Source organism: Peromyscus leucopus, chromosome 22, assembly GCF_004664715.2.
Source record: "Peromyscus leucopus breed LL Stock chromosome 22, UCI_PerLeu_2.1, whole genome shotgun sequence".
Classification (NCBI taxonomy): domain Eukaryota; kingdom Metazoa; phylum Chordata; class Mammalia; order Rodentia; family Cricetidae; genus Peromyscus; species Peromyscus leucopus.
In genome coordinates, this window is record NC_051081.1 from 18,271,066 (window position 1) to 18,414,297 (window position 143,232).

At 45.7% G+C, this 143,232-nt stretch overlaps 5 protein-coding genes across 8 annotated transcripts in view; 2 read left to right on the forward strand and 3 right to left on the reverse strand.

Annotated features, from left to right (window-relative positions):
* Positions 1–20,394: 20,394 nt before the first annotated feature.
* Positions 20,395–28,629, reverse strand: Cript (CXXC repeat containing interactor of PDZ3 domain). The gene is made up of 5 exons (XM_028892808.2): positions 28,512–28,629; positions 26,039–26,104; positions 25,142–25,196; positions 21,819–21,922; positions 20,395–21,287 (listed from the first exon to the last, which is right to left on the reverse strand). The coding sequence occupies exons 1-5, from the start codon at positions 28,525–28,527 to the stop codon at positions 21,223–21,225; spliced, it is 306 nt and encodes a 101-aa protein (XP_028748641.1). The 5' UTR covers positions 28,528–28,629; the 3' UTR covers positions 20,395–21,222.
* Positions 28,630–28,760: 131 nt separating this feature from the next.
* On the forward strand, positions 28,761–57,680 carry Pigf (phosphatidylinositol glycan anchor biosynthesis class F). Of its 4 annotated transcripts, none has more exons than XM_028892784.2 (6): positions 28,761–28,874; positions 30,344–30,592; positions 32,660–32,751; positions 34,200–34,316; positions 44,787–44,895; positions 50,880–52,834. In XM_028892784.2, exons 2-6 carry the CDS (start codon positions 30,365–30,367, stop codon positions 50,901–50,903), a joined length of 570 nt encoding a protein of 189 aa, XP_028748617.1. In that variant the 5' UTR covers positions 28,761–28,874; positions 30,344–30,364; the 3' UTR covers positions 50,904–52,834. The 4 variants fall into 4 exon arrangements, with proteins under 4 accessions (XP_028748617.1, XP_028748603.1, XP_028748612.1 ...); XM_028892770.2 differs by lacking the exon at positions 50,880–52,834 and adding an exon at positions 57,367–57,680 and having other exon boundaries at positions 28,763–28,874; XM_028892779.2 differs by lacking the exons at positions 28,761–28,874; positions 50,880–52,834 and adding exons at positions 28,918–29,256; positions 57,367–57,680.
* Rhoq (ras homolog family member Q) lies at positions 55,907–93,093 on the reverse strand. Its single transcript, XM_028892796.2, has 5 exons — positions 92,759–93,093; positions 92,158–92,216; positions 60,298–60,462; positions 59,916–60,011; positions 55,907–58,030 (listed from the first exon to the last, which is right to left on the reverse strand). Exons 1-5 carry the CDS (start codon positions 92,898–92,900, stop codon positions 57,875–57,877), a joined length of 618 nt encoding a protein of 205 aa, XP_028748629.1. The 5' UTR covers positions 92,901–93,093; the 3' UTR covers positions 55,907–57,874.
* A 17,646-nt stretch (positions 93,094–110,739) lies between these two features.
* Atp6v1e2 (ATPase H+ transporting V1 subunit E2) lies at positions 110,740–112,485 on the forward strand. Its single transcript, XM_028893573.2, has 2 exons — positions 110,740–111,077; positions 111,639–112,485. The coding sequence occupies exon 2, from the start codon at positions 111,739–111,741 to the stop codon at positions 112,357–112,359; it is 621 nt and encodes a 206-aa protein (XP_028749406.1). The 5' UTR covers positions 110,740–111,077; positions 111,639–111,738; the 3' UTR covers positions 112,360–112,485.
* Positions 112,486–140,890: 28,405 nt separating this feature from the next.
* The window catches only part of Tmem247 (transmembrane protein 247), a 6,088-nt gene continuing 3,746 nt past the window's right edge, over positions 140,891–143,232 (reverse strand). Inside the window, 1 exon segment of the mRNA XM_028893187.2 lies at positions 140,891–141,193. Coding sequence (XP_028749020.2) covers positions 140,891–141,193 — 303 coding nt within the window.

The following is a 143,232-nucleotide window of genomic DNA, read 5'->3' on the forward strand; positions in this document are numbered from 1 at the left end:
TTAGGAGAGCTGCTAACCAGCACCAGGAAAAGTGCCCTGCCATTTACTGCTCATGGTGTAACTTGGGTTCTGAAGACATTGGGACTGGGCAGGAGGAGGGGTTTGCTTTGCTTGCTTGCTTGTTTTTGTTTTGTTTTGTTTTTTAACAGAACAGGGACACATGGGAAGCCTTTTCCTCTAGCCTGGCACAGAATTGATAGAACTCCCTAGAATACTTTCCTGATTTTCGAGATGTTCAAATTATAGCCCAGAGAAGCTCCTGACTTCCCCCAAGTCATTTTGATCATTGCACGGGCTGCTACTTGTAGATCCCCCCACCTTTTTAAGAACTGAAATATTAAAAGTTTCTCATTAATTTTTATACTAAATGAATATTAGCATCTTGCATCTCTGTAGTCTAGAGACTTTGTGCAAGTTAGTTAATCTCTGTTTTTAAATCCATAAAGGAGGGTAAATAACACCTTCCAGGGTGATTGTGAGGGTGAGTAAGCTAATGTGTGACACAAAAAACAAAAGAAAACAACAACAATAATAATAACAACAACAACAAAAACCCCACTTGGTCCTTACTTCCCCCTTCCTGCCCCCTTCCCCCCTGGTTTTTTGAGACAGGGTTTCTCTGTGTAACTAGCTGTCCTTTGTAGACCAGGCTGGCCTTGAACTCACAGAGATCCGATTGCCTCTGCCTCCCGAGTCCTGAGATTAAAGGCGTGTGCCATCATGCCCCCATGCCCCACTCCTTCTTGCCTTTTAAAGACCACAACAAACCAAAGAAAATTCCCATTCCATTGACAAGCTGAGTGCAGATTCACATTGCAGAGCAGTGTAACTACATCTGTCCTAGGCAGTTCAGGTAAACCAAGGGCATTGCCCAAGGTGCCGTGGGCAGGGCAGGACCCTAGAATGGGCACAAGATTGGGAAGGGGTGTGAACTGACTGAAAAGTCTCCAAAGGGAATTAAAGATTTTCTTCCCAGCTTAAAAAAAAACAGTGCTGAGGGGCTGGAGAGGTTAAGAGCATTGATTGACTGCTCTTCCAGAGGTCCTGAGTTCAATTCCCAACACCACATGGTGGCTCACAACCATCTGTAATGAGACCTGATGCCCTCTTCTGGCATGAAAGTATACATGCAGACAGCACACTGTATACGTAATAAATAAAATCAATCTTTAAACAAAAAAAAACAAAAAACAAAAACCAGCCGGGCGGTGGTAGCGCACGCCTTTAATCCCAGCACTCGGGAGGCAGAAGCAGGTGGATCTCTGAGAGTTCAAGGCCAGCCTGGTCTACAGAGTGAGATCCAGAACAGGCACCAAAACTACACAGAGAAACCCTGTCTCGAAAACACAAAACAACAAACAAACAACCCCCAAACCAAACACAGCACTGAAGGAGAGGCTTGCAGAGATGGGTGGAGGGCAGCCGCAGAGAAGAGCGGCTCTCAGGATGCAGCCGGGAGTCTCAGAGAGCAAGGACCCTGGTGGCTTTCCAGCAGCCCAAAGATCCCCAAGGATGACAAACGGGACATTCAGCCTCAGGTCTCCACGGTAAGCGTGTCATAGTAGAAAGTTGTGTGGGTGGCATGTCTGAAGAGACCTTCAACCTCTGCAGCCACACCAAGTAAGGGGGAAGGCGGGACTTCCTGAAGCCCCATGGGAAGAGGGACTTCAGCAGTGGTTTAAAACTGTTCCGGGTTCACTGCCTTTCTGGTTATAGCCCTGTGCCAAAGGCATTTGCAAAGCAAAGAGGGCCTCCTGACTTGCATTTTCACATCAAAAGAGTCAATTTCAAACATTTCCGTGTGGGGACTGGGGAGATGTTCCCATTGGGTAGGACTGCCTGTTGTGTAAGTATGGAGACCTGAGTTTGGGGATCCCTGGCACCCATATAAAAGCCAGGTGTGACCCTGAATACCTGTAGCCTCAGAACTGTTTCTACTGGTGGGTAGAAACAGGAGGTTTGCTAGGCTTTGGTGGCAGTCCAGTCTAGCCAAAAGTGGCAAGCTCCGGGTTTAGTGAGAGACCCTGTCTGGAGAGGATAAGGGCAGAGGACGAGAGGGCAGGACACCAGCCATCCTCCTCCAGTCCCCACATGGGGAGCATGGGCATGTGCATTCCCACATATGTGTACACAGGCACATACAACACAAACATAGACATTCAGTCTGGTGCTTTTGTAGCAGTGATGGGCAGTAGGAAGGTCTCATGACCATGGCTGTCCTATAGGTACTACAGAACAAAATGGAATTGCAGTTGAAAGGGATGTGCCTGAAGTTGGGCTGGGAGGCAAGTTGGAGTAGAAACTCAGCCCTCAACTGCAATGCTTACGGAGTACACTCGGGCTCAGCTGTAATGAGTCCTCTGTCTCTTCAGGCTCCCTTAGCAGAACCCAGAGGTCACATGGTGAGGATTCCCTGGCTCTCCCGAGGCCACTCTGCTGGCCTGGAGAGGCAATCCAGTTTGCACTTGGAGGACAACACAGCACACCTATCCCCTCCTCTCTACGGTGAGCCTCCGGCTTGTTTAGCTCTACCAGGCAGCTGTTCCTCTGTAACTCTGAGACGCAAGAACCCAAGGCTGAAATGCAAGGTATCCAGGCTGCTGCATCCTGCAGTTCCTTACACAGACCAGGGGGTGCCAGGATTAGACCAAAGCAGGAAGTAATACCCAGATGGGGAGAAATGGCGTTTGCCAAATATTGGATGCTAGTGACTTACGGGAGAGAGCAGCCGGGGTGGAATACACATGCAATAAAAATTAAACCCTCCAAGCTAGCGCCTGGCTGACTGGCTGAGGGGGGAGAGAGAGAGAGAGAGAGAGAGAGAGAGAGAGAGAGAGAGAGAGAGAGAGAGAGTCCATCTGAAGGCAACAGCACCCCTGAGGTGAATCTCCTGAATCCGAGAGCACAGCTCCGTCTCCAAACAGGAAAGTGATTGTAGGTTGGCTGGACAGTCGCGGCCGAACTGACGTCACTGCTCTTGTCTCTCTGGCCCCAGAGAAGGGTTCCTGTTCTGAGAAACTGTTCCTGTTCTGAAAAGGGGGGCCTTCTTGTTTCCTCTTGGTAGCTACAAGTCCTACTTGTCCATTCCAAAACACAGTCCAGCACCTACCCCCACCGTGAAGAATGTGGGGTGACTTTGCCAGGACCCCAGAGCTTTAGAACAGCTCAACCACATCTCTTATGGGGAAAATCTGTCTTAGCTAACGACCTCTCCTATCTAGCCTCACGGAGTCTCCATCCCTGTCAATCCTCCTTGTTGGGGAGGTACCCTAGCTTAGACTGGATGAGATGTCTTGAATCATGGGGGCACAACCACACGTGGAGCACATGAAGGGAGACGGCTTTGGTTGGTGAGCCAAGGCACATCTAAACGGATGACGCCTGGAGAGAACGGTGTTTCAGCTGGCAAGCAGGGTGGGAGTGGGGTGGGGTGGGGTGGGGTGGGGGTGGGTGGGGTGGGGTGGGGTGGTGCCATAGTAGAAACATGGGCTCTCACTCCAACCTGGATTGAGGAGTTACATTTACAGCTTCCTTAGCCAGCTCAGCCCTGGACAGGCACAGTCGCTCTCCTTCTGGGCTTCCAGGCGATGGAGATGCCATGTCTCTTCTCCTCATTCAAGTGCTGTCCATTGATAACCAATTAATACTTCAAACCTCCTTCACATTTCCCCCCTAACGGCCTACAAGGTCACTTATGCGAATGGAAAAAATTCTTTCTTACTTTTTTTTTGTTTTTGTTTTTATGATCCTTTGGTTTTTTTTCTAAAGTCTCCCCACCCCCAATTCTTTTCTTCTTCTTCTTCTTCTTCTTCTTCTTCTTCTTCTTCTTCTTTTTTTTTTAGCCCTGACAGGCCTTGAACTCACTATCTTCCTGTCTCGGTTCCTGAGTGCTGGTATTACAGATGTGGCACCCACTTGGCCTGTCCTCCTGTACCTAAGTTCCCACGGTATTTAATTCATGCAAATCCTTCACTAATTTGGTCATTTTCTTAAACTTCCGCATATATGTGTATGTGTACAGCACACATACAGACCACAACATGCATATGCGTTGTTAACATGTATATGAGGGTGTGTGCATGCTTATGCACCTGTGTAGAGGTCAAAACCTTTGAGACAGGGTCTCTCGTTGAACTTGGAGCTAGGCTGGCGGCCAGCAAGTCCCAGGAAACCTCCTGCCTTTACCATCCGTGCTGGAGTTACAGGTATGCACACGCCCATTGTAAGCCCCTTGAGTCACAGGAGTGACCAGGCTTCCCCCTGGAGGACCTCTAGCTGCCAGGTTCCACCCACAGAATACTTCCCTAACTGCTGGACCCTGCCCCCACCCTATAGAGCAAACAGCCCAATCTCTGGACACGAAATCCCACCAATCTCCACCTTGGAAAGCTCCACCCTGAAAAGTTCCACCCCTTTCCGAAGAAACTCTCTATAAGGCCTGTATTCTGTTCAGTTTGCTGCTGTTTCTCACCCGAGCAGAGGCAGACACCCTCGTGGTTTTTTCCCTCTCAACAAATCTCTCGTGTGAGGTTTGTTGTGAGGTGTGACTTCGTGGTATGCCTTGGCTCTCATCTGTAACACTTGGATGAAAACACATTCATGTGACACATGTAATACACTCGTGTCTGCCTCTCCACACGGCTGCTGGGATCTGAACTCGGGTCTCATTGCTTGTTCGGCAAGAGCTCTTACCCACTCAGTCATCTTGCTAAGTCTGCCCCACTCACACCCCTTTTATTCAGAGACAGGGTTTTGCCACAGCCCAGGCTGGCCTTGAACTTGTGATCCTCTTTCTTCAGTCTCCCAGATGCTGAGATTACAGGTCTGCCTGCTTCTGTGCTGTCCGTTGTAGTTCTGACCGTTTTGAATACATGTCTTGCCACTCCAATTTTGCATGGGTTCCTTTGGATTTAATAGGAAGTTGACTGTTTCAAACACTCTCCTAAGCACATTGTGTAGACTGGCTCACCTAATCTTCATAGCAGCCCTATGGGGCAGACGTCATAATGCATCGTCCCTGTTTGGTGTGGGGAAGAGACTCGTCAACAGACTCTCTTAAGATCTCGTAGGAGATGAGAGAGTTATAACTTCTCGTCTATAAAATGGGTTGGCTAACTGCACCTGCTTCAGGAGAGTGCCACAAGGAATACGTGAGTTAATGTGTATAAGACACACAGAATGGTGCCCCCCGACAAGCACTTACTGAAATGACGTTAGTAAATAATGAATGAAAATCTACGCGGTCAAGCTGGATAGAACCAGGTGCGTTGACTCCTGAGAATAAACTCCTGTTTTCCACTTCTCTCCTGCCGACTCTTCTGCTCTTTTCCTTCTGAGGTCTTTGGCAGGGATTCTTACAGATGGGGAGACTGACCTATAGAAGTCATCATCCAGCCAGGGCCACAGTTAGTTTCTCTTCTTGAGAATTCCATAGCAACACTTTCTATATTCCATGGGCCACTCTACTGGCATTAACTGATAGAGTGAACATACTGTCTTAGGCAGGCATAGAGAATGCTCCTTGTCTACTACACTGTCTTAGGCATGGGGAATGCGTGTCTATTACACTGTCTTAGGAATAGAATGGGGAATGTCTATTACTGTCTTAGGCATGGGGAACTGTCTATTACACTGTCTTAGGCATGGGGAATGCTCCTTGTCTATTACACTGTCTTAGGCATGGGGAATGCTCCTTGTCTATTACACTGTCTTAGGCATGGAATTTTTTTTTTTTTTTTTTTTTTTTTTTTTTTTTTTTTTTTTTTTTTTTTTTTTTTTTTTTTTTTTTTTTGGAATTTCCTTGTCTATTACACTGTCTTAGGCATGGGGAATATTCCTTGTCTATTACACTGTCTTAGGCATGGGGAATGCTCCTTGTCTATTACACTGTCTTAGGCATGGGGAATGCTCCTTGTCTGTTACATGGAGGAGGATGCGCAGGTGCAGAGTGGTCCAACCCTGTTCTATCTGAGCCCTCTAGGGCCTGAGATCAGCCAGTTCTGCCCACAAGGCCCAGAGTGGGAACTGGTATGCTACTTTAGAAAACTTTTTAAAGAAGAAACCCAGACACTGAACATAAACACATTCTTACTGAGGGGCCTGTACCAACCTTGCCCCACATGTTTTGCAGTGGTCTATGACTAAACCTTGGGATGGACCCCAGATCTCAGGATCTGCCTTGGCCTGGCTTCAGTAGGCACATCAAACGTGCCTAGTCTGACTTGTTGCTAGGGTGACCAGTTGTCTAATTTGCTTGGGACCAATCATTTGAAAGTCCTGTGTAAGAGGAAATTCCCCGATCCGCATTCTGCACAGAGATGCTTTGGTGGTCGGTGCTCAGGACATTTTGCATTTGTCTATAGATTTCCAGAGAAGTACTTCTTATTATTTCCAAATGGTTCCCATGTCATTTTGATTTTGGAGGCATTGTCCCCAAGCACGTTTGAAGGTCTACTTTCTGCATAAACAACACAGAATAAAGAGGGATGGGTTTGGCACTGGATGGTGAAGGGGGGGACAGGGTGTATAGAGGACAGAGCAAGGACTTCACAAGGAGAGAGATCTGGAGGGAGTCTTGTCTTTGACAGGTCATCTTACAACGTTGTGCAAGTTTTTCTGCAAGATGATAGTCCTCCGCACGATCAGCAATGACACACGTGAAGCAGCTTGCGTGGAGAGGGGTGTGATCAGCATGAAATGACTGATCCAAGAGGCCCAGCTCAAGACTGGGGCACCCCATGACTGGCAAGGGCCTGAGCCCAAGTGGGGTTGGTATGTCCGCCCAGGGAGATGCTGAGTAGGTGCTCCATGTCTAATGTGGCCACATTCTACTCTTCGCACTTTCAGTGTCTCTCTCCTAGGCGAGTTTTACTACAGATCCATGGGATCCTGTGCTCTTCCTGTTTTCTTTTACGGGATGAATTTATTTTGGTGATTATTTAAATTCAGTCTTCTTCATCTGATGACAGACTTTCTAAAAGCGGGGTCCACGTCTGTCTTGTTCACTCTTGCGGCTTCAGTGACCAAACCGGGGTCTGGTGCGGAGCAGGCAACTCACAAATGTTTGCTGAATGAAATAAACCAATCCGATGACCATTCATTCGCAGGTACATGGAGAAGACAGCGAGCGCCTGGGCAGTGGTCAGCCACTAGATGGCGCGAATGCCCCATACGCAAACTATGTAGTAGGCTTTCTCAAACCCGAGGGATGGGTGGCCAGGGCTGGGCTCCGTTTCCAAATCTGCTTGGAAGGGATTCTGCTGAGTTCATAAGATCTGTCTTTACTGAGCGCCATACTAGGCCGTTTACAATGCTTACTGTAGCTCTTACAGCCGCCACGGGGGAAATTATCCCACTTTACAAGGGAGGAAACAGATGTCCAGCAATTTGAAGTAACTCTTCTTAAGATACACAACCTGGGGCAGGAGAGAAGCACTCCGAACCCGAATCTGTCGGCCTCCACATCTGAGTTCCTCCACATCTGAGTTCTTAACCAGTGTATGGTAGTGCTTCTATTATGGTGGCCTCAAACGCCAATAATGTACTTCCTTCTATTTAAAAAAAAAAAAAAAAATCCCACCAGGTGGTGGTGACTCACAGCTTTAATCCCAACACTCACTCCGGTGGCAGAGGTAGGCAATTCTCTATGAGTTCGAGGCCAGCCTGGTCTACAATTCCAGGATAGCCAAAGCTACACAGAGAAACCCTGTCTTGGAAAAAAAAAAATCCTCACAGGTGATTGTTGTTTTCTCACAGACCCAGTGTGAGGTCTCCGCATGGCCATTGGTTTCTAAAGTCAACTTATGAAAGAGGGAAATCAAGTCCGAATGGACTCAGCATCTCTTAGGTCAGACCTTTAGGTCTTGAGCTCATGGGTGAGCTAAGCATCCTACTTGGAGAAAATAACCCTCAGCTTGGAGAAAATAACCCTCAGCGTATCGACCAATGATGAAGAGCTAGCTCTAGCAACTAAATTTGTAACTGGTCTGGCCAAAATGAAGATAATCTTAAAAGATACTGAGTCTCTCAATTATCTTGTTTCTCAATTTATCAGACTATTGAAACAACAGATCCCAAGGAAATGGGAATTTCCTCAGGAATCTCAGGGTGGGAGAAGGAGAGGGCGCCTGCCTGAGGGGGAACATGTCTCCTAAAAGAGACCCAGTACAGGGATGAGACTGGTGATGGATCTGAGGTGGGCAGGGCCACAACTTGCCTGGGGCTGCTTCAATGTGCACATCCTTGGCCTTCTGTTTAAACTTGGGTCTGTCACTTCAGGTCCCCAAAGAATGCCTTGAGGGGCTCAATGGATCTCTCTGTCCCTCTTCCCAATGTGGCCACATTGAAGACTTCTTTTCCTGCTTTCCACTTAGGATTTAGCTATTTTAATTGGCTCATTGAGGACCTGACTTGGGGCACAAGGGGTGACCCCCAAATCTGATAACAAGCTCACACACCGGCTTGAGCAAACACAGGTGGGTTTACAACCTGGTCCGTGATGTTAAATGTGTGCAGGTGAGTCACATCTGCACACAGCGGCAGCTCAGGGCCACGCAGGTAATGCGTGTGCGTGTGTGTGTGTGTGTGTGTGTGTGTGTGTGTGTGTGTGTGTGTGTGTACATATGCATGTGTGTGTATGCGTGTCTGTGCACACACGTGCGTGTGCTTTGTGCGCATGTGTATGCATGTCACAGAGCATTTGAAAGACAGAGGTGACCAGAAAACACATCAGGGAGACAGCAAATAAATTGTGTCCTTCTTTACTCAAGGTTCAGACCAAAGGCCCTGGCCCTGTCTGGGAGCTTGTAAGCCTTATAGAGTGCTATTCCAGAACTTCTGAACAGGAATCTGCATTTTAACAGATCCGCATGTGTTTAAAGACTTCCAAGGACCAAGTGTCTGTATTTCTAAGTCTACTTAAAATATACCAACACTTTAAACTCATCTTCCTTTTGGATTTTGTCTTGCTTTTAAAGGAGTTGCACCATGTACTCCAGGCTGCTGCTGCCCTTCACAAGGAACCCCATAGACACTTCTAATGGCCAAGTTTTCTAAGTTATTAACCAGAAGGAAAGCTCTTATCCTGAAGTATTTTTGTATGCTTTTATATGAAAAAATTTCAGGAAGGTAGGCCTTGAATACAATCCAAAGGATTAACTTTTTAATCACTGAAGGGACTTTCCCATGTTCATTTTAATTGCGGTGTGCTGTAATTCTCTGGAGATGAACAATTTATATATGTTACATATACCAGGACTCCTCAAGTCACTCCCTAACCCCTACACTGTCCTCTTATTTATCATTTGGAATTCATGGAAGTTGAAACATGGAGTCCATGTTTACTGTGATGGAGAGAGATCTCTTAAGAGACAAGCACTTCCAATGGAGCAGATTGAATGTCTCAGTGAGAAGAGACAAGGCCCTATGTCTACCTGTGTTTCATTTCTCCTTATCTGCTCATAAACGTTGTGTGAGCCGGTTTGGACAGGCAGCGTGATCTAAATTTAAAAAGCATTAAAGAACTCTAAACAGAGGAACGCAGTCCCTTAGCCAACAGGTCCCTGCGCAGCGACACTTCTCTGAGACTCAGTTTGCCATGTCTAAATAGGCAGATTTAGATGGTTGCTAAGGTCCCTTCCCTGGTCTAGTATTACATGTGCCTGGTTACCTAGGAGTAGGAGCATGAGTTGTTATTCATTAAACCCAGAATATATATTCCCAAATAGAAGTGGCCCACGCTATCCTCACTCCCAGCTATAAAAATTGAGAATGCTGGTTACCATAGCAACTCACCTTCATGGAGTCATTTAGAAATTTGATTCCGTAAAGTGACAATATTATGTACCAGCACCTGCAAAGTTCCATAATATTTCCTCTACTTCCCTTCTTGCCCTGGGCGATGGTGCCAAGAATTCTCATAATCCGGAGAAGCAATCAGAGTTCTCGAGGAGCTGCCTCTCGGGCTGCTGGAACAGAAGGTGCTGACGGGGTGGGAGGGAAGGGAGGCCCCATTTTTGGTTTACTAATTCTGCAGCCGCCCTTCACAAACTCCCGCAAATATTTTGTGATGTTGCAAGGTGTTACGGGGAGTGGAAAGCAAGCTGTGATTCGGCTGGCGTGGGGACTCTGCAAACACGAGGGGGGATGTGCTGCAAGGCAGGCTATTGCTTCTGGGAGTCCGCCAAGCAGGATGCTTCAGGAACCGTTTCTGCCAGACACTGCTGTTGTCCACACTGGATTTTTTTTTTTTTTTTTTAACACAGAACCTATTTAAGATGATTGAGCTTAGTAGGTCTCACCTTATGGACCCTGGGCTCTTGGGAGCCCTGGCGTTACTTCAAAGAATCTGCAAACCCTCTGTGTGTTCTCTCTGCAGAAGGAATGAAAAGGTGCCCATTTATATGAATACGTTTTCAAATCTGCATGAGTATTAAGATGTCCAGTATGCATAAATTAAAACGAATTCATTTGCAAAGTTAATGACTATGTCTTAGCTGTATTTTTTTTTTTAATCAACTGATCATAAAAGCAGGGTCAACATCAATCATTCTTGACTTAAGGAAAAGAGGTTATTTGGGGTGGAGTTGGCTACTGAAGTCTTGATTCTGAGGGCAGAGGAAAGAGATACCTTACGGTTAGGAGGGAACCCTTGCCTCAGTTACTGACTTCGTTTTTTCGTGGCATAAGTGGAAGAATTTATTTACCATTGTCTTCTAGAACATTAGCACCTCTTAGGAGACCCTTAGTTGACCAATCGGGTACCTGCTCTCCATGGGAAATGTCGTATCCGAATATAAGCTGTGAACAGTGGATGGAATTCTCAGGCCACACATTCTTGTGACAAACATAACTGAAGGACTAGAGGCTAGACAGACACCCTGAGGAGGAGGCAGACCAATAGCGAGAAGGGCCATGACTAGGTAACAAAGACTGAGCTTCCAAGAAGGCTGGCTTCTTCCTCATGACTTGAGACAAATCTAGCAGCTTAAAGCAGAGGACCCCTGCTTAAAATCAGGACCCCTGCTCAACAAGTTCAAGGCCTGATCAGCACATGTCACACAACAGCCATCTTGTCTTTCTTCAAACTGACCAACCCTAACTGGGGGAGGAAGACCCTTCAAAGACTTCAAAAACAAACAAACAAACAACAACAACAAAACCCATCAGGCCCTCAAGGAAGAGTTTGGCATAGGCTTCCTGAGTGCCCCCTCTTCTTTGTGGAGGGTCTTTTTTCATATGTGCCCACTGGATATGTGTGTTTTCTTACCCATAATAAAAACTGATTCTGTCTGTTGCAGCTTGCTTGTTCAATAATTTCCCTGCTGTTACCTGTCATACTTCAGAGTTTTCCTGTCTCTTAACTCTTCAACTGGCAGAGAAAATGAGCCCAGTTAAAACCTCTAGATAGTGTTAATCCCAAAGATGCAAGGAGAAAAACCACTGATCCAAATCACCATGGTTGAATTTATTAAAGCAAGCTTTTTTATTTGTGTACATGGGCTGCCTTCCCCTAAGGCAGGGTTCAAGAGGTCAGCATTGGATATGAGGAACACAAGGTTTTTATCACTCAGGGTTAGGGGTTTTCCAAATGGAGGATGTGGTGGGCAAATAGGCGGGGTTACAGGAGCAGAACATAACGAGGTGGTCATTACAAGGTAGTCATGACAACAGGTGGTTATATGTGGAGGCCCACAAAGTTTCCTAGTGAGATCTGAGCTTGCTTTACCCAGCAGGGCTGCACTAGAGGATTGCTTGACCATGTGCATGGTTACCAGTTGACTGGAAGGGTCTATACTTGGCTGAGCTAGGGGGAGGTCTTTTGCTCCACCCCTTGGCATATCTATAAATAACACTTCAGAAGAGACAGAAGGGGCTGGTGGATAATGATCCAGGCCATCCCAAGGCTATCCTGTGTTTCTGTTTCCCATCTATCTTTCTATCTGAATATTTCTTACTTCTCCCTCCTCAGGAGTATCCCAGGGAAAAAGTGAAAGGGGGACCCCACAGTTATAATAACCTTTTGAAACAAAGACATGGTTGCAAGCGGTCATAACAAGATGGTCATAACAACTTTTTGAAATGATAGCATTTTGACAAGATGGTTCTAACTTTCTGAGAGGCAGTGCATCCAGAACCATCTGTAGTTAAGGTTACAGGTAGGGCACAGCCCAGTCCCTGAGAAACAGAGGTTTAATCATAAACAGGAATGAACCTAGTTTGTCTTTACTTTAAGATGGCTTTCAAGCCCAAGATGGAGGCAGGCTGGTTCATCAACAGTAACTTAACTATTTCCTTTCAGAGCTCCCTAGCTTTGCATTGTCAAAAATGGAACCTCAGTGAATTTATGGCTTTCAACCTTCCTTTTCCCTGGGGTCTTGTCTAGAGAAAGGGAGGGGTCATGAGATGCCAGTTCAGTGAGTGAGGGTGGAGGGGGCAGAGGACTTGAGGGGTCTGGTCCTCAAGTATACCCTTCCATGCCATTATTTATGGAGGCATCTTCACTGTTTGGGTGATCTACTTTAAGGTTTAGGGGTGTCCTCCATTTCCCTGTGATTCTCTTGGGCCCCAGGAGACATGCTGAAGTTTCAATGGGGTCTGAAAAACTGCACAGCGTAAACAACAACAAAAAGATGGTGTGCCCGGTGGCAGGCGGTACTTCTGTTAGAGTCCATGGATTGAAATACTAAAAGATTTTTGCAGATATTTCTGTTGGATATTGTGCTGGTTAAGTTTTGGTGAACTTGACACAAACTAGAGTCACCCAGGAAGAGGGGAGCTCCAGGAATTGCCTCAATGAGATTGGCCTGTGGGCATGTCTGTGGGCATTTTTTTGGATTAGTGATTGATGTGGGAGGGCCCAGTCTGCTGCAGGCGGTGCCACCTGTGGGCACGTGGGTCTGGGTTTTATAAGACAGCAAGCTGGGGGAGTCATGGGGCAAGCCAGTAAGCAGTGCCCCTTCGTGGTTTCTCTCGGGGATAGACTATAACCTGCAAGTCAGTTTTGGTCAGTGTTAAATCACGGCAACAGAAGAGCGCATTTCTTTCCTGAGGTTCTGCCATGTTCTTGGGGCTCAACTCAGGTCACCAGGGACATGTCCTCCAAGTCCTACAAACACACCTGAGACTGCTCATCTTCCTACGTGGGCCTGGGTCATAGGGCACACCTCCCTACCACAAACCTGTTTTCCCAGAGAACTTTCCCAGGCTACTGTGCTCATCTTTTCTTCCAAATATTGTGTCTGTACCACCAGTTTGTTTTTCCCCATTCCAAGGAAGACTTTGTCGTTGTTTCTCTGTGTCTTGCTGTTATGTGTCTGCGCCAGGCTCTGAGCACAAGCTAGGCTACCTGGAGAAGGACAGGCAAGGAGGAGCATGGTAAAAGGAACATCTGTCGTGCTGCTGCATACATGTCTTAGCAGAAATTTCCTGGATCTGAGGCTTGCAAGAGACCAAAGCAGCCTCAGATGAAATCAGATACTGAACAAAAAGTAAAATCTCCGGGTATAATTAAAAAATAGGACCCTTCTCCCGCAGCATCAGGCAGCTGGTCTTCACCCTCTTGACATTTTCTATAAAGGGGAGTGGGCATCCAGAACTCAGCGCCTGGACTTTGGGACACAACATTAAATACAAGTCTCTTCCTTAGGATTGGTGAATGATGGAGGCTGTTGTCTATGGCAGCCCCTCAGCCTAAGTCTTGGCAGGAAATGGGGGAAGAAAGAACAGCTACTCACTGCCATGGCTTCCTCCTTGAGATGGTTTCTCTATTCAAATGCTCTCTCTCTGGAAGTCCCTAAACCCCAGACTCTTAGAAACTCAGCTTCCTCTGACTTAGTAGTTTCTACCTTAATCAGAACTGAAAGTAATTTATTAATAAATTAATAAACTAATATATATCTAAATTAATAGCTTAATGAGTTGTTAATTTATTAGAAACATCATAAAAAACCACCGAATTCCTGTTGTGAGCTATGAAGTGAGAACAGGCAGTCCTGTCTTCATTTTGGTGACTTTTATTTTGTAAACAAAAAATATGTAGTATCTGGATGTATGAGTCTTATAGTTTACTTGGAGGAAGGAAGAGCTCATGTAAATTTCGAGTGGAGTGACCTCAATATTATGATGGGGAAATGCAGGCTGTAGGGCACAGAGCAACAGGATACTTAGCAAGGCCTTTGGGTGACAGAGGCGGCTTTCTGGGTAGGCTTAGAAGGACCAAGGCCCTGGGTGCAGGTCAAGCTTTGATGGGCCAGCTGTAGGTAGAATGCCTGGTAAGGAGGGAACAGAGAACCGCTGGCCTGGCTCTGACTCGGCCCCAAGTTTCTAGGAGCAGTGATGGCTATATGTTTTAAAGTTGGTGGTCATGAACACGGTTTCTTCCACTCAAAAGCATGAGTGAGCTGCTGTATGCCTAGGCAAGAAGATTCCACTCCTCTGTTCATCCACATGTGCTGAGGGAATCAAGAGCCTATGGAGGGTCCTTCCAAAGGCAAAAGGCACAGGTTCTCTTCTCCTTTGCCCCTTGGAGAGAAGGAAGCAATGTCTTACAGGGTCCATGTTCCAGGCAAAGGAGTCTGTAAACATGTGTGAGGCATTAGATTCGGGATCAGACCTTTTGTGAGCAATGCATTTTTATGATTAAACCTTTGGGTAAAGCTTATTTGTTCCAAATGGGCTGCTTTAGCTGAGTGTGTTCATCTGAGTGTGGGGTAAACGCCTTAAAATACAGGTTGGTTGTAAATAATCCACAGAGAAACTGAGTTAGAATTCATTTTATAAAATGAGGACTGCCCGAGTTGTAGGAGGCTTTCTGGCCCACCGAATCATGAGAAAGAATTATCTTTCTGCAGCTGTGAAAAAGGGCTGAATTTGGAGAAAGTCCATAAATTCTAGATCACACAGGAAATAATTCCACACTATTATTATTGAGTGAATATAGTAAGAAATTATGATCCTTGAGTAAACAACCAGAAAAGTCTAAGTGCATTTGTCTAAGCTGCAAACGGTCATGTGGATCAAATTACTGATAGTTTAGTTCATGAATGTACAATAATATGTGCTTCAACTCATGCCAGTAGATAATCTTCAGAGATGTCTGAGTGACTTCTGGTCCCAACATTAATCCATAAAGTCATTAGGGAATTAAAAAACAATATGACTAGTCTGGGAAAATGTTGAATCACTGTCGGGCAGCCATTAACCTTTCATATCAGCTCAGTTTCCCAAATATACTGATCATTTCTAACGTGGACAGGAGTCAGGGCAGCCAACTTATTTTAAGGACCAAGCAGCAAATATTTGAGGCGTTGCAATTCTGTCCTCTTAGAAGAAAGCAGCCAATGACTGTCATAATGACTACGTCCATGCTAGTGAATGTCTTTGACTATGCTCCAGCACAACTTTATCTGTCAAAATAGTGAACTTGCCCCTGGGCTGTTATTTCATGCCTGGCCCTGAACGAGTGTATCAATGAAGGAAGATTTGAAATTCTTGGAGAAAAATTAGGAGCTCTTTGGAGGTCCACAGCAGACTTTTCTGAAACTGTAGTTTGAGGGCATGTTAGTCACTGGCCAATAGACGGTGTCCTTTAATATTTATAAATATTGCATGAAGAAGCCTGGGTGAGGGCTACCTGCTTTTGTCAGAGGCCAGACACCTCATCAGAAAGCAGGCTTGGGGCTGGGATCACGGAGAACTTCTAACTTGAGGTGTAAAACAGCTAGAGGGGAGCCGGGCGGTGGTGGCACACGCCTTTAATCCCAGCACTCGGGAGGCAGAGGCAGGCGGATCTCTGTGAGTTCGAGGCCAGCCTGGGCTACCAAGTGAGCTCCAGGAAAGGTGCAAAGCTACACAGAGAAACCCTGTCTCGAAAAACCAAAAAAAACAGCTAGAGGGAAGGAATTATTACACTAAGCATATTCTCTTACACACAGTACCTTCTCTTTATATATATATTCCCTTTATAGATTCAACTTCAACCAGGTTAATCTCTCCTGTCCCCACTAACATCTCTCTCCTCATTCCCTGCCATAGGCCTTAGTTTTTGTCTCCACCATTTCTCCCTTTGGAGGATTGATGTTTTGGGTCAAAATCTAATTATTAGGTTGGTTGGTTACCTAACATTTGTGAGGGCAATCTCCAGTACCACAAACTTGATAGACTGATAGACAGATAGATAGATAGATAGATAGATAGATAGATAGCAAGACAGACAGACAGACATGAGTGTATAATGTCTGGTGAACATTAAGAAGATGATAAAACTATAAAAATATATGAAACTAAAATTTCTGGGGAAAGTTAACAAACCATATCTAATTTTGATCCTCAACTTTCCCCTCTAAAACTACTAGTATTTTGAGGGAGAATGGCATGAACCTCAAAGATAGTGAAAGAAGGTGTCAAAGACCCAACTCTGAGTGGGCGGAGAAACAAGTGGTACTAGACCTGACACACTTGAAAAGCCAAGCTGCAAACGGCATTAAGTCAATACAGGAACAAGTTCAGCACACACTTGAGTGCTAACAGGCTGAGAACTTAGGACACCTCTGGAGGCGGGCTGGAAAACTGACTTGAGAACACTGGCTGAATGAAGGACAGATGAGGGTCATGCGAATTCCTGACCACGTCACGTAACCCCCTACGCATACTACTGGTAGAGGAGTATTGTCCCTCTCACACTACGTCCAGAATCTAGAGGCACAGGCTCCAGAGATGGGAAAACAGATTTTCATCACACACAGTTGATGGTGGGCACAGAACCTTAAAAACAGGAAAAGCCAGTGACTGAACGGTGACTACTTAGGCTCTTTCTCGCCACTTTAACATCCGGATGAGAGAAATTAAGAGTGCTAGTTGCTCTCTTCCCAGTCAAAAACATCCTTCAGTAACACCGTCAGGAAAGCCAGCCTCACCTTAAACTTGTGGTAAGCTGGCCTACCAAGAGAAGCAGTTGCTGACCAACCAACCAGTCTCTCCACTGTTGAGTCCGCATGGACACAAACGACCAGAAAGGCGAGGGAAACCTTACGAAACTGTACAAGACACGCCAGGCGTGGAGCTGCACCCCTTGTTCATCCTAGCATGTGGGAGACTGAGGCAGAATCAAGAATTCTAGGCCAGTCTGGGATACACAGTGATGTTAACCCCCCTGCCCCTAAATAAACCCCAATAGTCCTCTACTTAAGACAGCTTGACTTCGGAGCTTCTGAACTTAGGGTGGCCAGGAAGCATTATGCACTCCGAAGAAACTGTATTCCGATTTGGAATGTTGAGCTTTTCCAGGCTAATGAGAGTGCATGCTTTTTCAAGACTCTGAGCAGTAAGGAGCTGCAGGGCTCAGCCAGCGCCACCATCATTGGGTGTGTGTGTGTGGGGGGGGGACAACAACGGACACTCTAGTGAACTATTCTGTAAGCCGTGATGTCCAATCGCTGGGAGTATGAAGTGTATTTATAACATTTGCAGTAGTATAATGGGTTTATTGGGATGGGAACCTTACCGAACATCTTAGTCCATCTGTAGTGGCCTTCCACTTGTGGTAGTGACAAACTACCAACGGTCCCGTTTACCTTTCTGCTCTAATAATTTAAAAAACTGGGCAAAACTGAGAAAACTACTTTTGGATCTTGGAGAACAGGCAGCACAAGACCGTGACTCCTGAGAGGGCACCCCATTCATACCAAGGTGGATCCTAGTCACCCGAATGAGTGAGCAAAGAGACTGGAGTTTGGGCAGTATGGGGCAGTTCTAGAAAGGATGCTACTACACAGAAAACGTTCCAGAAATCCTTCACAGGCATCCTTCTGTGTCTTTGTCAAATAGTAAGGTGCACATGTGTAGTGTGCAAGCTCATGAGGACAGGGAAAAACAAGAATGGGTAGGGAACTGAAGGGTTCCTAGATTCCACACAGGGCATGTAACTCCCAAATTCCAGCATTCAGAGAACTGGATGTGGTGGTTTATGCCTATAACCCCAGCACTCTGGAGGCTGAAACAGGATGATAGTAGCCTTGGGGACAGCCAGGCAACGTAGACCCTGTTGTGGAATATCTGTTTACACTGTAAAGATGTGTCTCTGCCTAAGGTGCCTTCTGACTGGTTTAATAAAGAGCTAAGAAAAGTATGTCAGAGAGCAAGCTTAACCAAACAGTTCCTCACAAGAACAAGTCTAGCACATCCCTTTCAAGAGAAGCATTTAACATTTGTGAGATGTGTTGTGGGTCTTTTGTTATCTTAGTATACTAAGGAATTTCTTTCTAATGTTATAGCCATTTTCATTATGAGTGAATTTTTAAAATATTTCATTATTTATACATCTGTGTGTATGTGCATGGGGGTACGCTTACCTGTGTGTACAAGCAGAGGTCAGAAGAGGGCACTGGCACCTGCCGTCATTTTTCCTGTTCCTCGAAGGCAGGGTCTCCTCTTGAACCCTACCCTCCCATTTTTGCCCTTCTTGGTCCTGGGATTATGGGCGTCCGCAGGGGAACACTTTGTTTGTTTTGTGGGTACTGGAATCTGAACTCTGGTCCTTACAGTTGTGGAGCAACTGTTACTAACCGCTGGGTCATCTCTCCAACCCCCAGCCACTGAGCTTTATCAAACGTTTTTCCACACTTTGAGATCATCATGTAGCTTTAGTTTTCTAATGTACATACCTTTAGTAGGTTTTTAAAAATGTCAGCCAACCTTGAATTTCTAAAATAAGCCTATACCGGTCAAAACACACTACTGTCTTGTGTTGCAGGATTAGTTTTCTAATGTTTTCCATCTTTGGTCTGAAGATTGCCTTTGATAACCGTTTAAATATATTTTTCAGAATTAAAGTTTTATTTATGTGTGTTACTCTGCATGTGTGTGAAGGAGGCTGTGAAGGCCAGAGGTGAGGTTGTGAGCCACCATGTATGTGCTGAGAAGCGAAACCAGGTCCTGAGTAAGAGCAGTATGCACTCTTGACCAGCCCCTCCCGTTCTTAAAAAGGTAAGTCTCATGTAGCTTAGGATGGCCTTAAATGTTACACGGTCAAGGGTGACCTTTTAGCCTCTAATTCTTCTGTCTCTACCTTGCAAGTACTGGATCAGTACACCTAGTGTATATGGCACTAGTATTCAAACCCAGGGCTTCTTGCACCCAGGCAAGTGCCCTATCAACTGCTCTTATTTTCCAGATTTTAAATGTTTTATCATCAATTTCTCTGGCTTATTCACAATATTATTGGGAACTTATGATCACATACCTGGTTCTTTAGGTTGCTTTAACTACAAACATTTTAGCATGGTGGCAAATTCAAAACCAAGCAGAGCATTGTTGCCATCTGGTGGAAATGCCTACCATTACCACATTGAAAAAGGTCCTGTGTGACGCTGCCTTTCTACTCAGGCAATCAGTCCTGCCAACTTCTCACTGGGACTCTCATTTGTACCTCATTTCCATTTGCTCACCACTACCTGAGCTCAGCGTCTAACTTTAGTATTCGGCTAAAATCATTGCCCTGATACAGGCCCAGATTCTACTTTATATGCAAACGTTTTAGAATGAGCAGCAGTCTGGCTAGAGATAAGAATAAAGCAGAAGTCCAACAAATACTGGTTGAATTTTAAAAGCACTCCATTCCCTAAAGTTACCTAGGAAGATGCAAAAGTGTACAAATTGCCAAGCTTTTCCCTGTATGAACAGACTGATAAATGATACTCACACACAATGTCTTGTGGGCTTGCCCAGAAAGTGTGAAACTTAAACCAATGACATTTGGAAGAATAACCACAGGGCCAGGGTGGGAGGACAAAAGTAAACAAACCCGAGATCAAACAGATCATCCCATGCTGGAGAGTAAGTAATTGCTCTAACGGTACAGCATGCCAACAGATGTGCCTGGCTGGGTCCTGCTCATATATGACTTCTCTGTGTGAAGGTTTAGGTTTGAAAATCCCAGTGCTCAGAGAGGCCAGCTTGGTCTACAGGACACTCAAGGAAGGTTACACAGAGTGACCTTGTCTCAAAAAACGAATCCCAAACCCTAAAACTCCTAAATTGATTACAATACAAGAGGATTTTTTTTGTCCTGATACATATTATTTGAAATTTGTAATATTCTGTAATCTTTCTGATAAACATAACTAACAAAGCATCCTAGAAAAACACTGAAAAATCTTGTAGATTAAATGACAACTTTTTCTTCACAGTATTTTTAAAACAATAAGCAATGTCTACTTTTTCATTATTTATAGTGGTTCCCACATTACAGCAATATAAACACAATGTCCTTTTGGTTTCCTGGTAGGCTGAGGGTTTTAAAGGTAGAAGGCCCAAATCTAAGAAACAATAGAAGAAAACCTTCATCTGAACCTCAAAACAGTCTCCTAGAAGTCTACAGTAACATCATTAAGATACACACAAGAGCCAAGATGTTTGTTTTATTGATTTCTTGGGTGGGGGGTGGTGGTAGAGAGGTTAAGAAAATGTTTGTTTCCTGCTTCAAAGAACATTCCCAAGCCGAAGACATTCATTCTCATGACAGGGACAACACTGTTCTCCCTGCATTCGTGACAATGTGAGTTTAAGATGATGTTGACAGAATGCATCTCTGAAACACAGTGCACTCATCTGGACCAGTGGGCACTCCACTGGCTCTTGTTCACAGGGGAAGGAAGTGGCACTTCAACATCAAACAGAAATCTAAGAAACGCAGCTTGTTGGACTTGTGGCAGCACTGGTTACTAAGGAACCATTCAGCGGTAATGGTCTTGAATATTTATAGCTAATGAAAATGCATTTAACCAAGGGGCTGCTGATTCTAAGAACTGTGACATTTGTGAGTAAGGGAGCAATTCTAAGTCTGGACGTCAAATTCAGAGAAAAGAATCAGTAATTTCACATTTGCAGTATCTATAAATAAAATACATGGATCAGAAAAGAATTAGATGTTAAATAGAAAGTGCATACAGAACTCAGGAAAACCCTTTTCATTAATTCTGTGACTTATTCTAGTTCATTCAGTAAAATGCTCACAAGGAAAATAACCACTTAACGCAGACAACTGGTTATACCATTGCTGTTCAGAGCTTCATGAGAGCAAATGAAGGGATATTGATCAACATCCCTGCTTTAGATGGAATCATTTATCTTGAAACAGGTTATTTCGTAAGACGGACCATCCACATTATACCTTGAAAAGTCAAAGTAGAGAGTACAACCATAGAAAGCCAGAGTTCACCAGAACATCTAGACAGAAGTCTGTTTGTAGTTTTTGGTATCCAAGACCTTTTTGCCACACATTGCACAGATGCCTGAAACGAAAGAAAACATGTGAGGAACATAGTACCACCAACTTTTGGTTTCTTTATGTCAATCTAAAGCTGAGAAGCACTCAGCGGGTGTGGAGAGAGGCTCAATGGTTAGGGCACTTCCTCTGCAGTCATGTCAACTAGGTTTGGAGTTCAATATTTACATATCCTCACAAATGCCCATAACTCCAGATCCAAGTAGGGGGAGACAGAGAATCCCTGAGGTTTGCTGCCCTCCAGACCAACTGAGAAAACAGGAGCCCCAGGTTCAGGGAGGGACCCCACCTCAAAAAGGAGTAGGTAGAGAGTGCAGAGGAAGAAGACACTTGATGCCCTCTTTTGGCTTTAAGAATCTTTAAGAACTTCAACTCATTATAAAAAAAAAAAAAAACATCCTTTGACTATAAATATATTTTAAACTCTATTTTGTCTTAGAAAAAAGAGTATTTGACTAACAGTTTATGGAGTTATCCAAGGCAACAACAAATGAAGTAGATCTGATGAGACTAGAAACAATAAGTTAAAGAAACGTACCTTTTTTGTAGGCACAGCCTTGACAGTAATGAGAACCTGGCTGGTGTACAGAACTTTTACAAATTCTGCAAGTGGAGAACTTATTCTTTCCATATGGATCAAACCTAGAAAGTTGAAAAAAGAAAAAAAATATTCATACTACAAGAGAAACTCTTAACCCCTTGTAAGCTACACTCCTGATTAATGTGTGCATCGTCATTCTCCCATCAATTCCACCACTGACAGAGCCCTCTGCCGGCTCACTACTGTGTAATGCCTGCATTACTCTGCCCTTCATGTAAGCTGTAATTTATGAAGAGCCATAAATATCAAACCCATTAATATCACTTGTTATGTGTCATTCTATTTGTGATAAATATGAAAATTGATGAAATGTGAGTATAAGGAATGACTGATTCTACAAAAGAATGCAAGTAACTGCTTTAGGATGACTAAATATAAACTGTTATAACTATTGAATTGACTTGTGGGTAAGTCAACTACCAAAAATATTAAAAATTTTGTGTGTGTGTGGGGTGTGTGTGTGTGTGTGTGTGTGTGTGTGTGTGTGTGTGTGCCTATGTATGCAGTAGCTATGGAGGCCAGAAGGGTTTGAGTCCTTCAGAGACTGGGTCACAGATGGTTTTGAGCTGCCATATTAATAGATGCTGAGAACTCAGGTTGTCTCCCAGTTCCAGTCCCCTCCCTTGTTTTGTTTTTTTGGTAAAGCCAGGCTGGATGACCCTGAACTCCTATTCTTTTGTCCCCAGCACCTGAGCACTGGGATCATAGGCATGTACCATCATACCTGGCTTAGCTTTTGTTCCACTAAGGTATAGAATATATATGCTGGTGGATGGTTTATGAGAGAAAAAATATATACAACTTTCATTAAGCTTTACTTCAATACACAGCAATAGATGAATACATTCACAGTTTATGTTTTAAGATAAAATATGTTATGTACATCTCCTAATGACTACATAACAAGCATTTTTAATTGACTGGCCTAATCCCTTTGTATAAAGGGGTTTATACTATATAAACATGGTATCCTATGGGAACCATAGGACAAATAACTATAGAATAGTTCTCCCAAAAGTGGCAATAGTGCTCTAATTTAAAACTGGTTGCCTAGCCCCAAAGTAACTATTTACACTTTCTCCAGGTAGCATCATAGTTCTGGTCTCCTGTCTGGGACACAGCATAGGAGCTTCTTTCCTGTTTGACATTGTTTGCCTTGATTTATTTATTTTATGTGTATGGGTATCTTGCCTGCATATATGTCTGTGTACCATGTGTGCTGTGCCTGTGGGAGCCAGAGAACACCAGATCTCCTACTGGAGTTACAGACCAAGGTGAGCCACCATATAGGTACTAGGAATTAACCTAGGTCCTCTGGAAGAGCAGTCAGTGCTCTTAAGCAGTGAGCCATCTCTCAGCTCCATTATTTTCTATATTAAACAGACAAGTAAACCAACAGACACCCTTTGCTTGTCTTTATTCTTTTAAGATAGAATCTGGTTACATAACCCAGGCTGTCATGGAATTTACTATCTTCCCGCTCAGCTTCCCACATGCTGGGATTACCATCACAGCCAGGCAACAGATCACTTTTAAAGGTTGACCTTCTTAAACCCAGACAATCACTTTACTCCCACAAGAATAAGGATGTTTGGGGTCCTTTTCTCAAACCATACTTTCATTGTTCTAAGATGACAATTTAATCTCTGAACTCTTATGATTAATTGGTAGACTTTTTCTTTTCTTTCTTCCTTCCTAAAGATTCTATTATTTTTTTAAAATTATGTTTGTGTGTGGCTGGTGAATGTGCTGCTGAGGCAGAAGATGGCGTTGAGCCCCTGGAATTGGAGTTACAGGTGGCTGTGGGTCTTCTGATGTCAAACTGAACTCAGGTCCTCTGGAGAGCAGTGCTCTTGAGCACTGAGCCATTTCTCCAGCCTCCCAGAGTTCCTGCTTCTTATAAGTAATGGCATTGGAAGTTCAATGTAATGCAGTAGTACACTTTCTAAAATAAGCTCGCCAATGCAATGCCCTCAACAGTAATAGCTATACTTCAGAAATACGAATAACTTATGAGTCTAAAGGAATTGAAGGTGTATATAACTAACTTGTAAAAATCAAGGTCTTAGAAAACACCAAGTCAATCAACAACACACAGTACGATGCTCTGCTGAACATTAAGTCCATTACGCTGTTTTTATCAATTTTTTAAAATAAGCTCCTACTATGTAGCAGCCATTTGATAAATATTATTATTTCTTTTAATCACTGAGATGATGTCACACAATGGCTACTTATTCACTTAGCAAACATCTTGAGTACTTACTGTATCCAAGTACTGTTCTAAATACCAAAGGTAAACATTACAAATTCCCTGCCCTCATCAAACTCAAATAGGAGTGGAGAGAGAGAAAAAACAAAGACAATCCAATAAAACAAGATTTTCAGATAAGTATTGAGCATTACAAAGAGAATCCCAGCTGAAAGCTGTAGGGAGAGGAGATAACTACTGGCTAAGGACTCCTCACCGAGGAGCTCACATCTCAGCCAAGTATCAAGTACAAGGGGTCAGGAGGAACTGCTTTAGGTGACGGTGGGATTGGCAAATCTAATGAGGATGTTCCATGGCAGATGAGGAGGAGTGTGGTATACTGGAAGCCGGAAGAGAAAGATGTCCTATCATGGAGGACCTTGTAAGAACATGGAAGAGAACTTAGATTCTATTCTACAGGGAAAGGGAACCAATGGAAGGCTTTAAGCAAAGGAATTTCAGGACCTTCTAGATGATCATTCTGGCTAACAACTCTTCAGTGTGGGAAAAGGAAGCTAGGAAATGGGATAGCCGTAGGAAAGGTCCCTGTAAAAACTGAAACTGAATGTAATGAAGTATGCTATCAAAATCTGGTTTTTAAGATGGGAGGTATTTTGTCCTGATTCTCAAATGAAAAGGTACAGTTCAGAAAGGGTAAGAAACCACAGTAATATGTTTCAGGTCACGTGACTACAGAGAGAGACAGTCCCATTCAAATTCAGGTTCAACTCCAAAGTTCATGACTTTCCTATATTTCCTTGGAACCTTTGATCTGTAGGCAAACTAACAAGGAAATAAAACAGAAATGATGTTTTCTTGCAAAATACTAGAAAGTGGCACTGTTCTCTTCCTACATTGGCACAGGGTGGAGGAACAGCTTATAGCAAACAGGCTGTCTTTGCACACCACCACTGCCTAACTCGACCACCACGGGATCAGGCACGTTCACTCCAGCAGGCTTGCTATTTAAAAAGTCAACTTCACGAGCTCTAAAGATGTTCTCACCTACCTTGCTTTCTTTGAAGTCAAAGCTTTGTTTTCATTCAGCTTCCTCCCACCACTTTCTGTATATTGAAAAAAGTGCATACATAAAAATTTACTTCTGTGCATGTAACATACAATGTGCTTAATGCTCATGAAGTAGTTCAAAAGTTCACTCTCTGACCTTCGACCAATAAATTACCCTTTATATGATTTTTTAAAATCCTCATATAATAGCCCAGTTCTTAATAAACACTTGTATAAAATACAATTGATTTATTACTAAGTCTCAAAGTAGTGCTTTGGCAATGACCTACATTTTCTTTGTCTATGTAACATCTCTCCACTTAGATAGCATAGACTGAATACAGAAAAACACTAGGTTCCCCCACCCTTGAAGATATCCTTTGCTGTATATGTTTTTTGTTTGTTTGTTTTTCAGAGACAGGGTTTCTCTGTGTAGTCCTGGCTGTCTTGGAACTCAAATTGTAGACCAGGCTGGCCTCAAACTCACTGAGATATCTGCCTGCTGCTGTCTCCCAAGTGCTGGCATTAAAGGTGTGTATCACCATGCCTAGCCTGCCATATGTAGGTGAAAATAGTTTAAGTCTGTTCAAGAACATAAAACTCAGATGTGGGAAGGGAATTTAAACACAGCCCTTATTAGGGTGGATCAAACAGACACACACTGAAATGATTTCATAGTTTTACTACTTCTTAACTATATCAGGAGCCCGTACATGTAACTCAGATGATGAAAAAGGAGATAGAAAATCAATTGTAGGGGGAATCCAGAACTCTAGTGTTTAACAGATGAGAAAATAAATGAGCACTTTTTTCCTATTTCATTTTGCGAACAGTGAAACACTAAAGCAAGGCCTACAAGTATCCGATCCAGCTCCTGTTTCCTAGTAAGAAACAATACCTGTGGTATTCCGTGCGCCATCCTTCCATGTATCTGGAGTGATAACTCTGCCGAGTTTCTTTTCACCTGTTAAAGCAAGACAGCAAAAGGAAGAATTATCGTCTAATAAACATACTATGTGGAAATAAAATAATGAGCCCATTTCTTTTCTAACTTTAAAATAATAAATATACTCTATCATGCCTGAGGTTGATAATGTTATCAAGTCCGATTACAGTAGGAACCTACTCATGCTGGGGTGGGACCAGTGAATGAAGACTTAAGATAGTAACTGTGGACAATGGATAACTGAGTCTGAAGATTTATCCGACAATAAGATGCTTTCACTGTTTATACTTTAAACAATTAAAAAAATTTATAATTTAAACAATTTGACAAACTTACTCATCCTTCAACATTTCATAATCACCTAGTATGTACAAAACCCTGTGCAAGGTACCGATGGAAATAAAACCATGAATCTAGATTTCAGCGGGCTTATACCCAAGTTCATTAGTTTCTTAAGAGCTTGTAGGCAGATTATAGGAAATAAATGAACTGGACAGAACGGTACACAAACCAAATATGTGTATTCTATTTTTTTCCTTGTTAAGAGTCTATAGGGTTCATCAGATTTTCAAAGCGATCAGAAACTTTAAAAAAAAGTGAAGAGCCCTTCAGTAAAAATATAAGCTGGAAAATAAAATATAATAATTTTTTTATATTTTATATATATGAGCTAATTGAGACAGTTTAAACATCTGGCAATGAGCCGGGCTGTGGTGGTGGCACATGCCTTTAATCCCAGCACTGTGAGGCAGAGCCAGGTGGATCTCTGTGAGTTCAAGGCCAGCCTGGGCTACCAAGTGAGTCCCAGGAAAGGCGCAAAGCTACACAGAGAAACCCTGTCTCGAAAAACCAAAAAAAAAAAAAAAATCTGGCAACGAAAATATGAAGAAAATAAAGTCAAACTACATAGATAAAGGGCGCATCCTGAGGAAAGGCATGGGAAATTCAGGGTATACATACTCTGGCTAACTCAAGTATGAAAAGGGTAAATGCTGGTGAAAACGAAGTTGGAAGTTGTAGAGGGTCTCAGACATCCAAAATAGCCACAGTTACCTTACTGTTTAAGTAGGGAAAAAGTCAGGCTGGAGAAGTGAATTTGATACTCAATGGCATGGACGTGCTGGCTGAGGCCAAACATTTTCCAAAGATTTAATGGAGCCAGAGAAACAAACAAACAAACAAAAACCAAGAACAATAAAATAAAACAAAACAATACCAAAGAAACCTCCTTGGAACTGAGTAAATGGAAGACCTACTGGTGAAAGTTTCAAAGTTCTTTAGTAGTATGGAAAGTCAGTTTGTATGTCTACAGTTATAAGAAGTAACTCTAAAAATCTGGAGACAGACAACTTTTTGAAATGATTTAGGACACAGGGAAAGACAGAACTGTAGTGGTGTCTGTGTCTAGAGTTTTATGTACTGAGGGGATATAAACAAAATGGATCGTGTATAGTAGATAATAATTGGGATACAAAGAGTTGGAATCTTGTGTCTAGCCCGAGGAAAAGATGTCGAGATAGGAAAGTTGTTTTTAAACAAATCAACAGTTTTTGCAGTAAAAAATAAAATATTTAAAAAAAAAATCTCAAGGATTTCATTCGAATTATTGAATAGTAACTAAAAGGGTTGAAAAGAGCTTTCTAAAAGCCAGGGCTGACTACACAGATATCTTTGGCGATGATGAGACTTTCTCCTTCCCCTTACCCAGTGCTGTGGGTATCAATGAAAAGAGTGGACGGGACGGGTCAAAATATCCAGTTAAACAACCTGTATTAAATGTTGCATGTGGTTTGTAAGGAACGGCCAAAAAGTCAAGATTCAAATACTACACGGGAACATATATGAACAGTACTAAAAAGGATTCGTTGTTTGTAATCTTAGAAACGAACTGAGAGCCTGGAATTTATACTTGCTACACGGGTAGCAACTCTCGATGCTACCGGGAAGATTTTGAAGATCCATTTTAAATGACTCTTGGAGCCAGTCAAGAAGTTGTAACTGAGCCGGGCGGTGGTGGCGCACGCCTTTAATCCCAGCTCTCGGGAGGCAGAGGCAGGCGGATCTCTGTGAGTTCGAGGCCAGCCTGGGCTACAGAGCGAGATCCAGGAAAGGCGCAAAGCTACACAGAGAAACCCTGTCTCGAAAAACCAAAAGAAGAAGAAGAAGAAAAAAAAGTTGTAACTGAAGCGATCCAGGAAGAAGGGCGGGAGGAGGGCAGGAGAAACAAGCACACAGAGGTGCAGAACTGAGACCGTTCTGAACCCAAAGCCTAGGAGTCCCTGGGACGGGCAAGGATGACGGCGGGGCACGGCAGGAAGGCAAAGCTGACACCCACAGACCCGGAGGAGAAAAAGCCGAGATCCCACGAGTATCCCGCCAGGCTCCTCCCGCCTCCTCCTCCCACAGACGCAGCCCCTTAACTTACATTTCTCGCACACCATCCTCCCACCGACTGTCCCCCTCAACCTCCAAACGAGGAGCGGCCGCCAGACAACATCAACAACCCAGCCGGAGGGGAGGCCTCCCCTTCCGGTTACGTCAGCTCGCTTCCGCTTCTCGGCCGCCCGCTCCCGCCTATCCCGCACCTGGAAAGCCGCGGGAGGGACGAGCGAGCGCCGATGGGCGGGGTTTCTCTCATGGGCCCGCCCCCCTCCTCAACGATTGGCTGTGGGCGTGGGAGTCCCCACCTCCTGGGTCTGCGCCTGCGCCAGGGCCATGGCAGCCGGCCGTACCTGAGGAGGGTGGGAGGCGGTGGTGTCCCCTTCCCGTCGGCGGGCGGGAGAGTTAGGTAAGCCGGCGGCATGCCCCTCACGCTGGCCTGGGGCGGGCGCAGGCTCCTCTGCCGGCTGCCGCGGTGGCCTGTGGAGCGCCACGCTTCCTGCGGACCAGAGGATGTCCCGCAGCATGGACCCTCGGAGATCCCGGCATCCGTCCGCGGGACCGACCCTCTGTCACCCGGGGCGGGGGACGGGGGGCAGCTCCACCTCGCTCTCTGATGACGCCCCTCCGTTGCCCACACTCCCGCCGCCCGAGGTTCGGGCAGAATCTCGAGCCACCCTGGGTGGGGTTGAGCTGCACCTGGGCAGAGGCTGCTTAGGAGGGCTCGGAAGCAGCCGCGCCTTCCGGACCCGGCTCACGTCGGATCGCGACTCCGGTTGGTGGCTTCACAGGTCTGGAGTGCTGGGGGACCTCAGGGCCCGCCAGTGTCTGAGGAAGGGCTCCATCCAACGAGCCTTGGCGTTTGGGTACCGCTCGCTAGGTTAGATCCAGGATTTGCAGGTGGCCCAGAAACGCTCTCTACTAAGAGGATGGATTCCTGATCCCCTCCCTCCCCACCCGCCGGACCCCGGCCCTGGAGGGAAGAATCTGAGAAACTTTCCCCAAGTCTTTTCTTACTGTTCACTCTTCTCCGGACCCCTGAAGGGTATCTTCATGTTGAAGAGGCTATGCTTGCAATGGCTTTAGTGTGTGTAACCTTGGCCGTGTCTGCTAACTTGTTCATCCAGTTTGCTTAATCAGTACCATATTTGCCTTTGAAAACGAGTGTGTGAATTTGATGAGGGCTGATAGAACAATGCCCAAACTTGCACTTTCACCTTCAGGCCAGTTCCTCTTCCCTGCTGTATGGATGTTTCTGTTTGGGCTAGATTTTTTTTTTTTTTTTTTTTAACCACAATATAACACGTATTACTTAAAGTTCTTTCTTAATTTTAGCCAATATAACAACAGATAAACTGCCAGTTAGGTCAAATATACGCCTTTAGAGACCGTAAACGTTTGTTTCTTTTCCCACTCTGCTTTAGACTAGAATTTAGAGTCTGTGACTGTTATTTTGTTTTTCCAAGAGATTTGGGAGCCCTTAGTGTAACATAATGACCATCTAATTATATTGCATAGCCAAGTGTATACTTGGTTGGCATTTGGAAACTAGAGTGATTTCATCTTCCTGATTTTGGCCCCCCCTAAAAAGTAAAATAAATTGCTTAATTGTCTCTAATACATGCCCCCTTTGCAGAGATCAGTCATGAATATTTAAAGTTCTACTGAAATTTTTTAAGGCTCGAAAAGATGTTTGTATCATATTAGAAAAATCTCAAGTAACAAGATATCGAATCTTTCTACACATCTTCTGCACTTTGAGACAAATATGTTGCCCATAGAAAATTATTAGTACACGGTTTACTCATAGAGTATTGAAGTATTTGGGACATGGGGAAAATCATTATTACATGTTTTTCTTAATTTGTTTTCTACTAGAGAGCTACCCAAGAAAACACCATGAAAGATACTGACATCAAGAGACTTCTGTATACCAATCTTTTGTGCGTATTTTCAATTTTCCTGAGCTTTTTTATTCCATCCTTTTTCCTGGATAACTTCTCAATACTGGAAACTCACTTGACTTGGTTGTGCACTTGCTCTGCTCTTGTGACTGGTGTCAATCTCCTGTTATATTTAGTAGTGAAACCAAATGTACCTTCTAGAAGAAGTTCATTATCACATAAGGTAAGGTTGACTCATTAATAACCAGTTTTTAGATGGAAGTAATAGTGTAAGAATGAAGCATTGTGACGGGTGGTGGTTGTCTCATGCTTTTAATCCCAGCACTCAGGAAGCAGAGGCAAACGGAGCTCTGTGAGTTCAAGGCCAGCTAGTTCCAGGATAGCCAAGGCTACATAGAGAAACCATGTCCTGAAAGAACAAAACAAAGAATGAAGTATTGTTATATCCTTATTGAGTTATTTACAGCACATAAAGGGAACCAAGCCCCTCCCTCACCCCCCCAAAAGCAGTAGCCTGTCACCTACAATGTTTGATAGATCTTTGTTGTTCATTAACTGTGAAATTATGGCTCCTTCAATGCATCACAGTATAAATATTATGAGCCCTTAAATCATTGTTTTATGTCATCACTAAAGATAACTTATAAGACACTGCAGTTTGTTTTTGTTTATTTTTGTACTCTTTTATGTGGGTAGGGGTGGGTGGGTTACACTGTGCAAATGCATGAGGAGGTGCTGGGGGCCGACTTCAAGTCTCATCTTCAGAAACACTGTCCACCTGCTGTGGACAGAGTCATTCATGGTCCTGGAGCTCACCAATTAGGCTAGACTGGCTGGCCAATGAGCCCCAGACGTCCATCTCTCCCCAGTGCTGGGATGACAAGCATGCCCCCTACTTAGCATTTTACTGTGAGTTTTAGGAATCAACTCAGTTTCTTGTTGCTTGTTGATCGAGTTAATCCCTCATCCATGTATATTTTAAAAATATATATTTTTATTCTTTGATAACTTCATACATGCATACAATGTGTTTTGATCATGTTCATCCCCTACTCTATTCCTAATCCCTGTCCAACTTCATATCCCTTTTGTTGTTGTTATTGTTATAACCTCTAGAGTCCCATATCTGCATGGACGTGGGCCATCCACTGGAGCGTGCTCAACCTACCAGGGACCACACTCCTGAAGAACACTGACTTTCTTTGCCTTAGCAGCCATCAGCTGTCAGTAGCTCCCTCAGCTAGGGGTTGAAGCCCAGCCTCTATATTTTCACTCCTTGAATGAGTGAGTTGTCCAGAAATTGCAAATTAAGTCTCTGAAACTGTTATTTCACATGTGACCTTCCTTGACTAAACAGTTAAGATTTCAGATATTGGAATCAAAAATTTTTTTTCAGGAATAGTCACTGTTTATGGCACTTGACAATTATGTTAAATTAAAATCCTCACTGAACATTCAGTATTATATATAACACCCTATTAAACTGTTTTAAACACCTTAACTGATTTAAAGTTTAAAACATTAATATGTGTTTTACTATTATATCTTTTTGACTGTCAGATCAAGTGTCTTCCAGGCATGGACCTGTTTGTAGATGTTCAGGTCTTTTTTTTTTTTTTCTTTTAATATTGTTTATACAGCAATATGAATATGATTTTGGAAATTATTTAGTATTTTGCTTTTTTGATGTAATTTCCCCAGTTTGTTTAAAAATGAAAGAAAAGTATAGTGGTCATTATTTTCTGTACATAATTCATGTGTCTCTATATAATAAGGTCACTGTGGTTTTTGTATCCCAACACTCTATTGTCAGTATTTCTTAAGTATTAGTAATATTGTAATCATACCACATAAACAGAAATTCATTTTGGCTCGTATGCTGGTATATGGTAGAGTATATTTGTGTGATATTTGTCTTTTAAATTAAAAATGTATTTATTTAGTGTGTGTGTGCATGTGTGCATGCAGCACAGCTTTCATAGTGAGGTCAGAGAGTAGTTCTCTGCTTTCATTGTGTGGGTTCCAGTGATTGAACTTGGGTCGTCAGGCGTGGAGGCAAGTGCCTTCACCTGCTGAACCATCTTGTTGGCCCTGACTTGTAAGTTTTTTGCAGTCTGTTTTTAGGGTTGTGTATGTGATAAGACATGTGATCTGATTTGAAGTTACCTAACAAAGAAGGTTCAGCTGTTCCAGACATTTTGGGAACGAGTTCTATTTAGGTGTAAAATGGCAGAATTTATGGCTTCTTCAGTATCTTCTTGAGTCTTCAGTTTATTTGTTTCTCTTTTAGGTGACCAGAGTTTTGAAATGCTGCATGTACTTTCTTATGTCTTGTGTGTTCCTTCATATCATTTTTGTTCTCTATGGAGCACCACTAATAGAGTGAGTTCTGAATCTTTACTTTAACTTTATGCTTCCATATATTAACTTACTAAATGATATGCTAGCTCTTATCAACTATAGTGAAACCACAGTGGGTTTGATTAATGATCAAGGTAGAAAACACTATTATTGTCCTGTTTTTAGTACTGTTATGTTAAAAATATTGAGACAAAAAAAAAAAACCCATTGAGACAACTTAATTCTTCATATTTTTCTGTTATTTAGCTTTCTGATACCCAACTATACATCATAAACACTGTTAATATATTATATATATAAATATAATAGTAATAAATGTATGGCTGTGAAAAACCTCTAGGTGTCTAACCTTTTGACAGTACAACACGGTGTGGTCATCTACAAAGTTGTGTTTAAGAACCTTCTGATCACATTGCTAAAATATGACAATGTTGTAAGTAAGTTTATCATTTGGGATGCATTCATAGCTATCCTTGGATGAGGGCCACAAGCTAGACATGCCTTGATATATGCAGGCAACTTACTATTGTGATATGTGTAAGTTGGTTATATATAGTATTTCAGTGACTCAAATACGATTCTAGAGTAGCTGAATTTATTTTCTTAAGGGGCATAGATTCCTTTATCAAATATCAATGTTTATATTAAGATTTAACAATTTTTAAAACTGGGCAAATTTCAAATTAGTGGAAACTAAATTCACAAATATTTGTTAAATGAGACATTTTATTTTAGCAATGGTTAAATGATCATAGTTAAATGGGTGATTATACATACACATGCAAATTCACAAATATTTGTTAAATGAGACATTTTATTTTAGCAATGGTTAAATGATCATAGTTAAATGGGTGATTATACATACACATGCACACATAAAACTGCAGTTGCAGATACATACACACACAGTTGTATACATGCTATAAACTAACAGATTGTTCTATTTTAGGCAGGGCAGGAAAGTCATGGAAAATGTTTTTGTCTAATCAATCTCAAGAGAATCAATGAATAGACAATGTGTTCCATAGCTCAAGGTTTTATCAGAATGAAATTTGTTAGACCTCAGTCATAAACTCTCGAGGTGAAACTTGATGATCTTTAGTTTAGTCTCTTCATGTGGTTAAAAAAAAAAGCAGTTCAACTTTAAGAGTTTTGGAGATGGTTGGGGAAAAAAGCTAATTATCTAAAACTGAGCTTTTTGTTTGTTTTGTTTTGCAAGAAGGCCTCAGTATGGATCTTCAGATTTTTAACATTTTTAAAATTTATGATTAAAACCATGTAATTTTCTAGGATGTTTTTAAAGCTAGTAGAATAATTTAGTCTTATTTAGTGGGTCTTGGGAGTTTTTCAGAGTAAAGTATAAGAAGATAATTGAATAGTGAATGCACTCACAAAGATGATATATGCTTATGAATACTTCTGAATACTTCTGAAAAGTTAACAGTTTTTCTTTTTCTTTTTTATCCCAGGTTGGTGTTGGAAACATTTTTATTTGCAGTTATTTTGTCTACTTTTACTACAGTACCTTGCTTATGTTTGTTAGGACCAAACCTCAAAGCATGGCTAAGAGTTTTCAGTAGAAACGGGTAAGTTTAAAATTTGTATTTTAGTGGCATTAGTAATTTAAAAGAACTAAAGAAGTATTTTCTATTCATGTTGATGTACTCATCCTGTGAGTGTTTTGAGGCATTGTCTAGCTCTCCCGGATATCAAAAGGGGCCAGTGCTCTTGGAGATTAGAGGCTGGAGGTAGACGGTTTGAGAGGATTCCAGACAGAGCTACAGCCCCTGCCTTCCCATTAGTGAGAGACAGTACCACAGGTATAATTGCTTCTGTGCATTTCATAGTGTAGAAATGACGTTCATAATCTAGCAATACTTTGTCTAGCCATCTCTGTTTAGTCTTTTTATGTGCAGGCTTTGCCGGATTTCCTTTCTGTAGCTACCATTCATATATTTCCAGCATAACTAAGTTAAAGTTTTAGCTTCCTTAAAGCCATTGAGATAATACATACTGAAAATCGTTAATTTTTAACTAAGAAAATCGGTGAGTTAGTTCTCACAGTTCTGACCAATTTATAACCCAGCAGCCAAACTTCTTGAGCATTGACTCTGTGTTCCACATTGTACTAGCTCTTTGGGGATTCCAGAATGTTCAGATCACACGGAGGGAGGAGCCATGTGTTCAAGGGCTAAGAATGAGAAGAGCAGACCTGTGACTAAAGTGTACAAATCCCACAGTCAGTGCTGTAGGAGTCAGGCGTGGCAAAGCCTGGCCGATAAGGAGACTGCTCTGTGGTGATTGGATCAGAAATAGAGCATTTGATAAAACCAAGAGCCGGAAAGACTCCTGCAGGGGCTGGAGAGGGCGTAGAGACTCACGTGAGCTTGGGTCGTCTGTGTAATTTGGAAAGCCACGGCTCAAGGAGAGCGGAGGACAGGCTCTGGGTGCCCTGTCCCCGTAAGTTACATTTTCCTTTGGGAATGAATATTGGTTATTTTATATTTTGTCATGCTGTGTTTTATTTCACACACACACACACACTCTGCCCCCGCCCTGAACTGTCTACTCATAAAGTTTCTAGGAGCAAAAGCATAACAACTGAATATCTCCCCCCCCCACACACACACACATTGTTACCATAGTACCTCCAATGGAACTAGCTTATTTTAGTTTGAAAATTTTAAATATGGAAACTGGCTGAAACTTTAATGGTTTATTTAGATTAATGATTTAGCCAGCTTTAAATTTTGTGTCTGGTTGTATATTTAGAGGACACATTGTCATCTGGTTTTATAGATAGTTCTTCTGTCACTTGCCCTGCGTGTTCTAAAACTCACTGTACTTTGCAAAATAAGCAGTGTGGGAAAGGATGGCGTTAGAGACATAATGCTTGGAGACTTCATTAATAACAAAAAAAAGAAGCTAGGAACTTATTAAAAATGGTAGCACAGTTTCACACTGAAATGGTTCAAAACCACATAAATATTACATCAAATAATATTCTTTTCCCAGGAAAAGACTTGCAATTTGTTTCTTGTCAGTTACTGTGAAATAGTGAAAGATGGTTATTGGAAATCTGGCTAAGAACTCCAAATGTGGATGAATATGGCTCATGATACATTAAGTAAACTGATATAGTTGGGAGGTATAGTTACATATATTTTATGAATTTATTTATTTATTTGTGTGTGTATGCACGTGTGTGCATATATGTGTGGGTGGTGTTGTGCCATCAGGCATGTGTGGAGGTCAGAGAACAACTTTTGGAGGTTGACTCTTTCCTTCACTACATGGGCCCCAGAGATTGAATTCTGGTTGACAGGTTTGACAGCAACTGTCTTTACCTGCTGTGTTAGTTAGGTTTCTTTGGCTGCAACAAAAGAAAACCCCGTGACCAAAAGCAGCTTGGGGAGGAGAGGGTTGATTTAGCTTCCATGTTCCAATCATAGTTTATCGTTGAGGGAAGTCAGAGCAAGAACTCAAGGTCGGAACTAAAGCAGAGCCACAGAAGAATGCTGCTTACTGGCTTTCTCTTCCTGGCTTGCTCCCTTGGCTCTCTTGTACACCTTCTTGCCCAGGATGGCACTACCCACAGTGGCTAGGCCCTCACTAATCAATCATCAATCAAGAAAATGCCCTAGACACTTGTTTACAGGCCACTCTGATGGAGATGTTCTCTCTTGATATGACGTAAACTTGTGTCAAGTTGACAAAAAACTAGCCCACACACCTGCTGAGCCATCGTGCCAGCTCATGGGAGAAAAGCTTTTGAAACAATATCGAAATATGATTCACATGCCATAAATGTCACCTGCTGAAAATGTATGATATGGCCTTCAGTACAGTCACAGATATACATACCCATCACCAGACTCAATTTTAGGGTATTTTCATCACTTCAAAAATAAGTATATTTCTTGTCCTTATTGCTACCCTGTTGATGTCTCTAAGCAGCCATGAATTTGGTTACACTCTCAGTAGGGTTGCCTGTACTGGGCATTTCATATAAAAGGAGTTCAATTTCTAATCTTTTGTAACTATTTCTCTTCCTTAGCGTACTGTTTTCAAGGTTCATTCATGTTGTAACATGCACTGATACTTGATTTCTTTCTATCGTGGTATTAGGATTAAACCCTGGGCCTCGTGTGTGGGAGGCAGGCAGTCTGTCAACTGAACCATATCCCCAGCACTACTTAGGTCAAGCAGAAAATCCAGCAAGGTTAGAGCTTGTGTACGGGATGCAGCAGTTATGTCCGAAGTTGGAAGGGTAGTAGAGGTAGACCTGTGGATCTCTGAAGAATGCAGAATTGATGAAGTAGTGTTATCTCTGAGAAAGCATCTGAGAAGCTAGTAGATGAGCTAGAGAGACTTTTCATTGAAACTTTTTAGCTAGCTTGTAAAATATGAGCCCTATTCAGAATGAGAACAATGAGTTAGATATTGAATTGATTTCTTGGTTATTGAAAGTTGGGTCTGTAATAGGAAGCTACTAGGTTTCTCAGATGCCACCTAAATATTACTAGAGTATAAAAGCTACCCTTCCAAGATTTCCAACATGCAATTAGTTGATGAACAGGTCATTGGTAAGCTGCTAGAGGACTGTGACTAAAAAGAATCAGTTTGTAATACAAACCATTCTATTTACTGTTATATGGGATATGGCATGAAATAATAATAAAATCAACCAGAAAACAGATTTTAATAACTTTAAAGCATGTTCATAAACTTTGTGTTAGTCCTCTGAGACAGTTTACCACGTTCTTTATGAAGTCCCGGAAGTCTGGCAGGATGAGTGCCTTGCTCAAGTTCCATAGTCAGTAGACAATGGAGCTGGAACTTGAGTCCAGAAATAAGAAGATGCTCGTAGTTCAAGGTCAGAGGGCAGATTTATGCCCTTCCCTACATGGTGGTCATCTCAGGCAAGCTGCTTAGCTCCATGAATTCTCATATGTTATCTTTATATTGATATAAATTTTATCTTGAGAAAACTACCAGGGACATTAAGAGTATAAGATATACTCATATAAAAGTAGGTAACTTAGTCTGAATGTAGTCACACAAACTTAGCAAAGGTTTTAATATCCATTCAGTGGGGAAAGTTTATACTGAAAACTGTAAAATATTTTTAGCCACCAGGAGGAGTTGTACCCCCGCCCCTTCCTTAGATCAAATCCTTAAACCTATTCTGATGAGACCCTGTCTAAGCCTGCATGCTTACTGTTCATTGCATTCAGTGACTGGTACATTGGCATCCAGGAGGCACTCAGAGTGGCAGATTTCAGTAGATTTTAACATAATGAAGTTCAGTGAAGTCAAGTAATGTGGGCAGGTACATAGGCCTTATTGTCACAAAGAGTGATCTGTAACATTTCTTTAATTACCTTAAACTTTTATTCATAGTATGATAATAGACCATTTAGTCCGTTCTTGGCCGTATTGGCTATATGCAAATATTACATAATTATGACAGTACTGGCGGTAATAATACACTTTAGACAAGTTTATTATGGAAACCTATGAAATGAAAATAAGCCAATATTGATCCTGCATGAAATTAGTAGGAATTTGCTGGTTTCAATTTTTTTCTCATTTCTTTGTTTCAGAAGAATGCATGTGTGTATGTTTTTTTTAGTCTAAGTAGTAAAATATATAGATTTTGTAGTAAAAGCATATTAAATTTTAAATAAAGATCAAGTTAAAAATTCAAATATGAAACAGAAAGTTAGGGAACTAATAACACTACTAAAGGGGCAATAATTACATATTACATAATAAATACATATCTTTATTACAATAAGTACATATTTTATGTCCTCTAACTTTGTTTCTTCATATAATGTGCAATTTTGAAACAAAAGCAGTTAACTCGAGTCATTGCCTTATAATTTACTTTATTCCATTGATATTATGAACATTTTTGTCTGTGTGTCTGTGTAAAGTGTACCATTTTTTGCATAGTACCCTCAGTTATCATATCTTTAAGTGAAATGAAACCTCAGCCTATATTGTTTTGACCATGGAGGAATATGGTGATGGTGTAATATAGATGTTGGTGCTTCTGGATGCAGATAGGACATGGCTGTGATTCTGAGGGATTCTTCAGTCTTTGTCCTTGATCTAGGATGGAAAAAACAGTAGCTTCCTTTTCCTGTGCCTTCCTAGCCTAAGTACTGAGAAGGAGAATAGGTCATTGTGACTGAATTAGTCTGAGCATCATATCATTAAAATTGTTCTGTAATTAATTTACTATTGAAAGTTATCACATTTTCACAGTTGTAAGTAAGATGATAAGATGATATATATCTTTGTTTCATCAGATTTGAGAAAGGGTTTCTTTGAACAGTTGTAAGTAATGTGATGTACATATTTGTTTCAACAAAACTTAGGCAAGGGTTTCTGTGAACTAGATGCTGGAGTAGAACTTGGGGATCAACGGCAGCTGATTGACACTGTCAACCTAGGGTCCTAATGTGAAGAATGTGTGTACAGCTACATAGAGTTTCTCACCAACACAACAGCCGTTCCCTGTCTCACTGTCAGAGCTCCTTGCTTTTTATGAATCTCCGAACTGCTTTCTCCTGAGACTGCCAAGGACACAGACGGTACCATAACAGCTTCATTTGGTTTCTGAAGGGGGTATAAACCCTGGCCAGGATTTTTTAAAGTTTGAATCATGGAGCCACCATTTACTATATTTTCAGCTGAGTATTACTATTGAATCACAGAGATAGCATCTACCTTGTTCTTTGCCATTCTTTCCCTCTGCCTTAAAATTAAAAGAAAGAAAGAAAAAAGAAACAACAACAACTAAAAACAGGTAGAGAATAACATCCAGCGTTCAAAATGCAGATTGGCGACAATTGGAGCCAGTTGAGCTGAGAAGACAGCAGCGGAGAGAATTCATTTGTTCTGTATCTGAGCAGAGGGGTAGCCTGGCCAGCTTGCCCATGGGACGCGTGAGCAAGGGTAATAGACGTGGCACACAGCAGTGAGGGTGGTGGGGGAGGGAGAGACACATGCACAGGCAGATGAATAATGTGATCGGATAAAAGACCTCTGGACCCCGAACCAAGCAAATTTCACACAGTCTACCACAGAAAGATGTTATTAAGTGTATTCATTTAATACAAAGAGCAAAGGTGCGAAAATGATGAAGACCAGATTGCAGAATCAGTGCCCTAAACTCAGAACCTAAACCACCTGTATAATACATATTTCAGAAATATCAAGAAGTGGCTAGGTGGTGCACATCTTTAATCCCAGCACTTGGGAGGCAGAGGCAGAGGCAGATCTCTGAGTTCGAGGCCAGCCTGGTCTACAGAGGGAGTTCCAGGACAGTCAGGGCTATGTAGGAAGACCCTGTCTCAACAAAACAGAACAAAATGAAAGAAATATCAAGAAGCATAAGGCAAGTTAGAAGAACAAGTTTTAGCATGAAGGAAAGGTTTGAGCTGATGAAAAGAAATGAGAATAAGGAAGGAGTTGGGAAGCATGAAGCAATTAGAGAACATATGATAGATACAGAGACAAGGGAGAAACAAGCGTAAGACTAATGTGTGCTTCTGTAGCACCAAAGTGACTTGAAAGATGGTAGTTCTCCTGATTGAAAGAATTGTTCAGTTTTTGCATGAAAGAGGCTCGTTACACCAAATAAATAAATAAATAAATAAATAAATGAATTAGGTTGCAGAGCAGAAGATAGTGTGAATGTAACGCAAACAAGCAGAACAATGGGAGAAGAGAAATGGAGAAATGGAATTGGACCCCTCAAAGCCTCAGCCCTTTCAGCTAACCCCAATGTTGAGATTTGTTCAGCATCTTCACGAGATAAAGCTTAAAAGAACCTCTACACACCAGTGAGTCTGCTCTCACCCACAGCTCTCCCCTCCTTCAGGAAGCTAGACCTACACCATCCAATGCAAATGAAATCTAAAAACCAAAGGGGCTCAGTCAAAACAAAGACAACAGCGAACAGAAGACAACCACTTTCTCTCTTTTTAAATATATCTGTAAAACACGGACAGGCAAAGGGAGTAATACTCAGCAGTAAAGCTCTGGGAAAATGAAATACTGTAGAAAAACAAAACAGAAGTCGAGATGAAGTTGGGAAAAAAAAAACAACTCTATTCAAACAAAAAGACAAAGATTTTTTTGTGTGTGAAATGTAAGATAACCAGGGATAAAGAGATGATTGGAAATTCTTCCAGAGAGTGGGAAAAGCATATTACTTGTAGAAATGGAGGGCTAGAATGGTACTGAACCTCTGGGTGGGAACCAGGACCCAAGGGAACGATGCCTTCCAAAAATCCGAGGAAAAGTATTTGTCGCAATCATAATAAAGTAATTTTCAGATTTAAAGCATGTCCTCAAAGCTATTTTTGAGAGGGGAAGGGAAAGTGATGGGGGATGGAGGAGAGAGAGAATGGGTCAAGATGTGACTCCGAACCCAGGCAGTAGATTCCCGTAGCAGCAGAACAGAGACAAAGAACTTCAAAGATGACAGTGCAGGATCCTCAGAGGACAGCAGCTGTCAGCAGGCCGAGAGCAGCCAGGTTGGAGTGAGCCAGGCACCTCACAAAGAGAGGGGAGGAGAAAGAGGAAGCCAGTGTCTAGAGCTGTTGAGGGAGTTTCCTTTTTAAATATTTAAAGGAGAGTTAGTGACAGGCAGATAAGCAGGTGGAAGGAGGGGAAGAGACAGTTCTCTTAGCAGCCTAGGGAAACTGAAAAGTGTATTTACTAAGAGAAAAGACGTGTGATTGTGGTTTGCTCTGTGGTTGGTGTTTCAGAGTTATGATAAAAACACTTGTCCAGTCAACTGAAGGGGGCGAGTTTAGTACCGAAGAGAAGACAGAGGGAGACGTGCCTGTGTTCATACAGAGAGCTGTGGATAAAAGGAGCTATGTCTTCTACAGTAAAATGCAGAAAGTAATGAAATCTTGAAATACAAGACATGAATGTGTGTGTGTGTGTGTGTGTGTGTGTGTGTGTGTGTGTGTGTAATTGGAAACATCACTATAGGGTGTAGAAATCAGATAAGGGAGGAGATTTATTCTAATTGTAGTCTTTGACTTTAAAGACATCACATATTTTTGATAAATACATTTTTTTTCAAATTCAGACTACAGAATTTTTATAGTTTTATAGGTCTGGTTCCATTTTTTTATGTTTATTGTATGTAGGATCACAAACATTCATGGCTACACCAAACAACCTTTTAGATGTTTGCACTTTTTATTTTAATAAACAGAAGTTGGTTACAAATTGCTGGAATAATGAAACAATGTGGAGCGCCTGTGTCTTTCCCCCAGTGGCTCTGGTCACCTTGTTCCTGTGGTTGACATCCTTCAGTGGTGTCTGTAGCATGACTTTAATGTCATCTTAACCATAGGTCTGCTGCCCAGAATGATTGCAGTCCACAGATCATTAGGAAGGTGTAGAAAAATTGGAACCTTCACATACGACTTGTGGAAAAATCAGATGTTTTAGCTGCTTTGGGAAACTGTCAGTTCCTCGAATAGCAGGTGACCCAGCTGTTTCCTTCTTAGGTATATTCCCAAGAGAGATGAGAACATGTATCCACACAGAGATTTGCTCACAAATGTTCCTAACAGCATTATTTTTAATAGCCAAAAGGCAGAAACAACCCAGATGCTCATGAACTATTGGATGGAGAAATAAAATCTGCAGTTATCATACAACGGAGTATGATCCACTGACCTGAATGAAGTATTGATATAGGCTACACTGTAGATGAACCTTGAAAAGAGTATTCTAAGTGAAATAAATCAGTAAAAGAATTCGTGCCATTTGAGCTCACTTACGTGAAATATTTAGAATAGGCAAATCCATAGACATAAAGTAGCTGGGTTGCTTAGGGCTATGTGGAAGGCAAAATGGAGAGTGGTTGCTGATGGGTGGAGAGTTTCTTTTTATAGTGATTAAAATATTCTAAGTATGGCTGGTGATGATTATGTAACACTGACTATCCTAAAAACTATTGCATTATAAACTTGATAAGTAAGTTATGTGGCTGGAAAGGGATTTCCTGGGGTTTTCTGTTTGTTTGGTTTGTTTTTGCTATACTCAATGAAGTTGTTGTTTTAGTATATCCCAGGTCGGACTAGAGCTTGCTCTGTAGTCCAAGCTAACCTTGAACTATCCCTTCTGTCTCAGCCTCCTTAGTGCTGGAGCTAGAGGTGTGAGCTGCCACACCTGGTTTGATGTTGTATAAAACTCTATCTAACCCACGGGCTGGAGAGATGCCTCAGAGGTTAAGAGCACTGGGTACTAGAGGTCCTGAGTTCAATCCCCAGCACATGGTGGCTCACAACCATCTGTAATGAGATCTGGTGCCCTCTACTGGTTTGAAGACATACATGCAGACAGAACACTGTATATACAATAAATAAATTTTAAAACAAACAAACAAACAAACAAAAACCCAAACCCTCTAACCCACCTCTCCAGTCTGTTTCCCACCTTGCTCTTGGCCTCATCCAGCATCACATGTGTCCGCTTACCCAGTGCATTTTCCTAGCTTAAGGTCTCACTGCTTCTTCCTTCAAGCCTTGATGACCTGCTTCCTCTTCTGGGAAAGCAGAAGAGTAAACTCGCCAGCACAGTAAAGTCTGCTCCGAGTCTCTCCCACACTCACTTCCCGTCTCCAGCACATTGCACTCTGTGTTGTGGTGTAGATGAGCTGTGTGTTAATGTCAACACTTGTCAGCCACAAACCCAGTCAAAACTTACCTTTGAGAAGTTACCTGGACAGTGCAAGTCTCTTTTTATATTTAACTCAGCCAGTTTATTTCCTCTTCAAAATAGGAAGTTTTCCCTTCTGCTGGGTGCTAGTTGAAACTGGCTAGCATTTACAAGTATTGCTTAAAATCCAGAGCAGTAAGGCCCAGCAATAATACAAATTTGAATACATGGTGATTGTCTACCACTTCCTCTCAACCCCAAGTTTTAACAGAAACAAGACTCTTCTGGGTGTGGGATTGTCAGGTGGACAGAGTTAGTTTATGGCAGACATTTGACTGTCTGTAATTCACTATTGTACATTTTGTGTGCAATAATTGGAGGGCTTCTATGAAAATGCTGCTGCTACTTTTTATTAACTTCAATTAACTCCACCATGCATTGAGAACAATCAAATCTTTGACCCCACTTACTGCATTGCTGAGGCCTTTACTGTAACTAGACACATGCTCTTACATGTCATAGTTATATAGCCATATAGTCATGCATAAGAATGACTTAAGTAGTCACATTATAAGGCTGAAATCAAGACCTGAACTATGAGAGGATCAAGAGTTCTGTCCTTCCCTTTACCCTAATATAGGAATAGCAGGCAAAAAGCACTGTGGGTTTTTTTTTATTATTATTATTTGTTTGTTTTAAGACAGGATCCCACTACATAGTCCATTCTGGCTTTGAAGTCACTACTTGAGCACCGTCTTGCCCTGAGCACTGGGTTTATAGGTGTGTGCCACCATGTCCACTATCATGGGATCCTTTGAAGTTCTTCTCTGTTCCTTGTCAGATAGATGAAGTCATATTGATTGAAATATGGCATGAAGAAGATGAGTCGAGAAAACCATTCTACATCTGTATAATGAATTACTATTATAGCTGTTCCTGCAGAAAACAAAGCTAAATTGGGCTTATAGCATGATGTAGTTAAATCTTATTTGGGAATATACATACTTACACACATTTCGTTTATGTAGATATGTGTATATACTTTAAGATAAAATTGTGTGCATATCTGGAGCTGCACAGAGTCTTTCTGGAGAGGTATATCATAATTTGAAAATGACAGTCGTCTGTGGGGAAAGGACTCAGGAGGTGTGATAAGAGGACTTAGTTGTTACTCCAGTGATCTTCTGTATTGTTTGTCTCTCAAGTGCACATACATGACATCCTATGTCAACTGTAGTTGATGACGTTAAGTGAATGAAAAACATGTGTAGCATCGATTTGTGCTAGTGCTTGTGTGATTTTCTAGCTATTATAATATAAATTGCCAACAACTTGTGTATTGTGTCTTGCAGAGTTACATCCATTTGGGAGAATAGTCTTCAGATCACTACAATTTCTAGCTTTATAGGAGCATGGCTTGGAGCATTTCCTATTCCACTGGATTGGGAAAGACCATGGCAGGTTGGTTTTAAAGACTTGAAACTAGCAAAATGCATGCTGGCACAGCGGTAGAAAAGCTGATGGGAAGAGCTGGTACCTGACGCGAGGTATTTGGTTGTTCAGTAAAGTAGGGAACGCAGCGCAATCTAGGTGGCTGCTCATTGGCAGCTGACCCAGTGCCATAGGCATTCATGTTGGCCTGGATCTACCATTCTACATTCTACATGTACAGCTCTGTTTTTTCTATATGCACAGGAGAATGTTTCTTTTTAAACTGTGTGTATATGTGTTGCATGCATGTATGTGCTTATATGTATACAGATGCATGTGCTTATGCATTTATCATGTGTGGAGGCCAGAGGTTGGCATCCAGTGCCATCTTCTGTTCCTCCTCACCTCAGTTTTTGAGACAGGGTCTCTCACTGAGCCTGGAGATTACTGATTGGCTAGGCTGGCTAGCCATCGAGGCCCTGGTATCCTGTCTTCTGCTTCCTGTACTGAGATTACAGATGTATGCCACCTTGCCTGGCTTTTCACATGGGTGCTGGTGATCCAAACTCAGGACCTCATCTTGCAGAGCAGCCCCTCCCCAGTCCCTGCTCTGAAACTTTTAAAAGCTTATTTTGCCAATACATACAGGAAGCTTTTATTTTTTTCTTCTTTCTTTTTTAATTATTACATTTCTGATATTAGATTATATTTTCTTAACTACACTGATTGCTACATTGAATACTTACTTTGAACTATATCACAAGGCATATAGCAAAGTCATTTCTAAAGCAAGCTTTGTTACATTTTTCTTTATCTCACGTGCACATGTGTCTGTGGGTGCATGCGTGCTGGAGTGCATGAGTGGGACTCAGGAGAGGGTCTCACCTTCTACCAGGTTAGTCTAGGAATCAAACAGCTTGTTGGGGCTACACACCCAGATGTCCTGCAAGCTCCCAAGTAGTTTTAAAAATAAAGGCAAGTGATCTGAGAGGAAGCTTGTTAGTACATGGGATACTACTGAGCCATATCTCCACCTCTTGGTGCTTTGAGACAAGGTCTCATTGTATAGCTTAGGCTGACTTTGAACTTGTTCTGTTATCCAGGCTGGCCTGAAACTTATGATCCTTTTGTTCCTGCTTCATGATTAGTAGGATTACAGATATGAGTCACCACACCAAGCACCATTATCTTAATTTTAAAATATAGTTGTTTTGAGACAGGATCTTATGTAGTCCATGCTGGCTTTGAATTCATTTTGTATTCGAGGATGGCCTTGAATTCCTGATCCTCGTACCTTTCCTTCCCTAGTATCAGAATTACAGGTATGTCACTATGTTCTAGTATTTTCTGTTGCTGTGATAAAACACTGACCGAAAGCAACTTAGGGGAGGGAAATATTTATTTGGCTCACACTTCCAGTTACAGTCCGTCATTGAGAGAGGCCAGGAGAGGAGCTCATGGCAAGAACTTGAAACAAAAACCATGAGGAACACTGTTTGCTGACTTGCTTGTTCCCAGGTTCATGATTAGTCAGCTTATGGGATGGTGCCACTCACAGTGGATAGGCCCTCCTGCATCAGTTAATATTCAAGATAGCCCCAAAGACATGCCCATAGGCCAGTACAAGCTGAGAAATCCCTCAGTTGAGGCTTTTCTTCTCAGATGACTCTAGGCTTCGTCAAGTTGAGAATTAAGATTAACCAGGACATGACATACTTTGTCAACTTGACACACAAACACATCACTATGACATCAAACCTTTCCTTTTTTTGTCCCCAAGATCTTGTTTCACTAATTTTTCATTGTTTTATACTATGCTACTTTATTATATAGTTATTTTATAAAACAATAAACTTACTGTTGATCATTTAGTTTATTGTCGGTGTTATAAATTATAATAAACACTGCTTTGATAGATACTTTTGAATCTATAGCATCAAGAATTTTTCCTAAGATAATTTCTCCTAAAAAGAACAATGGTATTAAAAGTAAATGTACATTTTTTCCAACATGAAGAGAGTATTTTCTGGTCCCAAGAGAAAATATATTTGCCTTTTAAATTTAAGCTGTATTAATAATTTTTATAGAAAGTTAAAATTAAAATTAGCTTTTTCTCCCTATCCACTGAGGGAAAACAGCCATTTGTATTCTGATGGTAACTTGCAGCTCTCTCCATGCATACTGCTCATAATATACATGTTCTTTTTAATCTGCTTCCCCTCTAAACTTTATATTACGGTGTTACCACATGTTAGTGAAGAATTATATAACTGGATTTTTATTTTCTTAAAATAACATATCAGGTTTTGTTTTTTTTTTCTTTTTTCTTTTTCTTTTTTTTTTTTTTTTTTTTTTTCCAAAACAGGGTTGTTCTTTGTAGCCCTGACTGTCCTTGAACTTACTCTGTAGACCAGGCTGGCCTCAAACTCATAGAGATCCGTCTGCCTCTGCCTCCTGAGTTCTGGGATTAAAGGTATGTACCACCACCACTTTGCAATATATTAGTTTTTAATGAATGGGCATTTAGATTGTTTTCCATTAACTGGTTAATGGAAATTAATTTTAATTAATTAATTAATTAATTTTATTATTGTCATACTTAAGCAAATGTCTGCATTTGCCTAATTCGTAGGGTAAATTCCTAGGTAACAAATGGTTGGAGTTAAATTTTTCATACATGCCTCACTTATAGGACCTGAATTTTCTGTTGGTCATAACTGCCTATTTTTAGGTCCATTTTTGTACCTTCACTTAGATGTTTTCTCTCTTGGACAGTTGAGTTTTTCTTTCACATTCAGTAATTCTGGTGAGCTGCCCTCCCCATGTTGATTGATTGTTATACGGTAGAAGTCTCGGGAAGGTTGGAGAATATGTTAGTACTGATGTTCTTGTAGAGGTTTTAGTGCTCATGAAGCAAAGCCTGCTTCTTGCTATGCTGATGGATTGTATATGGTAGAAGTCTCGAGAAGGTTGGAGAATATGGTAGTACTGATGTCTTGTGGAGGTTTTAGTGCTCATGAAGCAAAGCCTGCTTCTCCCCATGTTAGTGATTGCCTGGCATCTCGTCAATCATCCATACTTTGCTTCTTCAACTGAAGAGTGGTAGTGACTTAAAGTTTGGAGGACAAACTTATTGAAGAAGGCACATGAATTGTTTCAGACTACTAGATTCATGACTTTCAGTTAATATAATTAAATCTAAAAATAGAATATTAATAAAACTAAAGCACAGTGGGACATCAACTTGAACGAGGTGGCAAAATGTCAGTTTGTATGTACATTACCTACTTTAGTGTATAAAAGTTTGATCTTACACGTTCTGAACTTCCCTGCAAGATTACAGAAATAGAAGCCAAATTGTGGAAAGTAGATGTGCTGATTAAAGCATGTGTTTGGGTTTGCTTAGAAGACATTATTCACAGTTCAGTTGTCCATTTTTAGATTATTCAGGGTTTTTGCTACTAATTTTCCCCCTCTGCACTTACTTCCAATAAAGAATGAGCTAGATTCAAATTAACATCAAATTTTTTTAAAATTATTGTAGTTTTCCCTTAACCTAGGACACTGGGAGGTGTGGCTTTGAGACAGGCTTTCACTCTGTAGCCCAGACTTGCCAAGGCTGGCCTCGAACACCTGATCCTCCTTTCACCACATCCCATGTACTGACAGAATTGACTTTTTAATCTTTGTGCGTGTTCGTAATCACACATGTACTACTGTACATATAGAAGTCCGGTGATGAGGCCTCATTGTCATGGCATACCCCAGGCTAGCTGGCTGGCTGGCTCCCAGAGATCTCCATCTCCTGGGGTTACAGCTGCGTGGGCTGCCATATCCAGCTTGATGTGAGTTCTGGGGATCAGATCTCCTGTTCTTCTGTGACTAGCGCTTTACCCACTGAGCCAGCTTCTGAATTAGGGACTTTTAAAACACACTTTCTAGTTAGCTAATTTGAATATGTTCCAAGTCATTAGTCTTCATTATTGAAAACATTTCATTCAGCTGGAATACACTGGCTGTTGAATTTCATTCTTGGTTTTTAGAGTATTGCAAGTCAATGGCTGGCTTATTCACTGTAATCCTTTTAAAGTGTGATGCGTTCTAATGGCGGAAGAACAAAACTGACATGTCTCAGAAGCTTTTAGTCAGTTTCCCATTTGCCTCTTTTTAGTTGTTTTCTAATAAACTAGAGAAGCGGTGAGGTTTTGTTTTGCCTCTCCACTTTCCTTTTCAGCAAACGAAGTTTTTGTGGTGCTCTTGTTGTTTTCCAGTAAGTCAGACTATACAGAACAAGACCTCACTGGCTCATGATGTTGACAGAATCTGCCAGAGCAGCAGTAAAGCAGACAGGGGATAATGATGCATTTCCTAAATGTGGAGATTTTGCTACAGCAAAACTTCATGAGATGCTGCTACTGTATAAACTACTATCTAAAACACAGCGTGATATTAAAAAGAGAGTTTAGTTCTTTGTTCCTTGTAGCCCAACACACACTTGATACGTTTAAATTATGTTCAAAGCAAACATCTCTGGGTTATGTTTTGTTCATATTTTGGAGAAACAGGAACGTTTGGTTTCTTTAAAAACACACATGTACGAACACACAGAGCCAACAAAACCTGTCGTGTTTTAATGCCATTTTCTCTACTTTGAATCCAAATTTGATTTTGTAGAATGTTCCTGTGGCCAGGCATTGATTGCGTTCTATAATGAGAAATTTCAAGCATACTTGTAGTTTTCAAATGGATTCTTTAGTAAGTGACAGGGAAGGCCCATTGAAAATGAATGCCATTGAAAATTTATTTTCAACTTAATGTGAGCCTTCAGTGATTTTAGTAGCGATAGGTAGGGAAAGTGTAGTTGAAGAAAGACCTCACTGTGTAGAAACCAGCAAAAGAAGGTTGGTTACGGAAAGCAGGTAGGAGGCTGCCTACCATGCTGCTGTGACCTGTGAAACGTGCTTTGCTGACAGTGCTTTGAGCACACACAGATGCAAGCTTCATTATTTATACTGAGTTCTCATCGTCTCTTTTCTGTCTTGTTCTTTCTGCTAGTAGTCCTTAAGTGAGTTGATTTCCTTTTGATCCTTTGGTAGTTTGTTAAACCAGTTTATTGATTTACTTGAATGTCATATCATGTTCAATTCGGTGTGACATTTCAGACATGAATAGAACATGCGTCACTTGTAGGTCTCTATGTACCAGGCATGGGTCTTGGTGCTATGCCAAAGGTAATGTAATCATGGCAACTGTAATGCAAGGTAAATATCATTTCTGTTCTTAACCACCACAAAGGCAAAATGTGGGAGGGAAGAGTACACACTGTGTTCACTGTCTTTGACTGGCAAAAGGAAGATTTAGGATACAAACAAAAGCTCCACCTACACCATGATCCTCTTCACTGCTGGAGACTGAAACACAGTGTTTGTTTCTTTCTTTCTCTAAAACCGTAGCTGTGTTCTCTTTAGAATAGCTGAAGTATTAAATTGCTTTCCTTTCCCACATTGTTTCTTCTAAATGTCGGTATCACTCTGGTGATGTCTGTATTTTTAGACCAAAATTTAATACATTCATAGGAGCATATTTAAAGCTAATTTACAATGCCTTTGTGTCTGAAGATCTCATGCTTTTTCTTGAGTGCGTGCACATGTGTAGCATGTGATGATAGGAAGGTGACAGGTATCATGTCCTATCATTCTCTGACTCGTTCCACTTACTTGTTCTGAAGACTTATTTATGCGTTTGTGTGTATCTGTGCACATGTGTGCCCATGGAGTCCAGAAGGGACAGTGAGTCCCTCAGCTGGAGGTACAGGTGTGTATGAGCCTCCAGATGTGGGTGCCATCAGAGTAAATAGGGAGAAACTGATGAATCTGCAGAGGAAGGGTTACTAGCTCTCTCTTCAGACATAAAGGAAGTTCGTAAAACTTGGGCAAGCCAGGTCTGCGTCTCTCACAAGCTACTTTTTCGTGGGTTTATTGTCCTGAACAAATTTTCATTTGAATCACTTTTAGAATTCATCTGATGGGGCCTGCTAACCTACTGCCTTCCAATGATGAGTTACATTTCCTTTGAATCTGGTCTTGAGTGTGTTGTGCTGGCTACTCCTAACGCAAATGCTACAGTCTGGTGTAGGAACACAAATGAATCCAGCTCACGGCTCTAGTTTGCTAATGTAAATGGAGACGGACCTGCATTTCCTCTGACCTCCCTCCTACAAAGACACGTAGTCAGGAAGTTACTTGTGGAGCGCTAAGTTCCTGGCCAGGGCTCTGTCAAAAGGGACAGTCAACACTCCTGAACACATGCACGCATGCGCCTAAGTTATCCTGGCCAGTCCCGTCTCTCATGAAAGCCCTGCGTCGGTCTTGTCAGCACAGCTTACAGTGAGCAAAGAGCACATCTTTAACCCTGAACCATCTTCTGTAAGTCGTAAGACTTTCCCAGTCTTGAAATGTGGAAATGTTAAACTATCCATTAACAGCTTACTTTAATACAGTGTACTCCTTCAGTAAGGGAGATACCAATTAACCTAAAATCACTTAAGTCCTCACTCATTCAAATCAGCGATCTTTGTTTATCTCTACTCTAGCATTTTGCAGTAACCAATTCAGTTATAATCCTATGATTTCTAGTTTCAAATTATGCAAGAATTTGTGATATTTGTGATTTTTAGAAAATGAATGTTTCATAAGTATCTTCTATCCTGGTGAAAAAGAATCGTCCAGTTTTTTACACTGATATTTATTATTGCTGTATGTGTGAGCACCTGCAGGTACCAGGGTGTATACCAAACACAGAGACTAAGCACACAGCGGCTCGATGACTTGCCAAGGCCACGTTTAGTAAATCTAAAGCCAAGATTCAAATCCTGTCTGTCTAATACCAAAATCAGTGTTCTTAATCACTGTCGAGAAATACTTCACACTGTAGAGATGTGTTGGACCATTTCCTTTCCTAAGACATAAACGGTTCTTTTTAGTTATTGCATTTTTTATATTGTTGTATTTTGTTAGATTACTTATTTTACGTGTTTGGTCTGCATGGATGTGCTGTGTGTCCACAGAGGACAGAAGTGGGTGTTGGAGCCCAGGACTGAAGTTAGAATGGTTGTGAGTCTCCATGTGGTGCTGGGAACCATCCTCAGGTCCTCTGCAAGAGCAGCCGCTTCTCTTCCTGCCGAGCCGTCTGCCCAGCCCACAGCGGTCTTTCAAACAGCTTTTATTTGACGTCACACACACACACACACACACACACACACACACACACACACACACACACGCAGTTAGTTATATATTTTGATAGAGCTTTTTTGCTTATGAAGATGAAATTATTTCTGAAAAAGAAAACCTTATTACAGGTTTCCTTTGCCTAAATTCTACGCAAGATAATATAAAAATCTTTTTTTTTTCTTATTACTTTAAGGAAACAGACCTTTTGCGGGGGGGGGGGGGGGTTTAAGTGATAAAGAGAAAAAAACCCACAATCACTTGATTTATAGGAAGGAACATAACGGTTCCCTAAAAGCAAGGCATTTTTATTTTTTTGGGGGGGGGAATTGTTTGAGGGTTTTGTTTGTTTTTTGGGGGGCGTCTCTTGTTGAGACAGTATCTTGCCCTGTAGCCCAGGCTGGCCTCAAACTCATGGTGACCCTCCTTTGTTGGCCACCGTGCCAGCCTCTGAAATACAAGGTCACAGGCAGGCACCACCAGCCCAGGGTGGATTTGGGAAATACAGTCTTGCTTTGCAACTGTGCTAGCTGGTTTTACGTCAGCTTGACACAAGTTAGAGTCATCTGTGAGGAGGGAACCTCAGTGGAGAAAACACTTCCATTAGATGGGGCAAGCCTGTAGGGCATTTTCTTAATTAGTGATGGTCCAGCCCATGCTGGGTGGTGCTATTCCTGGGCTGGTGGTCCTGGGTTCTCTAAGAAAGCAGGCTGAGCAAGCCAGTAAGCAGTGTGCCTCCACGGTCTCTAGATCAGCTCCTGCCCTGTTTGAGTTCCTGTCCTGACTTTTTTAGATGATGAATAGAGATGTGGAAGTGTAAGCCAAATAACCCCTTTCTTTCTTCCCCAAGTTGCTTCTGGATATGGTGACTGATTACAGCATGGTCACCCTAACAGCATCCTAGGTGTCTTCAAATTAACCATCCTCTTCCTCAGCCTCCCGAGTGCTGGGGCGAGGCAGGTGCCCTATGCATAACTAGGATGTTGGCGTTCCGCCCGCAGGGCCGCTCATCTCTCAAATCGGTTTTCCCTTTGAGAGAGAACCGTACTGACTTTATCTACTGGCACTGCATTGTGTTGTTATGTAACATGAGATGTTTCTTCCATTCAGTGAGTGTTAAGAAACATTTGAAAATAAAAGAAACTCGATAAAATGATTGTCACTTTGGTGGCAAACCCTATGAATGACTTCCTTAATATGAATGTCTGTATTCTCAATTTCCTATTTTCCTTACATAAAACCAAGTAATTATATATAGCAACCTCAGATGATCATAATTTGGAGAAATATTTATATCTCTGCAGCTGAAACAGGTCATAGGTACTACAGATATATAGCGACAAAATATTGTATCATAAAGAATGTTAAATGTCTCTGTGAAATGGAAAACTTAAGATCTCATTATTAAAATATAATCAAACCAGGCTGATTGGACAAGTTGGATGAATTCTGTGCTGTGCTGTGGTTTTATACATTTTGAAGCAATTGTAAGAAAGCCACAAGAAGCCACTGAGGGGAAAATATTAGCAGTTAAGGACTCGTGTGTCGCAGGAGAGTCACCCCAGCCCTCTTGTAGGCACAAAACCTCGACCGCCACTAGGGAACCATGTGAAAAGTTGGGACATTTTATTTTGCTGATAGCATGGATATCTTGAGTTGAGTTTTTACATAACAGTGAATTGCTGAGTATTCCAAGCCTTAACCCCTTATAGGAGAAAAAGGTTTAAACCCACATTTATTTCACTTTTCATACTCTTCAGAAGTGAAATATGGCAACCGTCTAAAGGATGTGTGCAAATGTGTGTGTGTGTGTGTGTGTGTGTGTGTGTGTGTGTGTGTTTGAGAACAATGAACCACACTGAAGTCACAGAGTGATTAAAACAGATTTTGGTACCCGAAATCAGAATTTGGCTGGGAGCCCCAGGGATTGCTACTCTTTCCTCACTCTGACTGACAGAGAGCTTTTTTTGGGGGTGCAGGTGCTCACGCATTGACAGAGGTGAGCAGTCTCAAAGCAGAGGGAAGGGGACTAAATAAAAACTACTAAGGGAAGAAGTTGAGTGCTTTCCATAAATAGTAACTGTGCATTTTATTTTATTTATGACCCCATACGTTAGGAAAGGGACGCTGTTGAAGTAACAATCATTGAAAAAGCAACAACCAACAAACCAGTATTTAATTTGGTATTTAAAACCAATAATTAAAACTCAAATGGAAGCAATGTCTAAAGTAACTAAGATAATTCATAACAAATAGCACAAACTCAAGCTGTACTTATTGGAAATATGATAATTCATCGCAAGTAAGCTACAATGTACCTGTGAGGATAGAGTAAGGGCACACATTAGCGAAGTTCTACTAGATTTCCAGATTCCCCTAAAAAACGTTAAAGGACTTTAGAACAAATTTTCTGTGCAAACACCGATCAGTTCTAATTTCTTCTCAGTCTTTCGTACATGACCTTATTTGAAGCAGTGCATTCACTAGCACAATTCATGTTAATAAAATAGTTTTGAAAAGTATTTTCTTTCCCCGGTATTTCACTAGTTTGAAAGAGTTTTTCCAGAGATTAGTCTGAATTTCTGTTGCAACCTAAGCCTTTAATGAAGATACGCTTCTGAAAATAAGGCAGTTTCTCTATAATCTGCTCATGAATAGAAAACAAATCTTTGGTTTTTTGGTTAAAGTGGCAGAGAAGATTTTGCAAAAAGAAATACTAACTAATCAACACAAAGAGCTCTTAACAAGCAATGGGAAACTCCAAACCCCATCAAGGTAAATAGAGTACCTAAGGCACCTCAGGTTCAGATGATACAATCGTCGGCTTAGAGTTCGAGAATTGAATGTCTGCTTGACAGAATATCCAACATGTCTGCTGATCGTGGTAGAGGGATGAACATGTCTGCTGTATCAGGAAGTGAAGATGGCAACATGTCTGCTGTGAGTCAGGAGAGTGAAGAGGAGATGGCCAACATGTCTGCTGTGAGTCAGGAGAGTGAAGAGGGAGATGGCCAACATGTCTGCTGTGAGTCAGGAGAGTGAGGGGAGATGGCCATGTCTGCTGTGAGTCAGGAGAGGGAGATGGCCAACATGTCTGCTGTGAGTCAGGAGAGTGGAGAGGGAGATGGCCAACATGTCTGCTGTGAGTCAGGAGAGTGGAGAGGGAGATGGCCAACATGTCTGCTGTGAGTCAGGAGAGGGAGATGGCCAACATGTCTGCTGTGAGTCAGGAGAGTGAAGAGTGAGATGGCCAACATGTCTGCTGTGAGTCAGGAGAGTGGAGAGGAGATGGCCAACATGTCTGCTGTGAGTGGAGGGGAGTGGAGGGGGGGGGGGGGGAGATGGCTGTGGTGAGTGGAGAGGGAGATGGCCAACATGTCTGCTGTGAGTCAGGAGGGGAGTGGAAGGGGAGGAGAGGGAGGATGGCCAACATGTCTGCTGTGAGTCAGGAGAGTGGAGAGTGAGATGGCCAACATGTCTGCTGTGAGTCAGGAGAGTGAGAGGAGATGGCCAACATGTCTGCTGTGAGTCAGGAGAGTGAGAGAAGCATGTCTGCTGTGAGTCAGGAGAGTGGAAAGAGCTCACTGAATGAGTGAGAGGACACTGGAGATGGTCCCATGGTCAGAACATGAGGAAACCAAGGCGATCACCAGTGCATTTTCCAGATTCTTGATCCACTTCTCTTGGAGCAGGAACGTTCTTGACTTTAACTCCACTGCCTAATACACCAAGTGTCCAAGGTTTCACAAACGTAGATTTGAAGGAAAAAGAGAAAAGCCAAAACCCAAACCCATCAAATCTCCAAAGGCGACTTGGAAATGAATAATACTTTACTGTCGGGATTCCTTCATATTGGTGTAACAACTTAGCTAGCATGTAAATTCATTATACAGGTTCTTTCAATTCTATCTAAAAACAGACCAAAACTGAATGGGGAAGTTACAGAAATCCCATTTGAGCATACATAAGGCCATAATGCTTAATGTGAACCACCACTGCTTGGAGAAAAAGACATCCAACATCCACTTCCAAGAGAAAGCTCTTGTCCAGTAGACTGTCCACTACCAAGTGGGGAGTGTGGTGCTTATACTTCAAAAACTCCTACGAAGCTCACATGCAAGACAGTACATTGAGATTTGTGACTGGTGTGAACATTTAAGGCTGTCATTTTCAAGTATCAATGTTTAGTGTTCCATTACCCAATCTGTGCAATAGACGAAGCTGTAAGCACAAATCCTGGAAGATAACAGAAGCTCGCTCAAGACAAGGAAGTTGTAGTTGAAGCAACAGCAAATTGAAACCTAAGAAAGGCCAGCAACACTCTATGGGTTAATTATGCTTCCCAACCTCACTGCGTGAGTGGTTCGCATGGAAGCTTTGTCTACCACGACTGTCTGTTGCATGGCGTTTAGAATAAGGCAGATCCACAGCAGACTGAGGAAGAGAGCCACATGGTACTGGCCGGTTATCAAGGTGGTTTGCCTCCAGTACACTCTGGTGGCCTATTCCTCAGAGAAGGGTGAGAGATGGCTCTAGTACACCAAATAAGCTTTACAAAAGAAACAAGAAAGTTTGCTTCCAAGGTTTTTTTTACACAGGGCTTTTTACTTTGGGATCCACATACCCTGTCTGTGGCATAAACTAAATCACCATTATTTAGTTCTGGTTTAATGAAGTGTAGCATGACTGGGGAAACCATCTCGGGAAGCCAGTAGTGTTCTGCTTGCCCTACACTCTAGGTGTGTGCATAAGCCGTGGGCTGCACCCTCTGCGGCTGCAGTACCTGCAGCTCATGGAAGCAGAATACCCACACATTGCACGTAACATGCTTAGGTTTGTGTCTTTCCTCTGACACATTTGAAAAGTTCCTAAGGTTCAGTCAGTCTACTCACTTCTTGTTTCATTTGATGTACACAGCCAAAGTGGGAATTAGAAAAATGACCAACTCATTCAGAAAGCTAAACTGAGTTCAGGATTATGGCAAACTATGGCCTAACTTTTAAATTTGTACTTTAGCATGTATTTCATGCAGTTTGGGGAACATCAAACTAAATCTACAGTTGCCAGAAGCCTTGTTACCTTTTAGTGCACATTAACTAAAATGTGTACATTTTTAGTGTTCATGGTAAATGCAGTTATGATCTACTAAACTTTTGGCATTCTTTAAGAAAGCACATTAAGCTTCACTATAGAAATGTTTATGTTACACTTAATTTGTGCTCAAGGAACAATGAAACATTGGTTGGTTTTGATCTCATAATTCTTCCCTCAGGTGTGGCCCATCTCCTGTACACTTGGAGCGACCTTTGGCTACGTGGCTGGCCTCGTGAGCTCACCACTCTGGATATACTGGAATAGAAAGCAACTTACGTACAAGAACAATTAAGAGGAGAAAGGGGAGGAGATATTTCTTTGTGCAGATTCCATAAGGGCTGTGCAGAAATGTGTCTGGTCAAAGCCAAGCAGTTCCATTTACAGCACTGTTGTTTTTTCAATGTCGTTTCAACATGATGTGATTGTAGCTTTTTAACTATGAAACCCCTGAGAGATTGTACCTTCTAGTTGAAATAAAGTATTTAGAGTAGATTGTGGCTTCAGATGCTGTTTGCTGCCGCTTAGACCTTTAAGAAACATTCTCAGTGAACTCTGGAGGATGCTGAGGACAGGTTCCCTCCCCGCTCAGGTTAAACTGCTTCATTGTAAGAGGTCAGGACATTGCTGTAGCATTTCAAATGCTTTCTGGAGAAATGGACAGTTTCCTTGGCCACTACAGACTTTTCTCACGTAATCAAACAACAGTTTATACATCTTGATCCTATTCTTTTTTTAACTGCGTGTTTCTTTGGAGTTAAAATGGCTATGATAGCCTCATCAAAAACAGTCTTCAAACCCTTCTGGGTCAAAGCTGAACATTCCACATAGCAGCATGCGCCTATCTGGGAAGGAGAAAAAAAAAAGCCACAATTATATAAAGCAGTTTTATCCAACTCAGTAACAACACATTATACAGGAAGTTATAAAATACAGCTATGCAAAAGAACCTCATTAGCCATATTCACAATACCCAGAGAGAGACAGTTGCTGAAATACTAGTGTATGGCCTTCCAGATTTCGCTATGAAAAATTCATTCATCAAATATTAGATCCTTGCTACACATTAAGCAAGTGCTTCGGTGCTGAGGACATGTCAGTGACTAAGGGGTCCTGCTGTGTGGCGAGATAGAGCTGCAGAGGAAATGCCAGGATGGTGGTCGTCAGGGAAACCTTCTCCTCAGCTGAGAAGGTTGAACAGTGAGGAACCCGAGGAGCCAAAACCCAGAGACCAGTGTGGGAGGCAGCTGGCATATCCAAGACACAGTAAAGAAGGCAAAGGTGGGAAGAGCACAGATGGGACTAGTCCCTGTGTAGACGTTAATCATGCTCGAGTCAGTTTCTCAGGATGGCCTGGCTGCTCTGCCCCTTACTGTTTTCTTCAGACTACATATTACCTTCTGGCACTCTAGCTCTATGCTCGCTACTAGAGTTGGTTTCTCTCCCTCAAAAAAAAAAAAAAAAAGTTATCTCCGTAAGAGCAGGGTAGGAACTTAATGTGTTGTAGTGTTGTACCGTCACCTGGAAAGTAAGGATGCACAATTTCTATTCATTCTTCTTGGAGTGGAAGCTCATGTCCACTTCTTCAGACCTGGTGACTAGGTGGATGCTCTTGGCCCACTTTTCTGCTGGGTTATATGTCCTCTTCTGATGGACTCATTTTATGCAAGGGGTTCCTGCATACTAAGATGTTAATGCCCTACAAATCAACCTGGCTTTTATTTCTGGAATCCGATATGGTAGCAATATTTATGCAGTCAACTTATCTGCATTTATAACTTTTGCCTTTATGCATTTAGAAATTCCTTCTTTCCCCAAGATTATAAAATCAAATGCAAGGAATTTCTGAAGTGATTTGTTGGTGACATCCTTTCTCTTTGCTTTGGGAAAAGCTATCCTCCAGAAAGTTCTCTTGCTTCTTTCTATCTCCCAATAGTATATTTTAAAAGATCTTATTAGGTAGTATTTACACAAAAAATACTATTAAAGCCAGTGGAGGAGAAGAGGGAGGAAGAGGAAGAAGAATTAGAAGACTCCAATGATCTTATAGTCAGATGGAGAGGAAAAGAACCTGGCTTTGGGCCTGGCAGCAGTAGCACATGCCTTTAATCCTAGTACTTGGGAGGCAGAGGCAGGCAGATCTCCGAGGTTCGAGGCCAGCCTGGTTTATAGAGCGAGTTCCAGGATGGCCAGGGCTACACAGAGAAACCCTGACTTGAAAACAAACAAACAAACAAACAAACAAATCTAGCTTTGGGGTAAGGGAAAATATGAGTTAAAAGGTATTCTAGAAATCTAGCCATAATTTTCTCTTTAGCCACAGATTTAAACTGTCACCTAATGTCACTCCAGATGCACCTGCAGGCGTCGTAACTGAAAGCAGAGCCTACTTTGGCACAGTACAAATGTTTCAATAATTAAGAAAGGTGTGAAGCCTCAGCACCTGCTTCTGGCTTTAAAGGCACCGCAGTTGCAAGCATGGCAGAGGCAAACAGACATGTAGCCCGGAAGCCCAGCTCTGCCATTTTTTTACCGCCAAATCTCAGGCAAGTCTCCTTGACAGTTAAGAGCCCCATTCCCCCTAGTCATGGAAACAGGCGTCCCTCATGGTGTCAGTGCCGAGATAAGGGAGGTAGTGGGAGAGAGGACCCGGCAGGGCCTGGGAAACAACGATGTTACTTCACACGCGTGTGAAATCTGGCAGGGAGAAATCCAGCAGGGTCTCATTACCTCTTTTGCTAGCTTCTGCCCTTGTTCCACACAGACAGGTTTTTCCTTCATGTCATTCAGTCTTGCTAGAGTTTTGGGGTCATCTCGGAGATCAATCTAATTAAGAAAGATCAATAATGTCCTATAATATGTATTTAAAAGAAACCAATGCATACAGTCCCATTTAATCTCCACATATTAAAAAAAAAATAAACGAAACAAGATTTTTAAAGATACTAATATAATTTTGGGGAATTAGTTTTATGTAAAAATGAGAGGATTTATCACCTGAAACTTATTAAGCGCATCATTTGCTAAATCATAGGGTCTTTTGTCCGAGATCAACCCCCCAAAACTAGATGGAGAGCTTATTCTTAAATGAATAAAATCAAAGCAGACCCACCTGAGTTCCTATTAATAGGAAGGGGACATTTGGTGCATATTCCTTCAGTTCCGGGACCCACTCCTCTTTCACGTTTTGAAATGAGGCTGGATTTACCACAGAGAAGCATATGAGGAAGACGTCAGTCATGGGGTAAGATAAAGGCCTCAGACGATCATAGTCTTCCTGTGGACAAAGAAAAGGAAAGTCATTATTTACACTTACATGTCTATGGGTTAGTAGCAATAAATACATTAGGTCACATGGTCAAAAAGGACATCCAGGAATGTCTCTCTCCAGGAAATAAGAGGATTCCATTTGGTTTTGTTTTTCTTTTCTTAAAAAAATTAACAAATCAAATAAAAACTAAGAAAATAGAGGGGTGTGGTGGCACACTCCCGTAATTCCAGCATTTGGGAGGCTAAGGAAAGGAGGGGGGGAATTCTAGGGCTACAGAGTGAGATTCCCATCTCCACACACACATACTCGCACACGCACACTCGCGCAGGCACACTCGCGCACACACACGCACAGAGTGGGAGGGGAAGAGATAGGAGGATACATTGTGATTCCTAAAGCTGTCACTGCGGAGTTTGTACGAAGACCCAAGGCAAGCTCGATGCTAAGTATTCTATATTCTAACCTAATAACACACACTGAATCTGTATGGCAAATATTACAATAGTCCAGGTACGGACTAACATGGTCTTTCACGGACTTCATCCTTAAAACCGCGATTCACATACAGAGGCACAGAAGGCGAAGAACCTGTAAGGGTGGACCGTCATGGTAAAGATGCTGGGCCTCCAACCAGGGCTCGACTGTGGGACAGCGTTCTTAGTGCCTTAACGAACCTTGCCGAGCGAGACTCTTAGTTTTGCTCTTCTTGTCCTCCCCCTCCTCCCATCCCCTTTGTGTATGTAGCACATGGATATTAAAGACAAAAATTATGTCACAGCCCCTGCCACTTCCCTTTCCCAGATGTTTTCTTGGGTACTTGCCAGTGTTTTTTTCTTTGCATGTATACACTTGGAACTGCACACATCCACAAAGCCACACACATGATCAAACAATGCATTCTGCTCTACAACTACCTTGTCCAGTCGGCCTGGTGATCTCTCCACACCCAAATGCACTGGACAATATATTACATGGGCTACACCGCTGCTTCATGGCTCTTCCTGACTACACTGGACTATTACATGGGATACACCGCTGCTTCATGGCTCTTCCTGACTACACTGGACTATTACATGGGATCCACAGCTACTTCATGGCTCTTCCTGACTACACTGGACTATTACATGGGATACACAGCTACTTCATGGCTCTTCCTGACTACACTGGACTATTACATGGGCTACACCGCTGCTTCATGGCTCTTCCTGACTACACTGGACTATTACATGGGATACACAGCTACTTCATGGCTCTCTTCCTCATAGGTGTTTTAGTTTCTGCCACACAACGCAGTGACTATCTCATTTTGCATGGACTATTTTCTGTGGCACTAAATTCTACTTACATTCTAACAAGAGAGTAGAATCGGGATTCTGTTTCTGCCGTGGCTGGACTCATCTGGTTTCATGGAAACTGGTTTTGGAAGGAAGACTACCTTCTTAAGGGACCCACTTTACTACTAGAACAGTATAGATGTGGAACTAAGAGGATGTTTTAAAAGACCGTCCATTTAGTTTCTGCAGTATTACTTCCCTACTGGAGAATTTTCCTTTCATTGCCATCTGACACTTTTCTCATTATAACTTTCAATTCCAGCAGCTCTCCCCTAATTGTGAGTGACTAGTTTGAAACCCCATGATACCAAATCTGCAGATGCTCCAAGTCTCTTCTATAAAATGGTGCCGTTACTTATGTGTAACCACTATAACCTTCGTGTACATTTTAAATCACTGACACATTGCTTATAGTGCCTAATGTATCATAAAAGTTACCTTACTATATTTCTTAGTGTCCTGGCTAGTTTTTTGTCAACCTGACACAAGCTGGAGTCACCAGAGAGGAGGAAGCCTCAATTAAGAAAATGCCTCCAGAAGATGGGGCTGTAGGCAGGCCTGTAAAGAATTTTCTTAATTAGTGATGGATGGAGGAGGGCCCAGCCCATGGTGGCATCCCTGGGCTGGTGGTCCTGGGTTCTATAAGAAAGCAGGCTGAGCAAGCCATGACAAGTAAACCAGTAAGCAGCACCCTCCATGGCCTCTGCATCAGCTCCTGCCTCCAGGATCCTGCCCTGCTTGAGTTCCTGTCCTGACTTCCTTCAGTGATGAACTATGGTGTGGAAGCATAAGCTGAAATAAGCCCTTTCCTCCTCAAGATGCTTTTGGTCATGGTGTTTCATCGCAGCAGTAGAGACCCCAACCTAGACACTCAGGGAATGGTGGCAGGAATAAAGATCTGCACATTACGTATCTATTTCTCCCAAATGTTTTCAATCCGTCATTGGTTAAAAATCTTATAGTTAGATCTGAAACCTGCAGACATGAAGGGCTGACATGTAACATCTAAATCCTTGTCTGTGGAAGTTAACTCTTCTCTTTTTCTGTGAGTCTTTCAAATGACAATATACATATACTCTACAGGCAGCTTTCTTCATCTCGCTGGCTCATCCAAGGGCATATACTCTGTAGCCACAGGCAGTGGAACTTTCTGAGTTGACAGACCAGGACAATGGGGAAATGCCATCCCCACACTGCTACAATCTTTATGCTTCTTTATTTTATTTATTTATTTATTTATTTATTTATTTATTTATTTATTTACTTATCTATCTATCTATTGTGTACAGGTATTTTGCCTATATATGTATATATACATATGTTATATATATATGTGTGTGTGTATGGTTTGTATGTGTTTTTTGTGTGTATGTTGTGTGTATGTTTGTGTGTGTATGTGTGTGTGTGTATGTGTGTATGTGTGTGTGTGTATGTGTGTATGTATGTGTATGTATGTATGTGTGTGTGTGTGTGTGTTTGTGTGTGTGTGTATGTGTGTCTGTGTGTGTGTGTGTGTGTGTGTGTGTGTGTGTGTGTGTGCACCACATACACACCTGTGCCCACAAGGTCAGAAGAGGCTTCCGATGCCCGGGGCTGTGAGTCACAGCTGGTTGTGAGCCACCATGGAGATGCTCTGCAAGAGCATCCAGCGCTCCTCACTGGGCAGCCGTCTCTCCTGCCCCTCATGTTTACTTTTCAATGGGGGGGGGGCGGTTTCTCCTTGCTTTTCACTAAACCTGTGCCCTGTGTTTAGCAATCAGGTCAAGTTCCTGCACAACTTGGTGCAGTGTACTCCATGAGCTACTTTTCCTATTCTGGCCTAAAAGGGTGAGAAAGGGGGGTATCAGTCGTGGGCCAGTGAGCAGAGTGGGTCTGAAGCATGCTATAGTCTGGAGACTAAAAAAGAGAAAATCCAGAACTGTAACGTGAGCAATAATACCATCATACACTTATCTAAAAAGAAGCCAAACAGGTGGCCAGGAAACACCAGAAAAAATGCCGAGCATCTGCAGTCAAGGAAAAGGAAGACAAAACGACACAAAGACCCCACCCCACCCCACTGAGAATGGCTATCAGCAAGGACAGAACCATGCTGCTAAGCATACTGGGGAGGCGGAACCGTACACTCTGTTGATGGGAACGTCAATTAGGACAGCCACTAAGAAAAAGGGCAAGGAAGTCCTAAATCACACACACAGAACCTCACAAATTGAACCACCACATGAGCCATGTACACTAACCCCAGAATATACACTCAAAAGAATCAGAGTCAGCATGCAATGGGGAGACGTCTACCCATGTTCCCCGTGGCACTACCCATGACAGCCAAGTTACAGAATCAGGCTAGCTGTCCATCAAAAGGTACATGGATGAGGAAAATGCAACATGCATATATATGAGACAGACTTTCATTCAACAAAATCATGTCATTTGCAGGAAAACGGACAGAGCTGGAAGTTTGTTATGTTAAGCAAAATCAGCCAGACAGAGAAAGACAACATGTTTTCTCTCATTTGTGGAAGGGAGGGAGGGACTGCTAGGGAAGGGTAAGGGGCCCGGGGAGAGAGGAGAGGAAAAACGTGTGGTTGGGAGGGTGGATACAACCAAAATATAAATATGAATGTATGGATACATCACAGAAAAACATATTGGTAATTAGTATGCATTAATAATTCTGATTTTATAATACAACATGTGGGGGTGCTGGAGAGCTGACTTGGGGTTAAAAACACTTGTTGCTCTTGCAGAGGCCCCAGGTTCAATTCCCAACACCCACATGGAAGCTCATAGCTATCTGTCCAGTTCCAGGGGACTGGACACCCTCTTCTGACAGACCTCTGGAGGTACCAGACACAGATGTGGTACACAAACATACACGAGACAAAAATTCATATACATAAAATAAATAAAAAACCAATTCCAAAACCCTGTTTTAGAAAGTCCGCTTGAGTGTTAGGGTCGTCTAAACAGTTGCCCTGAGTGTCTTTCACACCTCGGCCTCGATTGAACAGGAAGCCCACACTTTGAGCATCCCACCCAGCGACTCGAAACTGCTGGGCAAACCTGCGCTTAGCTTTCTCTGGAGGGTGGGGTGTTCTCATTAAAAATCATTCTTCTCCCACACTTGGATTTCCAATTCTCACAGACGCAAAAAATATGGGTATTATCCCCCAGGATGAGGCGGAATAAATAAGACCAAGCGGCAGAAGTGCTCAGCGCCCGCACCTAGCGCATGAAAGGACTCATCTCAGGGGAAGCCAACTCTCCAGTTCCTCAGCAATCCTTGCAAGGTCCTCAGGGTCCCGTGCTCCTGGCTTTATCACCTGGCAGCTACAGAGAAGTTTCTTTCCCGAGAAATAAAATTTTCTACGCTTTCATCAAAACCCAAACCAAGGTCTCGAGGGCAACATGCTTTTCTGATTAATAGAAGGAAAATGATTTGTTAACGCTGTACTAATTGGGCACTTTGGAATGCAACCAGCTTAAGACTATTGGAAACATCAAACAAATATCTGTATTTTTTTTTAAAGACTGCCAAGTTTTTGTGTGCTTTTTTCTGGAGCTCACTTGGTAGCAGGCTGGCTCGAACTCACGAGATCCGCTTCTCATGCTTTCAATCACACGGAAACAGAACTCTGTACTCTTTCTTTAGGGGGCTGTGCAAAGAAAATTAAAGTAGCTGGATTCGAAGTTCTCTAGAAATGCTTAGTCACATTAATCCAAACACTGACTGCTTTTATGAAAGAGGTCTGACTTTCCCCAGTGACAGACTTGGACATACGGGAGGAAAATTAGATCGATCCTTTCTAGGTATCTATTAAACTGCAATTTGTTTTTGTTAGAATAATTACATGCGGGGAGCTATATCTATAAAAAAAGAATGGAAAAAAAAAGCATGTACAGACCTTCTTGGAAGTAAATGATGCTAAACTACCTAAAACAAACTGCTCTTGCCTGCCATCTTGGGCTAAATAATTGGCAGTTATTTTAAGAAAGAGATCTCTCTTGCTTTCATCCAGTCTGAGTAATTGGAAGGCTAATAATAGAGAGCAAATTGAAAAATAAGTTATCCCTTGTGCACACAGTACCCAGCCTCACACAAAGCGGCTTCTACCCACTGCACTGTTTACACGGACTTAGCGTGAAATGGTGGGTCTGAGAGGGAGGGCACGGGGGCTGGCAGAGTCTTTCATCTCACCCTAAATACTGTAAACACAAACACCTTGAGAGTGACGTACAGAACAAGCGTCCTTACTTTTAAACGACCATTTATCCAAGTCAGAACTTTCTCAACCAAGAATCCTGTGTCCTCCTAATTAGTAGACCAATTATATATTTTAGTTCTAATTTTTAAAATAGGCATTTAGACATTTAACTGGAACATTCTTGGGCGCACAGCTCCATGTATTAAAGGACAATTAGCCAACATAAAAATACTGAATTCCGTCAACAGGACTTTGGGACTGCTAAGGGGATTCTTCAGATTCCTACCAACTGGCTATCTCACAGAGGCTCCAGTTTTTAAAACTCCATGTAGCTTATGGAGTAGGTTTCACGATATTGAAAACCAGAACTGGTCGAAATGATCATACACTCAGCACACGACAAGAATCCCAGACAAGAGAAGAAATGTGTTCTCAGAGGAAACATCGGCTCTTCAGGAGCAGCAGAGAACTGAAGTCCGGGTCCTATCAGAGCCTCTGCACACGGGACCCAGGCAGCAGAGACACCAGCCTTTCCTCTTCAGCACAATCCTCGCTTCCTCCCTGCAGACCTGGGCATTCCCTCCCATCTGGCTAGTCTCTGGATGTCTGTTTAAAATACATATCCATAGGAAATTTCTCATCACCCACCGACACGGGACAACCTGCCTCTGCTGTGTATTGCCAGTGAACATTCCATCACCCTGGCCACTCCAAAGCCATTAGCAAAGATTTGTTGAGGTTACACTGCATGGGGATGTCCTCAGGATACATGCACAAATAAAGGACTTCACTGTCTCCTGGAGCTTACAAGTTAGCTGGATATTCAAGACATAAACAGAAAAAGATGATCATATACAACAATAGGACAGAGCGAGGTAGAGACTTGATCTAAGAAACACCATTAAACAGCCCCCAAAGTGCTCAGAATGGTGCTGTCATGAACCAGGGCCTGAAGAAAGGGTAAGGCTCAAAATCCAATTTATAAAATGTATTAGAAACATTTACAAAGTTCTCTCATTAAAGATGTAAGTTAAAAAAAATCAGGCAGTGAGGTGGCCGAAGAGATGGCTCAGCAGTTAAGAGCCCTGGCTGCTCTTCCAAAGGACCTGGGTTCAGTTCCCAGAACCCACATGGCAGCTCACACGTGTCTGTAACTCCAGTTTGACCCTCATACAGACATAAATATAGGCAAAACACTGATGCAGAGCAAATAAATAAATCTTAAAAAACAAACAAACAAAAAAACAGGCAATGAAGTTAAATGAATGAGCAATCCACAATGTGCCTTCTAAGACATTAGTGCTTTAAACACCATACACCATCGAGATGGGATAAACTACAGGCTGTTTCGGAAACACACGAGATTAGCCCCAAGGAGGACTGCATGGGCAGCAAGTGCCACTTGATGTGAAACATCCTTAGCTCTGGAAAGTGCATGACCAGGCAGACAAAGAAGTGTATGGACACACCATTACAAGTTAGTGTTGTATGTATCAACGTGGTGGTTAGGAGATGCCAAGAAGAGAAAATATCAGAAATGCAGTAGAGTCAGGCCTTACAGCTGGAGAGGTCTGAACAGGTACAGGGGGTGTGGCCTCGGGTCAAGCCTCTTATTTCTGGGACACTTAGTTTCCCTGTAAAATGGGAGGTGGTCAGTGACAAATGCTCCGAAGGCCAGAAAAATGCTGTAGGGATAAACCACCCTCCCCAGTCATCCAGGATACAGTCCATTATCAGCGTCTACAAGCTCCCCTCTGTGACAGTCTGGGGTGAGGGGAAGTGGGCCACAGAGGACTAATTCTTTCAGGCAAGCCCAGTCTTCTTAAGTCCAGAACAGCTGCTGATTATTCTCAGAGAGAGACGAGCTGTGTGACACCCGTGAATGCCCTGCCAACTGTGACCCTGCTCCACACGGAGCAGCAACTGTGGCTTCCAACGCGCGCGCAGTCGCCTTCTTTATCTGAAACATCTGTTTCCAAGGAGAAGACCCAAATAGGCACCCTGCCCTCTGGAGACACCCGAGCCCTCAAAAAGGGCGCACACCCAGGCCAAGCAGGCTGGGGCTCACAGATGGAGTAACTCAAGAGGAGGAAAAGGGGCCGTCCTAAGTCCAGCACGATCTTACAGACATTCCAGAGTCCTTTGTGGTAACGATAGCTCCTAAAACTTTATTTCCTCTGTGTAGCCAACTTGTCTCTTTCCAGTTTGTTTCTTATTTAACTTTGTCAAATGAAAATAGCATTTTTTCTTTTTTACCTTAATCAGTGGGGAAGCACCTGCTTTAACATGGACAGGTACCAGGTTAGATTCTCCAGCACCATACACCAAAGGACTCAGTACTTAAAAACACACACGACTCTTTCAGAGGACCTGCGTTCGGTTCCCAGGATCCATGTCAGGCCGCTTACAATGGCTCCAGGGGGCTACGATGCCTCTGTCCTCCGTGGACACCTGTACTCACGTGCACATACCATCCCACTCTCTACTGCATATGCATAATTCAAAACACAAAATAGGGCTGGGTTATAGCTCAGTGGTGGAGTGCTGGCTGAGGGTATGTATAACCTCATCTGTGATTCCCAACTCTGTAAACAGCAACTCAGTTTTCAAAGAAACTGGGATGAGTCCCCTTGCCCGTGGGTGGAGACTGTATTGATAAATATGGTTCACAGCTCATCACCGTTGAGTTTTCTGAGTTTGACTCCTTACTTTCTACTACCTCTCACTACTGCTAAACTAAAGGAAATCTGGGGAGGAGAAATCACTTTTAGAGAACTGTAAATTCCTAAGAAGGGATTGTTTTTCAGAACCTTTTTGCATATTTGGCCTTTTCTCTTCCTATTTTTTTTTTTCCAGTCTTCATTTTAGTTGTAAAATTCTGTTTGTAAGTCACAGGCCTGATTAGCTCTACTCAAAGGAGTATTGGACTTGAAGGCTCGCTTTCCAACTTGACAGTGTCTCTTTTTTGGGGTGTGTGTGTGTGTGTGTGTGTGTGTGTGTGGTGTGTGTGTGTGTGTGTGTGTGTGTGTTTTAACAAGTCAGTCCCTCTATTAATGTATCAATTATTTTGGAGCTATAGACCCAAATTGTGGGCTTTTCCACTGATACATTCTTTGTGGCCACTTGGCTGATCATAACACCAGTTGGCCTAACAGGACAGGAAATGTACATGATGAGCTGGGGCAATGAGAGGGCCTTCATGGACCAGTACCTCCTCTCTCTAAAAGGAGGGGACTGAACCAGCATGCCACCTCATGAGTAGCCCTAGAAAAAGACTTCTCCTGGAGAAAGCTCAAGTCTCAGGGTTCTGTTTTATCTAAGCTGGCCCCACAAGGCAGAGGATCGAGACTCAGCTAAATATGGCCCTCCATCCAGCAAGCTTCATTTCCCCATCGTGCAGAGACAGTAAATATAGCACTACACATGTTGAGAGGAGGGAGCCGCCGGATTAGTGCTTTGAGCTCTCCTAGCAGACCAGCCCGACTTTCCAAAAAAAGACAAGCCATGGCCTCCCGGCCAGCGCTGTCTCTGGTACAGGGTGAGGTGACTCCCCTGGTTGGAGAGGTTTGGGAGCTGAAATTCTACACTGTCGGGAGCTATAATTACAAGTTGCTTTTACTAAAACAGAGGTCAGCGGGCCTCGAGCACCAGGAAAGGAGTTAAATGCCAGCTCACTCTCCTGGGTGTAGCATGTCTTGCCTGAGTCTGTGGCTGGAATTTCGTGTTGTTGGGATCATGCACACGCTCGCTCGCTCACTGCAGCGTATGTCTGGCAACAAGGTGCTGACTGTGGTGTACACACCAGTGAAAAGCAGGTGAAAATCTTGCCCTCCTGCACTTCTGGCAGAAAATGAGGGGTTAACAAGGGGGCTTTCACTTAGGTGGTCCAAATCTGTCTGCAGGACACCCTGGAAACTGGGAGTTGCTTTGGATCGTCCAAGTGAAAGGGGCCTCTACAGGCATTCCGAGATTGCTATCCCTACACTGCTGAGCATAGACGTTCAGAAACAGGGCAACAACTTTGTAACTACATGACTCGAGGCCTGGCATGGTTGGATATGTAAGCATAAATGATCTACTTTTGTCTTCTGTTTTAGCGTGGTTTAAATACATTTTCTAGAAAAGTGATCTCAGGGCACACTGAGGGAGAGAGACAATTGTTCCAAGCATTGAAACATCACAAGGTGACACCATTGCCGAAGGTCACAGGCTGCTGGCAATACTGCTCTTAGCATCCAAATGGCCAATTAAAAACATGATTATGTCAGTCACTCTGGTGACTATTGCATTTATGGGAATTTTATAGGTACATCATTACGGAATTATGATTTCAGGAGTATTCCACCCTTGGAATCTAGGAACTTAGTGTGGAAATAAATAATTTCAAGATGGATTACTTTCCCCATATCCTGCCTCCACATACATGGACTGTTAAAGGTTGACTTAAAATTATGAGCCTAGGGAGGATACATTACCCATAGATTTCATGTAGCATAAGCAGAAACGAAACGTTTGTTGTAAATGGGGGGAGGGGACTGAGTCTGATGAAGCTGAGGTACTGAGTCAGGAAAAACTGTCCCAAGAATGGTAATAACCACAGGGGAGGTGCTGGGAAGGGAAAGGCCTGGGAACCAGGAAAGGTTTAACTAGGCAGATGGATTCTGACAGGGAGAGAAGGAAAGACCTCTCAGCCTGAGGTCTGGGAGCAGGTTTAGGGGCCAGCCCCAAGGCACGATGGGATGCTGATGCCCTGGGAAAGGCCAGGGGGCCAAGGGCTGGACAGGGAGTCATCCTGAATCATTGAAGCCATGGAGGCAGGGGATCACAGAATCGGACTTTTTCAAAAGTGAACAGGAACACAGGACAGGCTGGATGAAGACAGTGGCCTGAACCCAGTGGAAGAAGCTGGCCCCCCGAGCACTGGTGGAGTCCTCAGCCAGTCAGGAGGCAGACTGGAGCTAGGCGATAGGTTGGACATCAGGTTCTCACCAGTGCTTCTAGAAGGATGGCTGGAAGATTTTAGAGAGCAGAGGAAACTGAGGTGGGCCAACACATCAGGGAAGAAACTGGAGGCTCGCGTAGACCGTGATGAACTCGAGACCTCTTACAGGTACCTCCAGACAGACTTCCTCCAGACAGACTTCTGACCCCTCAGCCCCTTTTGGCTTGAATCAGAACCAAGTTGACAACCTGAACTAAATTCACTTCTCAAGCCTGCAGCTTGGGAGTCTGGCCCCTCAATAAAAGAAGCTGCTACCCACTCAAGCTGCTAGAAACCCAGAAATCCTCAGCAGCTACTCCAAGGCACACAGGGATCCAAGCACACATCTCCAACTGACCGACTGCTCGGGAGGTTCACCTCCCTTCGCTCTCCACACTCCCATACCAGGCAGCACCTACTCACTTTCTAAGCTTTGGCCTATAAATCATTTCATCTGACAGATCTCAGCTGGATGCCGGATTCAGACCCATCACTGCTCACTCCTGTTTCTGGCACAGCTCACAGTAGTGCCTCTTCTCTTCTCTGGACCCCCTCAGGACTCCCTCAGGGCAGGTCTGTCTGCAAGGCCTGGTATCAGGTATCTGTGAGTGGGAGGCGGAAACCAGGAAGTTGCCTGAAGCCAGGTCATACATAGGTAGCTCTGCCCTGTGCTAGCTGGAGCTGGAGAAAGTGTATTAACTGTCTGAACTCTCCAGCGATGCTAATTTGTTACCTTGCTCTTGTCACTTTTAAGGAGGAATCAGATTGGCCCGAGACCAGGGCTACTTCTCTGCTGAATAATGCTCGCTCCAACTCACTCAGCAGTGACCTTGCTGAGTGCCCAGGAGCCTCACACCGAGACACGCCCGCCCCGAATTTTAAGTTCATGCTGCGGCTGCCGCTACAACCTTTTATCATCGTCTTGACATTTATGGTGCGGAGATACAGAGGACGCTGCCGATCCAGCATCCTTGTACTTTTCCTTCTTTCCAGAACCCTGATACAGTTCAAGGGCCACCCTCTTCCACTTAGACACATGGGCCCGGGGAACCTGATCCTACCCTTGGCTAGAGAAAGGCCATTTAAACTAAGTGGCAAGTTCTACTCTCTGTCCCTGGTTCTTGCCTGGGTACATGACCTAAGCTGTCCAATCAGAATGAAGCAATACCCAAACAGCACAAGGTACACTTGGCCTCTCCTGCTGTTCCCTCGACCTCCCCTTCCATAACTCTCCCCAAGATGTAAGGATTTACCACTCGCGGGCCCAATCTCTGCATTTCACGAAGTTAGGCCAGGGTGTCCTCAGCAAGGGTCAGAGCCTGTCTGTGTCCCTCTTCCCCTTCAGTTCTAAAGGAGGCTGGGGAGTCTTTTGGGAAGCCGAGTTCTATGTATGTGAATACTCAGTCACAGAACCCGTGTCTACCTCCAGGACTTTTTCTCGTCATTATCTCCTAATAACACAGGAACGTAACCATCTGTCGTGTTAGGCATTGTAAGGGGCCTAGAGATCACCTAAAGCGTGCGGGAGGTGCTGGGGCCGCAGCTCAGTTGGCACAGTGCTTGCTTAGCATTGGAGAGGCCCTGGGTTCGATCCCCAATGCCACAAAAGGCATTCGAGGTGTCCATGCCTGTGATCCCAGCCCTCAAGAGACAGAGGCAAGGAGACCAGGATTGCCATGTGCATGTCCACACTCTCGAGCACGGCTTTGCCCTCCTGGCACAGGTGTGACATGCCCCGTTGCCATGCTGATTCACTTTCCTTCGCCTCTGCCCATGTACTGTGAGGATTCCCATGGAGTCCTGCAGTCCTGGCCGTGGAAAGGCTACCTGGTTCTTGCTTCCACAGAACTCCCAGCCATCCCACTGGGCTTCACCATTAGCCCCATTCACAGGGCTGCTGCCTCAAGGAAGCCCACGGCTTATCCAGTGACACATGAACAGAGCTCAAGCCCAAACGAAGTCCTCTAAACAGCAAGGGTTCGCCTGCAATGCATCATGGGTGGAGTCACTGACCTTCTGAACCTGAGCTGGGCTCCGGGGCCGTGCAGTCTCTGGCAGGTCACCTTTCCTGTTTCCTTTCTCTACACTACTACAGATCCTCACAGCAAGCCGGGGGAAGATTAAAAGGCTCAAGTGTGAAGGCACTTGTCACATGGGGCGGCTGCTAGTCTATATCCATCCCGCCGGCAGTGTCTCCATTCAGCTTCAGATTTGGGGCAGATGGTATGATAGTGGTGGTGTGCGTGCGTGCGTGCGTGGTGTGCGTGTGTGTGTGTGTGTGAATGAACTGTGGGCGAAACTGACTTTGAGAAAAACACATGGAGATGTTTGGTCTAAACCAATATACCTCAAAAAATGTGCCCTGGGGGCGAGGGAGCCAGGTCAGTCAGTGAAGTCCTTCTGTGTACAGGTATGGGAATCTGACTCTACCCCAAAATCCACTTTAAAAAGCCGAGGGGGGGGGTAGTGCTGCTTGTAATCTCAGCACTGGAGAGGCAGAGGCGGGCAGATCTCTCCCCGGTCAGCCAAACTAGCCTGACTTGATAAGCTCCAGGTCAGTGAGAGACCATCCCCAGAAGTAAGGCAGTGTTAGCTCAGGAATGCCACCTGAGGCTGACCTCGGGGTTCCATCACATACATGTGCACCAGTGTGAATGCTCGCCCACACAGCCAGTCCAGACTGGATTTCCCACTGGAAAGAACCTAGTCAGGGAGACGCATCCGTGACACTGAGTGAACACAGGCGGAGAGCCGCCACCATGACAGAGGCGAAGGTGCGCTGCCCTACAGCAGCCATTAGAGACGCAGCAGATAAACAGCTTCGGCGTGTAAAGTGGCTTACACACTGCTCTGCACATTGTTCTTGGAGACGGTCTCACGTAGCCAGACTGTCCTCAAACTCTTCAAACATGCTGTGTGGCTACGGATGACCCCAGACTTCTGACCTTCTCTCCTCGACCTCCCCCATTGTTGGGAGAACAGGTTTGCAACAATCCAGGCCTCCATGCACGCCAGGCAGGTATTCTGACAATCGTTATGCAACCTCAGAGGCAGTGTCAATCTGCATAGGTCATCCCCTCCTCCCCACCTCCAGGGCACTGAAGACAGTAGGCCAACTCTAGCTGACTCAGTCGTGACACTGTCCCAGAAGCAAAGGGTTCCCAGGGGTGGATCCAAGTTCAAGACCACATCGTGTGACCTGGCCAAATATACAGGAGCCTTTAGGTTCTGGCTCAGGATACCCATCCAGCGAGTCCCTTGAGAGCTCATAGTCCATCATGAAGGCTGTACAGTGTGCTACCAGGAAAATGGAAATGTAGAAGTCTCCCATTAACGAGCCACTGGATTATTTAAGAAAGCTTAAATGTGGCAGCAAGAGGAAGTCACCACACAGTAGACAGCAGATCCACAGTGCAGGGTCTGGGCTGAGGACATGGCTACCTGAAGCCACACGTGTCACCTTGTTTATTCTGTGTCCTCATCACCTGTGTGAGAGTGCATGGATGTGTGCAGGCATACATGTATGTGCTGGTGCACATGTGTGTAGAGGCCGGAGGTCAACGTCAGGCAGCTTCCTGTTGCTCTCCATCTTGTTTTTTGAGACAGGGGTCTCTGAACCTGGAGCTCACCAATGTGGCTAAGCTGGTTCGTCAGCAAGCCCCAGCAAGCCTCTGGACTCTGCCTCTCCAGCGCCAGCACTGCAGATATGCCCTGTCCCACTCAGTATTTCATGGACTGTGCAGGGATCCAAACTCGGGACCTGGTGCTGGTACAGCACGCATCTGACTGACTGAGCACTGTGGCAGACCTTCTCCTCCACTGATAAAACAAGAGCAAAGGGAAGGGCTTGTTAGACTTCAGTTCACTGTGGGGATGCAATAGGACACGTCCAAAGAAGACCTCGAACCCTTGAATGCGGTGTGTAGGTGGATGACAAGATGCTCTGTGCCATGAGAGATCAGAAGACAGAAACATCTGTCCCCTCCTGAGGCCTTAGAAGAGGCGATGTGGGAAAAGCTCCAGATGTGTCCTGTTGCCTCCTCTAACGGCACTGATATTCAGGCAGCAGTAGTTCCTTACAGGGCCCTTTACAAAGACCAGGCTCTGCAGAATGTTCCAGGTCTGCCACAGCTGACCTCAAGCTCCTCTGGCCACCTAAGTTTCAAGAGCTCATTCTGACCAAAGTGGACACAGGATGCTCCACAGGCCTTCCACCCACCCTGGCCGCTTCTGCACACCTCCCGTGCTTTTCTCTTAGCCTGGAACACTTCCTCCACCAAGGGTGTCTCCTCTCCGCCCCAACCCACATGGCTCATGTCATCTCCCCACCTAGGAAGAGTTCAGGTCTGTGGGTGGACTAGTTTTACGTCAGCTTGACACAAGTTAGAGCCATCTATGAGGAGGGCACCTTAGTTGAGAAAAATGCCTCCAAAACACGGGGTGCAGGACAGCCTGTAGGGCATTTTCTTAATTAGTGATTGATGTGTAAGAGCCCAGTGCATTGTGGATGGGGCTGCCCCCGGGATGGTGGTCTTGAGTTCTATAAGAAGGCAGGTTGAGCCGGCCAGTGAGCAGCACTCCTCCATGGCTTCTGCATCAGTTCCTGCCTCCAGGTTCCTGCCCTGTGTGAGTTCCTGTCCTGACTTCCATCAATGATGGACAGTGCTGTGGAAGTGTAAGCCAAACAAACCCTTTCCTCCCCAGCTTGATTTTGGTCATGGCCATAGTCACTCTATAACTAGAACAGTCTGCCCTTGACCCAAGGCAAGAAGTGTTCTTCCCTGCCTTCCGATACCAGCAACACTGTAGACAGTTCATGTAGGGGGTTACAGGAGGCCATCTAACCACTGGCAATAAGGCTACATTCTGAGATCTGAATGAACGGAAATCTGGGTTTATTAGTCATCAGTCGTACCAGTGACTAAGGTGACTGGGGAACATGAAAGTACCCAAATCTAACCGGGGTGACTCAGCTGCGACCGAAAAGGCAGTATTTGGGGGTTGCACGACAATGTGTTCGCTGGAAAGTCACGGTCTGTACAGAGCCTACGGGCTCAAGTCTTAGCTGGAAGACATCAACATTCCAGTTGCTGAGAGGAGGATGCTGGACCTTGATGGACACAGATTCTGGTCACTAGAAAGCTGGGTTCTCATGTGGAAAGAAAAAGCCATGATGTGGTTTCAGGGCCTAAGGGACAAAACCTCTGAGACACTCAATAACTTTTGCTCCAAAGCCTGAACGCCGAGCAAGCATCTTACAAAATCATCTCCCAGTGTCTTGAGGCAGGCGCTGAGAAGGAGCCGCTACTGGAACATATTTATGTTTCTAATTATAAAGGGGGGGGCAGCTTCAGCTAGCGCCCAGCTGACTGAACACATACATTTATCTCGGTATCTCTCCAAAGTCCTCGAAGATGTACTGTGACTTTTTTCTTTTCTTTTCTTTCTTTCTTTTTTCTTTCTTAAGGCATACAGCCACATGGGAAAAAACCAATAGGAAAGGAGGCAACAGCCACAAAAATTTTAGAGTCTAGAGGCAAAAAGAACAAAGCGAAACCAACTTAGCAGGCCCAGGGCTGTAGCTCCTGGGCCAACAGAGTGGGGCTCAGGAACAGCTGTCTGTAATAGCGACATGCCCCAGGGGGGCTGAAGGTATGAGGACGGGAGCAGCGTGTTCTTCTAGATATAGGACAAAGGTAAAGGCATGCTTTAATTTCTGCACCCCTTCTCTGCCATGGCAAACTCTTTAACCTTGCAAGAGGCAGAGGGTATGTGCTTTAAATTGAGGCCCTCGAGGTGCCTTTTCCAACTGCTTCCCAGGACATTAGCAACCCTGTATGAGCCCTTGGGCTGGAGAATGGATAATTCTTTCCTGGGGAATATGACCCTAGCCCACGAGGGAAGATAAAAAAGACTATTGATTTTTATAGAATTCCCCAAAGAAAAGGTTTAGACAGATCACAGTGAAATCATGGTTTTCAACTGGAAGTGGGGGAAGTATGGGTGGCATGGTCCCAAGGGAACATGTGTCAAAGTCTGGTGGCGTTTTGATTGACACAAGCAGAGGAATGTACTACCAGCTCTATGGAGAAGATACCGGGGTGGCTCGACACATCCTATGGTCCATGAAATGGCCTCTTCTTCAATAAAGAACAATAGTCCAATCCATATCAATGGTATTTGTTGAGAAACCCTGACCTACAGGGAGAGCTGAATTCAACAGCCCCCTCCCTCATGGATCCCACATACTAAGTATGAGTAAGCAGCTGTGGAGATGCCAAGTTAACCTTCCTTTGTGGCAGGGGTTGAGATGTGAGCAGATAGATACAGAGACAAAAACTTCTAAAGAACAAAGACACAAGAAATCAAGGTCCACGAGCCTGGAAAGATGGCTCAGGTGTTAAGAGCACTGGCTGCTCTTCCAGAGGTCTTGAGATCAATTCCCAGTAACCACATGGTGGCTCACAACCATCTCTAATGAGATCTGGTGCCCTCTTCTGGCCTGCAGGCAGAACATTGTATACATAATATATAAATAAATCTTTTAAAAAAAGAAAGAAAAGACATCAAGATGCATCCAAAGGACCAGGCTATATCTACAGCGACCACCCTGTAGAAACACAGGCATGGCACTCCATGGAAGAAACCTTTCTTTCACTAGGACTCAGCCACTGCCTAACATATACCACAGTCCCCAGAATCAGCCACTCCCTGATGTACATCATCAGTGTTTAGACTGCACTATATATAGTACAGTCCTCCCGTATCTGTAGGACATACAGGCTAAGACTCAGACATCGGGAACTGTGGACACTACCGAACCTCACAAATATTGTATTCTTCCTATACGCACATACCTATGATAAAGTTTAATTGATAAATTAGGCATAATAAAAAATCAAAAACATAATAAACTAGATCAATATACTGCAGTTAGTAAAACCTCAAAGAAATTATCATTAACATCCTTAGAGAAATTACAGAAGATATTTCATCAAAAGAAAAAAAAAAAACAAAAAACCAAATGCTGGGTGAGGTGGCGTACACCTTTAGCCCCAGCACTTAGGTGGCAGGGGCACGCAGATCTGAGTTTGAGGATAGCCTGAGCTACATAGTGAGCTCAGGCCAGCCAGGGCTACATAATGAGACCCTATCTCAAAGAAAAAAAAAAATCTCAGAAGAGCAATTTGGGGTGAGTTGGGGGGTGGGGTGGTAATATCCAGAAAACAAGAAAGGCCCCTGAACATTAAAAATAGAATCACTTTTTAAAAAACAAGATAGGGATATAGTGGTAAATAATAAAATTGAGGAAATAACCCTAAAATAGGGCAGCATGGCACAGAGAGCGTAGAACGTAAGAAAATGAAGAAGACATTCCAGGAACTCTGGCCATCAAATCTGGGTAACAGCCATGGTATCACAGGAAGTGAAGAAACCAAAGAAATGAACCAGAAAGTTTCCCAGAAGCAAACCACAAATTTCTAGACGGCAGGCGTACAGTTGCCAGCTGGAGCCCACCCGACAGCGGACGCCCGGGGCATTTCAGGAGGGTGAAATCGAAGGTCCTGAAAGTTTCCTGAGCCAGGTTCCTGAAGACAGATCAAGAACCCAGTTGGCATGAGACTCATAAAGCAAAACAGAAACTAGATGAGAACAGAGCAACGCCTTTGAAATTCGGAAGAAGGAAAAAAAAGTGTATCATTTTTCAAGTCGTCAATCAAGTCTAAAAGAAACAAACAAACAAAACAACCTATTAGGCTGGGTGATGGCAGCACACAGCTTTAATCACAGCACTTGGGAGGCAGAGGCAGGCAGATCTCCAACCTCAAGGCCAGCCTGGTCTACAGAGCAGTTCCAGGGCAGCCAGGGCTACACAGTGTCCAAAAACGTGACGCCAGGAAGCTTCACTCGAGAAACTGATTACGCCCTCCATCAGAGTGTGGAACTAAAGGAGAAGCCAGGAAATCCTAAACACGGATGGGGATTTTACTAAGGGGGAAAAAATCCCAAGTGTGCAGCATGTGAGAGGCACGGGAGAACCCAGGCATGGCTGGAAGGCTCAGCAGGGATGCTCCCAAGGAGAGGCTGACAGAATGCCGGGGACTGTACGGGAGGGCAGGCTGAGGGTGAAACAGGAGGCATGCAGTGAAAACTAACCCAGGGAAGAAGGCAATCTGTAGTGGGTAGCCATTCCAGCTTTGGTCTGGAAGTTCCAACCCCCATTGAGGCTTCAGTAACTATGACGCCCACAAGGCAGGGCTAAGAGAGGACCCTGAAGACCTGAGATCCAGATGCGACACCCTCTCTTGTTTTTTGGACCCTGGACGATAGAGGTAGACTGAGCAGAGTTCTCCAGAGAACACCGCCGGACTGTGCTGAGTCTTTCCCAGACCCTGCAACCTACCTATCCCTTCATTTGTAAGTTACGCCACTAAATAAACCTCCCCTTTAACTACATGGACTGGCCTTAATAATTTCACCAATAACAATCCCCAACTCTACAGGAACACAGGGCAGAGGGGGGGTAGTGAGCGTGGCACCCTTCATAGAGGGTTCAGCTGTGACCACCTAGTCACAAACAAACGCTCATCACCGGTGAGACTCAAACTCTGAACCAGCCACTGGAAAGGGTCCCCGGGAATCACGGCATCATCAGGGAGCTGGAGCATCGTGGTGTGAAGGGAAGACCTAAGCAGCTGGGAGCAGACAGTGGACATCCCGAGGGAGGGGACATGTCCTTGCTATAGGAGATGCATTGGGGGAGCTTTTGTTTCTCCATAACGGGCCCTCTCAGGACTGCTGACTCTTAAACCATCTACATTAAAACTTTGATAAAAATAAAATGGCTTTCAAAAAAACTGGGGGTGGGGGGACAGAATAAAGAGGTAAATTTCTAAAAGTATTCGGTATCACTACTGAGAGCCAATCACTTTGACTATTTTGTTACAATCTCCCCTTGTTTATTATACGGGTGTATATTTTCGAAGCTGTATTCATTGCTGTTTATAGTTTTAATTCATGCTTTTTCACACTGCATGCATCATTAGCTTTCTACGTTTCTTCACATTTTTGTGAAAGCAGTTCTGAATGGCTGCTATTATCCTAATATACACTGTAACTGCCTTCTCACTGTTCATCAATGTGTTTATAATTGGTCACTGCCGTAAGTAATGCTGTGAAGAATGCCATTTTATGTAAGTCTATGTGTACTCTGGGCATTTTCTTGTTATAAACTCAGAGAAATGGGTCGCTGCAAATTCAAGAGGCTTTGTCCAATATCCTCAGACTAGCTGGGGCAGTTTTTACTCCCAACTACATGGTGTGTCCAACCTTTTGATGTACCAACACAACACTGTCATCTACAAAGTTCACACTCCAGAACCCTGTGACTGAGTTCAACAAAAATCTCTCACACATACAAAGATCTCAGAATGTTTTAAATAAGTTTATAATTTTTTTTCTGGGTCACATTCATAGCGATCTTGGGGCACATGTAGCCCACAGGCCAGGTTGGCCACACCTGATAGAATATTAACTTTTCTGTCTCTTGGGTATCAATTTTTCCTATCTTATCCCATCCAATAGATTAATCTTTTTATTTGCATATCTTTGCACAGTGAGTTTCGGTTGGCTGCTTGCTCTTCTTCTCTGGCCTATTGGTTTATATCTTTGTCTACAGTTTCCTACCATATGCCTGTTGGTGATCTCACTTAGACTCTTGTTTCTTACCAGACAATACAGACCCATGGACCTGACCATCCATGACTGTTCCCAATAAAGCCACTTCTGAGTTGAGGTGACTCTGCAGAGACTCTGGGTGGACACATTTGTAACGCTTTCCCCGTTTTTACAGAATCTTCATTTTCTATTTGTGTTTCGGTCAGCTGTGTATATTTCTTCCCAGTTCTAGAAACCATTCCTACAAAGGGGAAAACCCACTGGATAGGTGTTTTTGTTCCTTACCTAATCTGTGGTTCATATAGTCATACATTTGATGAATAAAGGAATCAGGGCAGGGATGGAGGTGAGAGAGGCCAGGAACTAAAGCATGAAGGAACAAGAATACTGGACAGGAAGCGGGAGAGGGGCCACATTCTTTTAGGAGTCAAAGGACATCAGAACTTTGCATTCTGTTTCCCACCCCAAATATGGTCCCAAGAACCTAGAGAATGGCCATGGAAAAAAAGACTAAAAGAGAGAAATTCCAGCTAAAAAGGAATGAAATATTAACACTTTCTGCAATGCAGATGAACTTGGAAAACATGACATCAAATGAAAAGAGCCTGGCGGGGAGGGAGGATGGAGAGTGACTAAAAGTGGGGGTGAAGTTTCTCGGGGGAGGTGATAAAAAACGTTCTGTGATTTACAGCATCTCAGCCTTAAACATTAAAGCAAGAGTAACTACACACATCGCCAGCTTGATCCACCCATGAATGGCCTTGCCCACGTGCCGGGTTACTGATTCCTCTGTCACCCAAGTGGTAGCGGGAAGGCTGTATTGTCTGGGCCCACGTGACCAATACAGCATTTCTGCTACGTCCCCCTCATCTCCACAGGTCACTCCGGAGGGGCACCTGACAGAAGGCATAGTTCTGTGGGTCTAGACTCGCTGGAGAACAGTTCAAACCCACAGCCAGGATTGTCTCCAAACGGACCCGGCAGCCTGTCTCCTCCTGAGCTCTGTGATGACTGCCATTGTGCTTACATGGGCAATGCATTAAAACCACCACCTACAAGCTGACTTGAAAGCCTTCAATAATGTCTAGACAGGTCAGAATCCTCTTCCAAATGGCAGCGCTATTTATGAAAGTCAGTTTTTTTCCATAATAACTTGACTAACAGATTCTCTGAGATCCAACACTCACCTAGTTCCCACGGGGATTTCCAAAGCATGTATAAAGTGCTGTGTCACACATATTTCCCAATTAGGAACTTCAACCCTCTTCATGAGTAATAAAGATCTACCCAGGATCGAAGCCAAGGGTTGGGTTGTAGCTCAGTCAGTTACTAGGTTAAAATCAAAAGTGGGGTAGAAGTCGACCTCAAATGGGAGGGGACGGCCGAGCAAGCCCCTCAGACTTTGGATTTCTAGATGAGGCCTGACTGACTCCACCTGTTGGACGGAGTCCCTAGTGCTGGGGGGGGGGGGGGACACACGACAAAAATCTCCTTCCCTCCTCTGCCCCTCCTTTGTCCTCTCCTTACATCTAGCACCATCCCCAGGTTTCCAGGGCCAGGGAAGCTTCCAGAAACACCTTCAGGTAGTAAGAGTGGCCGAGCCCTGACCCAGCTGGCTGGGGAGGACAGCCTTTTGCAATTAAGCTGGAGCAAACGGAGCTTTAATTGACCCGGAGAGTCAGAATTAAATGCTCTCAGTGGCAGCTCTGACAAGGGGTTTCCTCCGAGCCAGCTCACTCATAGTCCTAACCGTGATGCTATTCGAAGGACGGTGCGTCTTCACTGGAACAAGTTGGTTGGTTTTGTTTTTGTTTTTGTTCTTGTCCCTTTTTAAGGGACACAAAAAGATAGCATTTGAAAGGGAGGGGGCAGAGAGGAATAGAGAAAGAGGTCACTCCACAGAACACTGAGGTCAGCCAAGGAAAGAGTCCCTACTGCCAAGGCGGAGGCTGAGCAACACAGCGCTTCCTCAGCCTCCAGCCGGCGACCTGCCTGGGATTTAAGACCAGAAGCGCCACAGCCCATCCACTACTCTGGAGCCAAGACAGCACAAATCCAAGCCACCATCCTGATGGGACACAGGGTCCAAACCCCAGCTAAGGAAACCAGGCCTATCAAGCCACTCAGTGTTCAGGGGCGAACATGGCTTGGCACGCAGACCTCATCAAGGAATACGGGTGGAGTCTACTATTTGCACACCCCTAAGGCAGACAGCACACTCACAGAGCCAAGGTTTGCCCCGTGATATCCTGCCTCCGTTTTTCTCCGGCGTCCAGAGGCGGGCTGGGAGGGCTCCATTCCTTAAGCAAATGCGGACAGTCCCAACACATGTTCAAAATGAGGAAGGAGGCCAGGCGAACGTTTGAGAGGGAAGCAAATTAAACACCCAGTTCAGTCATGCTCCCCGGACACTGGGAGAGTGTGGAAGGTGGGGGATGGTAAGCAGCGTGCTGAGAGGAGATGCCAGGACTCACCGTATCCTTGCAGCTCTGACTTGTTGGCCAACATCAGAAATCACCTGTCCAGCCTGGACTGACAGTGATTCCCCCAAGCTTGTGATTTAGGAGATCCGGGGTAGACTCCAAGATTTGAGATAGATGCCTACCAAGTTCCCGGGCCATGTAAGGACCACACTTGGAGAAGCCAGTACATGGAGGAATCCAGTCTGGTGTTTTGTCCACCTGGGAAGCTCTGACTAGAAGAACAGACACTGACCTCCTTGGCAACTAGTACAACCCCATTGTACTTCCATCACGGGCCCCAGCCCGGATTTGATGCTCAGGGACTGGCTGGCTATAGAGGGATGCTCTCATCTAGCCAGCTACCATGGAAAGCTAGGAGCTAGAGGATCTGGGAGCCCATGGGCAATGCGGATGGCCCAAGCAGGCAAACTATATATAGAGAGAGGCAGCGAGTGGCAGATGAAGACATGGGATGCATTTAGGGGACGTTTTGATGAAAAAGACAATTTCTTTTCAGTGCACACAATAGGCAAGTTCTTTACCATCGTGGTACACCCCAAGGCCCAGACGCACATCTGTGAAGAGGCAACTTCCCCTAAGCAAGAAAACTCCGAAATGATAAAAGAGAGACCTGAGTAGCCAGTGTGGGGCAGTTCCCCCAACGCAGGTCAAGTCAAGTGGGCAGAACAGGGCACAGGAAGCAGAAAGGGGCAAGAGGGATGTTATCTCTCGGACTTGAGGGAAGTCCACTAACAAGTCAACACAGGACACATGGCAAAAGGCCCCAAGCTCCGTCCACTCATGAGCACCACCCCAGACATGCCCCTTTTAAGGAAGTAGCATGGTTTGTGGGCAAATAGACAAAACCATCTCAAGTTCATAGGAACAACATCTGCTGGAGCCATTCCAGCACCTGCCTGACATCCCACCTACAGAAACCCACCTACCAGCTCTTCTGTCGAGAAAAGCGATCGTAGTTTCTGCATGGCGTGGTCCACAACGGAGCAGGTGTCCTGGAACAAGGCATGTGCTCAGGGGCAAGCTGATGAGTGTCAACGAATACAAAGATGCCAGGATTTGCAGTCCCAAGTCCTGCCCTGGAAACTTGCCTTTTCATTTTTACCAACCACATGGCCTAGAGCAAGCCACGTAACCTTCTTGACCCTGCAAAACGAGGCAAACACCACTGCCCTCCATGACTCACAGAGGTGAGAAAGCAAACGGGCAGGCCACAAGCTTGCACTGTGGGAAGACACCACTCAAGGCTGAGCCCCAAGTCTACCCTGACTCCATATATCTGGGCATCTGGAGAAGAGCTGGCTCACTTCCCTGGCCAGTCACCACAAAAGAAACAGCAACAATAAAGGCCTCCTCCTCGCTAACTTTTCTACTGAAATCAACAAGCAACGAAGCAGCCGATTAATATCTCTCTAATTACTAAGCTGTCAATCAAGAGGGAGAGAGTCCATAATTTAGTTATCAAGCCTACACCCCAAGCCGACAGCGACAGCAGGGATCCCAGGCCCATAAAGACACAAGTAGGACCACCTCCCAGACCTGCCCTCCCTCTCCTGCTTCCCACACCCCTGCCAAGACGCGAGCTTTCGCTTACACACCCCCCTGCATGGCCTCGTTTAGTGCCATGCTTCTCAGCTTGCACTGAGTGGTAGAGAGACCAGAGCTGCTGTGCTCACACGGGCTTGGCGGGGGACAAGGAGCATGGGTGAGTGACCACCGGAAAAGAAAGCTGAACACGAAGCTTGCCCCAAGCCCCACCTGGCCACCCCAAGAGGAGAGGAAATCCCTTTGGGAGCCAGGAAGATCTGACTTGGCTCCCAAACCCCACCAGACAGTACTCCGTAACCCCATGGTACAGATGAGGACATCAGCTTGGGAGAGGTGAAAGTTTCTTGGCAGGAAGTGGCGGAGCCTGGCCAGGACTCTACAGCCCAATGAGACGGGTCCACCCTGGATGGTGGCACTCTCCTGCCTCCTACATTTCCCTCTATCCCAAAGCAGCCATCCTCACCGTACAGAGGATCCTGCAACATCGCTCTTCATCCAGCCTCCCCGTTGTACAATGCACGTCCCAGAGTCTCACTCACCACCTTCCTTTTTCTCCCACAGAAGGCTGGAACCGAGCAGGCACCAAATGGATTTCTCCAGCACCAAGGTGGTGTGGCACTCCTTGGAGTTGGGCAACTACATATGAAATCCCTAATCCTTACGGCCACCCTGCAAGGTGAAAACTATCTCCCCAACCCATATAGAAGGAAAGGAGCTGGCTGGTGGACCGATCTCAGCCACACGAAAGTACAGACAGCATTTGGTGTTCATCTGCAGAATCCAAAACACACTTTCCCACTGCCAAACTACCTTCCGTTAAGGAGACGGGGGGGGGGGACATGACACGACAAAAGGCCTTGAAGATGCAGAGGCCTGAACCTGGTACTCTCCAAGCCTGGCGAGCCAGGTCAGAGACGAAATGGTAGTTTGGTGCCCCGTCCATTTGCCTGCTTCACTCCTCTTAGAGGTGACAGCCGAATCGGCAGAGAAGGAGCTGGACGTGGTGCTCTTAGCCACAGGTTAGCTTTTAGCTGAGCAAGTGAAGAGCCAAATGAAAACGAACTCATTTTAAGATTTATGTGCTGCCAGGTGGCGGCGGCGCAGTGGCAGCAGCAGCAGCAGCAGCAGCGCACGCCTTTAATCCCAACAATCGGGAGGCAGAAGCAGGTGGATCTCTGTGAGTTCGAGGCCAGCCTGGTCTACAGAGCGAGATCTTGGACAGGAACCAAACCTACACGGAGAAACCCTGTCTTGAAAAACCAAAAACAAAAGATTTATGTGGCTATGTAGTGGTATTGTGTTCCCCAAAATATTGTGCACCCTAAAAAACTTATCTGGGGTCAGAGACAGAACAGCCACAATATTAAACATAAAGGTTAGGCAGTGGTAGCACACACTTTTAATCCTAGCATTCCAGAGGCAGAGATCCATCTGTTCAAGGATACAGCCAAGCATGGTGACTCACGCCTTTAATCCCAGAAAGCGAGCCTTTAATCCCAGGGAGTGGTGGTAGAAAGCAGAAAGGTATATAAGGCGTGAGGACCAGAAGCTAGAAGCATTTGGCTGGTTAAGAATTTCGCTGGTTAAGCTTTCAGCCTTCTAGCAGCAGTTCAGCTGAGACCCATTCTGGATGAGGACTCAGAGGCCTCCAGTCTGAGGAAACAAGACCAGCTGAAGATCCGGCGAGGTGAGGTAGTTGTGGCTTGTTCTGGTTCTCTGATCTTCCAGTTCACCCCAATACCTGGCGCAGGTTTGATTTTATTAATAAGAACTTTTAAGATTCCTGCTACATGTCTAGCATCATGAGGCACTGGGCTGGGCTCCGGGGTGTAGAGGAGGAGGACACACAGTACCCTGCCAGCCTGGGGCTCGGGAGGGTACAAGCATTCCCAGAGGCAATGGCAGGCGGTGGTCCCGGACCACTCCCTGGGGCCCGGGAAGGGCTGGGACAGCTGGCCACCTACCACCTGCAGGCTTTCCTGAGTAGAGCAGCTCTAACAGGCACCGAAAGAGGAACAGGAAAGTGCTGAGGGCGAAGACAGCCACTCCCCAACCTAAGCGGGCCAAATTAGGGCAAAATCAACCCCCCTAGGGTGTAAGAGGAAATCGAGCCTACCACAGTTACAAATTGTTGATTTTTTTTTAAAGCTGCATTTGTAGTTTTGTTTGTTTGTTTGTTTTTTGGCCTGGTTTCTCTGCCTTTCTCCTCTTTGCAGCATCACTACCGAGTCTGAAGCCTGGGGGGCACCTGCTGCCAAGGGGTGCCCTTGCCAGAAACTGACACTCCCACGGCGAGCTCCCAGGATTCGCCACTTGCTCTCCTTTCCCGAAACCCCAAATTCCACAATGAAACCACAAAAGTCCAATTCTCCAAAAGGCCCCTGACCTTGGCATGAGGCTACAAGTTCAAACCCCAGGACTGCAACCCCTGCCCCAAACACAGTTAGTTCTGTGGTCCTATCACGGCACACACAACAATACATGCTCAGCCCCCCCAGACCCTCCACCCACCCCCAGCTCCCCGAGGCTGACAAGGCAGCATCTTGGTGTGTCTATAGCACTCAGGCTTAGCATACCAGTCAGGAAACATTCGTTAAGACTGGAAATGTCACCAGACCTCAGGAGAACCATGTTGGAAGTCCATCAAAGGGCCCAGAAAGGTTGAAGGACATCTGTGGCACAATCAGGCACTGCCCCCACCCTAAGTCCTTGCCTGCCAACCCAAGCTGGAGTCGAAACAGACCACCAGTCCGCCACAGGACAACACACTGTCTTTTAAACAGCAACAACTTATGAATGGACAGAGGCCACCTACCTTCTCAACACGGAGGAGGAAACCACCATGCCTGTGTGAATACAGCTGCAGCCTGGGATATAAATAGCTTCTACAAAGGTTAGCAAAATGCAGACAAGAAATCTACAGTGGGTTACCAAGGGAAACCAGATGCTCAGTGCCACATCTCACCTGTTGCAGCTCCTATCTAGAAAGAGCCTCCTTAAGGCTCCTCTCGCACCCCACTCCCTCAAGGATGGAACGTGGGGTGGGGCTAAGGGAACCTGAAGCCTGGGGGAGGTGAGTGACCATTTCCTACCTTCTTCTGGGCAATGCACACTTGCACTGAAGAAAATGTGCTTTGTTGTTTCTTGGGTTTTTCTTTTTTTCCTGACTCACGTATCTCTTCCCATCAACTCACTCGCTTGCTGTTTCCTCTCTGGGAAAAGTCTACCTGGGAAGGTGCGGCGAACAAGCCCTGCCTGAAGGTGGGAGGCACGAGACATGTTGGCAGTACCCTTGCCCTTCCCTACCCCTTCCCATCATTGCTAGTTCTTGGGTGCTGCCCCATGAAATGCAGAAGAGAGGAGGGACCTCGCGTCTGCTGCCTTCAGCGATGTTCCCTTTGTTGGAGGAAGTACCTCCCTGGGTACCCAGGGAGCTCCCCCGGGTGGTAGTGGGGGAGGGGGGGACCAGCTACAGCTGCTGGGTTATGACAAGTGTGAAGCAAATCTCATTTGTCATTGAAAAGCTGCCCCCCCCGGGGGGGGGGTGCTGGAGTAAGGTTATTTATAGCTCTCATGTATGCAACCCTGAACTCGGACGCCTAAGTTGCCAGATATAGCAACGATGTACCTAAAGCATACATATGAACTTGGACACAGGGACAGTGGCGGACTCCACAACTTCAGGGATCCCAAACGCACCCCACTACACACCCTCCCGAGTGTCGGCACTCGGAGACCTGGGATAAACTAGATTTCAGAGTTTCCCTCTTCAGAGCACCAAGTTCTGCCTTCCTGCCAAGGATTAAGAGATCAGGCCCGGAGCCCAGAGCTAGAGTGCAGCCCTGCCAAGCAGATCCCCGCTGGCTCGTTTGGGCAGAGGGAAAGCTCCCCACTTCCTTCCATTCCCAAGAGTAGAGGCAGTGGAGACAACCTCACCTTTCTAATCCCTTCCCAGGGCAGACAGAGGGCTAATGCAGAGTCTACACCGACGGCCCAAAGCCAGGCACGAAAGGAGAAGTTCCACAGGGACAGACAGGCAGAAAGCCAGACCTCCCTGAAATTCAGGCCCCCAGGGTAGAGGAAGGTGCCTCGGCAGTCAAAATGGCAAGCTGTCCTAGGACCACCCTGGGGCGCAGCCAAGCAGGGCAGGGGATTTCCCTTCGGCGGCAATACTTGTGAGCGAGTGGAGCACTGAGAGATGTCCCTAGACAAGGCACGTGGTGGGGACTGATGTCCAGCACACTCTTGTGCTCTCCTTCTCCTTCTCTGCTAGTCACAGCAAAGGTCAAGCAGACAGCAGCCTGCTCAAGAAGGCCAAAGTGACGTCACCACCTAACCACCCTCCCCTGACTGGTAGACTCCTAATATGTCAACTGGGCAGATGATGTTTATGGCTTTGGACTTGACTGGGGTCTCAAGAAGGCCATGAGTAAAAAGTGGACCAGAGGCGCCAACCTGCGGGAGACATTGCTGCATTTCTTTAGGTAGGCATGCCAAGCACCCCCACACATGATCAAACAGTTTGGAGAGAAGGCAAGTGCTTTCCAGGGCTATGATCTCCCTCCTCATCCTCTGTCTCTGGAAAAAAAAAGATCCAACAGAAACCTACATACGCCCCTTGCTTCTCACCTGCTGCACAGAACCCGAAATGATTTCTCCGGCTCCACACATTGGCTAATGCTGCTAAGATCCGGCCCTCTACTAGAATCTATCGACTTCAGGCATGACACATGTGTCCTCTTCCACTTGTGACCACCCCCCCCCCATTACCCTGCCCACAGCAGAGCACAGTGATTTCTTGTAATACCATTTGCACGCCTACTATATACAAAGAACTGTGGATGCCAACTGTTTTTGCAAAGGTTAATGAATTTAAGGCAGCCTACAGCTCTGCAGTGTAGATGCTAATTATCTACATTTTACTATTACAGAGAAACTAAATCACTCAGCGAGAGTTACACACAAGGTAGAAATCTGAACCTAAGACCTTTTTTTGGTCCCGAAGCCCACAGGCTCTCCTCGATTGTCTATCTGGCTGAAAAATCTCAACAGGTTAAGTATATGCATGTATGTGTATGTATTTATTTTACCACTGTTAGCATCATAAAAGGAATCTGATAGCTATTCATGGAGATATAAAGTCTTAACAATCAACACAGAAATCTACCTAAGATGCATGAATAATCACTTGATCTGACTCTTACATACACTCACACCAGCAGTGGCGGGTCTCTAACTTAAATGTTTTCTTTTGTACATACACCCTCCATGCTTAGCATAATACAACGGCCCTACTACGTTGTCTGATAATGGCTAAATTTGCTTGTTACCAATGGAGTGAATTATCGCTAACTTTAACCCCAAATCAAAAGTATTAGTCAGTGGGTGAAAAACCACCGTCGCCTACCATCAGGTGGCACAGGACCCTGATCAGATCCTCCCCACCCCCACCCTGTCTACTACCACCAAGAGAATGACTGTAATACTCTATGCACACGAACAACCTGGCCGACCCGGGGGCATCTCAACACGTCCCAGGACCTCAAATTGAAGTGATGCATTGGTCTTCATCTCAGCGGCAAGCTCTTGTGAGCTGCAAGATCTGAGATGCACACACACACATGGGCATATGGTTAAATCGTAACTGGACCTCTGTCTTAACAGACTTCAGACATTCACACATCCTGTTTAACAAGGTGCATGATTAAAAACACACCATCATTGCAATAACGAAATGAGGTAGCATGAAAAGTTAAATTAGAACCCCCCCCCCCAAAAAAAAACCTCTCTTTTCAACCAATGTCAACTTCTTATCTCTCAAGAGCATAACTTAAAAGTTGGTGGGGCCGGGCCGTGGTGGCACACGCCTTAAATTCCAGCACTCGGGAAGCAGAGGCAGGCAGATCTCTGTGAGTTCGAGGCCAGCCTGGTCTACAGAGTGAGTTCCAGGACAGGCTCCAAAACTACACAGAGAAACCCTGTCTCGGAAAACAAACAAACAAACAAACAAACAAACAAAAAAGTTGGTGGTATCTGGCTGAGTTCCACTCTCTGCCTTCCATAACTGGTGAAGGTGGGCGCCATTGAAGGAAGAACCAAACCTGGCCCCCAAATCTGTGAATCAGACCTGGCTCTGCTGGCCTGGGCACCTTCGATGACAGAGAGTGTCCTCTGGACCTTTGAACCGCCAGCAGCTCCTCATCCTCAGATGTTCCAACAATGGTTTAGAAATCAGGGCCACATCAAGTCCCTCCCCGTTCCCCCCCCCAAAAAAAAAACATATTTCTAGACTTCAACAGAATTTGAGAACATACAATGCCGAAAGGCAAATCTAAACAAACAACACATATTTGGCTTATAATTAATATCTGCAATGGTCTTTCTTTTCCTTCCTTCCTTCCTTCCTTCCTTCCTTCCTTCCTTCCTTCCTTCCTTCCTCCTCCCTCCCTCCTCCCTTCCTTCCTTCCTTCCTTCCCTCTTTCTTTCCTTTTTTTAAAGCTACTGTTCACAAATAAAGAAGCCCAATGGCAGGACTCCCCCAGAGCTTCTCTTAGTCCTTCAGTGGCTCACATGTCCTCAGGGTCCTCAAGTCTGCACAGTACACAGAAACTTCTCCCTGAGACTTCAGGCCAACCAGCAGAGCTGAATTCTGCAAAACTTCATCGCCTTAGCCCCAGCGGAAAGAAAGTGGGTCTGGCCAGGCGGGAGAGCTGGGTCAGGGAGAGAGAGAACGCCTTCATCCTTCAAGGAGAACAGCCTGGCTCGTCTGCAAACCCTCGCCAGAGGCCGAAGGGAGAAGTGTTCCTTTCTGCACAATAACGTCTCCAAAGAAAACACAGTCACCTGGCCCTCCAGGGGGAGGAAAGCTCTTCCTCCAAGACTCACGCTGAACTCTTAACCCTAGCCACCCCGCACCCCAGGGAGTGGCTGATGGTTGCCGTTTCTTTCCTTTTTCCCTGTGGTCCTCTGCTAACACCACAAATTACGTTTTCAGGGACTGGAGTCCCAGAGTGCAATGATGTTGTAATAAACATAACCAGAACCAAATGCCTTCCCATCATGTTAGATGATGCCATTTCCCACCAATCAGGCTCCTCGGGCAGGCAGACCACTCACCAATGAGGGACCAGACAGAGGCTGTGAGGGGGAGACCTGGTCATCAGCAACTAAAAATAAGAGCGCTTCACCATTGGCCGCCGCCACTTTGCAACAGGAGTTGGGACCCACACACCAGGCAACACACGTAACGCAAACAGTCCAAAAACTTTCACATCCCGGGGGCTCACACTGGTCTGCGTTTTCTTTTTGGTTTGTTTCCTTAATTTGCTGACTTAAGAAAAAACCTGATCTTGAAGCAGCCGCTGGAAGACACACCCTCCCACCTAGACACCTCAGTGTCTAAAGGCCCCTCACGGTCACACAGAATGGGCGAAAGGCTGGGGTTAAAGGAACCGGCCAGAGGCCAAGACACTCACCTGTCCAGCTGTGTCATAGAGTCCCAGGAGGTACTGCTTGCCCCCCACGGTGACGCTGACTGCAAGGACAGAAGTGGGGGGTGGGGAAGAGACTCACAATGACCTGAGGTCGAGCAATTTCTTTTCCCACGGGACCCTCCTTTCCCAAATCACTGGCAGGAGTGTGGGTGCCCCCTGGGAGAGAACACCCCCTTTTTTGTGTCCAGCTCACTGCCAAGCGGCGTGAGAGCTAGGTGGAATGTTGGACCCCTGCTATCCACCCCTCTTCTCCCAAGACCCATAGCCACGTCTACCCTAGTGTCCCCAAACGTCTTCCACACAGGGGCTTGGGGCAGTAAAGGGAAGCGACCGTGGGAAGGTCAAGGAGGGCGCTCAGGGGACTGAGAAGTGTGGGAGAAGGGGCGAGGGGAAGACAGGGAAGGGGTGGAAGTTGCTTCGAGGGGTGACCAGAGGCACGGTCTCGGGAGGTGGGGCCGCCAGGCAGAGGGCGCGGCGGGGGAGGGGAGCACGCTCAGGGGAGGCAGCCAGGGGGGCTCAGCCAAAGTTGCTCCAAAGTTCCCGGCCGGGGATCAGCCCCTTAGTCAGCAGGACAGAGGCTTACCTGCGTAGTGGTCGAAGACAGTGGGCACGTACTCCTCGGGGAAGGCGTCGTTGGCATAGCTCATGAGCAGGCACGTCTTGCCCACCGCCCCGTCGCCGACCACCACGCACTTGAGCATCAGCGCGCCGGGCCCGTGAGCCATGCTGCGGTCGGCCGGCCTCGGGGCATGGTCCCCCCGGAGCCCCCGCCCCGGCCCCGGGCTCAGCCCCAGCCCGCCTGGGGGGTCCGCCGTCGCCGCCGCTCGGCGCAGCAGGGCCGCCCCCCCGGCCCCATGCAGCGGTTCCCCTCACCGGAGGGGAAGGTGCGGCGGGCCCGGGGCGCTGCCGCCGCCGCTTCGATCGCTGCCCGGCTCCCCGCCCTGGCCCGGCTCGCCGCGCTCGCCCGCTGGCCCCGCCGCTCGGCGCCCGAACCCGCTCCCCGGCCCGGCCTCCCCAGGAGGATCCGCCGGATCATAAGACTGTCCGGCCCCAGGGGAGTCGGCAACTTTGGGGAGGGCGGCGGAGGGGAGGGGCCAGGCGGCTCTGCCCGCCCCGCACCGCCCCGGCCCCCGCCCGCCTGGGCCGGGAGGAAGGCGGTCCCGGCTGCTCCCGAGTGCTGCGCGTCCCGCGCCCCGGCGCTCGCACCCGCGCCCGCCGTGGGGGCCCTGCCGCTCACCCTAGCCTGACTCCCCGCGAGGCGGGCGCGGAGGCAGTGGAGGAGGCGCCCGGGAGCCGGGAGGACGGAGGGGGGGGCTGGGGGAGGGGCTCTCGGGCAGCCGCTCGGGAGGAGCCCAGGGCTCCTCGCGAAAGTGCGGCCAGAGCCCGGAAGCGTCTGCAGGCCCCAGTGCCGGGAGGAGACGTGGAGGCCTTTGGGGGAACCACGACGACTTCAACGGTGACGCAATTGTGCAAAATGATACAGATGTATCTATTTAAATGCTGCCTGGAAGGCAGGAGCCATCCTATGGGCCTGCAAGTGCTCCACGCAACTAGGAATCGGGAACAGCGGCCAAGAGGGTTATAAAAATAATTAATAACAATAATTAGAAAGGCGCGCGGAGGCTGAAAGGATGGTGGGTCTCTGGGCTGGAAAACTGGGACTCCTGGCTTATTGCTTGTTCTTCAGCATCAACACCCCACGCCTTTCGCAGCACGAGCTTGAGTCATTTTCTATGAAATTGGTGACTAAGAGAGATGCAGCATATTGCACCCCCAACCAGCCACAAAGGGGCGAGCCCTCGTCGGGAGACCGCAAATGTTATTTGTGCTCCCCCTGGAGGCGACATTGTCCGAGGCTTGCAAGCTTTCCCAAAGGTCTCTCCGAAAGTATTCGGTTGTGATCCTTGAGATAGGATGTGTCCTCATGCTCTCTGAGATTTGGCCAGAGATCCAGGGCCAACTCTGCGCCTGTCTGGCAAGTCCGGAAACACTTGTCTGGCCAGGGCCATTCTGTGGCCCAGGGCTGCTTTAAACTTACGGCACTGGGGTGAAGGCGCATTGTGCGCTGACCCGGCACTGCACCCCATCCTCGGCTTGCTGACAGGGAAATCACTTCCACACACTGATTCACAGTGGTAGAAACTGCTGTGTTGAGAGGTACGTGGGGTCATTTGGACCCCTGCCCTAGGGTTTTGAGTGAGGAAACTGGTACCTGGGAAGTGGTTACAAAAAAGCCTCCTTGTTACTCCTGGTGGTCAAGGACTTCAGGAGCACTTGGGGGAAACGCTTACTATAATGTCCCCGTTTCATTTTCACAATCCCCAGGGGCCAATACTCAAATCTACACCCGATTTCAATTCAACCGGGAAGATTTCGAGTATCATTTCAAGTTCCTTGTGAACATATATACCCTTCCCATTGCATTTGAGTGGAGGTTCTTGCATTTGCCGCATTGATAAATCCAAAGTTACTTCTTAAATTCTCAAAGGCTGAGGAAGGCAACCAATTGCCTTGAAGTCAGATCTTGCCACTTTCCGGTGGTGGGGAGGAGAGGAAGGTTTGCTGCTTGAAAGACCATTAGCTCAGGCCACATTTGCAGAGGCTAGTATTCTGAAAGGAGGATCTGTGGGAGCCAGCTCTGCCGGAAAGCTGAATTTGGTCCAAACACCACAAGTTAGCAGCAGCGTGCCTGCCCTTCTCTGGGCCTCAGTTTTCTGCTCTAAAAAAACGTGAGCTCATCACACAGGGACCCCAAGTTCTGGATGGCTGTGGGAAGCTCTGGGAATCTCAGAGCACACTCCAAAAGTTGGGAACTGATGTGTGATGAATCATGCAGTGGTGATTTCATTGGCGACAGTGACCTCATTCCCTTGGCCCACAGTAATGCCAAACAGACTGCCAAGAATATTAGCGCTCTGGGGACGGTCACACCTGGTATGGATATGGATTGGAAAAGGGGGTGGGGGAGTCATCGGGAATGCTGCTAGTCAGACCCTGCTCCCTTCAAACTGGAATCATTAGACCTCTGCAAGACCCTCGATTTCCCATGGGCAAAAAAAAAAAAAAAAAAAAAAAAAAAAAAGAGAATGCCCAAGTGAACAAAACCAAAAACAGTTCTCAAATGTCAAGGACTCGGGGACAGGAAGAGACTTTGTTCCTAAGCATCCCATAGGCCTCCGCTTTTTTTTCCCCCCTTTTGTTTGAACTGTGAACATTGAAACAGACACAGGTCTGTGTGGGAACAGTGAACTTGTCTAGGCGGCCTTCTCTTTTTCCTCTACTCCTTCCTTCCTCCTCCTCATTGATTCATCAGTACTTCATTTAACAAGCATGAATTGAGGTCGCCTAGAAGCCAGGCTTTCTTCCTGGCCAGGGGACTTGGAGCTGGCAAGCCACCCTCACTAGAGGGGGCGCGGGGGGGGGGGCGCGGCGGAAAGGAGCTGATGTGCAAACAGATAATTGCTATATAATGTAATCAGTACTGTGGTAGAGGAGAAAGAACGGTCTTCGAGGAGGGGCGAGGAGGCGGTAGCGCATGGTTGTGGGTGTGCCGAGGAGGGATTTGCGGAAGTGGTATCATTGGCCTAGGGCTCCTGAGGCTAATAGGGGAAGGCCTGGGAAAAGCAGACGGCATGCCCTGGCCAAGGAAGAGCAGCCCACATTTTCTTGGGGATGGCAGCCATCTGCGGTGGACAGAGGGCAGGCTTAGTGGCGTGTAGGAGCTGATGATACTTCTTGTTTGTCAAACCTTATTCCCACAGGGACGCATACAGTCAGAGAGGTTCATCTCTGTCTACAGAACAAGAGATGAAGACACCGTCTAGGGAACGGTGGTCCTAAAAGCACTAGTCCTAAAAGTGAACGAGGAGGAGATTGTCTGAGCACTGCTGTGTGTGGTACCTGCGTTGTGCTGCGTACTTGGAGGTCAGTGATGTAGATAATCTCATTTTATCTCTGAAATGACTGTGCAGGATAAGACTTGTAGACAGCAGCTATTAGTTGGCCTGCCTAGGACAGCACCGCTTGCTTCTGACAAATATTCTTTGTAATTTCATCTTCTGTCATCGTGTGGCTTGACGGGAAGCGTTCTCTTCTTACACAGCCTGCCCGGACCCCCAATGGACCAGCTCTACATGGGTACCAAATCCAAGGCAAGACAAGACACAAATTTCCTGAAGTTTTTGAGTCTGGGGCTCACAGCAGGACTTTCTCCTCTTTCGCGGCAGAGCTGGCCTGTGGGGATCTGAACACGGTTGACTACTCAGGAACTTGTCAGTGCAAGAAAATAAAAGCCAGAAAGCTGAGAGAAGCAATGATGGGCAGGTGCTGCCCTCAAGTATGCACACATGCATTCGCACGAATGTTTGCATGCAGGCAAAGCCCCTCAAGTATGCACACACACACACACACACATATTCACACGAATGTGCACATAGGCAAAGCCCATGTAGGTCATTTAAGTTCGGGATTCTATTGTTCCCGAGGCCTTACTGGCTCCTCAGATGGACAAACGGAGCTAATTCAGCCCTCCTTTGTGCCTAATGAACTGAAGTTAGTTTTCAGCCACTGGTAATCAAAGGAATTCCGACTCTTCCAGTGTTCCCATTATAAGCTCAGGTACGAATATGCAAAGACATTTAGACACTTGCTTAGTGACACAGCCAAGTGACAGGGCTAAGGTTGGACATGTCTTCCACTCTCCTGCCACTGGGTGTACGTTCCATGGCAATGCATCCCAGACTGTAGACAAAGAAAAACAACAAAATCAGGTCTGTCATCTGAGACCACCCTAGGACTAGGGCATGGGTTTGGCGAATCGGAGACCAAGACAGACGGAGGAGGGGAGAAATCATGTAAGGCTGAATGAAATGGGACTGGAGAGATGGCTCAGAGGTTAAGAGCACTAGCTGCTGCTCTTCCAGAGGTCCTGAGTTCAATTCCCAGCACCCACATGGTGGCTCACAACTGTCTATGAGATATGGTGCCTTCTTCTGGCATACAGGCAGAACATTGTATACATAATAAATAAATAAATATTTTTAAAAAGGATGGAATGAAGCATTGTCGTGAACATGAAGAAGAGAGGGAGGTGCCAGAATGTTCATACGACAGAAATCCATGGGGTTTGTAACAGTATGGGGAGGGATTGTATCTTCCATTTACTTCTCTGGCCAGCAGATTTTCCTTGACTCACTAATTAAAAGCCTTGGACTATCCTGATCGGATAAATTCAGTTCATCCTTAAGCCAGTCATGGTAGTGAAACGTTGGGTAGCTTTTGCCTAACTCCTGGGCTTCATCCATAAAACCATCTTTGTGAGAAGGAGTTGGGACCATTTTGATCGACTCTATCAGCCCTTACTACTGAGGCATGAGCTTCGTTTGGACTAGATTCTGGGCTTCCTACGTGATGGTCAGCAGTTATGGGGAGACTCTGCTGGAGAGGCAGCCAGCGGCATCCCTTCCCTCTGGGCTATTGCTCACCAGAGTTCCTAGGTCTCCCAACACTACAGTGGAAATGATCGTTGTAAAGGGAGAATTGAAGTTTGTGTCGGGTCAGGTGCAGAGGAAGACGATGAGATGAATCCACCTCTGATCCATGATCTGTTGCCAATTCCGGTCTATTGGGTTGTCTCCAAGTCTTGGTGTGTTTCTCCTCCCTCTCTGAAATTCCTTCTGAGAAGTTATCAATAAGGAAGTGAAATGATCGTCATCCTTCATGGCACTGCTTTCTCTTACACATCCCTGTGTTCACGTTGAACCACGTAACTGTCGAGGACTCGCCTGCCGCGCAGATCTTACTGACTTCATGCCATCCGGTCATATGCCATGCCTGTGCTTCTCCTTCCTATCTACACCTCCCGTCTACATCGCTTTCTTTGGTAACAGACATTGCATGGTATTTTTGAGCTGGGGTACTAATGGCTTAAACACTGTAGTGAGTTCTTAAAAGTCATTGGACCTTAATGATTAGAATAATATAAACCAAATCTAATAAAATTGCCTCACTTGGTTTTCATTTCCAAGTGAATGTAACTAGATTCCCCTTTCCAGTTCAGTACCTCCCAGAAATTCAGGATTATACCCCAGACACTGAGGATTCAGGCTGAAGTATCTACTACCCATAATGTTCTGCGACATTCCGCCTTCCGCCATACCCTGGCCTTAGGAGAGCAGCCATTGGGACTGACAGTATCACCACCCCCTTGCTAGACTGTAGGAGAGGACATGTCCTCAGAGGTTGCTGGAATGAAATACTCACATAATTTTGGAATTGTCCCCTTCCATAGCTTCAAAGAAGGGTGGGCTTACAGATTTCTCTGAGAAATGAAGTCAGTATTTTATCCCAGGCGTCAGTACTGAGTGGTGCAATTGAGTTCCTGGTTCAGAAGTGACAGATACATGGATTGTTTAGGTATAGGTGGCAGCGATGATACCTACCAGCCAAACTCATCTGTGGCTGTTCTTTCACAGTAGATGCTTTGGTCAGTGAACATCAGGACCACATTTTGAATGTAGAGCATCTTCTGGCTCGTTGGTTCTCAACCTGAGGGTCGTGACCCCCGTGGGGCTGCATATCAGACAGTTTTATTACAATTCATCACAGTAGCAAAATGACAGTTATGAAGTAGTAATGAAATCATTTTATGGCTGGGGGGGGGTCACCACAACATGAAGAACTGTATTAAAGGATTGCAGCATTAGGAAAGTTGAGAACCACTGCTCTAATTTGTGAGTCTCAGTGGGAAGAGAAGAGCTTACCCTAAAGATAGGCATTGCAGATGTCCATCCAGTCCTAACTAATTCGAGAGTTAGTGACACTTGGGTTAAATAAGAGCCACGTGCTCTCTGGAAGTTCAACTTCACGTGGGTACGTAAGTCAGTTTCTGACCTGGGAAGCGGCACCTCAGGGCAGGCAGTGTTTGTAGGTGTGGTATGATGTGAGTAGATGTGAGTTCCTGGTTCAGAAGTGGCAGGTGGCACAGGGGTTGTCAAAAGCGAGGTGGCGGGAATGGTGCCGGAAGTGGCAGGTGTGTGCCGGACACCTGTAGATGTATCCAACCGTCTTATTAAATAAGAAACACAGAAACAATGTAAAAGAGGAAGCCGAGAGGTCAGAGCTCAGAGCTGAAATCTCACCCTTCCTCCTGCGGTGTCCCAGCTTCCCGAAAGAGAGCTATATCCTGTCTGTTCGTCTTTTTATAGTATTTTGTTCTGCCTTCTCATTGGTTGTAAACCCAAACACGTGACTGCCTCGTCACTGTCTGAATGTACAGCCCCCTAGGTCTTAAAGGCATATGTCTCCAATGCTGGCTGTATCCCTGAACACACAGAGATCTATGGGATTAAAGGCGTGTGCGACCACCGCCACACTCTGTCTATGGCTCTAATAGCTCTGACCCCCGGACAACTTTATTTATTAACATACTATCAAAATCACATTTCAGTACAATTAGATTACCACCACATTTCCCCTCTTCTATTTTAATAAAAAGAAAAAAAAAAGCAAAAGGTTATAACTAACAAAAGAAAAACTATATACAAAAGTACAATAACTATATACAATATATACAAGTAATAAATACCTAAACAGGTATTTGACAAATCAGAGAAAATAATTCCCTTATCTATCCTATTTTGGTAAATCCAAGAGGTATCTAATGCACTTTCTATCCTAATTAATTTTCAACTATAACTAACTAATCTTCAACCATAACTAACTAATCTTCAACTCCCTCAGAGACCCAAGAAGGGATAATAATATTAGCTAACAAAAATAAAAACAGGAAGTGCATGCAAGCAACTTCCAAAAAATTTGTGAGTTGACAGAAACAGCCAGCTGCCTGGGCAGTCACCTGAGGTTTCTCCGCAGTGTTGGGGCATCATCTTCAGCCTATAGGCTTATCGTATCTGACAGACTCATTTGTGAAGTAGGTTGTACACAAGGTCAACAGTTCAACCTCACATTGGGTGAGAGCAGTCCATGTACCAGAAACACCTGAATTCCACTAGTGTCCTGTCATGATTCAGGATTTTAAATTCTGGAAATTGTTGACAGTTTTTGAATTCAGCTGTCCATTCTTCTTGGCTGTGTATATATGGCTTCATCTCAGCAGACACCGTTCCCATCTTCCAGTTTCTCCAGCCCTTCGATAGCCCTGCACGCAGTTTATGATTCTCCTAAGATTCTCCATGCCTTTTCTGTTTAGTCAGACATCGTTTCTGTTGCTTGCAGCCCAACCTCCTGAGAAAGGAGTGGAAGACTACATCAGATGCATTTGCATAAGCGGTGTAGCCATGCTCACTTCTGCCATAGCAAGCAACAGTACCAGACCAATCTTCCTGGTGCAAAGAACTTGAAAATGGCACCAAATGCAAAAAGCCACTGTGTGGTAGTTTAAGTGTAACTGACCCCCATCATCTCATAGGGATTGACCCTATTAGGAGGTGTGGCTTTGTTGAAGTGGGTATGACCTTGTTGGAGGGAGTATGTCACTATGAGGTGGGCTTCGAGGATTCCTATGCTCAGGATTCCACTCAGTGTCTCAGTCAATTTCCTGTTGCCTGCAAGATGTAGGACTCTCAGCTGCTTCTCCAGCACCACATCCACACTTCCTGTCATGACGATAATGGACTGAACCTCTGAACTGTAAGCTGCCATCATAATTAAGTTTTCCTTTATGAAAAAAAAGTTTTTAAAAACCCCACTTCATAATGGAATTACTGAAAATCAGTAATAAAAAGAAGAAGAAAATGAGAACAAAAAACAGAAAACATAGGAATAACTGGTAGAAATAACTGGCTTCCCATCTGAAATAATGCAAACCGGAGTTTAGTGTCTTTTCAGGAATCTTTATAGTATTGAAAAGAAGGAAAAGAAAGCATCATAATTCAGATTCCATATCCAGCCAAAACTATCCTCCAAAATGGAAGACAAAGAAATTTGTTTTTTTTCCAGATATCAAAAATATTTATAATTAAAATTACTTTATTTCTTCTATGTATGTGGGTGTTTTGCCTACATGCACCACCACTTACATGCTGGTGCCCAAGGGGACAGAAACAGGCATCAGATTCCCTGGGACTGGAGTTACAAACAGTTGTGAGTGCTGGGAATTGAACATGGGTCCTCTGGAAGAGCAGCCAATGCCTACACTCCTGAGCTGTCTCTCTGGGCTCTTAAAGAATTTTTTTCAACCATAAGATCCTCACTCTAAAAATTTTAAGAAAGTTCCTCAGATATTGACAACAAATGAAACGTCAGATCTATACAATGAAATTAAGAGTTCAGAAATGATAAAATATGTAGACAAATAAAGGACACTTTGCCACTAAAAAAAAATTAAAAGATAATTGACTATCTAAAGCAAAAATACAGGCTTTTGCATGGTTCATAGCATCTGTAGAAACAGAATAATAGTAAGAATAACAACACACCAATAGAAAAGCAGCAGTGTATTGTGGTAAAATGTCCTACATCGTCCCTTAACTAGTGTTATGGCAGTCTGAATGAGAATGGCCCCATAGGCTCATATGTTTGGATACTTGGTCCCCAGTTGATGGGCCTGTTTGACAAGGATTAGGAGGTGTGGCCTTATTGGCTGTAGTGTATCACCTGGGTGGGCTCTGAGGCTTCAAATACTTCCACTTCATGCCCTGTGCTCTACCTAGCTCAGCTCTCAGCTCTCTTCTGCTCCTTTACTCACCATCGTGAATGCTAATCCCCTGGAACCATAAGCCCCAAGTCAACTCTTCCACAAGCTGCCTTGGTCATGGTGTTTTATCACATCAAAATTCAGGATCCAAACACTGGCAGACTTTACTATGCCTGGAAAGGGCTCACTCTCTGCTACCAAGATGGCACTTCATTACGGCATACTCTGGGGGAACAGGAGGGCAAAGAGCGAATGAAAAAAGATGAGGTGTGTATGAACCCACAAGACCTTTTTATAAGAGTACCCACTGCATCCACAAGTTCTTTGCCCTTCAAAATCATATTAGGAATAATAGTACATCATGTCTAAGAATACCATGGCAACCGGGCCTAACTGTCCATGGAAATGGGGATGCAGACATGAGAACCTTTGTGTTTCAGGACTTGAAAAGGCAAGCTATTTGTTCTTTGAATGGGGGAAAGAGGAGATTCTGGCTTCCTAAGACATAAGTAAATGCCTAACGAGGACCATGACCAGCCCCACCACCATCCCGGCAGAGAACCCTGAGCATGCTGTTAGCTTCTGTTTGGTCCTGTCTACTTTCCTGCCACATCCAGGTATCTTGGTCCCATGGGGCAGAGAGCACTGGGCAGAGGTGGTACCAGGTATGGGAAGAAAAACACTTTTGTCCTACACCACTTGTTCTGTAGACATTTCAACTAAGCATGGGGACTTTCAGGAGTTTCCATAGATCCAGAGCTAACTTACAGCTTTTAATATCCCATGTTCTATGGCTAAACAGGTTTAAAGGTACTAAAATAGTTTTGTCTCTCTGGATAAACACTCTCTGCCTTGAGTTCCCCCAGGAAAGCTATCCCAAGCCTTCCTCTGGCTCCCTCTGACCTCCTTTTTCAGTATCTGGAGGGTTAATGCCTGGCTAAGCAGAGGGCGTTGGGACGCAGTTCCAGAAGGCAGGACCGCTCTGGTTGGTCTCATCTTTCACTTGAGCATAAGTTAGAATCACGACAGCCTTATAGTCAGTCACCTCTTTGAGTAGACTAGTCTCAGAGGCCTCCAGACAAGTCCATGTAACTACCTCATACTTTCTAACTTCCTGTGGAGCTCTGTGTCCCAGCAACGTAGGCTGCATGGGAGCCCAGCAAGAGCAGGCCACTGAGTCCCCTCCGTCGTCACAGTCGGCCATCTCTCATTCCGACAAAGGGTTGAGAACACCCAAGGTTGTTGGCAGTGTATGGAGTGAGTCGCCATGATGACATTGCTGCATCCTGCTGCCCCCATAGGAAGCACTGGGATGAGTAAGGAAAAGGAAGGAGTCCCTGAAGAGACCCTGGACATGGTGAGGGACAAGGTTGGATAGACATTTACATTCTCTCCCTTGCAAACCAGAACTTGCCCTGTGCCAGAGGTTGAGCTGTGTCCCTCTGAAGAGGGGACACCAGGACTATTATGATGAGAGTGAATTTAGTTATCAGCGCATGCTCTGAATATGTCACTTAAGGCTGAGGACTAATAGCAAACATGGCCACTGTGTGCCTCCGAGGTTGAACATTTGTATTCCTTCTCAGCTTGCAGCTGGAATCCTGGACAGACAGCGCTCTCTGAGGAGCTATATCACAGGGCTACTCACTCACCTCACCCTTAGGTCTGGTCCTCTGGAGGCTTCCTGGGATCTCAGATCTAGGTCCACTTCCCCATAGGTGGTTGGTAGAGTCCAGTTCTATGTAAGGTCAGAGGTGAGGGACCTTGGAAGTGAGGCCAGGGAAGTTACGCTTTGTAATAACAAACTCACCTAGAAACTTCCAAAGCTTGTTCAGCCTTCTCAGCTTTAGCCTTTTCAGTTCCATCGTGAGGGTAACAGCATCCCTCTTTCACAGATGTGACTTCTTTGTGTCAAAGTCAGGTCATCTGACCCTATGTTGGTTAATTTTAGTCAATTTGACACAAACTAGTGTCATCCAAGAAGAGGCAATCTCAGTTGAGAAATGTCACTATCAGCCTGGCCTACGGGCACATCTGTTGAGCATTTTCTTGATTAATGGTTAACATAGGATGGCTCAGCCCACCGAGGTTGGCGCCATCCCCTGGACAGGTGGAATTGTATACAAACCATCTCCTGGATTGTATGAGAAAGCAGGCTGGGCAAGCCATGGAGCAGCTCTCCTCCATGGCTTCTGCTTCAGTCCCTGCGTCCAGGTTCCTGCTTTGACTTCCCTTCCTGATAGACTGTAAGCTGTAAGAGGAAATAAACCCTCTCCTCCCCGAGTTGGTTTTGGTCGGTGTTTTATAGCAGCAATAGGGAAGTGAGTTAGGACAGGCATCAGAGAGTGGGTTATTCCAATGATACACCTGGCCATGTTGCTGAGGGGAGGATTCTGGAAGTATCTGTAAGTTTGGCCTGGAAATGCCATCGAGCTCTTGGAGCTGAATGAGCTGCTCTGTGGGAACATGGGAGACAGTGCTGAGGGCAATGCAGGTGGTGGATGCCTGGCTTGTGAAATTTCAGAAGGAAGCAACAACTCTCAGGGCTGTTGATATTTTGCATTGGGAATCTGTGGGTCTTGGTTAACAACAGACCAGCGCCCCCAAAGTGAACTCTTTGCTTTACTGGGACAATCAATGCTGGTTAGCTAGGGCTGAAAAAAATCAGCTATGAGTTAAGAAGAGACCAGCATCATTGAGGTGAAACTTGGGAAGTGTTTCCTCAGGGTCAGGACATAGAATCCATGGTCCAGACAGGCTAAGGCCACATTTCAAGCTGGCAAATGAAGTTGGTGATGTGTAAACATATCCCACGCAGGACAGCATTGTTGGCATGGACGTTTCATGACTCAAGGGTCATGAGGGGAAGTTGAGGCACGGTCCTTGAGGTGCCAGGAGAGGTGGCTGGTGAAGGGGCAGTCTCTCGGCTGCAGCGGAAACCCCGAGGTGCTGAGGCTTGGCACCATGTGGCAGGGTTGGAGTCCCTGAAGAAGCCAGGAGAGGCCGGCCATTGGTGAAGGTGCAGCCTCAGTTATAGTGGAGAGCCCAGCATACTGGAGATGCCTTACTTTTTCAAGCTGATTGCGTTGCGTCACCGGAAGGTGCAAGGACAGAACTGGAGGGCTTCTCTTGTGGAGGACACATCCCTGGAAACCAAGCTATGCTAATTTGAAGCAAACTGCTCTCGGGGAGAACCCAGCCTCTCTGAAGTACTGCTTTGAAAAGCCTGACCTGCAGATGTTCTAGAAGAGGCTAGCTTGTGGCTCCTTAATGTAAATGATTTTGGAAGAAAGGTTCCCTCGCCTTGTCGGGCTCTCTTCCCCTTTCTGCCTGGCCCCTTTCTACAGGCGTTTCCCATTCTGCAGTCAGGAGCAGAAATTGCTTAGCTGCTGAGATGGAGTCTCTGGTCCTCATTGTCCTCACTGAAGTAGTCTATGCTTTTCTGGCCCTGGGTTTTCTGTCTAGGAGTGGGCTTTTACTTCTGGATCAAATGAGTGTTTTGTTCTTCCTTGCCCTCCCCCAGCTGGCTCCTGAGAGCTCGGCGCAGCGTCCCCACGATCTCACAGCCTTACCCCCGGCCCAGCTGCTCTGCCCTGTGAGGGTGGCACCCAAGCGTCACACCCCGATAGCCTTCCTGGCCCTCCTCCCCTTTCATTACTGACACCCTGTCTCTCATCCCAGGCCTCGCCTACTTTATCGTCAGTTCGTCTCTTCGGCCTCTCCCACCACCGGGTGAATCTCCCTGGACCAGTGTTGGGTCAGGCTGCAACCCTGGTCGGAAGCCATAGGATCTGTCGCTCAACTGAAACCTGCCGCCACTTTATCTCTGCCTTTCCCCCCACTTTGCCCCCTTCCACCTTGAGTGGCAGGTACCTTTCCCTACATCTGAGCCAGAGGCCTTTCCGGGCAGCTCAAGGCCCTGCTAAGAATTGGATCTCCGTGAAGTTTTGACTCGTTCCTGTCAATTTGGATACCTCCCCAACTGTGAATTCTACCGACGTCCTCGTTTCCAGATGACTTGCTCCAAGTTAAGGAGCTGTACTGGATCTCCCTGAGAGTGCGTTTTGTCCGAGTGTCCCTAAATGTCTGCACCTCCTTCCATTTATCGTCATCCCCTTGGTTCCCTATCTGTGCTTTATTGTCAACACCCAGACATTTGAAACCACCCTCTTGTAAGACTGAACTGTCTGCAGGGCGGTACACTATAACAGCCTGTCATGAGCTTGGGCTAGATCCCTCCAGTCATGGAGCTGTGTTGACACTGCTGATGCCCAGCCCTCTGGTTTGTGAGTTCCTGCTTCCAGACCATGTCTCCCATCACACCAAGGGCTTGGGAGCGGGGCTGGCATCGGCCTTATTCTCTCTCTTGGTGGTACCTGCACAGTGCCTCATACACTGCTCAGCCAGTATTTGCCGAGAGACATAGGAGGGGATGCCCTCTCACACACATTAATTCTGAGCTCCCCCATAGGATTTCCTAAGTCTCTCCACCTACTTCCTGGGCCCTCCACGTTGCCCCATGCTTCGAGCCCTGGAAAACCCCTTCCTCCTGTTGCTTGGCAATCCCTAAGTGTCTAGAGGCCCGAATCTGATGTCACTTCCCTTTTAACGGGATAGCGAGACCATACCACACACATCTGACCTCAGGCATGCTTACAGACATAGCTAGAATGAGGGGTGGTTACTTCAGGGTCTGGGCAAGGGTCCTGGCTGACAACGCTTGGCTTCCTCTTGGGGACAGGACTCCTCACTTTTCTAGGATGCACACAGCTTCATGTAAGTGAGAGCTTGAAGAAATAGAGACTCTCAAGCTCATGCATCCTCCTAGGACCTTTCCCACACCCACAGATCCAAAACCACCAGCTCTAAAATATCCCATCCACAGTCACGGAGGGGGGGGGGATCTGAGGTCTGAGCAACACTCCTTTTTAAAAAAGTAACTAACTTATACTTTGTGTGGAGGTCTTGTGTATTAGTGTGAGTGTGCCATGACGCATGTTTGGAGGTCAGAGGATGGGAATCTGTTCTCTCTTTATCATGTGAATCATGTGACCGAACTTAGATCAGCAGACTTTGGTGGCAGGCACACCTTTACCCACTGAGATATCTCGCTGGCCCTTGACATTTCCTTTCTTGACCTGGGTGGTAGGTAGTTACCAAATGTTTGCTTGGCGGCCAGGGCTCCCAAGTTACAATTAGGCTGCGCATTTGTGTTCTGTGTACTTTTCTGAATGTATGTTGTATTTTACAATCTAAGAAGACAAAAGGAAAGAAAGAAAGAAAGAAAGAAAGAAAGAAAGAAAGAAAGAAAGAAAGAAAGAAAGAAAGAAAGAAAAAGAAAGGAAGGAAGGAAGGAAGGAAGGAAAGAAGGAAGGAAAGAAGGAAGGGCAGAAGAAAAAGAGAAGGAACATTCTTTGCTGACTCCAAGCCCTTAGTCTAGTCACCCACACTGAAGGAGTGTCCACCTGTACCTACCTCTGCTGGAGTGCCAGGGGCCCCGGGCCCAGCTCAGAATTGTTGTCATCTGGGTGACGAGCCCAGAGGCCCAAGAAGGAGTGTGACTCCAATGGGTCTGACGGTAAGGGTGGGACTTTGTCGAGCTGGACATTTTACTTGAGGGAACAGCGTGAACAAGCATTGCTGAGTGGAACTGGGCTCGTGTGCTTGGGGTTTGAAGCAGCAAAGATGCCCTGTTACTAAATACGGTGTAGATGCTGGGAGGTACGTCTGGCTTAGAGGCCCAGCCTGCTGCCCCAGCCCCAGATGTCAGCAGGACAAATGCTACTTTCAGGGAAGTAGAAATAAAGGACTCTGGGCCTTTATGCAAAAGCAGACATGAGATTTTTCTCAGCTTGGTTTGTTGTTTTGCTTAAACCACAGGCCCATGTGAGCTCACAAACTCTATCCCAGGCAGGCGGGAAGTTACATCTGCCAGACGCATGGCACGGACACCGGAGTTCCTGCAGACACATTTGCTCCAGCCCCGAATTTCAGCCCGCCCCACCCTGCAGCTGCTTCCAGGGCCAGCATTAATGAACACAGTAGAAGTTGGTGCCCAGGGAGGGCCGCGAGAATGGCCGACTGCGGCCCCTGGAGGCCGATGGTAATGAGCCAGGAGAGGATCCACTCCCACCCCCAGCCTGGGACCTTGGAATTCAGAACGTCGCCCACCACCCCCGAGGGTGTGTCTGTGTCTGGACTACAGATGAGGGAGGGCACTGTGAAATGTTAGAGGAGTCCCTGAAACTCCATCTGGGGCTACTAAGTTTTAAAAAAAAGAGGCAAGGCTAGCATTAAAGTCAAATCAGGTCTAGCTCTTTCGTGCCCAATGAGGGACTGGGATGAGGAGTGTGACACCCAAATCCAAGAAGAGGTCATAGCAGCCGTGTGTTGATGACAATTACCATCCAGGAAGACTGACTCTGCCCACGCCTGGGATCAGTCTTCACTTCTTTCATTTAAGCAATGGCCCCACAATGTGGATGCTGTTATATTCCTATTATATCCATGAGGAAACTGGGTGCGGGGGGTGGGGGACCTGAGCTGCTTCAGCAAATTAGATGCATGGTCAGTGCAGAGCTGGGCACCCTACCCGGGAGCCTGTACGGTGGAAACTGGCACTGTCTGGGCACAGAGAGGCACCTCCATCGTGAAAAGGAGCCCAGCAGCCCCGTGACAGGGGTGGCTGTCACCAGACGGTCTGGTGACTTTGGATTGGTCTGCTTTCTCATTAAACAGCCTTCAGAGTTGGCTCCACAGGCAACTTGCCTTCAAGAAAAGAGGCTGTGACCCACCAGCATGGCAGCTGTTAGTTTTCATTAGTAAATTAATAAGCTCGCTGCTTGGGTCTATACAGATGTCTGTTAAGGAGAGGCCACCCCAGAGTGGGGCCCTCTCTGTACTCACTTAATTGAGATTCTGAGTGTGCAAGTTTAAGCCCCGGTCTCAGCCTCAGTGCCAAGGAAACCTCTCTTAGACTCTTCTTGGCAGAACTGGCCAGCCTTCCTAAGGGAGGGGGGCGGGGGGGGGGAGAGCTGTAAATTGGAGCTGCTTGGTCAGGTGGCCAGGGTCATCTGTACAGAAGGATATGACAGTGCCAGGTTCCAGTGTGTGTTCCAAGTTCCACATTCTGTGTCAGACTCACGGCGCCAGACCAAAGGCGGCTCCTGGCGGGGAACTGGTAAAGGCTCGCCTGGTGTGTTTGTACCTCTACACACATGCCCAGGGGTGTCCTAGCCTCAAACTCCCTAGCCTTTCATCCATAGTGGCTCCAAAAGCTGGTGACCAGCAGAGTCTCTTGGGGAGCCTTTTACAACTGATTGAATCAGCATGTCTTATGTAGGAGCAGGGAATGTTTTTTGTTTTTTTTTTCTCTATTGACGAAAGAAACCTTAGTTTTCAAAAGCATACTTCAAAAGAACATGAGATAAGTTCAATAATGTTCTTTTTGGATAAAAGTTATTTTAGATGGGAACTTGCTATGTAGCTCTGGCTGACCTGGAACGTGCTGTTAGACCAAGCTAGCCTCAGAGTCACAGAGCTCTGCCTGCTTCTGCCTCCTAAGTGCTGGGATGAGAGGCGTGCGCCACCACAGCCAGCCTTTTTGAAAAATTTAAAATGACGTGAATATCAGGGCATGGGTGTAGAGTTCAAAGGACAACTTACTAGAATTGTTTTTTTCCTTCTACCTGTGGGTCCCAGGGACCACACTCGGGGTTCAGGCTTGGAGGCAGGTACCGTTACCCACGGAGCATCTCACCAGTCTGATTATGCTTCATATTTTTTACTTCGATTATTCTTTTTTTTGGGGGGGGTTTCGAGACAGGGTTTTCTGTTAGCTTTCTTTCTGAACTCACTTTAGCCAACTGGCTTAACTCACAGAATCCACCTGCTCTGCCTCCCAGTCTGGATTAAAGGCGTGCACCACCACCACCACCACCACCACACCACGCCCGCTTACTTCAATTATTCTTTAGCTCTAAAGTTTATTTAGTTCTTTGTGTGGTCTCTTTTAAATGTTCTCATTTTTTTTTCAGACTTTTTTTTCTGAGCTTGATGAGATTTTTTTGAGAGTTTTATTATTTTTAATTAATTTATTCTTAGACAATTTCACATGTGTATATAATCTATTCTAGTCACATACCCCCCCCACCACCATCCCTTACTCTCCTCCCACACCTCCCCCTCTCCCACGCTTCCTTTCCTCCTACAAAATCTCCACCATACTTTGTCTTTGGGGGTTTTTTGTTTTGTTTTGTTTTGTTTTTTCGGTTTTTGTTTTGTTTTGTTTCGTGACCTACTGGGTTTAACCAGGTCTGGGGACATGGGCAGGGAGCCATGGAGCCTTAGTCACTCATGGCTGGCTATGTTACAGAAGAATATGATTTTCTCTCCTCCAGCAGCTCAAGACTGCCATTAGCTTTCCTGGGTTGGATGGGAACACCACTAACCCCTCATCCATCTATGATTGAATGTTTATGGGTTCAGTCTTTTGTGGGTCCTATGCAAACAACCCACAGCTGTTGTAAGCTCGTGAATGTCACGGCCATATCATGCCCAGAGGATAGCATTTTATGGCCCTAGTAGGAAAGTTTTTTTTTTTTTCTGGTGTTTTTTATTTTTATTTTGTCATTGTTTCTGTGGCGCTAGATAAAACCCAGGGCCATGTGCACGTCGGGCAAATGCTTTACCATGGAAGCATATCCCAGTCTGAGGATTTTCTCCTCCTCTTCCTCCTCCTCCTCTTCTTTGTTACAGTTGTTATTGGAGGAGGATGTGTGTATGAGTGTTTGTGAGTGTGGCGGCACACACACCGTGGTGCATTCTTGGAGGTCAGAGGAGTGGAGTCGAGTCTGTGCTCCCGCCTTTACGTGGGGCCCGGGGACCAAACACAGCTTACTGGGACTGTTCGGCAAGCACTCTCTCTAGTCCAACACTCTTTTTCAGATCCCGGAGCCCGGACGATACTGGCAGAGGTTTTGATGACCACAGGCGTAGGATGAGCAGTAGGGGTGGAACGAGACTGTCAACAATGGATTTCTTATAGGTCCTCGATGCGATTCAACTGTATGCACAAGCTTGGAAGCCATTCCTGGTGAAAAGACAACCTTCAGCCTCTTCAGCCCCACGCCTCTCCCCGGAGTGCCTTTATCCACTTGGCCATACTCTAAATCTTCATCTCATTAGAGATTTTGTGAGGCCTTCTGCCTCTGCACAGTCTTCCTGGATTGAATCCTACAATTACCAGGTTCTCATGATTCTCTTCAGTCTTTCCCATCCCTTAATGTAGATTTGGTTTTTGTAACCTTAAAAAAATTTGTGTGTGCGGGTGTTTTGCTTGCATATATGTCTGTGTACCACATATGTGCAGTGCCTGAGGAAGCCATAAGAAGGTATCAGATCCCCCAGGACTAGAGTTTTAGGTCCTTGTGAACCACCGTGTGAATGCTGGGAATTGAACTCAGGTCTTAATGGCTGAGCCATCTTTCCAGCCCCATGTGGAGACATTCTTTATGTATTGATTTGGTATTTCCACTCCATGGACTTTCCATCTGAGCCTTAAGCCATCACTGCCCAGAGAATTCAGGACTAGAATGCCCCCCAACTTCCGGCTATCGTGTGACAATGAGTGGAAGAGGAATGGAAAGAGGTGAAGCCTCTGTCACTAGGGAGTGAATGGCTCCTTACATATCACTTTCCACCCCTGGACTTGCATTTGCTTACCTATAAACTGAGGGCTATAGAGATGGTCTCCAGGATCCTTCCCTTAGCGTCTGATTTCCCCTTTCCTCCTTTGTGTACTCTGCAGGGAGGAAGTGGAACCTCCAGCAAAACCCTGGAAACTGCCTAAACCTAAGACACCAAAGGGCCCACTGGTTCTCGCTCCGCCCCACTTTCTGAGAGCAGCCATGGCCCTGACTGACGTCGACGTGCAGAAGCAGATCAAGCACATGATGGCATTCATCGAGCAAGAAGCCAATGAAAAGGCAGAGGAGATAGATACCAAGACAGAGGAAGAGTTCAACATCGAGAAAGGCCGCCTCGTGCAGACCCAGAGACTAAAGATCATGGATTATTATGAGAAGAAGGAGAAGCAGATAGAGCAGCAGAAAAAAATCCAGCTCTCCACCATGAGGAACCAGGCACGGCTCACAGTCCTGAGAGCCCGAGACGATCTCATCTTGGAACTGCTCAGGGAGGCGAAGGAGAGACTCAGTAAAACCGTGTCGGATCTAGGTGTCTATCAGGAGCTGCTGGATAAGCTTGTGCTCCAGTCCTTGCTCCGGCTTCTGGAGCCTGTGATGCTCGTCCGCTGCAGGCCGCAGGACCTCCACCTGGTGGAGGCTGCGGTGCAAAGAGCCATCCCTCAGTACGTGATGCTCTGCCAAAAGCATTCAGACGTCTATGTGGATCAAGAGATATATTTGCCATCGAATACCGCTGGAGGGGTGGAGGTCTACAGCGGCGATCACAGAATAAAGGTTTCCAATACCCTGGAGAGTCGACTGAATCTCGCGCCCTGGAAATGATGCCAGAGATCCGAAAGACTTTGTTTGGAGTTAATGCCAATAGAAAGTTCTTTATATAAGGCTCTGGATAGGGAAGCTTGGATTGAACTGCAAAGTCAGAAAAGTCTTAAGTCGTTTGACAACGAGAACGGGTAGGGGGGGGGTGTGCTTCTTCCTCTTTGGAAGCTCGGGTGTTGATTCCTAGCTTTGAATGGCTAAAAGAATCGCACACCGTTAACTTTGGAATAAAGCCCAAATGATGCTCAGAAATCAAATTCTAGTTCATCTGTGTTTATGACAGTTTCTGTGGCACTGTGAAGTCTGGGATGAAGGAAGTGAAGATGTCTTCACCTTAGGTGAGATGTGAATTGCACCTTTGACCTATGAGTCCCAGGCTCTAAGCTTATTCAAATATGAAGCGTGTTTTTTTCTCCCTCCTTTCAGCTTTAGTAACTTGTGATAATGGCATTGAATGAGGGTCAACATCGTAGATGTGTCTGGTACAGCTTCCCCTGGGCTCATGCTCAGAAAAGCCCCAGGCAACCAGAAACTGAATCTATGATTTCACCTCCCTGTAGCCAATGCCTTGAAATTCTTGATATCTTTGGAGATGTGTAGGAAGCTGCATTGGGAGACTGGGGTATGTACCATGGGTTTGGACCCTTGGCTTATGCATGCTACTGATTTCAGAAGCTCGCCTGTATTCCTGAAGTTCATTCTTGGCCTGCCTCCAAGGCCCAGCCTTCTCCATTTCCAGCTAACATCGCCGCCACCTCTCTGCCCTTGTACGTATGCTGTGTCTGAGTGGGGTGGACACGCTCTATGGAGTTCAGGGCCAAGCATAATGATAAACATCTCTGATCTCAGCTCAGGCACAGTGTGTCGTTCTTGAGGTGATGGGAAAGAGGACCAGCAGCTGTCAAAGTTCCCGGGCCCAAGTATCGAGGCAGGCTCCTCAGCAGCTTCTGAGGGCACGCCTGTGACCTGCAGAAAAAATCCCCACAGTTGCCGGAGTCCTCGTTCAGATAGCTGAATGCCTGTGGGGATTTGGACTCTCTCTCCTGGAGAGCTTGGGGTACACTCTGGGAGAAGCACAGAAAAGCGGAGTGTGGTCCCTTTTGTTTACACGTGGGCATCATTACATACTGTAAAATGAATAGTGGGCTGGAGATACAGCTCACGAGTGAAGAGCACTGGCTGCTCTTTCAGAGGACCCAGTCCGTTTCCGGCACCCACATGGTGGCTCACAGCCATCCACCTCTAACTCTGGTTCCAGGGGATCCAGTTCATTATGACCTTGGCAGGCACCAGGCACACATATGGTACACGTACCCACCTACATGAGGCAAACGCTCGTAAGTGAGTAGTAAAATCTGTGCTGATTTTGCTTTATTTAGGAAGACGTTAAATAGTAAACACGCAGGAAAAGTGGAGAGATGCCATCAGACTTCCGCTACTCTTTAAATAAAGGGTCCTGCCTTTGTATTTTGCACCGGACCCCACGATTTCCATATTTAGGTCTGTGTGGGTGTGTATGCTTTCTCGTTTAATCTGTGAGTACGTGCCGTTGGTTAAAAGGTTTGGAACAGAAGAAACTCGGAAGAACTTTCCAGAGCCAATGCTATGCCCTGTCTGGTTAGGACCGTGTACTGAACAGGAGCCCCATGGGACTCAAACACAGGCCTGCGGTCAGGTTATTAGTAAGTTGGGGTGATTCACAGAACCCAGGGGCAGAAATCTCACAGGGCCTCGGGAGAGGGCTGGAATTGAGACTCAGAAAAGCCACTTGGAATCTCCTTTCTCCTAAGTCCCATCTCCACGATTTGCCAAATTCTCCTCACAGAGTTGCCAGGCCACACATGACTTGTCCTTATCCCCACCCCTCTCCCTATGGTTCCAGTATACCCCTTTACCATGTCCCTTCAGCCAAACCAAAAGGGGTGTTCAACCAAGCACCGGCATCTCCCCAGGTCCCTCGAGGGCTCAACACGAGAGGCTTTTATTTCCTGGTACCATGTTCCCACCTGTCTCGTCTCCCACACACTGCCTTCCAGACAGGGGTCATCTCTATCCGTCTTCATAGTCCTGCTGCCTGTGACTTTTGCATGTGGTGCTGGGTGACACAGAGGCCCTGGGTATTAATGGACATTCTGGAGAGGGGACTGTAGTCAGAAGTTTTCCTGTGTCCCGCCTGGTCCTGCAGCAGCTCAGACCCAAGTAAACATGGAGAGGCTTATATTATTACAAATTGCATGGCCATGGCCTATGACTCAATTATTTTGCTAGCTAGGTCTTATAACTAAACTCAGCCCATTTCTATTAATCTACATGTCTCCACGTGTTCCATGGCTTTATGTGTGTGCCGTTACATGCTGCTCCCTGGATGGTGGGATGGCATCTCCTCCACCTCTGCCTGCCTTCTTCCTGTCTCTCCCCTAGATTTCCCACCTGCCTCTGAGCTGCCTTGGCATGGGCCAATACAGCTTTATTTATCAACCAATCAGAGCAACACTTATTCACAGCGTTCAGAAAGACATCCCACAGCAGAGAACTCCTGGGTCTCTCCTATTCTGGCTTGTAAAAAGAGAAAGGGATGTGGCATAAGCATCTGGGAAGAGGTATCTCCACAGTATTTCAGAACCAGAGCTTGACAAGAAAGGCCGTCTCTGCTGCGCCTGGGAGAAAGGACTGTAACAGAGCTGCTGACCTTGAGGGAGACTCCTGCCTTGCTTCTCACCTGAACGCATCTGGGGGCTTCTGCACCTCTTCCTTCCATGAGCAGGGCCTTGCTTTGCGCTTGTGTGCACAAACCGGGGTGCTCTGGAGGGGGAGTGCCTGACCAGTGTCCTCCACAGGTGCCATGAGAAATGCATATTCCAGCTTTCGAATCTGCTGCTTGGCCCTGGGACTAACTCGGCGTGGGTGGCAGACTGCCTCATCCTGCCGTGGAGTCCACAGCGGTGTGTGCCCTACCCCAGGGTCTTTGCTTTAGAAATGCTTGCCTAGGCGTGCGGTTAGCAGGTGCTCACGTTCTACCCAGAAGAAGGTGTGTTCTTGGAACAAACCCCCGAGAACCCACAAACAGGCACAGCCCTTCCCCATGCTCTTCTCATTAGCACTTCCTTCTGAGGTGTGAGGCAAGCTGTTGGCGGCAAGGCAGAGTGGCTGTGCTTAAAGTGGCGTGGATGCTGGGGAGACTCCCCACACTGAGGGGAGCTGGGGTACAGGAACCCTCACCACCTGTCTCCCCTCCCCCTCGTTGTCCCCGTGAGTGCGTCATCAAGGGTTAGATCTGTCAGCAGGCAGAGGAAGAAAGTAGACGACGTAGCTCTGACTCCGAGCTTCCCGGAGAGGAGCAGACGGAGACGGCATGGACGCTTTGGTCATGTGGCGGCCAGTCCCAGAGAGAGCTGCGAGACCAAACCTGCCACAATGAAAATACCGTAGGGCTCTGGCGCTGACCCTGAGGTCTTAGGGGGGTCTTAGAAATGGGCCACCAGATTGTAGCCCTACTCACACCTCTGGAGAACAACTGTGGTCCCTTGCCCGACTGCCTGGGGACACGTTCTTTACCCCTTTTCCATGCTTTCTCCAGTTACACTTTACTCCTTCCAACTCAGATCCCACCCCCGAAGTCTCCCTCACTAATGACAGATGGAAAGGAAGCTCAGTTTCCCTCCCATCACCGCCCCTAGCCTCTGTTGTAAAGTAAAAGAAACCCTTGCTTTCCTGAGCAAGCTCACAGCTCGCGGGGCTTGTCCTACAGGGTGGCCCTCTTTCACAAGAAGGCGGAGTACTTCTGTCTGAAGACACAGTGAAATGGGGCCCCAGGCAGTAATATTCGGGCCTTACGTCTCTTGGCTCACATCCTCAGCCATCTCCTGAGAGTGATGAATGTGAACTCTTTCATCACCGGGCAATGAACCTGTGCAGGGTGACATTAGATTCATCCTGGATGCTCCCTGACCAGCTCAGACTCCTGTCCTGAAGTGTACAGGAGGCTCAGAAATCCAGGACACCCAGAGAGCCACATGTCTGCTTGAATCTGAAGTCCTGAGGGAGCAAGAAAGCAGTCCAGCCAGGGCCTGACCTGCTATGACTCCTGGGATTGAAAACAAGCCGGAAAAGCCTGAAGTTGTCACCTCATTTTTATAAAACACACTGTGTGGGAATGAGAGCCTTGGCGGCCAGCAGGCCAGCTACGGCGGTAAGTGCCTGGCCATAGCTGGGTTCCTGGGAAAGCCTTCATTCTTCACTCTCAGGGTATGCTGAGCTCAGGGCTTAGTCACACGAGGACCCAAGGGAACAGTCTGTACAGGAACAGTAACTGGAGGGGCCCAGAAGGCGTACAATGTCACCCCTGTACGATGTCAGAGTTCTGACAGCACCCTACGGGACAGAGAGGGTAGAAAGGTGGGCCCAGCCCACAGCGCCTGGCTCAGGGCTGTCTCCTAGTGGGTCCTGACAGCTCTGTGGACAGAAGGGAAAAAGAAAGGAAGAGAGGGAGGGGAGAAACAGAAGAAGATAGAAGGGTGGGAGAGGAGGAAAAGAGGGGACAGAAGATGCTGTGGGCCTTAATTGGCAAGAGGAGAACAGTGGGAGGTATTTGAAGATTTTTGTCTTCGGTTCTTTGGATTCCAAGTCCCAGCTTTTTACTTAGTGAAATTTCACACCAACAGACTTCTTATTCATGCGTTCTGAAAACATTGTGTCATATTGCGTCGTTACCAAGTGGCCTTTGCACTGAACAGGACAATTAAGGCCCTGAGCCTTTAAAGAACCTTCCATTACGGATGGTCAGGGCACAGACAGGAGAAGTCACCAGGAGCACTAAACAAATCGCCAGTGGATCCGTTAAGTGGGTCTGAGAAAAATTAAAGAGTTATAGCTCAAGAAATCTTCCCTAACTCCTGCTCAAGTCGGGGTGTGGCGGGGGAGGGGATGACTCCTCACTGTCCCTTGGAATCCCAGGAGAAAAAGGAGCAGCCACATTAGCAGGTTAGTGGAGGGTGGGGGTGGGGCTGAGCAGGTGCTCTCAGCCGAGGGGGCTGTGAGGTGTCCCTCCTGTCTCGGTCTGTACCAGAACACCTTACATAGGATCATTTCTGAGCATCAGAAATCTGTTTCTCACAGTCTGGAAGCTGGAAAGTTGAGGTCAAGGTCCCAGAGATTTGATACGGGGTGGCTGCTCATCAAAGATGCTGTCTTCTATAGGACTTGTGGAGGCCCACAGAGGCTTCCTAGTCAGGCCTTACTCAAGGTCAGAAAGTCTGAGCTTGCTTTACCCAGCAGGGCTGCATACTAGGATGATTTGGGCAAAGGTGTGGTTACAGGTGTTTTGAAGGGTCTACACTTGTTGGTACTTTATACCTCGACCTTGAGAGAGGGAAATCTTTTGTCTCTCCTCTTGCTGATGTATAAAAAGCCCATCATGATTAAACTCCAGGTGAGTGGGTATTGACCCAGGGCCCTCCCGAAGCTATCCTGTATCTCTTTCTTATCAACTCCCCGTCAATATTTCTATCTAATACTTCCCCATTCCTCACTCCTCCCCCCAGGAACCCTTTGACAGGTCAGAGCTGGACTCTTATGAGGATTCCACATGGTAGAGGCATCAGCAAGCTCCCTCGGGGTCTCTTTTAGGAGAGCACTTATCCCATTCATGAAGATGTGCTCCTAATTAGGATTTAACCTCCACTCCCCCCAAATGAAGTTGTACTTTGTTGTCATTGTGTTTTGTTTTGTGCTGAGGATGGGACCCAGGCTTCTCCCTCCATCCAAGGGCAGGGCATGTTCCCAGGAGGTCTGCTTTGGGAGACAAGGGTTGCAATGTATCTAAGGGGTTAGGAGAGAAGCAGGAGGATGCTTCAGGCCTTAGGTGTCCCAGGAGAGTATGAATAGAGCATGTTTCCTGCCCACAGGCTCGCCCACTGGAAAGAACCCATACTGGAATCTTGGATCTTGGGGGTCTCCATAATAGCAGCTTGTATTCTCCAGCATCCCTCTACAAAAGGATATCCGGATATTAGAGGCCAGGGCACTGGGCTGGGAGGTAGCTGGCATAGGTTCTGTTGCAGACTTGCAGGCCATTGGCTGGCGTGACACAGCAACTCACTCTCTGTCTGCCCTAACTTTCCTTTTGGTGAAGCGGGAGAGGAAGAGGAGCTTACTTTCATTGGGGAGTTTTGACAGTGAAATGAGACAAAATAGAAAGCACTCTAAAAAAAGCCGGAGAGAGCTCCATGTGTTCCATGCTAATTTTGATACTGAACCTTAACTCTGTGGAATTATTTTTATTACTGCATTATACAAGAAATAAAGAAACCTGATGGAAGTCCAGAACATTTAAAAAGTTTTGAAACTTTGAAAGTTTAGTATTTGAAGTTTAAAATTTGACCATCCTTCTAAAGTTACAATGTGCTCACTTTCCTGCTGAATTAAAATAATATCTTTAAAATATTATGCACAATTACTTATTTTATATCCAGGTTTTTCACACCCTGGTTTTTCACATAATGGGATTGTAATTTTCTTTTCAATGTCCATAAACTATTGAAAATAACGTTTCATAATTGAATGAAACCAGGAGTAATTGACAGCTGAGCTACATTTAAGCTTTCTTTACAGTAAGTACTGGTGTGATTAACACGGTTTTTTTTTGTTGTTGTAAAATTGACCTGTGTATAGTGTTTTGTCTAATTGTGCTACTGAGAGACGCCATACTAAAAATATGGAGATCTGCTTTTTGAGAGCGAGACAGAGAGAGTCTCTTGCAGTTGAGGTTGGTCTCAAACTCTCTGTGTATGGAGGAACTCCTGCTGCTCCTGCCTCTGCTTCCAGAGTGCTGGGAATACAGGCACGGACGACCACACCCAGCCCCATTCTCTTTCTCTAGGTGTACAGGGGCTCCTGTGTTTGGGCATACACATACATCATTGGCCTGATGCTGCATATGCAAGGTATAATGAGATTTAAAATTGTTTTCTCTATTTTACTCACTGCTATTGTGGTAAACAGTTAAGAGCATGAGGGTTAGAAGGTTGGAGTCTAGACTAATATGAACTTGATTCAAATCCAGCCTTGGACACTTTATCCTTTTTTTTTTTTTTTTTTTTTTTTGGTTTTTTCGAGACAGGGTTTCTCTGTGTAGCTTTGCGCCTTTCCTGGAGCTCACTTGGTAGCCCAGGCTGGCCTCAAACTCACAGAGATTCTCCTGGCTCTGCCTCCCGAGTGCTGGGATTAAAGGCGTGTGCCACCACGCCCGGCTCTTATCCTTTGGATTGTAAGCATTGCAGCTCGGGTAGGAAAGATCCCGGCAGGCAGGAGCCAAGGACTAATACAAAGCCCTCCTAAATGTAGCAGGTTTCCCCAATGTAACAACTCTGCCCCGGAAGGGGAGGGTTTCCCCAGCGAAGTAGTTACAGTTCTGCTCAGGTCCTCAGAGAGGAACCACTCCACTAGCGGAAAGATTCCCCAGGGAAGGTGTTCCGGTCCTGCTCTGCTCTTCTCTGCCCAGCCTCCTCCTCTGCTCCAGCAAAAGAAAGTCATCGCCCAAACCTTATGCAAGAGATTTATTTATTGGGTAGGAAGAAGCCAGCCACGCAGCTGCCTCTGCCATGGTGGAAAAAGGCAGCCGTAACTAAGTAAGTGCAGGGCTTAGATAGGGCTTTTTTTTTTTTAATTTTTATTTATTATTCTTTTATATACACTAGTGTTTTGCCTGTATATATGTCTGTGTGAGTGTGTCAGATCTTGGAGTTACAGACAGTTGTTAGCTGCTATGTGGGTGCTGGGAATTGAACTCAGGACCTCTGGAAGAACAGTCAGTGCTCTTAACTGCTGAGCCATCTCTCCAGCCCAAATAGGGCTTCTTAGGGGCCGAGTTTTTCCAGGGTGGGAATTGGTCAGATTTCAATCCCTGAGCTTGGACAAGCTTCGCGATTGGCTAGATTTTGTGCTCAGGGATTGGTTGGTTTTTGTGCTGAGATGGTTAGTAGCAGAATGTGTTTCTTTGGCTCTGGTTTCAGGGTCAGGGTGTATTTCTTTGGCTCTGGTTTCAGGGTCAGGGTGTGTTTCTTTGGCTCAGGTTTCAGGGCCAAAATCTGTTTCTTGTTTCTTTGGCTGGCTTTTTTTTTTTTTTTTAAACCATATATGGATAAACTCTAAGTCTCTGTATTCATACATTAGTAATCTAGTTAACCTTGGGCAACCTCCTTCTCCCAATCACACTTTTAGAGGGATAATTATAGTACTTGCCTCTTCAAGGTTTAAGAATCATTCCATGGAAAGCCTTCATCAGAACTGGCTTACAATAAATGTTCCATAAATACTAGCCATTGCCATTTTTTTTCATGCATGTTCCATGTCATGAAGCATTCTTGAAGATAACTTTTTTGTTTTACCTTTTATGTGTTTGAGTGTTTTGCCTGATGTATGTATGTGGACTACGTGGGTGTCTGGTACTTCCAGATGCCAGAAGAGAGGGTCAGATCCTCTGGAACCGGAATTACAGTGGTCAGCTATCCTGGGTGCTGAGAATCAAGTCAGGGTCTGCTGGAAGAGCACCCAAAGCTGTTAACTGCTAAAAGCCATTATTCCAGTCCTGAGGTCATCATTTCCAGTGATTTCCTGGTACTGTGTTGTTTTATATACCTTAATTTACCCAATGACATCCTGTATTTTGCTTATCTTAATAATAAAGCAGTGATTTAGGGGTACCTAAAATTCTGCCCCAGTGTGAATTATTTCTACCCTAGACTTGTGTTAAGTGAGTTAAAGATACCATAATTTTTTTTTTTTTTTTTTTCCAGACAAGGTTTCTCTGTAGCCTTGGCTGTCCTGGAACTTGCTTTGTAACCCAGGCTGGCCTTGAACTCATAGAGATCAGATTACCTCTGCCTCCAGAATTCTGGTACCACTGCCTGGATAAAAGTATCATAATTTTTTTAAAATAATTTATTTGTTTTATTTTATGTGCATTGGTATTTCAAATGCATGTATCAATGTCTGTGTAGGGGTGTCAGATCTTGGAGTCTATGTCTGTGTGGGGGTGTCAGATCTTGGAGTTACAGATTGTTGTGAGCTGCCATGTAGGTGCTGGGGAACTGAACTCGGGTCCCCTGGAAGAACAGTCAGTGCTCTTAACCGCTGAGCCATCTCTCCGGCCTTGAGAATCATAATTTTTAAGAGACTGCTAAAGCATATGCTAAATTGTTTCAACAGAAGGGATTTTAAGATCAGGGCTCAAGCGTGGTTTTCAAGCTGCAACAGCAGGAACTACAATCTTGGCTCTTTCCATCCTTCTCTTGCCTCCTTTTTTGAAATTGTCCCGCTGGAAGGCATACACTTCAGATTCCTGCACTTTTGAGACGGTCCCTTGGTTATGAAAGGGGCCAGCGTGTGTGAGGGAGGAGGAGGAGGCAAGAGCAGGTTTGAATGTCATAAACGCCCTGACTGACTGTCTCAGTAATTGTATCACGGTTGACAGATGCAGCAGCGGTCACGTGGCGTGAGCATGACCTCATAGCTCCCGGCTTGTGCCAGGCCCAGCAGCTGTGGGAGGAGGGGCGGGAAGCTGGCTGCATCGCCCCAAGTTGGCAACTTACTTAAAGGAGACTTGCGGGCCTGGAAACTCTTCTTGGTCCCCTGAGTGCAGAGGGTGGAGCTGTTCCGACTTTTCTGATGGACTGGAAAGGATAATTCTCTGCTTCATTAGCAACTATTTGCTGCGTGCAGCTGGATGCCCAGCTCCGACTGCAGGCCAACCTCTGTGCCAGGAGATCTGCCCATTTCCTCTCCCTGCACTCTGATTATCTGCATCTTATTGCCCAGGAAATAGGCTTGGAAACAGAAGGAGAAAACTTTAGCTTCCAGCCAAGAAGTGAGGACAGGACAGGCAGCTTTAGAGACCCCCACCCGCACCCCGACCTTTGAGGCCGGGCCCCCCTGGGGTGCGGGAGCTTCCTGAGAGAAAGAAAGGGCAGATGCAGAACAGCAGAGCATAATTACCAGGATATGCCAGGCAGAAAGGGCATTTCTCAGAGAAACACCAACATAAACAAAAGACCAAAGGACAATATTCCTAAAGTGAAAGAGCACTCCCTGGCCACCTACCCAGAGCCCATGACAGTTCCACTTCCCTCTACAGTGCCTGTGACAGTTTGGCAAAGACCCAGGGAACATTTACAGCCCTAGATTTGCATGCATCCTAGACACCTTCCTGTTGCATGCAAATGCCAATCCCATTGCAGGCAAATGTGCCTTCCAAAGCCCCTCTACCCTTCCACACCCCCCCCACACACACACAGAATGAGAGAGAGAGACAGAGAGAGACAGAGACAGAGAGAGACAGGCAGAGACAGACAGAGACAGAGAGAGAGACAGACAGAGACAGACAGAGACAGACAGAGAGAGAGCACTAACATTTTTAAGACTTTGTAAAAAATAAACTCATGTAGCTTCTGGTACATTTTTAGGTTCACACATTCAAATATTTTTCCCAAGTTTAAATAGTTACATGGAATACACTTTCTGGTATATTGCAAATATTGACATTTTAAAATAAAATGGTTACAGTACTCTGAAAGATGTTTCTAAATGCAATGCCACAGTGGTTGGCTACCCACCACCATCCCTTTTTAAAAATACATGAACAAGTTGGAACCATTTCATTTTTTTTCTCCTTCAACATACATTTTCATTCTACTTTTCATTTTTAGCCTACATTTTTATGAATGGAAGTCTCATGTATCCCCTACCAAAGCCTCGCTCTCTCCAGCAAAGCTATTTTTGTATACCTGTGTATGTATTCACAGGAAATGAGTTTGTTCAAAACACTCTTTTTTGTCATTTTAAAAATGATTTTTATAATATATTTTTGACAGTTTTAGATTTGATCATGTATATCTGCAGCACCCTCTCTAATCCTGTTGAACCACTGAACGAACCCCTTTTCTCCACAAGGTCCCTCCTATTTCCACGTGTGTGTGTGTGTGTGTGTGTGTGTGTGTGTGTGTGTGTGTGTGTGTGTCTCGGGTTGCTTGGATGAGCACAGACAGCAAGCTAATCAGTGGCTACATTACTGATGAAAATGATTCCGTCTCCTACCCATAGACTCTTGTTAACATTTGGTCTGATTTCATATCATAATAACTCGCTCACAATCAAAGCAAGTGCGATTTCAAACTCATAGCTAGTAAGCGAATAAAAACAGAGTCTAATTGGAAACTCATGTATAAGTAGACGGAGCTTTCTTTCACTTCAATTAGTTCATGTATCCATACATGGATATTACTTTCTTTTAAAAAGATTTTTAATTGTTTTTAATTTTACATGTGTTGGGGGTGTATATGCAGGTGAGGAGGGGTACCCCGGGAACTCCAGTTGCCCCATCTGCTGGAGCTGGTAGCACTTGTGCTGACACAGGTGCTGGGAATTGAACTCGGGCCCTGGCGGGGGAGGGGGGGAGGAAGCAGTCATTGAACTCTTAACCACTAACCACTGAGCCACATCTCCAGGCCCCTTACTCGGTAATTTTTGTTTTATTTGTATTTGTTTTTCGAGACAGGGTTTCTCTGTGTAGCTTTGCGCCTTTCCTGGATCTCGCTCTGTAGCCAGGCTGGCCTCGAACTCACAGAGATCCGCCTGGCTCTGCCTCCCGAGTGCTGGGATTAAAGGCGTGCGCCACCACCGCCCAGCTTCCCTTATTAAGAGGTTGAGTCATCATTAACTGTATTGCTGTAGATTTTTAAAAACGGTAACAAGAGTTGAGCTCAGAAACGTTTTCTTTTTTTTTTTTTTTTTTTTTTTTTTCGAGAGGTTTCTTGTGTAGCTTTGCGCCTTTCCTGAACTCACTCTGTAGCCAGCTGCCTCGAACTCACAGAGATCCGCTGGCTCTGCCTCCCAGTGCTGGATTAAAGCGTGCGCCACCGCCGGCATCAGAAACGTTTTCTAAGTAACTGCAAAGAAATGCAAGGACTTCTGTGACATCCTCGCTTAATTTTCTAAACTCTGAGTTATTTCACAAAAATGATTAAAACCTGTCAGCTGACCAATTGGAATAGATCTCCCGCCTTCTATGAGAACGGTGAACCGGGCATGACTGGAGTTGTCCAGTCCTGTCTGCTCCTCCTTTTCTCAGCACACACCCCAGGATTGAGATTGTCACTCTGTTGGTCCAGCTGTTTCCCCCTAAGTTGATGCATCAGGCTATAATTTAGGATGAGCAGTGTGTTTAGGAGCTAGGGGAAGGGGGTCATAAAGGGGGGACAGGAGAAGAGCAGTGTCCTCCTCTACTCGCACGGTCTCAGACAGGTCAGAAGGCTCTTGTGGAGGCTGAGGACTTTTCATATGAGTCTCTTTAAATGATGCAGGTCCAAACGTGTACCCTTTGGAAAAGCTCTGTGCATCGCCAAGCACTTCGGTACCTTAGTTTGCAGGGACCCATTGCTGGGCTGGCAGGCGAAGGAAGGAAACGTGATGGCTGAGGGGTTCTCATAGGTTCTGAAAGTCTGTATGTGGGAGTGGAGGTGCCCTCTTTCTGGAGGGAAGGTGGTCTTACCACAGTAAGATCTTTTTTTCATGGGGGGTAGAAAAGCATTCTGAGCCCCAGGTGTCCTGGCTGCTGGTGTCAGTGTGGGGGACCTGCCCCCACTTTACCCTGGGTACTCTTGAGGAGAGAGGGATAAGAAAATGTCAGGTAGAATGATAGGCCTAGCCAATGAGAAGAAAGACAGAAACATAGGAGAGCTTTGGGAGGATCTGGGTCAATCCCCAACGGCCCAGAACTTTGTTCGAAAGGGCTTTTTATAGCAATGCCAAGGGGCAGGGCAAAAGACCTCCCCCTTGCTAGATACAGCCAAGTGCAGACCCTTCCAAATACCTGGTAACCACACCCCTGGTCAAATCATCCTCTTAAGAAACCCTGCTGGGTAAAGCAAGCTCACATAATCTGACCTTGAGTAATTTGGGTGTCCACATGTCCGTCCTAGGTGTCCGTCCTCTCCAGACCCACCAGACTTCTGGTTGACTATCACAGCTCTTGAAGTACTGCTTCTCATCATCCATGCAAAACAGCTTTGGGGCAGGGTGGGGTGTATATCTGTCTGAGTTAGGGTTTCTGTTGCTGTGAAAAGACACCGTGACCACGGCAACTCTTATAAAGAAAACATTGGAGGGGGCAGACTGAACTTCTGAAACTGTAAGCGAGCCTAGGGCAGGGTGTGGGGACAGTTGAGTTGTCCCAGCTGAGGCCAAGGAGCTGGCTACTGGCATCCAGTAGTAGAAAGAGGTCAGCAATCCTACAGACAATCAAAGCACAGGATGGCCCTCTGCCCCTCCACCAACATGCTCGGCAAAGCGTCATCGGCCTCACATGTCTGTCATACATGGGTGGGAAACTGCACCAAATGTGTGTGTGCGTGTGCATGTGTACTGAGGCTTTTAAACACATTTTATGACTTTGATATCAGTGTGAAGTCCTGGAGCAGATGGTGACTTAGCATCCAGAGCATGTGTCTGCCACGTCTCTATCCCTGGTAGCACTAGCCTTAAAGCCCTCTGGGTTTATGGACACAGAAGTTGACTTAAGAAAAAGTGACGAGCTGGTACTCTGTGGCCTGCCCAAGCCTTGTTCTCAGAGGTCCCTAGCCATCTCAGGCTGTCAGCTAGACTCTATTGTTACATCTTAAAAAGGAAAAGTCAAGAAAGCCGGACAGACATGGGATTTCTTAGTCCAGCTCGTAGACCTCCTATCAGCCGGCATCTCACATCCCCAAATCTCTCAGCTCAGCTGAGACCAGTTGAGAGAAATCATTAAACTTCAAGGCTGCAGACAGCTTTCTGTTTAGCCCGGAGCAAGGAATCTATGAACTGTGTTTTTGAAATCTGTAATCACAGCCTGGGAAACCTCACACCCCGATTCACTGGGAAGACTAGCTGGGATAGATTTCTACTCTCAAATGTAGCACTTTTTAGGATCTTGGCTCCTTACATTTATAGCCTCACAGCAGAAGCTGACGAATGGAGTGCCACAAAACAGTTCAACTGCAACCATGAAGTGGACGAACACACAGACCAGTGTTCTAGCCTCTTATCCTGGTGAATCATACTTCGTAATGACCTGGAAGGTCAAGTTTATATTTGGAACCCGCATACTGCTCAGATGGCTTCATGAGATCGAGGTGGCTGTAGGGAGACCTGGCTCCGGCTGGAGGCAGCTCACAGTCCCCTCCTCAGCTGCCCCCTCAGCCGGTGGGTGGCTCTTCTTTCAACCCCAGCTCTGCCTCAGGCTTTAGAACTTGCTACATTCTGCCCATATATAGAGTGGACCCGGAAGTACTTACAGATTCTGAAAACAGGTTCTAGGCCTTTGGGGTGCGATCTCCGGGGTTCCCTGAGGAATGGTCCAGAAAGAGAAAGCTTGAGGGCGGTTGCGTATGTCACGTAAGACTGCGGGTGGAGTGGTTTGTTCACATGTCAGTCTACAGTAAGGTTTCCACGGTTTAGGACTGAGAGGCAGTCCACAGTGGTGGCCGCCACATGATGTGCCCCGAGGCTTTCTGAGGCCACTCCCTGCCCCCACCCTACCACTCGCCGACTGGGAACCTCCACAGCCTTGCTTCCCCCCCCCTTAGGCAACAGTTTTATTAAGAAATGATTCACATAACATGCATTTTACCCGTTTTTAAAATGTATGATTGAGATGCTTTGGGTATATTCACAGAGCTGTCTAATCAATTACCACCACAGTCGGTTTCAGAACATTCCATCACCCCAAGGGAAGCCCTGTGCTCGTTAGCCATCACCCCACAGTTTCCCTGTTCCTGTAATCTTAGGCGACTACAAATACATTTCCTGTCTCTACCGTCTCCTACTCTGGATAGTTCATATCCACAGAATTAGACAACGTGCGGTCTTTTGTGTCAGGGTTTGCCTTAGCGTAAATGTTTTCAGGACCCGTCTCTGCTGCAGTAGGATTAGGTATTTTATTTCTTTTTATTGTGGAATAACGTATCGGTGGCCCACGTTTTATTACCCCTCTACCCATGTGATGGACGGTCAGGTTGCACAGTGCACTGTGTATTGGCAGCATTTGCTGTCCACTGGACAGGGGACTTGCCTTCCCAGCCAGGCCCTGCTGCAATTCCCTTGGCACCGTTATCAGCACCCCCTCTTTCCATGCTAGTGGAGGGCTGTTTATACCCAAGAACGGAGGAGACGGCTGTTCCTTGCAGAAGGGCACATGCTCTCACAGGTACCCCAGGAGCTCTCCTTTCTGCGACTTGGAAACTCCTTTGTCTGGGTTCATCTCTCCTCTTTCTCCATAGACGAGCTGGGAAAAGACGCTACAATCCCCCTCTGTGCTGTTGCGGAGCCCAGGTGGCATCATGGATGCCGAGATTCTGCCCTCCTGTGACTCAGAGTTGTAGCTGGAGTTTTCTCCAGTCCTGCCTGGCCCACAGTCAGGACAAATCTCTCTTACCCGCCAGTTCCACAGCTGCTTTGACCCAACCAAGTAAACACACAGAGACTTATATTGCTTACAAACTGTATGGCCGTGGCAGGCTTCTTGTTATCTAGTTCTTATAGCTTAAATTAATCCATTTTTATTAATCTATACTTTGCCACGTGGCTCGTGGCTCACCAGCATCTTCACATGTTGCTTGCTAGTTACAAGCGACGAAAATGCAGTTCAATCCAAAGTTTAACTTCCAGTGGACCTAGTGCCTGAAGCATTCCCTGGAGGACCCACATTCTTCCTCCTCTGCCTCCTGTGTCTTCTCTCCTCTCCCTGTATCTTCTCCTCTCTCAGTTTCGCTTTTCTTTATATGGGCTCCATTTTCAGGCAGCTTTCCCCAAGGCGAGACAAGACAGCCGCCAGCAGTTCCACACATTTCTTCTCCCAGCTTAGTACGATTCCTCAGTCAGAGACTGAGAGGGGAATGCTGCCGCCCAGGAGACCACCTCAGTTTCCTCTTTTTTCATTCAGCCCGGGACCCCAGCTCATGAATGGACCCACGTGCAGGGTGGGGTTTCCCTCCTCATTTAAGTCAATCTGGAAACTCCCTCAAAGGCACATTCAGAGGCGTGTCTCCTAGGTAGTTCAAATCCATTCATGGCGACAGTGAGGATTAATGGCTATCCCCAAAGCATTCCAGCCACAGTCTCTGCCTTGATGGACCATAGCCTCTGAACTGTGAGCTGAAATGACCCGTCTTCCCTAAATGCCTTCTGTCACTTAGTTACAGACACAAGAAAGGTAATTAACACAAGGCAGCTCACCTGACCCTCATAGAGGAAGAGGAAGCCCCCCAAAAGAAAGTCAGAGGGAATTTACATTTTGGATAAACATAACGACTGTCACCACAGGAGCCTTGCTAGGAGATGCCCTATCTGGAGTCGGCCTACTAGTGGATCTTACACATTCAGAATTCTAGCGTGGGCATTCCCAGACTGAAACTGAGGTCCTTGCTGCACACAATGACAATCTCTTTCTGAGAGCCTGAAAATTGATTACCAAGATGTTAAACATTCTAATGAAGATTTACAATGGAACATAATGTCTTAAGAATCCAAGAAATGCTGCTCAGTGGACTCATACACTTCATGGCCAGACAGTACTGAAAACATTTTGAATCCAAGGGGTCTTTTGGGGACCCAGAGATTCACCATGTAGGTGCCCCCTTATTTTATCCATGTTTAATATTGTTTTTGACTTAATTTCACAGTAACGGATTTATATGAGGGATGAGCAGAATCGGACAGGGCTTGGGGTCGTTGGCAAATTGAGGAGAATATTGTAGACAGCAGCAAAGTGCAGCTCTTCCTCCAGATCCCCCTCATTTTTTTCCTTCCCCTTTCCTTCTTCCTTCATTTCCATGGCAACTAATGATGCTCCTTCCTCTTCTCCTCCTCTCCGGCTCTCTCTAATCCCCAGACACCCCCTGTCTTTGTCTCACCAACATCAAAGAGGAGTTGCCAGCCTCTCCCAGGTCACCGACCCCACAGCCAGGGTCCCCAGCCTCTCCCACGTCACAGCCAGGGTCCCCAGCCTCTCCCAGGTCACCAACCCCACAGCCGGGGTCCCCAGCCTCTCCCAGGTCACCAACCCCACAGCCAGGGTCCCCAACCTCTCCCAGGTCACAGCCAGCGTCCCCAGCCTCTCCCAGGTCACAGCCAGGGTCCCCAGGCTCTCCCAGGTCACAGCCAGGGTCCCCAGCCTCTCCCCTCCCCAATCCCACACCTTCTCCCACCTATTGCCCTTCTCCCAGCCTCTGAACCGAGCCTTCCTTAGTCTTGATCTAGGCTTTAGTTAAATTCCCGTCTATAAGAAGTTGTATGAAAATTAGATTTTTGCCACTCTAACCTGATTTGAAATGCATTAAGAGATCTGCCTCTTGGAACACCTCAAGGTGAGGCAGCTTGGGAAGGGAGGAAGAGTTCCCTTGCCGCCCGCCGCTCTGATCTTAAACATCCTTAAACATCGTTAGGGAGTGAGTCACACTCTATTTCTGTACCTGGAGTGCTTGTGTTTGAAGAAATTCCCCCAGCAGGTCTCTGAGGGAGACAGAACTTACCCTAAAAGAAACAGCGTCTCGAGTTCGGGACGAGGAGCTGCCGGCCCCACAGACTCCACCAGGGCCCAGAGTGACTGAAGGAAATGTGAAAGCCAGCAGGTTCTCGCACGCACCCGTGTTGGAGCTGGCTGCCCTGGACTGAGGCGTGTGTGCGCGTCTGTACACAGTGGGGTGGTGGGGAGGTGAGCAGAGTTCCCTGTTTTAGCTGTGTTCCCGCTCTGCTCGCTACACCTGGCCAACTCCCCTCACATACCTGATGAACCCGGGTTCCCCAGGCATCCAAGTGTCTGAATGCTCACCCTAAGAGTTCTGCTTTAATAATCGGAACTCTACTGCAGCGTGTGTGTGTGTGTGTGTGTGTGTGTGTGTGTGTGTGTGTGTGACATGTGTTCTGTATATGTTGTGTTTTTGTGGTGTATGAGTGATATATATGTGTAGTGTGTTTGTGTGGCACAAGTGTGAGATATGTGTGGTACTGTGGTGTGTGTATGTGTGATGAGTTTGTGGTATGTAGCAGTGTGTGGTGTAGTGTGTATGATATGTATGTGTATTTGAGGTGTGTGTGGGGGGTATATGTGTATATGATGTGTATCTTGTATAGTATAAATGTGTGTGGTACTGTGTGATATGGGTGATATGTGTATGTGGTTTGTGTAGTATGTATGTGGTCTACGTGTAGTAGTATGTGGAATGTGTGATATATATATGAGTTGTATGGTATATGTATAGTGTGGTATGTGGCATGTATAGTGTATGTGTGAGTAGTGTGTGGTATGTGTGGTGTTTGTGTGGTATGTGTACTTGGGGTATATTGTGCTAGTATGTATGTGGTGTGTATAGTGCATGTTTGAGTACTGTGTGATATGCATGGAACATGTGAGGTGTGTGTGATGTGTGTGGTCTGTATGTGTGTATAGGTTAGTATGTAGTAGTATATGGTATATGTATAGTGTATATATATATATATATGTGGCCTGTGTGGTCTGTGTAGTATGTATAATGCATAGTGTACGTGAGGTGTGCATATGATGTGTATGTGTGTGTAGTATGCCAGTGTAGTATAGGGGTATGTGTGTATATGTGTACTGTGTATGTGAAATGTTTGTGTGGTATATGTATGATATGTCTGTGTGTGTATGGTAGTATGTGATAGTGTGTGGCCTATATACATGTGTGTTATGTGTATATGTATGTGGTGCATGTATTGAGTGGTGTGTATGTATGATGCGTGTCTGAATGTTTGATGTATGTTTGTGTGTGTAGCATATGTCTAAATGATATGTATGTGGTATATGTCTACATGTGTGGTGTATGCATGTGTGTAGTATGTACTGGGTATGTGTGGTGAGTAGTGTATATGGGTAATATGTTTTTAACCTCCTTGGTGCTGTGATTATAAGCATGTGTCACCATGTCTGGCTTTTTGATGACTGTGCTCTGGGTACTGAACTTGGGTTCTTTTATTTGCAAGGCAAGTGTTTCACGGACTGAGTTAGGGCTTTTAAAGAAGTGATTAGGATGCAGCCTCAGTCCAGTCTTAATGATGTCCTTGTACTCTCCTCCAGGCTGCACATAGCAATCACCGTGTAAGGCACAGCACTTTGGAGGACTCACACACGCCCTCTACATCTATTAGTACCCTGTTATGGAGGAGGCAAGAGGCTCCCAAGGCCTTCATCTTCAGCAGCTCTGCCCCACCCTAAGACTATGTGAGATGTGAGTCATTGGCTGAGGTGGGACTTCTCGGGGTGGAGGGGTTACTGCCTATAAATCACCCGGGGAATGTCTGAAGGGGCTGTGTAGCTGACTTTGGGGTCCCCCAGCCTCTGCAAGCAATCCTAATAAATTCCTAAGTTCACCAGGCTGAACTTCAGTGGAATTCTTTCTTGGTCTCCAGGACCCTACTTGGGATGATCAGACATTTCTTTGTGTCTTTCCAGGAAAAGCCATACAACAGGGATATTTGGGCACACCGAGGGACGTGTGAGATTTGTCTGCATAGAGGAAGGCCGTGTGCAAGCCCAGGGTGGGGGTTGGGGGCAGCACCTTGATTTTAGGCTTCCAATCTCCAGACCTGGATGAAATACCTGTTGTTTAAGCCATCTGTGCCATTAATTGTGGAAGTGGAAAACAGCCTAAGGCCGTGGGATGAGCAGCCCAACAGAGGGCATTGGATGGAGAGACCACACAGAAAGAATCTATCAAGGTGCCCCCTTGTGAGAGGCCGTCACACAGCCTGAGGTCCCTGGGCCTTTCTCAGACTCCCGCTTGCTCCTGTGGAATGGCTGCTGGGCCAGCAGTTGGTGGTTGTGTGCAGCCACACTAGTCACCGCTCTGGCACCTGCAGAATCCAAAGCTCAGAGTCTCCAAACCTCCTTGGGGGGAGGGGTGAGTCCTGACACACACACACACACACACACACACACACACACACACTTCTTTGGCAAGGTCTCCTTGCTCAGCTTCCTGGTGGCTGTCGTCCAAGGTCTTCCTTCTGTCCCAGGACGGAACAAAGGCCCCTTTGATGAAAAGTTTGAGCCGAAGTGACTGTCATCTGATACGCGAGGCTCGAGAGGATGAAAAGGGCAGCTTTCTTCTATTTTGGGGTTTTTCTAACCTGGAGAAGGACTCAGCTAAATAGGGTACCAGGCGAAGGCAGGAGGGAAAAGAGATGTCCCCCAAGGTGGCGCCTGTGAGGTCTCTGTGAGCCCCGGGGACCATAAGTGGCTAGGGACCTGCAATGTGACATGCTCGCTGACAGATGCCTCCTCCTCATGCCCAGAGTCTGCTCCCAGAGCTGGATGTGCATGTAAATGCTGGCCTCGAACCCCCAAAGCTGGGCATACTCCAATGGCACGTCGCAGGATGGGAGTAGAGTCGAACACTTGCTTTAGTTCTCTCTGTCAGCATGGAATTACCGTATTACTATTGTATGTGTGAGGGTGTGTGTGTGTGTGTGTGTGTGTGTGTGTGTGTGTGTGTGTGCATGTTTACATGCTTGCACTAGTGTGAGAGTGTGCATATTTCAGAGGATAGCCTCAGGCATTGTCCCTCAGGTGCTGTCCACTTTATGGTTTTTCCTTTCTTCCTTTCTTTTTTTTTTTTGAGACAGGGTCTTTCACAAACTGGAAACTCATCAGGGAGACTTAGGCCAGCCAGCCGGAGCCCCAGGGATCGGCCTTTCACCCCTATCTTACCCCTTCCCTGCCAGCTGAGCTGGCTTCTTTATGTGGGTTCTAAGAAATGAACTCACTTGACCGGCCGAGCTGTCTCCCCGGCCCTTGGAATTGTTTTTGAATAAGGGACCCAGTGCTGTCCTGGCCCACTGAGCCCACAAATTCAGGAGCCTGGTCCTGCCTGCCACCCGCAGGTCTTACATTCAGGTGGGTAACCCCCTGCCCCCATCTCCTGCTGATTACCCCTCACCTGCTCAACTCTGTTCTCCCCACCCCAGGCTTTTACCTCACGTCCTGTTAATCACAACCCAGAGAGGGGCTGACATCTCTGAAGGGCCATTGTGGGGACCTGCCCAATGAGACCTTTTGATGTCACTGTTTTTGCTCTCAGAGGAACAAAAATACCTTTCCCCCTGACACCATCTCACACAGCATGAGGAACTTGCAAGTCCAAGACAATCCCCTGCCTTAATCTCTGATCCCGCAAAGCTTAGGACGTACTGATAATGAATCTGCAGCTGTGCCCCTCTGGCTAATTAAATCCAAGTAAGTCACAGACATTAAATTATGTAACAGCGTTGGCCAAAAACAGCTTCAGAATGTGGGGGCCCTTGCTGCTTTGCTGTGCCCTGTGGAGGGGAAAATCCCATCTTTTAATCATGCTTAACCTTCCTGAAGGAACTGTGGTGAGCTTTAAATAATGAATGGATGGGATCTGAGCAAGATTTCCCTAAAGCCACACATGGGAGACATTAAAATAAATAAATAGATAGATAAATAAAGAAATAAAGAAAGAAAGAAAGAAAAAGAAAGAAAGACAGAAAGAAAGAAGAAAAGAAAGAAAGGAAGAAAGAAAGGAGAGGCAGACACAGGCCTGGGGGGATTCTAGAACTTTCTGGTGATTTCTGGAGTGCTGGTTGAAATCAATCGGCTCCTCAGAAGCCAGGACTGGTCAAAGAGCAGAGGGGGAGGGACAGATGTGCAGCTTCTAACCCGGGCGTCCTGTGGTCATGCCGCCAGCTCCTGCTAGCCTTTGCCTGTGCGGGATATAGATGGAGGCCCACACAGCACTTCCAGGACCCATATCAGGTCTCATTTTCTACCTCGTCCTTTTATCCATTGGGAATGTCCTCTAGGCCAAGAACAAGGGCTTCTGATCAGAGAGAAGAATGGCGTCTCAGTCTGGGCCACAGGATCCTAGCTAGGGTGGTGCCCGCCACAATGTTCCTAACTCAGTGGCCAGGATGCCACATTTTGTAAGGTGGCTCCCAGGCATCACTGATGCTGCTGGTTCACAGATGCTGACTGCATGCTAGAATCAGCTGTGGGCACATTATAGAAGGTCACCCCCGGATACGATCGCAGGTCCACTGTGTCTGATACGAGAGCTTTAAGCCTTTATGTTTCTCTCTGAGTTTCTAGGTCATCTCCAGGTCACTTAAATGAAGCCCAAGAGACTAAAGGACTTGTAGTCATCTGTCTGACAGGGGTGCCAACAGAAAAGGTGGGGGAAGTAGCCTTTAGAAAAACGCCTGCCACCCTTCCCATGCAGTACATGACAGTGGCCTCTTACCTCTAGCTTAACCTTGGACTTGGGGTTGGCAATCTATGATATTCTATTTTGGGAGCAGGCAAACTTTGGTGTCTTGCCCCTCCCCCCCCCATACCGACTTGAAATGTGACTAGGGCTTCATTATCTGCGCTAGAGCAGACCAGACCTCGGGAATGAGTTCCTTTTGTGAAGCAATCTTTAGCAGCTGGATATAGGACCATGGATTCAATCCCCTCGCTGGTGGTGGGCTGTGTTCTGTGGGACCTGAGATCAGAAAGGGGAGAGACGCCAGCCTTGGATGCATCTCCTGCAGTTTTGGAGGATGTCCGACACTGATCTGTGTACCCTTCTAAGTCCCCAGGCTGGGTCACGGCCCTGGTGATGGAGGCCACAGCAGTCCTAGGCACACGTGCATCCCGGTGCAACCATGACCTTCTCACTGTAGTATGTGGCTGTAGCCTGTTGTGCTCTTCCTCAAGTGGACACAGCATGGAGCCAGGCCCAGATTGGCTGCTGCCAGGCTCCCCCTGCCTGTCTCAACCAATCAAGGCTTCTGACTCAGTAACTCGGGCCTTCCAAAGCAGGAATGGTGGGCAGCTAGTTTCTTATTCAGTTACTAACCCTTGCTTTTGTCTTGTTGGAATCCTACTTTTGTTTAAGGATGCAAAAGTGCTCAGGTAAAAACTGTGACAGGGCAAGACAGAGCAGAGGTTCCTCCAACTTGTATTCTTGCTGAGGCCATTTCAGTTTTAACTAGAATTTGATCTCCCTGATAGAGAATCACATAGAAAATCATCCAGCTCTATTCTAAGAACCCGAGGTCAAGATACCCCAGCTAACTTAACTTCTGTTTAACTGCCTGCTTGTGCAAACCTCCCCCTCTAGCTAAGAGCTTATCTTAGCTTCTGTTTAACTGCCTGCTTGTGCAAACCTCCCCCTCTAGCTAACAGCTTATCTTAGCTTCTGTTTAACTGCCTGCTTGTGCAAACCTCCCCCTCTAGCTAACAGCTTATCTTAGCTTCTGTTTAACTGCCTGCTTGTGCAAACCTTCCCCTCTAGCTAGCAGCTTATCTTAGCTTCTGTTTAACTGCTTGCTTATGCAATCCTCCCCTTTGCAACTGCTGAGTGAGATACCAGGATGTGCTTTTTGCCTTTAAAAGACCCTTGGTCTAAATGATCAGGACTACTCTTGGGTCCCTGAATACTTGACTGTGGTCCCAGTTGACTGGAGTAAAGACTTTCAATTGGCTGTAGACTGTGTCTGAGAGGTCACCTCTGATGGGCTCCCCATACAAAGCATGTATGATGTCCTGTAGCTAGAAGTAGTCTCATGACTGTGCTTGACCAATGAGATATAATCAGAAATCTGTGCTTGGGGCTTCTTGGAAAGTTTTTCGTTTGTTTGTTTGGGGTGGGGGGTGTTTTAAAAAAAGGCATTGAGCCTTGCGGTGGTGGCACACATCTTTAATCCCAGCACTCGGGAGGCAGAGGCAGGCGGATCTCTGTGAGTTCAAGGCCAGCCTGGTCTACAGAGTGAGATCCAGGAAAGGCACAAAGCTACACAGAGAAACCCTGTCTCAAAACAAAACAAAACAAAACAAAAAAGACATTGAGACAAGTTCTATATAGATCAGGCTGGCCTTGAACTCACAGAGCTCTGCCTGCCCCTGCCTCCTGAGTGGTGGCATGCTCCAGCACTCCCAGTTGGTCCTTCCTCCCCACCTGCTCTTGACCTGCGGACTTGGTGCCTGGAGCTGTGGTAGCATTGCAAGAGGATGAGGTTGAAGCCATAGGAGAAGAATGAAAGCTGTTGTTACAGGCAGTGGAGCAGCAGGAGCCAGAGTCCTCTACCACTTCCATAGCACCTTCACCAGCCTCGGACTGAGCACCTGGAACTTCTCCGTTTGTACAAACCTAAACCCTCGTTAAGCCGCAGTCTCTGTGTTTTGCTTTTGGTTTTGTTTTATAGTTGAATGTTATACTCAGACTCCGGACCTCTAAAAGAATGTTTCTAGACTAGCAATGAGAGCGTCAAGGTAAGCATGGTTTCCAGATTTTTTTGGGGGGGAGGGGTGAGAGGCTTTTCTCTTGTCTCTTTTGTGTTGCTATTCTTCTCTCTGAGCTGTAGATGTAGCCAACCATCTTATTAAATAAGTAACACAGAACCAATGTAAAAGAGAAAGCCAAGAGGTCAGAGCTCAGAGCTAACACCTTACCCTTCCTCCTGAGGTGGTCCTACCTCTCCGAAAGAGACCTACTTCCTGTGTGTTTGTCTTTAATATAGTCTTTCTGTTCTGCCTTCTCATTGGTTGTAAACCCGAACACATGACTGCCTCGTCACTGCCTGTAAGTATAGCCCTCCAGGTCTTAAAGGCGTATGTCTCCAATGCTGGCTGTATCCCTGAACACACAGAGATCTCCTAGTTCTGTCTACCAAGTGCTGGTATTAAAGGTGTGTGCCGCCACTGCCACGCTCTTGCTATGGCTCTAATAGCTCTGACCCCCGGACAACTTTATTTATTAATATACAATTAAAATCACATTTCAGTACAAATAAAATACCACCATACTGAGCTTCAGGATGTCCAGTTTCCCAAAGGATTAAGTTCATATTCCTGAGACCAATATCCAAGACTCGAGTAGGCTGGAGCAATTGTCCAACCTATTAGCCTTGACCCCACTCATCTGAGCAAGAACAGAGGATACACCTCCATGCTGATCTTGTGTGAGTCCTTCTTCCTCCTCCCCACTACCTTTCCAGGTTTATCAAGCCCCTCTTGGCCGGGTGGGGGCTGCTCTTTTCTTACACGAAGCCTTCACTGGCTCCAACCAACTCCCCTTCATTCCTGAGGTCTCTATGCTGTAAGCTACCTTAAGTGGTCTTGTGTTAAATCTGTGTCATCAGGCAGGATTGTGGGAACTTGGGAAGAGTTTGTGCTTCAGAGTAAGACTCTCTGAACCCTAGAATTCTCTTTGAGCTGGTTTTAGTACATGTCTCTGCCTCCCCGGGGTTTTGGCAAGCTGGCCTTCTTAAGCATTGAGCTGGGTACTTGGCACTGGAGACACTCAGAAGCTGCTAATGTGTTGACTTGTTGCTAGGTTGGTGGCCATTTAACTCTTTCTCTTTCCTGTCCTTTGTGGCTGATTTTCCGCTTTGCATTTCAACAAGGAGACTTGCCCTAACTTGGAGGGTGGCCATGCAGAGTTGCCCCTTCCTAAACTCAGGGCCTAGGCTGCCCTCAGTCTTCACTGTATCGGGGCAGAGGGCAAGAGAGTTTGTATCTCTAACCCAGGGTGTGCCATGCTAATTTAATGGCTTAAGAGAGTTTATCTTTCTCTTAGGAAAAGCAAAAGCATTTAGGTCCAGTGTTGCCAGGCAACAGGAGTGACAGGATGGCCTTAAGACATTTAGTTTTTACCCTGTGTGCACCTCTGTCGGTGACAGGTGAATAGGCAGGTCTGCAACTCTTTGGAATCCTAATCTCCTTGCCTCAGACTCATGCTAGAAACCCGGATCAAGTAATCGATCTTGAGAACTGACCCATAGCAGGCATTCCCATCACTGAAACTTTAATGAGTAATGCCAGTCTTACCATTTGCACGTTCTAAGTGCCTATCACACACAGGCGTAAGTGGGGATGGATGCATTGAACTGGGCGGAAAATGAGAAGTCACTGTGGACATAAAGAGCATGCTAATATGTCCTGACAGTGTAGTCCCAAGACGATCTTCCCCGTTTCCCTGAGCTTCACTCACAGTACCCAGCCAGCCAAAATGTATCTCCATCCCTCTTAAGGCAAAGCCCTGTGGCAGGGAAGAGAACGTGGATTGAGACTCGCTGCGCTGCGTGCACAGCTGCATCCAGCCCCTGCCACTTTGTCCCCTCATGTGGCTCTCAGTGCCAGAGCTGGCCATCCTGCTGCTTGGATTGATGGAGAGCAGTTGAGAGTCTATAAAAAGAGGTGTGTTGGGGCCAGCAAGGGGGAGTTGCTGGGGGAGGGGGACTTTTCTTTGTTGTGCATACCTTGCAGTTTTGCCTCTGGGCTCCTGTTGAGACCTCTTCTGTTTACTTTGGAGATGGTGAGCAGGCCTGCTAGAGGAAATTATTTACTTTGATCTTGTTGGTGTGTTTGTATCTACATTTTAGAGAGTCTGTGTGCCTCTGTGTGTGTTATGTTGGTGTGTGTGTGTGTGTGTGTGTGTGTGTGTGTGTGTGTGTGTATGTGTGCGTGTATGTATGTATGTATGTTGGAGTGTGTGTGTATTATGTGGGGTTGTATGTGTTATGTTGGGATGTGTGTGTATTATGTGGGGTTGTGTGTGTTATGTTGGGTTGTGTGAGTGTTATATTGGGATGTGTGTGTGTTATGTGGGGTTGTGTGTGTTATGTTGGGTTGTGTGAGTGTTATGTGGGGTTGTGTGTATTATGTTGGGCTGTGTGTGTTATGTTGCGATGTGTGTGTGTTGGATTATGTGTGTGTTATGTTGGGTTGTGTGAGTGTTATGTTGAGTTGTGTATGTGTTATGTGGGGTTGTGTGTGTATTATGCTGGGTTGTGTGTGTGTGTGTGTGTGTGTGTGTGTGTGTGTGTGTGTGTTATGTGGGGTTGTGTGTGTGGTATTTTTAGTTCCTCCCATTTTGCCATAAAGTAGCAATGATGACTTCCTCCAGGCTCTCCTCCTTTCTGGGTCTTGGGGCTGTGGCTGTATTTTCCTGCCTATCTTACCAAGGGACGCTCTGGCTGCTTTAGGATCCCCTTTCCCACAGTTCTTAGAAACCTATCCCAAGTCCCCTGGTGTGTGTGGGGACATGTCAGTGTGTCCCCTTTTAATCGGTTGTCTGAAGGCCCTGGACAAATGCAGAATGGATCTTGACAGCAGCGTGTATTGCCACCCTGACGTGCTTGCATGTCTGGAAGGGTCCAGGAGTCTTGGCTCCTATGAGGTTCCCTGCAGCGACTGTAATAAATTGCCATGGGTTTGGTGGTTAAAATAAAAAGACTTTTTCTTTACTATTCTGGAGTTCAAAAGTCTAATGTGGGCTGGCAGGGCTGCTTCTTTCTGGGGGCTCCAGGGAGAATTCATACTCTGGATGTTTTTAGCCTCTAGAAACTGCCCACATTTAGGCTGTGGGGAAAGAAACTGCCCACATTCTTTTTTTTAACCCTTTTTTTTAAAAAAAATTATGTGCATTGGTGTTTTGCCTACATGTATGTCTGTGTGGGGGTGTCGAATTCCCTGGAACTGAGTCACAGACAGTTGTGAGCTACCATGTGGGTGCTGGGAATTGAACCTGGGTCCTCTAGAAGAGGAGCCGGTGAGTGCTCTTAACTACTGAGCCATCTCTCCAGCTCACACATACTCCTCACCCCCATGTTCCCTGATGTGTGGCCTTGCATCACGCTGACCCTGGAGGATGGCTCCCCACACCTGCTATGATACTGGGCCCGACTAGATGATCCAGGCTCAGTTCCCATGTCAAGGTTCTTAGCATGTCTCAGAGTCGTACCTGTGGGCAGGAATGCAGACGTTCTAAACTAGGGTATGTGTGCTCTCTCTCCCCTTTGGCCAGCAGACTACAGAAACAACAGACCAATTGGAATTTCTCCAGGAGTCTCATATTGGGAGAAGAAAGCTGAAGCCTGGAGATCATCACAGGAGAGCTTGTCTGGAAGGAGATTTCATATAGTTCTGACCATTTCCAGACCTTTCAGAGGACATTGGCTAAGACATGGCTAAGACAAAGACGGGCGGGGCCACACCCAGACCACCTAATTATGCATCCCTCTGGCTCCCCATTTGAATCTAAGCTTTGTGTTAGGACCCCCAAGATGCACCTCTGCATTTGTTCCTCTTTCTAGGACACGTGGTAAAATCCAGTGTGTGAAGGCTTCCGGGACTCAGGCTCTGAACTAACAGCCTTAGCAACATTCTCAAGATTCTGGGGATTGGGACAAGGGCATTTTTGTTGGGGAAGGGGCTCACTTGAACCTTGAACATGAGTAGATGTAGTGGGACCCAAGCCAGTTTGGTCACTGATTGATTCTATGATTCCAGAAAGGTTTTCCAGGCCCTCCTTGAAGATCCCCACCCACCACAACCCTCTACCCCCACCCCACCCCCGACTTCCCCACCTCCCCACCCCTCTACTCCCCTCTACCCCTGCCTGCTCTGGGGAGGAGGCATGGTCATCCCAGTGAGAAGCAGGCTGGACGCAGGCTCAAGGCCAAGTGTCTTCACACTTGGGTGTCAGCAGCTGGCAGCTGTGCCATTGAGCCAGGTTGCCATGGGAGGGAGGAGTCTGGTGATGCACGGTCGGACAGAGGGACGGACGACATTGCGGTGATGAAGAAGCAAAGGCACTTGGAAGTAGGACCACAGGGTTTTAATCAAGCACAGCAAGATGGCCGCAAGGCAGAACAGGTAATGCTTGGAGAAGAGGAAGAAGACCATCTCCTTGGCAACGTAGATGATGTGGATGAAGATGAAACAGTATAGGAACATGGCGAACTGGTTCTGGGGGAGCAGGAGGTCCTGGAGGCCTCCTGAGAACTGTGGGGAAAGAAGACGGCGTGGGTGGGTGGGAACACCAGATCTGATTCAGTCCTGCCCTGACCCTGAAGGTGACCTCAAGGAGGTCACTGAGTTGTAATAGCCCCCTCCCAAAATCTTGAGGAAGAAGGAGAAGATAAATGAAAAAAAAAATCCTAGTGAGTGCTGTAGAATATTATTTTAAGGTGTGTCACTTTTGTTCATATTGCATTTGTTTAGCTCTGTGAAGTGGTGTTACTGTGCCTATCTAAAACACCTGATGGTCTGATAAAGAGCTGAACGGCCAATAGCAAAGCAGGAGAAAGGATAGGCCAGGCTGGCAGGCAGAAAGAATATATAGAAGAAGAAATCTGGGAGGAGAGAAGTAGCCAGAGAAGGAGGAGGACTCCAGGGGCCAGCCACCCAGCTATACAGACAGCCACGGAGTAAGAGTGAAAGTAAGATATACAGAAGTAAGAAAAGGAGAAAGTCCGGGTGCAAAAGATAGACAGGATAACATAAAGTTAAGAAAAGCTGGTTAGAAATAAGCCAAGCTAAGGTGGGGCATTTATAATTAAGAACAAGCCTCCATGTGTGATTTATTTGGGAGCTGAGTGGTGGGCCCCTAAAATAGCAAAAACAAGTGAGGTCACCATCACATAGAGGGGTCTCATTCACTTTCTATCTTTAACTAGCCTTCTCTCTCCTGACCCTGAGTGCTAGGCCAGTGCTGTCCTCTCTCTCTGCCCCATCTTGCCCAGAGGGGTTACCTATGTGAGCAAGTTCTCTAGGACCCCAAGGTTCCCAGATCTGGACTCTGGTTCTCAGAAGTATTCTTTGGATATTGTCTCCTGATAGACTAGACGTCTGGACAGTGACACTCAAGGTGCATCCCTTGAGCTCAAGTGGGTGTCTCAGACTCCCTGTGTCCTGGCATATGTCACGTGGTTAGTGTGTGGTCCTCCGCCCCAGGGTTTGCTCTTTCCTGGGGCAGGTGGCTATAGTTTTAGGCTTCCTGACCCTGCAGGGAACTGGGTTTTTGGATGGGTCTGACTATGAGCTGCTCTGTTCTGAAGTCGATAACTAGGCTTAGACTGACCCTGTTCTAGCTGTCATCAGTGTGTGAGGCAAAACATTTTGGTATGAGCTAAAGAATTTTCCATGGTTTCTGCTCCATAATATTTTTAAGATGTCATATTTTAACAGCTAAGTGGCAAAGACAGAGATGCCCTAACTAGCAAGAAATATTAGTTGAGATATATTCAGTATAATTCAATTTATTTATCCATTCATTCATCCTGCCTTTGGTTTTCTCTTTCCTTCCAACCACTTAGAAAAAGAGAACTGTGGAAGGCTCTGTCGTCAAGCCAAGCTCCCTCAAACCCCCCCTCCCACCCCCCCACCTGCCCACCCGCCTTTTTTTAGTAAATGCACCATAAGTAAAACATTTCTGTAAAGGATTCCCACAGGCCCAGACCAACTACAGAAAAGGCATCTGTATCAGGACATAAAACTAAAGGGATCAGAAGTGATTCCAGCTACATTGCCTCCAAGGTGAACAGCAAAGAAGGTAGGAGACCAGAGAAAGAAAGTCCTCACTCTCTAGACAGGGCAGCGTGCTGTACTCTGGGGCTCTATGCCATGACTTCCGCCACACTCTGCAGCCTGCGTGCTGTTAGCCTGAAGTGAGGGGAGGAAGGAAGCCATGGTGTGTGTGTGTGTGTGATGTGAGTTTATATATATTATATATAATCACACACACACATACACACACACACATATGCCACTGCAATGACCTCTGTCTTGTTCTTATTCTATATATATGAACACCCACATATGTACATATACATATATACATACATATACCATGCCCTTTAGACTTTTCAAAACACTACCCCATGGTCTATCTTTTAAGAAGCAGAGGACTTTGGGGCTGGAGAGATGACTCAGAGGTTAAGAGCACTGGTTGTTCTTCCAGAGGTCCTGAGTTCAATTCCCAGCACCCACATGGTGACTCACAACCATCTGTAGTGAGATCTGATGTCCTCTTCTAAATAAAT

What these genes read in the sequence shown, in the direction of transcription:
- Cript (XM_028892808.2), bottom strand. An exon ending in TGGCGCACGGAATACCACAG is followed by an intron (nt 25,197 to 26,038) that starts GTATTGTTTCTT and finishes TTCAATATACAG; the next exon opens with AAAGTGGTGGGAGGAAGCTG. An exon ending in AGGCTGTGCCTACAAAAAAG is followed by an intron (nt 21,288 to 21,818) that starts GTACGTTTCTTT and finishes CTTTCGTTTCAG; the next exon opens with GCATCTGTGCAATGTGTGGC.
- Rhoq (XM_028892796.2), bottom strand. Translation starts at nt 92,900, where the DNA reads ATGGCTCACGGGCCCGGCGCGCTGATGCTCAAGTGCGTGGTGGTCGGC. An exon ending in TGTCTTCGACCACTACGCAG is followed by an intron (nt 92,217 to 92,758) that starts GTAAGCCTCTGT and finishes CTGTCCTTGCAG; the next exon opens with TCAGCGTCACCGTGGGGGGC. An exon ending in GGCAGAAGCTAGCAAAAGAG is followed by an intron (nt 58,031 to 59,915) that starts GTAATGAGACCC and finishes TCTCCTTCCCAG; the next exon opens with ATAGGCGCATGCTGCTATGT.
- Atp6v1e2 (XM_028893573.2), top strand. Translation starts at nt 111,739, where the DNA reads ATGGCCCTGACTGACGTCGACGTGCAGAAGCAGATCAAGCACATGATG.
- Pigf (XM_028892770.2), top strand. Translation starts at nt 30,365, where the DNA reads ATGAAAGATACTGACATCAAGAGACTTCTGTATACCAATCTTTTGTGC. An exon ending in TATGGAGCACCACTAATAGA is followed by an intron (nt 32,752 to 34,199) that starts GTGAGTTCTGAA and finishes TTTTTATCCCAG; the next exon opens with GTTGGTGTTGGAAACATTTT. An exon ending in ATTGGGAAAGACCATGGCAG is followed by an intron (nt 44,896 to 57,366) that starts GTTGGTTTTAAA and finishes TTCTTCCCTCAG; the next exon opens with GTGTGGCCCATCTCCTGTAC.